The 125,398-nt window shown below is 38.6% G+C and overlaps 1 protein-coding gene and 1 pseudogene across 1 annotated transcript; both read left to right on the top strand.

The window, feature by feature from the left end:
* Positions 1–18,114: 18,114 nt before the first annotated feature.
* Positions 18,115–112,614, top strand: UPF2 (UPF2 regulator of nonsense mediated mRNA decay). Its single transcript, XM_069547246.1, has 22 exons — positions 18,115–18,187; positions 23,183–23,562; positions 25,960–26,739; positions 36,335–36,495; positions 39,636–39,833; positions 40,294–40,443; positions 41,694–41,797; positions 44,372–44,457; positions 56,121–56,229; positions 63,526–63,639; positions 68,612–68,728; positions 77,074–77,259; positions 79,099–79,302; positions 80,005–80,280; positions 82,645–82,828; positions 87,904–88,043; positions 93,200–93,304; positions 93,597–93,695; positions 98,688–98,855; positions 105,753–105,894; positions 107,171–107,291; positions 111,337–112,614. The coding sequence occupies exons 2-22, from the start codon at positions 23,201–23,203 to the stop codon at positions 111,344–111,346; spliced, it is 3,816 nt and encodes a 1,271-aa protein (XP_069403347.1). The 5' UTR covers positions 18,115–18,187; positions 23,183–23,200; the 3' UTR covers positions 111,347–112,614.
* Positions 74,397–74,494, top strand: LOC138417952 (small nucleolar RNA U3; annotated as a pseudogene).
* Positions 112,615–125,398: the final 12,784 nt, after the last annotated feature.

Below are 125,398 nucleotides of genomic sequence, written 5' to 3'. Positions count from 1 at the left end.
TAGCGGTAATGCAAATGTTGATACTGACCAGGAAGCTTGTTGGCTAAAGTGGAGGGGGGAGAGTGTTTTCAGAGATGGGGTCAAGAAACTGAGAGAACAGGTATTTGGGTTTTTTGAGTTGCCATAAGGACAACCAGCCAGAAACTTCAATGTGCCAGGCGTTCACACACAAACCTTTTTTCCTTTAAAATTTCATTCACACTCATGACTTTAATTAACAATAAAAAAGGAATGACACCGAATACAAATCACCAGTATAAGCTCTCTTCTGAACCCAGGATCCACACAAATGGAATGCTGCCTACCAGACGTTTTTACTTTTGTGCATCATTATGAGTCTGTGATATGCTGTTGTCCATGATGTGCTATGATATTAAAATATGATCATTCTGCAAACTGGTGACCCACAGGTCCCATCTAAACTGCTTATATGGAGAATTCCCTGGCAGTCCAGCGGTTAGGACTCAGTGCTAAGTTTCGGACTCTGTGCTATGGTGCAGATTCAATCCCTGGTCGAGGGATGAAGATCCCACAAGCCACGTGGGATGGCCAAATATAAACAAATAAACTGCTAATATATGCTTTGTTTGCCATCAGAAAGTCTTAATTTTTTAAATTGGATGTTTTTATTAAAAATGTGGAAGATTGCATATTAAAGTTCGGGTTTGTGGTTTTTCTTAGAGATCTGACCACACTGCACTCACTGTCCTCCATGATGGTGATCAGCATGAGCTGAGTGGTTGCTGGTCTCTCTAGATGGGGTGTGTGGGTACCAGTTTTCAGTCCCCACATCTCTTACCTTTATGTGCTCTGCTTGTCTGGACCCTATAGCTGCTTGTGTTTGCAAACTCTAGTCTATGTGGTTTGCCTGCCTCTTTTTTCACCCTTAATTAGAACCACACTTTCTGTGGTTCTCACTGTGCACCAGCAATACTATTTTTGGTTCCTCAGACATCTGTACTTTTCCTACTTCATGGTTTTCACACAACCTATTCCCTCTGCCAGGAAGGCTCTTCCTCCTGACCCCATCCTATCCCCAAAAACACATACACCTGGAAGATTCCTATCCTCCTTCTCCACTGGCCCCGGAGTTACTTTCTGGGGAAAAAAAAGTGTTCCTGGCCATCGTGGGTAAATTAGTTCTTCCTACTGTATGCCCTCATAGTACTCCATAAATTTCCTTATTTTATTATACAATTTTGAAAAACATTTCTTGAGTACCAGATGTATCATAATTGTGGGAATCTAAATTTTTACCCACTTAGAGCATTACAATGATTCTATCTCTACCTTCCCATGCATAATTACATACTTGATTAAATTAATGTAAACTAAATATAAATATGATGTGCCTCCTTTGTGGGTGGTTCTCCCACTAAATTGTAAATGACAAGAGTGTGCAATTATGTCTGTCTACTGCATTGCTCTGTCCCCAGCACCTAATTTACTGGTGACCCACAGGTCCCATCTAAACTGCTGATATGGGGAGCTCCCTCGTGGTCCAGTGGTTAGGATTCAGTGCTAAGGTTAGGACTTGGTGCTAGGGTGTGGGTTCAATCCCTGGTCCGGGAACAAAGATCCCACAAGCCACATGAGATCAAACATCCAGTAATTCACCAGTAGGTGCTGAGTAAGAAGTTTTGAGTATGAGTTAATGAAAGAAGAAGAACATAGGTTGCAGTGATTGGATATGAAAACTAAGTGGGGAGGTGGGGAGACAAGACCTCTTGGCTTCTGACTTGAGCCACTATGTGGTTGGTGATGCCATTAACAGATAAAGGTGCACAAGACAAACAGAAGGCTGTGAGGCAGGATTAATTCTGTTTTGGACATTCTGATACTCAATGTTTGTGAGACTGCTGAGTGTAGACACCTGGTACATAGTTGGACTCATGGGTCTAGAGTTCAGAAAACTCTTTAAGGTGGGTAACAGCAACTTTATTTTGCATGTTTGAGGGCTGATAAATCCAAGGCACATACAACTAATAAGCAACAGAGATAGGACCTACATCCATATTTTTAGCCTTGACATTAATACTATCCATTCTCTTCCTTATCGCTATGGTGCTTGTTATATTATAAAAACATTATTCATTTTAGAGATCTGTCCTTCTAAAGCCTCCATTCTTTATTTTTTCTTTTAGTTTATTTGACTGCACCATGTCTTAGTTGTGGCATGTGGGATCTAGTTCCCTGACCAGGACCCCTGCACTGAGAGTTTGGAGTCTTAGCCACTAGACCAGCAGAGAAGTCCCCAAAACCTCTATCCTTAACAAACCTTGTAATAAAGTAATACATTTTAAAAGACAATCTTCAGTTTCTACCCATCCTTAAATTGAAGACAATAATGCAATGCATTCTTAGACTTGGGTTCCAGTATAAAATTGTATAATGCTTTTCTATCAGAACTAATATGTTTTCAAAAGATAAAGAATAGGTATGAGATCTGGGTCAGAGAAACCAGGATTTGAATCCAGGCCCTGCCACTTATTACTGTAGGAGAGAAGAAAATTTATCTTCTCTCCGTTCATGTTCTGCTTTGGGCGACTGTGAATTAAACTGAGAAAAGACAGATTAAAATAAGAAAAGGCATACATTTCTTTCCTTTTTGGTGTGTGTGATCAAGCAGCATGTGGAATTTTAGTACACCAGCCAGGAATTGAGCCCATGCCCTCTGCATTGCAAGCATGGAGTCTCAGCCACTGTACCAGTGGGGAAATTACAGCATATATTTATTGGTGTTAATATTTTTCATGCATGAGGGCTTAAGAGAAAGGAATGAAAATCTGAAGGGGTGACTAAACTTTGGGCCTCGTATACCATTTTCACAAAGAGTAATATACAATATTATGAAGAAGACATTAGGCAAAGGAAAAAGTTTTGAGCTCCTAGGAATGGTATACGGTGAAAAGTGACTAGGAAAGGTATGGTAGAGAAGGGTTAGCATTTGGTATGGTTTCTTATGCAGACGCAATTCATCTCTGCTGGTAAGAATCATTCTCCTCTTACTAGTATGGGAGTCAGGAAACATGTCATCTTTACAACTGGAACTCTGTGTCATTTTTACAAAGGGAAATTTGTGCCTACTTTTAGGTAGAAAGGGGGAAGCCAGTTTCTCAATTGCCTTCAGCTTAAAATAATGAATATGCCAAATAGAATATTTGGGGTAGCATGCCCTGATCCCCTTCACTATATAGGCCTTAGGCAGATTCCTTAAACTCTTAGTCTATATAGTTACCTGTAAAATATTTAAACATTTATGTAAAACATACGAAGTTAAGTGATTAGAACAAAGAAGATGCTCAATAAGTATTAGCTACCACTATTATTATTGTCATTATTAAAGAAAGAAAGCGATTGAGATGATGGAGTTGTTTATGACACTGAAGTGAGATGAAGGTTAAAACTAGCAAAGCTACAGTTAAGATCCAAAGAAGTAAGGATACAGGACAGACTCTTCTACATGGACAATGAAATGGGCTAGAATAATAGTGGGTCTCTCATGCAATTTTGTCACTATCAGTTTCTGCCTATCTTCATTGAGGCCAGAAATAGTGCTTTATTCATTTTTTTTGCTTCATTCATTTTTATATTTTATTTCCAATACAGTGATTGATTCATAGTAACACTTTGAAAATTGGATGCATGACGTTGTCCAGAGAATAAGACAAGCCACAAATGGGTGGAAAATATGTGCAAAAGATGGATCTGACCATAATGATGGATAAATGTCTTTATGCATCTGTTTAAACCCACAGAATGTATAGCACTATGGATTAACTCTAATGTAAACTATAAACTTTGCGTAATTAAGATGTGTCGGTATAGGTTCATCAGCCACAACAAATGTACAACTAGGATGAGAGACGCTGACAGTGGGGGAGGCTGCGCATGTGTAGGGCTTCAGAGTACATTAGGAAACCTCTGTACCTTCCCCTCAATTTTGCTGTGAACCTTAAATATATATTATATATTTAATATATTAAATATTTATATGCCCTAAAATATAACCTTAAAAAAGACATATTTTAAAAAAATTTTACTGAAGTATAGTTGATTTATAATGTTGTGTTAATGTATGCAGTACAGCAAAGTGATTCAGTTATAGATATATACACATTCTCTTCCATTAGGATTTATCATAGGATATTGAATATAAGTTCCCTGTGCTACACAATAGGACCTTGTTGTTTATCTTTTCTATACATAATAGTTTTCATCCCCTAATCTCAAGCTCCCAATCCTTCCTTCCCCCACCCCTCCACCTTGGCAATCTTAAGTCTGTTCTCTTTGTCTGTGAGTCTGTCTATTTCTGTTTCGTAGACAAATTCATTTGTGTCATATTTTAGATTCCATGTATCAGTGATATCATATGGTATTTGTCTTTCAAAAAAAGAGACATATCTGATAAAGAATTAGTATCCAAAATGTATAAAGAGCTCTTAAACACAGCAATAAGAAAACAAAATGGGCCAAAGACCCTAACAGACAACTCACCAAAGAAGATAAATAGATGGCAAAATAGCATATGAAAAGATGTTACATAACATATCTCATTTGGGAATTGCAAATTAAACCAACAATGAGATAGGGATGTTGGTAGTGGGGGAGGTTGTGCAAATGTGGGTGAAGGGAGTATATGAGAAATCTTTGTACCTTTCTCTCAATTTGCTGTGAAGTTAAAACTGCTCTTAAAAAACAAATCTCAAAAAAAAGAAAAATTAGATGGATACATGCACGCATGAATGAATGAAAACAAATTGTGTGGTTAATTCAGGAATCAATGGAGTTAAAAAAAGTGTTTATGAAAAGGAAGACTTTAGGCCAGATTTAAAGTCTGAAATATGTCATAGTTAGAAAATATATTTGTTTAACTATATGTATAAAACATGGGAATTCCCTGGCTGTCCAGTGATTAGGACTTGGGGCTTCCACTGAAGGGTTCCTGATTTCAATTCGAGGAATTAAGATCTCGCATGCTGCAGAGCATGGCCAAAACAAAAACAAAATGTAATGTTAAAATAATAATGCTTATCATCCTACTGGCCATCTATTTTTGCATAAGACATTACCTCACAACTAAATGGCTTGAAACAACAAACCTGTGTCACCTTGTGGTTTTTGTAGGTCAGTGTTCCAAACACAGCTTGGCTCAGGACCTCAGGCTCAAGACTGCTCCAAGGTTGCAGTCAGGCTGCAGGCTGAGATTATGATCTCACCTGAAAGCTCAAGCAGGGGACAGTCAACTTTCATTCCATTCATTTATTTGTTGGCAGGGCTGAGTCCCTCACTGGCTGTTGGCCAGAAGCCTTCCTTGATGCTCTGCCCTGTGGGTCTCTCCAAGGGTAGCTTTCAACATGGCAGCCAACTGCTCTTAGGGAGTGGGCAGGGGTGGGAGTACGGTAGGATGGGGGAGATGAATCACAGTATTTTTGAAAACTAATATTAGTTGTAACATCCCGTCACCTCTGCTGTATTATTATACTCACTGGAAGTTAGTCACTAAATGCAGTCTACACTCAGAGGGAGAACGTTACACAAGGGCATGACGATCAGGAGAAAGGGATCCTTGAGAACCATTTTAGAGGTCACCTACTGTACCCACTGGAGACGGCAATGGCACCCCACTCCAGCACTCTTGCCTGGAAAATCCCACGGATGGAGGAGCCTGGTGGGCTGTAGTCCATGGGGTTGCGAAGAGTCAGACATGACTGAGCAGCTTCACTTTCACTTTTCACTTTCATGCATCGGAGAAGGAAATGGCAACCCACTTCAGTGTTCTTGCCTGGAGAATCCCAGGGATGGGGGAGCCTGGTGGGCTGCCGTCTATGACGTCGCAGAGTCAGACGCGACTGAAGCAACTTAGCAGCAGCAGCAGCACTGTACCCACATGACCATTTTTAGGAAGCTTTGACTCCAGTATATGCAGTGTTTATCCTTGGCCTATCAATCATGTAATCTCTCAAATAACAGGCTGCTGTGACACTCTGCCCAAAGAATTAGAACTATAGTTGTGTCTATTAGTCACTCAGTCATGTCTGACTCTTTACCACCCAGTGGACTGTAGCTCACCAGGTTGCTCTGTCCATGGGATTGTACAGGCAAGTATACTGGAGTGGGTTGCCATTTCCTCTTCTAGATGCTACATAAACAGTTCTGATGATAAAACATACCATATCATTTCAAAGAACTATAGTTACTAGCTTCTTGTTTTTTCAATTAATTTCTTTAATTAGATGCTAATTACTTTACAATATTGTGGTGCTTTTTGCCATATGTCAACATGAATCAGCCACTGGTGCCCACGTGTCCCTCATCCTGAACCTCCCCTTCCCACTTCCCTCCCCACCCCATCCCTCTGGGTTGTCCCAGAGCACCAGCTTTGAGTGCCCTGCTTCATGCATCGAATTTGCACCGGTCATCTATTTTACATATTGTGATATACATGTTTTGATGACTAGCTTATTATTATCATTAAACTGATATTAAATCTTGGGTATGAGAACATTAATACAAAGTGACATCCCTATTTAGACGAGTCTTCCCTTCAACTGGAAGAAAGAGGGTAAAACACAATGGAATGGCTGTTTCTACAGCTTCTGTGGGGAAAATGTAGGTGAGTATAATGTATACGGTATCCTGTCTAAAGTGTAGAAACTTCCAGAAGAAAAATAAGCTAGAAATGACACTCACTCCTTTCCCTTCCCCTTAGCAACTGGCACAAGAATTGAGGTGATGCCAGAGGACTCCATGAGTAATACCTTTGTTTCTTTCCAGCTATATTTCTCAATGTGACGATATTGTCCTGGTATAGGAAGGTAGCCACTTTTCTTTTGAATGCTTAAATACTTGGAAGCTGTGACAAAGTGCGTTGCCAAAATTAAGTTAAAATAATGAAGTTAGGGATCATAAAGTCTAATGTACCCACTTTTAAAATGAAGTATCTGAGTCACAGACAAGTTACAAATGACTTGCCCTAGTTCCATGGACATTAGCAGGGCTCTAAGACCAGACCCATCCTAAAGGAGATCAGTCCTGGGTGTTCATTGGAAGGACTGATGTTGAAGCTGAAACTCCAATACTTTGGCCACCTGATGCGATGAGCTGACTCATTGGAAAAGACCCTGATGCTGGGAAAGATTGAGGGCAGGAGGAGAAGGAGACGTCAGAGGATGAGATGGTTGGATGGCATCACCGACTCGATGGACATGACTCCAGGAGTTGGTGATGGACAGGGAGGCCTGGCATGCTGCAGTTCATGGGGTCGCAAAGAGCTGGACACGACTGAGCGACTGAACTGAACTGAAGACCAAACCCAGTTCTCTTCCCTTTGCATTTTACTTTCATGGATATGGATTTATTGACACTGTGGACTGACCCAGGCAGAGATTCTTGATTTAGTCTATGTGTTGGTTGGTCTTGTTAGGACTGAATTATAAAATTATGTCTTTTCTTATTCTATATTCTGATTGTGTAAAACAGCCATCTGTATTAACCTGTGTATGGTATTGTACACAGTTGTATAAGGTAGAGAAAACACTCTAGAAAAAGAGGAAATATTAAATAAGACTGTGAACTTTGGAATCAGATGGTCCAGAATGGAGGTTCTATTTAGTATCTGTATCATACTGGGCACATTATTAAACTATGTTAAGTCCTAGTTTCCTTATTTTTAAAAACAAGAAAAACAGTATCTACCAAATAGAAACATTAGGTGGATAAATGCCTGATACACATTGAGAAAGAGGTGTCCCATTCCAGTACCCTTGCCTGGAAAATCCCACGGACAAAGGAGCCTGGTAGGCTACAGTCCGTCGGGTCACAAAGAGTCGGACACGACTGAGCGACATCACTTTCACTTTCACCTTTCTCACCTGCTCTTCTCTGTCTACAAAAGAAACTGGCATTCAGACTCAGATAAGATGATACGCTGGGGCACTAGCCTGCCATCTTCTAAGATGCCTAGCTTTCCAAATAAAGTTGTATTCCTTGCTTCAAAAAAAAGAAAAGAAAGAAGTGTCTATCTCTCCGTTCATCCATTCAAAAGTAATTCAAGTTTTCAACCACCCAGTGTTAAAAATCTGAATTACTCTTAATGGAGATCACATAAAGGGAAATGGAATCCTATATTTGGATTGTTAAGATTTGCTATTGTTGTTGCCTGAATGCTTTAGTTTTGTCCAACTCTTTGCTTAAAGCTCAACATTCAGAAAACAAAGATCATGGCATCTGGTCCCATGACTTCATGGGAAATAGATGGGGAAGCAGCAGAAACAGTGTCAGACTGTATTTTTTGGGGCTCCAAAATCCCTGCAGATGGTGACTGCAGCCATGAAATTAAAAGACGCTTACTCCTTGGAAGAAAAGTTATGACCAACTTAGATAGTACATTCAAAAGCAGAGACATTACTTTGCCAACTAAGGTCCATCTAGTCAAGGCTATGGTTTTTCCTGTGGTCATGTATGGATGTGAGAGTTGGACTGTGAAGAAGGCTAGCGCCGAAGAATTGATGCTTTTGAGCTGTGGTGTTGGAGAAGACTCTTGAGAGTCCCTTGGACTGCAAGGAGATCCAACCAGTCCATTCTGAAGGAGATCAACGCTGGGATTTCTTTGGAAGGAATGATGCTAAAGCTGAAGCTCCAGTACTTTGGCCACCTCATGCAAAGAGTTGACTCATTGGAAAAGACTCTGATGCTGGGAGGGATTGGGGGCAGAAGGAGAAGGGGACGACAGAGGATGAGATGGCTGGATGGCATCATGGACTCGATGGACGTGAGTCTGAGTGAACTCCGGGAGATGGTGATGAACAGGGAGGCCTGGCGTGCTGAGATTCATGGGGTCGCAAAGAGTCGGACACGGCTGAGCAACTGAACTGAACTGAACTGAACTCTTTGTGATCCTATGGACTGTAGCCAGCCAGGCTTCTCTGTCACTGGGATTCTCCAGGCAAGAATACTGGAGTCAGTTGTCATTTTCTCCTCCAGGGGATCTTCCCAACCCAAGGATTGAACCCACATCTCCTGCATTGGCCGGCAGATTCTTTTACTGCTGAGCCACCTGAAAATGAAATCTCAGTCTTTAAAATATTCTGTTCTTTTCACTCTAGTTTAATCCTACACATTCCTGCATAAGTACACAGGTTTTTCTCTCTCTTCCAAGAAAATGTTTCTTTGGAAAGGAAAATTTTTTCTCTCTACCCTTTTAGATTCAGTACCTGGGGTGTATGAACTAAACTGACAACAGATTAACCCAGGGGGAAAGTATATAAATTTAACTGATGCTTTTAATTTTGCATGAATGGGGCTACACCAAAAAGAAGTGAAAGCCCAATGAAGCAGTTAGACTCAGAAGGTTATATATCATTTTAACAAAGGGTGACTAGAGAAAAAAAGGGGTGAACTTCTGGGGCGGAAAACCGTAGGAAGGCAAATACATGAAGTAACCAATGGAACTAATATAAGGTATATTACCTGCATAAACTATATGTAAGGGTTATTTTAACAAGGTTTGTGTAGATTCATCTTCATGTTGGCTTTTCATCTTTAGAGCCATAAATCTCCCGGGGAGGATACTTATGGCAGTCTCCATTTCTCAAAAGTTTCTCCTTTTAGTCAGATAAAGGGAGCTCCAAGAAGTTTTCTTTCTTCATCTGATTGACTCTTAATTGCCTTCAGCTCAAAATAATCCATAGGCCAAAGTCTATATTCATTCATTTTTTAAAAAAATATTGGAGTATAGTTGATTTACAATGTTGTATTCATTTACTTTTAATTCTTCTCTCAAAATGTGATTGTGGCCCCAGGACACAAAGATGAATAAGATACAAATCATAGTCTCAAGGAGCTCGCAGTCTTCATGGGAAAGCAAATACAAACAAATTACTTCAATATAATGAATGTTGGAATTGAGTTGTTCAGAGACTACTATGGGAACCCAAGTAGGGACAGAGAGTTAATCCAACATATGTAGGGTGGTGGTGATGAAGAATGGCTTCCCCAAAGAAATAATGCCTTTAGCATTTAGGCTGAAAACATTCACGGGAGAAAGTATTCTAGGCAAAGTCATAATATGTGCACCAAGGGAAGAGGAGGTTCAGTTCATGTGCTGTGCTGTGCTAAGTCGCTTCAGTTGTGTCTGACTCTGTGTGACCCCTATGGACTGTAGCCCACCAGGCTCCTCTGTCCATGGGATTCTCCAGGCAAGAATACTGGAGTATGTTGACATGCCCACCTCTCCTTCACAGGATCTTCCCAACAGGGATCGAACCTATGTCTCCTGCATTGGCAGATGGGTTCTTTACCATCTAGCGCTACCTAGGAAGCCCAGTTCAGTACATGCAACTTATTAACTATAACTAGAACTCAGACCTGTGGAGAATGAGCCAGAAACTAGATATACAGGCAAGAGCTATGAAGATCTCCTGCTAAAGACTGAATTTTTACCCTGTAAATCAGTGGCTTCCAAAGTCACTTGGCACAAGGAGATATGCAAAATGATCTATTTAGGCAAAAATATTGGAACTTTTTTTTTAAAATTTCTTCTACTTTGGGATGTGTAGTATTATGTTCAAATTTAGGTAGTAATACATATACACACAATTTATATCTAAGTAAATAGACATGACTTGGGAGTGTATACCCTCCTCCCCTTCCCATGGATTGTACTACCAGAGAAGTTTGGAGACTATTGCCATTAAAGGGTGTTTTGCACAGGAGTTAAACAGATTTGTGCTTGAAACGTTGCTAAGGTCAGAGGGGACAAAATTAAAAGTAATTAGTTAGAATTAAGATTGTTGCCAATAGTGTGGGTTTGAATTGATGTTGGTCTCAACTAAGATTGTGGCAGTGGGATACAGAGGAGGACCGAGGTAAGATCTTTCTAAAAATTTTATTCATTTATTTATTTTGGCCCTGCTGAGCGCAGCTTGTGGATCTTAGTTCCCCAACCAAGTATTGAACTCGGGCCAAGGCAGTGAAAATGTTCTAACCACTAGACTGCTAGAGAACTCCCAAGGCAAGATCTTTTTAAGACACACTGATTTCGGGCTTTCCTGGTGGCTCAGTAGTAAAGAATCTAGATCCCTGGTCTGGGAAGATACCACATGCCAGAGAGCAACTAAGCCCGTGAGCCACAACTACTAAGCCTGTGCTCCGGAGCCCAGGAGCCACGATGACTGAGCCTGTGTCCTGCAACTACTGAAGCCTGTGTGCCCTAGAGACTGTGCTCCACACGAGAAGCCACCACAAAAATTAGCCTGGCTACAGTAACTAGAGAGTAGCTCCTGCTGGCCAGAACTAGAGAAAAGCCCTCGCAGCAATGAAGACCCAGCACAGCCAAAAATAAATAAATAAATAAATAAAATTTAAAAAGAAAAAAAAAAGACACTGATTGCATTTGGATAAGAGATGATGGAGGACAAAGAAACTATTGGGGAGGAATAACTTTTCCTCTATCCTGTTATGAAACGCTGGGCTGGATGAAGCACAAGCTGGAATGAAGATTGCCAGGAGAAATACCAATAATCTCAGATATGCAGATGACACCACCCCTATGGCAGAAAGTGAAGTAGAACTAAAGAGCCTCTTGATGAAAGTGAAAGAGGAGAGTGAAAAAGTTGGCTTAAAGCTCAACATTCAGAAAACTAACATCTTGGCATCCAGTCCCATCACTTCTTGGGAAATCGATGGGGAAACAGTGGAAAGTGTCAGACTTTATTTTCTTGGGCTCCAAAATCACTGCAGATGGTGACTGCAGCCATGAAATTAAAAGACGCTTACTCCTTGGCAGGAAAGTTATGACCAACCTAGACAGCATATTAAAAAGCAGAGACATTACTTTGCCAACAAAGGTCTGTCTAGTCAAGGCTATGGCTTTTCCAGTAGTCATAGATGGATGTGAGTTAGGCTATAAAGAAAGCCAAGAACCGAAGAATTGATGCTTTTGAACTGTGGTGTTGGAGAAGACTCTTCAGAGTCCCTTGGACTGCAAGGAAATCCAACCAGTTCATCCTAAAGGAGATCAGTCCTGGGTGTTCATTGGTAGGACTGATGTTGAAGCTGAAACTCCAATACTTCAGCCACTTGATGCAAAGAACTGACTCATTTGAAAGGACCCTGATGCTGGGAAAGATTGAAGGTGGGAGAAGGGGACGACAGAGGATGAGATGGTTGGATAGCATCACCGACTCAATGGACATGAGTTTGGGTAAACTCTGGGAGTGGTGAGGGACAGGGAGGCCCAGGGTGCTGCAGTCCATAGGGTTGTAGAGTGGGACATGACTGAGCGACTGAATCGATCTGAATTTATGTTCTTAATTGAGACTGTGCAGATTAAACTAACAAAAGACAGATTATTAGGAGAAAGACATACAATTTTCACTTTTATTTATGTGAGTTCACAGAAAAGTGAAACACAAAGCAGTTAGACTCTGGGCTTAGGTACCATTCTAACAGAGGAAAGGGAGCTTGGGTTTCCAGGGATGACAAACTTCTGTTAAGTCACTAGAAAATATATAGGGGAACTAATGGGAGATAAGGATTATTTTAGTAAGATCTGTTTATGTAAACCCATCTGAGTGTTGTCTCTCCATCTCTGGTGATGAGACAGTTCTTGATGCCAGGGTTGGAGGGTTGGGGTAGACACTTTCACAAAGGGAAATCCACGCTCTGCTTTTAGGCAGTTAAGCAGAGTTCTATAGAACTCTTTCTGAATCTGTTGATTCTTAATTGCCTTACTGGTGGCTCAAACGGTAAAGAATCTGCCTGCAATGCAGGAGACCCAGGTTCAATCCTTGAGTCAGGGAAGATCCCCTGGAAAAGGGAATGGCAACCCACTCCAGTATTCTTGCCTGGAAAATCCCATGGACAGAGGATCCTGGTGGGTTACAGTCCATGGAGTCATAAAGATTCAGACAGGACTGAGCGACTAACACTTTCACTTTCAGAACAATCCTTATGATAAAGTAGCACATTTCGGTGTGGCCTATGTAGTCCCCTTTAGCATCATTAACTGATAGAATAAAAACAGAAAAAGAAACAGGTGGGGTTGGAGGCCAATATTAAGTTCAATTTTGGACATTTTAGGTTTGAAGTGTATGTGGTGTATTTCATCACAATTATCTCACAGCAAAGACTTAGAAATGTAAGTCAGGAATTAAAGAACTGAGATCAATTAGATGACATAGGGTTAGTTTTCTCACCACTTACTTACCTACCCATTAGTTTCCCCAAAGAATACTGAGGATGTTTCTTCTACTGGGCGATAGAAGTGAAACCAGAATTAGAGATATTTACACACCTCTGTCTTTATTGTTTACAGTAGTGGAGAGCACAGTTTCTTTTTTCTTCTCTCAGTCTTATTGGGGTATAATTGACAAAATTGTAAGAAACGTAAAACGTAAACTGAGGTGATTTGACATTTCTCCTTTCTTTTTTATCTTCCTTTTTTGTTTCTTAGCAGGATACATAATGTTGGAGTAAAAAGTTCCTGGTGCACCGGTTTCATACCAGTGGGAGGGCAAAGAAAGGGCCTTGAAGCCGTATTTATTCAAATTGCAAAGCCATTCAGATGATAGTGTTTATTGTTAGCAAAATGATTTGGTAATAGCTAACACTCAAAGAGCATAAACTATGAACACTGTGTTAAGTGGTTTTATTTAAATCACCTCAATTACTATTCACAAAACCCTAGAAAAAAGTACTGCTATTATTACAATTTTCAAGAATAAAAAGCTGTGACGTTTGAATAGCTAGTAAACACTGGGACTAGAATTTGGATTTATGTAGGCTACCTCATTTGAAGAGTTGACTCATTGGAAAAGACCCTGATGCTGGGAGGGATTGAGGGCAGGAGGAGAAGGGGACAAAGGATGAGATGGCTGGATGGCATCACCGACTCGATGGACATGAGTTTGGGTGAACTCCGGGAGTTGGTGGTGGACAGGGAGGCCTGGCGTGCTGCAATTCATGGGGTCACAAAGAGTCGGACTCGGCTGAGCAACTGAACTGAACTGAATTGAGTCTCACTTCAGAGATGCTACAGTGTTTTTGGTTTCCCATTGTAGCTTCCAAACCAGTTCTCTTCCAAGAACTTTGACCCTGTTGGGCTTGCTTCTTCTCTCTACATCTCCTGCTATGGTAACTCTTCAGAACCACTTTCTGATGTCCTTGTCTGTCCCCATTCACTCACTCAAGGTTTGGCTCTTTTGTCAGTTTTCTTTGCAACCTGTACTCCTATCAATCTGTTAACCCCATCCATACTCACATATAAACCTCATTTCCCTTTAACTTCCCTCCAAATCCAGTGTAGATCCTACAATCCTGCATTATAATTGTTCTTTTGCAAATACCAGGATAGATACCTGTAGTTGTCTCTCTGCCATTACCCTCATGGGGAAAAAAAAAGGCAAGCTGATTAAATCTAACTGTCCATCTATTCTGGGGATATTGGCAAATATAGTCCAGATGGTTTTAAACTTATGAGCACATGGTGCTGGAGAAGACTCTTGAGAGTTCCTTGGACAGCAAGGAGATCAAACCAGTCAATCCTAAAGGAAATCGACCCTGAATATTCATAGGAAGGACTGATGCTGAAGCTCCAATACTTTGGTCATATCTGATTTGAAGAGCTGACTCATTGGAAAAGCCCCTTCTTCTATCAAAGGCACTTTTTCCATTTGTACTTTAATTTTTGACTGTGCCACACAGTATATGAGATCCCAGTTCCCTGAGCAGGGATTGAACCTGTGTGCCCTGCAGTTGAAGCTTGGAGTCTTAACCATTGGACCACCAGGGAAGTCCCTCCACTTGTACTTTAGATGCTATTCCTTTCCATCACAGTGATTTTCCTCCTTTGCTATCTTTTTTTTTTCCCTCCCTCTTGCAACTCCAGTATTTCCCTATTAGATCATTCCCATTAATAAACATTCTCTATATTTTTCATTAAAAAATACAAAAATAACATAAAAGATACAAACAAATCCTCCCTGACTTCACATTCTCCATAGTTCATTTTCTACTGATCTTCAGAGTAAAATGCCTCAAATACTTGTCTTCACTTTTTTCATCTCCAATTTCAGTTCAGCTCAGTGGCTCAGTTGTATCCCATTCTTTGTGACCAAATTTAGTCAACTATTCCAATCCATGCCCACTGCTTCGCTGATCTGGTTCCGAAAAACTCAGTGTTGAGCCCCAGTGTCAATCCAATGGGTTCTTTCCTGCCTAATGTTACCTGTTCTCTCATTAACATTTGAGACAGTTAGCCACTTCTTTTCTAGGCTTTTACAAAGCTATTCACTCCAGCTTTCCCCTCTCTGCACTGTCTCCTTTTTAGGGACTTAATCTCTATATTTGGAAGTTTTTCAGGGCTTAGTCCTGGACCTTCTTATCACATTTTCTTTGATCTCATTTTTTCTTTTGACTTTATGTATGTGTGCATTTATTGGCCACACAGCACAGCATGCGGGATCTTAGTTCCCCGACCAGGGACTGAACCTGATCGAGAAAGTGCAGTCTTAACTAGACCACCAGGGAATTGCCCTGTTTTTTTCACATGGTATAGTTCTGTCAAGTGAAGCAGGAAAAAGAATGGACATTTTTGAGAATTTTCTGAAATACTTAAACACTTAAAAACTTAATATAATTTAGCTTCAAGAAATAGTGAAATTTGAGTCATCACAATGCAAAAATGATGGCTTCTTCAGAGCAATGTATTCCCTGAAGGTAAGATTCAATGACATCCCCATATCAGAGGGCTTTTGGTGGTTTGCTTGACATACTCCTCTGGAAACAAAACGATTGGCAGCATTTTCAGTCTATGTAAAAATGTGCATTAAGGCAGTGGGATATAGCAAAAAGAGCTTGGTTTTCTGCAGTTGAGTTCAGTATGAAAAAAAAAAAAAGTTCAGTATGATAGTAGAGAATATATTTACTAGTTTTTTTGATCTTCAATAAATTAATCTTTTGTGATTCAGTTTCTATAAAATTCAGAATACTTACCTATAGCATTATTCTAATTATTAAAATAACAAATGTAAAATAGCAAATGCTCTCTTTTTTGATCCCTGTACTCACACGGTTTCTTTTTAACACCTGATGACAGGCAAAGGATTGAGAAGATTTACTGATCAACGGCACAGGTGAATCTTCTCAAGGTAATCAGACAAAATACAAAAAACTTCAAGGAGAACTTGGTGGACTGGTGTTTTAGGACAGTTCTCTCATAATGGCTCATCAATGATATAAAAGCAGTATTTGTCTGTCTTTCTTTTTCACTGTCCTTTAAAGGGTGGGCCTATCGGTAGGGTTTTTTTAAGTACAAGAAGCATCAACACTCAGTTTGGAAGAGTAACTTATGTGCTAAGAATAAATGGTCTAAGTGTAAGCAACCCGTGTCCACCAACAGATGAATGGATAAAGATGATGACACACATACACACTCAAGCGTAAAAAAGAAGGAAACTTTGCCATTTGCAACAACACGATGAACTTGAAGCCTTTTGTGCTTAGTGAAGGAAGTCAGAGAGAGAAGTACAAATACTGTAGATTATCACTCACGTGTGGTATCTAAAAAAGAAAAGAAACTAGTAAATAGAAAAGAAACAGACTCAGATACAGAGAACAAATCCATGGTTACCAACAGAGAGCTGGCAGGGGAAGGGGAAACAGAGGTAGAGGTTAAAAGGTATTAATTTTATGTACAATAAATGAGTTACAAGGATATATTATACAGCTCGGGAATATAGCCAATATTGTGAATCACTATAAATAAAAATTGTGAATCTATGTTGTACACCTGAATCTTATATGATTGTAAATCAAATACACAATTTGAAAAAAGGTAAGTAAAACCAGTAAATTGAGACAAATGTACAAAAGTTGAACACAAGTGAACTTAGACATGCGTCAAGGATTTGAGGTGGCTAGTAGCTTATTTTGTGGGAGAAGCACCGCACGAAAAAAAAAGAATGAAGACCAGTTCTGCACCTTCGTTCCTGACCAGCCAAAGCCGGTAGTACTTAACACCCAGACAGATTCTGTTGGCAAATCTCACACTTTTTCGATAAGAATCAGAGGCCTGATGCACGAATTCATCAATTTAAGAGAAAATAACTTTAGATAAGCTGAGCCATTAAAAAAAAACTGACTTGGTTCCACATTTAGAAGAAATGGCAACACTGTCCAATTTTTTAACCTGGTGATTTCATTCAGTAATTCGCGGATATGATGCTACTGTAAAAAACTTGCTGGCTACAACAGGGTACTTTCTAAGACCTGTATGAAAAAAGCCTTGATCCTTCTTCAGCCGTGGGGTACTTACAGATTGAACAGCTAAAACTGCTTCTGGAAGTTCCCCTACGGGACTTTGTTAAATCTAGATCCGTCCCTTACCAACCTGTACCTTCCTCACCGTACATATTAGCTTCTCCAGCTTTCAGCTTCCTAAATCCTAAACCTCACCCCACGAATTAGTCCAATCAAACTCTCCCTTCTTAGACTCCTTAAATACACTCCAGGAAAAGCCTCTGAGAAACACGTGGCTAAATTTGTCCTTAATGGCGCTCCGTAATTCGTCTACTCCTCCACCGCCCTTCCTCACCTCCTGTTAGCTCCGCCCCTCTCCATTCTCGCTTTCCCCCTCCGATCTCCCTCCCCCAGCGCCTGCGCTTGCGCACCTCCAATTCAGGCGCTTTCCCTTTCCTGGCGACCAATCCACTTCCTGCCTCCGGGCCTCTGAAAACTCCTCCCCTCCGCTGAGGCCCTGGCTGGAGGTGCAGGTTATGGCTGCCCTGCGAATTGCCTGTCTGAAAAATTAGCTCCTCTCCTTGAGTTGGGCAGCTTGAAGCCGCCGTTCTGTGTGTGGCACCTCTCTGAGCATTCACTCTCGATCCTTCGCCCCGGGGCTAAGCTAAGAGCGAGGGAATGCCGACGGAAGGAAAGCCCGGACTGTTTTCGACCTGGCAATAGTGCGGACAGCTGCTTCCTTTCCGCCGTCCTCCGCCCCGCCCCCACTCGCAGCCTGGCCGCGCTGGTGAGTGGCGGACGGGAGGGCCGGCGGGCGGAGGGAGGAGGGGGAGGTGAGGGAAGGCGGGCCCTTGGCTGCGAGCTAGGTGGGGGGAGGGGAGGGGAGAGCCCGAGCGCTGGAGTTGGTGCTGGGAAACCCGGGGCTAATGTTGACAACAGGCTCGAGGTAAGTCCCGGGGAACCTCCTACCCCTTCGCCCCAACGACCAGGAGGGAGCGGGGTTGGGGGGCACCGGCCTGGACTCCTACTCCCCCGGGGACCCGTGAGGCGACTCGGCACCCCAGCGCTCCGGGGACGGCGAGCAGGAGACGGACCGCGGGTCCGGCGTCGTTCTCCTCAGACCCCTCTCCTCAGGAGGCTCCCTTCAACGCGGGAGGGAGGCAGGAGAGGCTGTCGAGGGGGTGCCTGCCCTATATGCCTGGGGTGGGCCTCGGGGCCGGAGGCGGGGAGCCCGCCGTGGCGGGGTGAAGAGGTTTGGGGTGTGGAGGAGAGCGAGGGGAGGCTGGGGAGAGCTCTTTGGGAGCCGGGAGGGAAGCGAGAGCGAGGAAATGGGGAGGGTGGGTGTGTGTGTGGGAGGATGTGGAGCCGGGAGACCGGCCGGAGCGTGTGGGGCTCCGGCGGTGAGGGAGTGTGGGGTGCGAAGTTAGGGCTGGGGCAGGGACGGTCCGCGAAGGTGACCGTGGACCCCGTGGGAAGGGGAGTTGTGGCGAGGAAGCGAGCGGAGCTGAGGCGTGTGGAGCGGGAGCAGGGGGTTGTGGGAGAAGAGGGTGCAGGGGACCGGGTTCGGTGGATCCGAGAGTGGTGGGCAGGCATTCCTGGGTGGACTTTTTTAGTCCCATGAGCTGAGGATTCTTCACTTTGCCTTCATCCCGGGCTTCCCGGTCCTCCTGTTGAACTAAAGAGGCGATCGCGGGGTGTTTTTTGGCGGAGCAGAGCCAGCTTATAAGCTTGAGGGGACAGTCTGGACCGGACCGTTGGCTCTCTTGCTCTTTTAGGACTTGCACGCAGTGATGCATCAGACCTGAGGAAAAACTCTCCCTCACTTTTCCCCTTTAGCAGAGTTATTAAGTGTTTAGAAAAACTGTACGACTCATCAAGAAAACCATTTTTGAACTCTGGTGGAATTTGTAAAAACTTTGAATGAGTTCTTTTTCCTGAGGACGTTCTTTAAAGTCAGAGACTGGGAGGTAATGCCCTTGTGCTGTTCTGCCCTTAGACCATTTTAAATGAATAACACAAAATGAAAAGATTAAACATCATTCTTTCACTCTGGAGCATTTTCAGAGCAGTCTCATTGTGATTTCGTACATAACCCATATGGTACTTTGTGGAGAAATAGCTTTAAAGGGAAACACCCCTTTCTCTGCACTCTCCCAACAGACCATTGAAAGTACCTGTTTTACTAGTAAAGTAGTTTTTCTTTCTTCTGGAAGTTCAGAGTATATTTAGAAAACCAAATAAAATATACAGCCCAAGGGCCAGGACACTATTTTGGGAGCTAGAAAGGTGGTTTTAAAGCGCCGGTTCCTTTTAAGGACTGTGTGAATGATTAGCTTGTAGGAGCTAATCATATTCCAATTAAAAGATCACTAATTTTTATCTTACAGACTCTATTTAAAAGTTCTAGTTTTTATTTGGAAGACTTGAGGTAGAATATTAAAGCATGAGTTTATTAAAATTTGAAATGCAATTAGCATTTCCCAATATAATTTAATGCTCAGTTTCATATTTGAAATTTGATGTGATACAAATACATACTTAATCTGAATTCTGTAGTTTGTGTTTTTTACTTGGCTTTTAAAAAATATTTATTTGGTTGCACCAGGTCTTACTTGGGACATGCAGGATCTTTAGCTGCACCATGTGGGATCTTTAGGGATCTTTAGTTGGAATATTTAGAATCTAGTTTCCTGACTAGGGATCCAATCCTAGCCCCCAGGGTCTTAGCCACTGAATCACCAGGGAAGTCCCTACTTGACTTTTTAAGTCTTAGGGTATATAGGGGGAAAGAGCACTGGACACAGTCTCAACCCAGTCACTAAGCTAGTTGTGTAATCTTGGGCAGTTCACTCAGTGTAAAAATTGAGAATTGGAGTAGTTAAAATCTAGTACTCCTAACTCTAAAAAATTCTTATTTTAGGCTTAACTCTTCAGTTTTCTCTGTGAAAGAGAATAAGCATTTGTTGAATGGCTCTCTCATGCTCTCTTCTAGACTTAGAGAAGTTTAAGACGCCTGTAAGAGAGGTAGCAGTATCTCCATCTTATGGATGAATAGACTCAGAGAAGTTACATTGCCCTGTTTCCATAGCCAGCAGGTTGTAAAGTTTGCAGACTTAAAAGTCTGACTGACTTTAAAGCTCATATTATTTCTCATAGTGCATTGCTACCTTTACATGAACCTTAAATTTTTCATCATATTTTTGTTCACTTAAATTTAGTTCCAGGTGTTCTTTGGGTATGTGTCTGTAATATAAGGATGAAATGGTTCAAAGAAGATACCACTGCCAAGACTTGAGGGTCTTGTTGAAAATCTGTTTTGCCATGCTCTAGAGCAGAATCTAATTCATGAAAGACTTCTGCAGTTTGATATAGAAGGCATTTAAAAGTCTGTTGAATATATGAGTACTGTGGAAAATCACAAAAGTTTGAGGGACTGTTAAATGATAAATGATGATCCTTTATAAGTTTGTCAGATTCCAAGTACGTTTCTTAATGTTTTAACAGAACTTAGTGTCTAATTTTGTCTTCATAAATGAGATATAAAATTTGGTACCATTCTTTTTTATATTTTGAGAACTGTTCTTTCTCGTATTAGCCGAAGTGTTGCTTGTTGCAGCTTCGCATCAGAAAGTACAAATTCTATATAAAACTTACTATTTTTTTGCATATAATTACAGATATTCCTAAGTAAGTTTACCTGATTACCTGGGAATTAGCTGTCCCCATATCTTTTAGCTAGAATAGGCTGAAAGTTAAAACAATGTAGAAACTGCTTAAGCACTATCAGGGACTCTTTCTACTCTGAGAGATGTCCTGATTTGTGTAGTCAGAATCTCTTGTCAGGTTTTCTAGCTGCACCCTCTTCAGGATTCTTAATAACTTTGGTTCAGCTCTGTCACTAGCTGTAGAAGCCTTGGTCAACTTACTTGGTCAGGTCTCTTTATACTCATTTATTAAATAGGAAAAATAATACTTATCTCATGAAGATTTTATTATTAAATGAGATAATGTATGTAAAATGTTTACTTTGTGAGAAGTAGCTAGTAGCTATTAGTATTCGCTCTTGAAAGTTTGCTTGCATTAGGGCAGCCAGTTACTTTAGGGCAGTGGTGGGTATTTAATTGAAACTGCATGAGAAGTTGATACTACATTTCCCAGGTAATATAAATATTAACACTGTCTTGCCACATAAATAAGTAGTTATGCTCTTATATATTTTAATGATTGTTTAAACAGGATTAACAGCCATTTTTTGTTCAAGTTCTACAAGTAGGGTTATCTGAAGCCTTTGGGTGTCATTGCCCAAAAAATGCATAGAACATGGAAGTGGAGGAGAATAAGAGTAAAACAGAAAAGGGGAAGGAAGAGGTGGCTGAGATAAGATACAGACTATGACATGTGCCTCCAAAAATCACTGAAAGTGCTTCAGTTGGCTTAGATTGTCTTTCTGTGGTAATATTTTATTAGAGGGCTGAAATAAATGCTTTGTGTTTATAAAATATTACTGCAAATGTTTTGTTTGCTAACATAGTTTTTATTGATGTAATTTAAAACATATATTGAAAATACTTGAGCACTGTGTTTAGCTTAAAAAACCCTAGGTAGTTTAAGTAATTCTATACTTCTTAAGTGAAAAGTATTTTGATTTTCTTGTGTATAACTTTCAAATGATTTAGGAATTAAAACATGAAGTATTGTCCATAAAAGAAAAGACATGAGAACACTAAGCTCTAAGTAGACACGTATTTTTAGAAAAGAAAATCATGAATTTTGCTGGAGAATACATTTTTTGTTACAGAGTTTATTCCAGTTAGCTGTATGGAGCCTGTACTACACACCAGTGCTCTCCAATAGAACTTTCTATAATGATGAAAATGCTCTATATCTGCACTGTCTGATGTTGTACCCACTAGCAGCATGTGGAGTTGAGCAGTTGGATTATGGATAATGATGGAGAACTGAATTTCAGATTCTGTTTAATTAATTTATAGTGTAAGTAGCCATGTGTGGCTAGTGTGGTGGTTTTCAGCTGGTAGTGATTTTGCCCCCAGGGGAAATTTGGTGATATCTGAGTAGTTTTTGTTTTTTTAAAACTGGGGCAATACTCCTGGCCTCTACTGTGTAGAAGGCAGGGATGCTTGGTTTATACTTTGTGCAATGCACACTGTAGCCTTTCCTCCTCCCACCAGAGAACTCTTGCCCACGACGTCAGTACTCTTGAGGCTGGGAAACCCTGGCCTGGTGGCTCTTGTATTGTCAAGTATAGAACAGAATACTTCATTTATGTCTTATTTATAGTAATCATGATGTTTATAGACTAATTTTGACTACTAATAAAGAGTTGAAAGGTCTAGTCTAGTTTGGGATAGATAGCAGTTTTTGTGTTTGATACAGTTAGAGCAGTGAGATGAAATTTATTAGTCTTGTCCATTTTATTAGTTGCTTTGTAGAAGGTAAGAGCTCGTTTATGCTCCCGCTTAAATACTTGTAATTGAATATTGTATGATGTAGTGTCACCACCATTTCTTAATGGTTGTGAAGTATGGTGGGTGAAACTGGTTGAGAATGTTCTCAGATAGTACTGAAGTATTTATGATTAAATGATATGTCATTTAATATCAGCTGTGAAGTTGATAGTGGTTGAATGTAATGGGTACATGGAGGTTCGTTATATTGTGCTCTCTACTTGTGGAGACTATTTTCTGACTAAAAAGTAAAAAGAAAAAAGTGCTTAGACATAAGCATAATAATAATGATAGAATCTGGAATATGATCAGTGATTTATTTTATCACTGAAATAGTATTTGTTTTGTATGCATTTTATTTAATCTCTCACAGTTGCCAAGTTGCATTAATATATTCCACTTAACAAAGTAGTGTCACATTACTTAAAAAAAAAAGTCACTGCGATTATAATGCTGACATTCTTCTACTCTTGCAGATTGTCTTGGGTAACATAATGCCAGCTGAGCGTAAAAAGCCAGCAAGTATGGAAGAAAAAGAATCTTTACTAAACAGCAAGGAAAAAGACTGCAGTGAAAGGCGGCCTGTGAGCAGCAGGGAGAAACCAAAAGAGGAGATCAAGCTTACTGCCAAGAAGGAGGTTATTAAGGTCCCTGAAGATAAGAAGAAGAAACTGGAAGAAGATAAAAGAAAAAAAGAAGACAAAGAACGCAAGAAAAAAGAAGAAGAAAAGGTGAAGGCAGAGGAGGAATTAAAGAAAAAAGAGGAAGAAGAAAAAAAGAAACATGAAGAAGAAGAGAGAAAGAAGCAAGAAGAACAGGTGAAACGTCAGCAGGAAGAAGAGGCTGCCCAGTTGAAGTAAGAATATTTATTCTAACTACTGATGTGTAGAAATAGGAAGATTGAAATGTTTTAGAAAAACAATGATTATTTGAAATAAAATTTGCAAGGTACAGTTGCTTGAGAATTGAGAGTATCTCAGTTTACTTGTTCTGTTAGTTTCACTGACTACAGGCATGCTTACATTGCTTTAACTCTTGAAATTAAATAATAGTAACCTTTAATAAGTATTTTTTTGAGGTGTGGGGCAATTTGAGCTGTTTGTGCTTTTTAGAAAATTTTTTTCATGGTATAGTATGTAATCTCTCTAAGTTGAAAATCTTTCTTTTTTGGCCATGCTGTGTGGCTGGCAGGATATTTCCATGACCAGGGATTGAACCTGGGCCCTGGTGGTGAAAGTCCTAACTATTGGACTGCCAGGGAATTCCCGAAAATCTTCAATTCTTAATGGCTGCTGTTGAGTTTCTTATATGCCAAACTCTACAGTTGTATCAGTACCTGTCTTTAAGGCAGTCCTAATGAAGTAAGCTTATTGTTTTGTGGATTAATAAAATGAAGCTTTAAAAGATTAAATGACTTGCCTGAGGTCACAGTAAATGGTAGAGCAGCTGGGATTTGAACCTAGGTTAGGCTGACCTTAAAACCATTGTCTTTAAGTATAATTCCAAAATGCTTCCCTTTTTTATCTTTATCAAAATTTATTTGTAACCTTGTAAATCTGTGCAAGTGATATAATGAACTGGTGAAAAATGAGGTAGTCCTCTTAGGAAGACTACCAGGATGTAGCAGAAATGACAGTTGATGAATAGTGCATGAGACCTAATCCAATAGTGCATGGGCTCTTCCCTTCATATATGTAATTTAAAAAGCTGTTTGCAAATAGGGATTTTTATGAGTTTCTTGAACAGCTCAGTTACCTACTTACCAAAGTTCTTTAGTACCTCTGTTTTTAATGAGGAACTGGAGTCTTAGGTCTGAAAAGCAATAGCAATAGTTTTAGAATATTCAGAACTATGATTCTTGAGAATTTCTTGCTTATTTTCTATTTTACGTAAAATAATTTGGAAGGATATTTCATTTCACTGTAACTTTTGTTCTCTCACCCTTCCGATACAAAGAGCTTAAAAAAACAATGGTAACCAAAATGCGAACTTTTTATTTGGAAAAATTAAAGCATGTAAAAGATAGAATGGAATAAATTAGTATCCCTTCCCATCTACCCAGCATCTGCAATTACTTTTTTTTTCTTGAGTATTCTAAAGCATCACATTATTTCACCTGTAAATATATAGATAGGTAAGTATAAATATTTTCATTGTGTGTGTGTATATATTCATTATATATATATCAAAGTATTTTTAATAAAGATGATCATTGAGTTGTTGAATGCATGGAAGTAATGAGTTATACTCTCTTAACGAGTACTTTCACTGCTGATCTTGTTTTTGTGTGGCTGGGAGGCTTCTACGAGATTCATATCCCTGTTCTCAGAGATAGATGTAACTCTTTGTTAGCATATTGTAGCTATTAGTGGAAAAATCGTAGAATTATAGAGTAACTCAGGGTTGGTTATCTTAGAAAGATGAAAATCTGTTTTATTAGAAATTTATATTTTAAAGTTACGTATTTTGGTGTCTTAGAAACCTCAGATTGTCCTCATTCTCCTACTCCTGCCTGGGTTATTTTACTACTTCTGCAGTTTAAACATGTCCCATCTTTCTAGTGGAAACATAACTAGATTTGATTTTAAATCTTCTCAGGATAAACTTGAGTCTGATAACCTTTTATATAAAGTGCTTTTATCCTATAGTTTTTCTGGTTCCTAAATGAGCTTTTAATTATACTTGAATTTTAAGGCCTAAACTTTTATTAAGAAAGGTACTTTTATTAAGAAAGGTTTATTTAATGCTGAAGTATGGAAAAGTGGCACCTAACTCAAAGCATTTTAATGTATTTTCTAATTTTGTTCTTTAACTATTTTTTTTGTGGACTTTTTCCCTTTTGCCCAGTGCTTTTATTTGGTTTAGGCTTTATATTTTCCCAAACATATTACTTTGTTTTTTTGTATTAAGAATCCTGTGTTTTATCCATTTATTTTTTCAGCTTTATTGAGTTACAATTGACAAGTAAATAGTTATATTCATTTAGCGTGCCAGTTGGCAGAATGGTTTTTAATCTAGTTATTTAAAATGCTCCACTCTACCACTTTTGGTGTTATCAGTAGAATGACTTCTCATTATCTTGTCATTAATCAGATGTCTTTAAAGTGGTGAAAGGGCCTTTTGCATCTCTTGTTCCTCTTGGATTTTGTTGCTTTTCTAATTTTTCATTGGCTTTCACTCTTATGGGAATCATCAGTTACGCTTCAAAATGTACAAGGTATCTTACTTGTTTGTTTATTTGTTTGTTATATAGAGAGAAAGAGGAATCCCTTCAGCTTCATCAGGAAGCTTGGGAACGACATCAGCTAAGGAAAGAACTTCGTAGCAAAAACCAAAATGCTCCAGACAACCGACCAGAGGAAAATTTCTTTAGCCGACTAGACTCAAGTTTGAAGAAAAATACCGCTTTTGTCAAGAAGCTAAAAACTATTACAGAACAACAGAGAGACTCCTTGTCCCATGATTTTAATGGCCTAAATTTAAGCAAATACATTGCAGAGGCTGTCGCTTCTATTGTGGAAGCAAAGCTAAAAATATCTGACGTGAATTGTGCTGTGCACTTATGCTCGCTCTTTCACCAGCGCTACGCCGACTTTGCCCCATCACTTCTTCAGGTTTGGAAAAAACATTTTGAAGCCAGGAAAGAAGAGAAAACACCTAACATTACCAAGTTAAGAACTGATTTGCGTTTCATTGCAGAATTGACAATAGTTGGGATTTTCACTGACAAGGAAGGTCTTTCCTTAATCTATGAACAGCTAAAAAATATTATTAATGCTGATCGGGAATCCCATACTCATGTTTCTGTGGTGATTAGTTTTTGTCGACATTGTGGAGATGATATTGCTGGACTTGTACCAAGGAAAGTAAAGAGTGCTGCAGAGAAGTTTAATTTGAGTTTTCCTCCTAGTGAGATAATTAGTCCAGAGAAACAGCAACCTTTCCAGAATCTTTTAAAAGAATACTTTACGTCTTTGACCAAACATCTGAAAAGGGACCACAGGGAGCTACAGAATACTGAGAGACAAAACAGGTGATTTTCAAACGTTTCTCAGAATTGAGAATTTATTTTGGAGCTCATACTTTAAAAAATGTAAAGTCTTCATGCCACTGAAAGAACGTGTGGAAAAGGGCTTATTGCAGGTGATTTCTTAACATTCCAGGAAAATTTCACAGGGTAATAACAGTCTAAATACTCATGTTTAAATGTGAGTTTTTGATAGATTTTGTTTCTGATTTAAAAAAAAGAAATTCGGCAAGTATATGATGATTTTTACATTGTGGATTTTTACTGTGATTTAAAAATCTCCTTAACATTGAGGGATAAGTTTTCTTTTTCTATCACTTTAACTTATCTGTTATTATTTTTTTGTGTCTTTCACTGTTTCTTTTCTACAGCAGGTTTGCTTTTGTTTTGTATGTTAGTTTATTGACGTCACCATTGATACTCGCTCTTTTCAAGAGAATAAGTCATTCATGAGTGATATTTTAGATCAGAAATGTGGAAAATAGTGTACCAAAGTAGCTGTGAAAAAATTCTTTAAATGCAACTATAAAGTGCATTTACAGGAGTCTTTTCTCCTGGGGACATCCATTCAAAATTCTAAAGGAATGATGTGTGTGCCTGTGGTGAAGATCCCTGATTTAGGCCACCCTTGATTGTTACAAGATACTGTAGACTGCTGTGTATTATCTGCACCTAGAAGGCATCAAAAGGCTAGAAGTTGATGTAGTTGGTGGATATTAGATCAGTATGGAGGTGTGTATGTGGAGCAGGGCTGAGGGTGTGCAGAAAGGAGGTACAAGCGTTAGCCTTTGGCTGAATACTCTGCACCTATTTTAAAGTTCCTGTGTGGGGAGAACACTTACTCTTATAAGCCTGTAGTTGGGGAGGACTGGTTTACGTAGTTACCTCTAGAAGGTACTTAACTTAGCCACAAAAGATTGCAATAGTGAGTTGTTCGCTTAGGTAAGAGATAAGATTGGAGCAGAGGCTATATGGATAAATCTGTGGTGGCTGAAGCTCACTCAGAGATGAGAATTTAAGATGGCAGTGGTGTTCCTTAATGTTTCATAAAACAATCCTCATTTTGTGCTTTTGAATAGCGAGGACTGTTTTAAACTTTGAAGAGCCAACTTCAGAAGGTACTTCTATAGCCAGTAATGGGTTAAAAAAGAAAGTAGTGGTCCTCTATTAATAATTTTCACATATATTAGCTTTCTTAGTTACAATTTACATAGTCATTTTTACAGTCTTTTTCCTTTTCACATATGTTTTACCTAATATGTCGCAGGTGATTTTGAAAGTATGGTCTTTGATTTTTTTTTGGCTACTTTCTAAGGTTTTTTTTTTTTTAATTAAACTTCATATTTTGTGTTGGAGTATAGCCAATTAACAGTGTTTTGATAGTTTCAGGTGGACAGCAAAGAGACTCAGCCATACATATAAATGTATCCTTTCTACATTTTGTGTTTTTGATTGGCCTCACAGAAGCTTTTAGGGCAGAGTCTATAATGATTTAATCTAGTCATACTTCCAATGCAAAATGAAATCTATTTTATAGATTATCTGACATAAATTATTTTGGAAACTTCTTGAGCTTAGTGCTCTGAGCCATTCCACTGTTGGACACACCTATTCCTAGCCTGTTTGCTGGGAATTTAAGCTGAAATTTAACTCCCCATAAAATGGTTCCCTTTGATTTACTTGTTTTTTTCTGGTACAGACAGAATAAAGCTACTCAGAGTGGGGTTCCATGAACTGTTTACCTGTTGCCTGTGAATTAAGTAGAGAAACTGAGACAATACATTAAGACATTTTGATAGCAGTTTTTCATTGCCATGATATTGTCATATTTTATAGCCGTGCAGTGATTGGAAAGAAAATTATTCCTTTACGACAGATAATTTGAGAAGCATTGGCATGGGACGTGTCTCTTCTTTTACACCATGATGTCTCAAAATATTTGCAGACTGCCAAGATGTTTCCCTTTGATCTTCTCCAGGCTGAGTATCTCTGGTTCCCTCAATTTGCTGCCTGATTTTCAGACACTTTGGATGTTTGTTTTTGATGCCTCTTATCTGCCTGTCGGAGAAGGCAATGGCAACCCACTCCAATACTCTTGCCTGGAAAATCCCATGGACGGAGAAACCTGGTAGGCTGCAGTCCATGGGGTCGCTAAGACTGGGGCATGACTGAGTGACTTCACTTTCATTTTTCACTTTCATGCACTGGAGAAGGAAATGGCAGCCCACTCCAGTGTTCTTGCCTGGAGAATCCCAGGGATGGGGGAGCCTGGTGGGCTGCCGTCTATGGGGTCGCACAGAGTCGGACACGACTGAAGCGACTTAGCAGCAGCAGCAGTATCTGCCTGTGGCCTACAGTTTTTATAGCTGCAGTCTTTTGACTTTTTGTTACACCTAAAGACAAATTTCTCAGATGACGTGCTGCTGAGCCAGTTCTTCACTTTGAACTATAGACATAATTTTTTATTCCTGATACAGACTTAACTCTTAAACTTTAGGTACTTCTGGCATATTATGTTAGCCTAATGATAATTGATGGTGTGTGTGTGTGTATTTTTTTTTTTTTCCCATGCCACATGGCTTCTGGCGTCTTAGTTCTCTGACCAGGAATTGAAACGATGGCCCATGGCATTGAAAGCACTTGAGTCCTAACCGCTGGCCTGCCAGGGAATTCTCAATGATGTATATATTATTAATTATACTTATCCACTGGTCACATTTAGATTAGATAAGCAGACCTGTTTTTGTTCCTGATTAAAGTCACAGAAGAAAATTTTGAACCAGGATACAGTGTTGAGACCACAGCTTCATGGCCTTTTCTTAGAAACTTCTTCATGTTAATACAGAGCTATTGACCTATGGTTGGTTATGAGAGGAGGCTATTTACTAAATGTAAATTGACCTTAGCCTGGGAGCAGTTATTTTATCAGAGGAACTGTCTAATTATATGTAATTATTTGGAGAATGTGAGAACCTTAATCACAGTGTAGAAAACAATTGGCATACAGCTGAGTAAGTCACTCATGCCTTAGGATAGCTTCAGTTTGAAGAGCCTTTGTAAGTGAGGATTTAAGTGCCTGAATGAGCAAAGATACGAATTGGATTAATGCAGAGTCCCTACTTGGCCTAATATTAGTCTCCTTACTTCTAAGAGGGTATGTTACAGTTAAAATGGCCAGTTTCCAGAAGTTTCTTTCTGCCAATCATTATCCAGTAGATGTTTTGAAGTTTTTCTCTTATCATAGGAATAAATCACAGATGGTCATTTTTCTCAGTAAGGTTTCTCTTAGGTGTGATAATGCTAAAAATCTATGTACCAAGCTAGTGAGTATTTAAGACTCATGTAGTTAAACTACTTTAAGCCTTTATTCATTGTCTTTAATGATGGTTTTTTAAAAAGTGAAATAGCCTGTTTTCAGTTTATGGATTGTAAATGCTCTTGGTCATTCTGGTTAATTTGGGAGATGGCATGGTGCTTAGGGGTTGTGAAGTGTTAGTCTGTACTCATTGAAGTCTATACTTAAAATTTTATTTAACCAATTAAAAAATAGAGTAATAAAATCTCTCGTGTTTTCTTAACACTGTAGTGGATGAATGAAGGCATGACTGAATGAGACTTGTTGAGTCTCAGCTGTTCTTTTCTGTTAGCTATGCTGATATGTATTAGTTACAAGCCCCTGAGGATTTACGGTTGTTAGCGAGCAATAAAATTGATCCTAGGGTTGGGTGAATTCTAGTAAATGTGAACTTACAAGCTTTTTGTACTTGTTAAGTACAAAATCTTATTTTTAAATGCATTTTGGTTAAGTAATTGATCTGAAGAGTTAATATTTGCACATTTAAAATATCATCTAATAGTATTTTCCAGTCTAGAATTAATAGTTTTACTTCTTGCCAAGTGTTATTTTTTATTATTTTCAGTGCTGTTACTTTATACTCAAAATGCTTTGTACTTTTGAGATTTTATTCTCACTGAGGTAATATAACCTAGTATTTTTTTGGCACTTAATAAAAATTGGTTGAATAAATGATTTAATTTTATTGGATATAACTTAATTATGTAACAGTCAATTTCTTGCAGTATAGTGAAATGAATTCAGATGTTAAGTCAGAATACTTCAATAATTCTGAAGTGTCTTAATTTCTTTTTTTTCTTCTTTATTGGTGGGAATGAGAGCACATTTCTCTTTTCAGTACCGGTGAATTATGACCTTCATGATTGCATACTCAGTTCAACAGCAGTAAATGATTTGATTTAAAGTTTGGGAAGGAAACAAATGTAGGCTTTTCCCTTGTTAATGTAACCAGAGAGGTGTCTTTTATTAATGGAAATTCATTAGGCATTACTTTAACAGTGTTGAAACCTGAAAATACATTAACCTGACATTCAGTGGTGTTGCTTTTACCTTTCATATTCTTTCCGGTTAAGTTGTACCTTGCCTTTACAGGAAGATTGTTTATTAAATGAAGTCCACGGGGTCGCAAAGAGTCGGACATGACTTAGCGACTGAACAGCAAGTATTAAGCACTATTAAAATGTTATATATCACTGTGCATTATATTTACAGAGGCTTTAGCAATTTTATAAATGTTTCAAAATGGTTACCTCCTAGATATTTTCTGATTGAGTCAGTGACGTTGATATAGTTGATTAATCACTGGGTACAGTTATGCTTAATAGTTGCTCTTTGCTCTTAATGTAAGATTGTACAACATTCATAACCAACTTCAAAATTATTCAACTTCAAAATATCCTTCTAGATATTTTCTAATTCTGAGTCAATGATTTTGATATTAGCTGATTAATAAATCTTCGGGGACAGTTATGCTTAACTGTTGCTCTACTCTCTTCATGTAAGATTGTTCAACATGCATAACCAAATTCTAAAGTGAAACCACAAGAAAATTCAAGTTCTCATGAGAATTTGACAGAGCAGTAAAGATGAAAAGTGAAACCTAGTGGTTTTCCATCGGTCTGCTTCATGGTTATTTTGTCAAGATTCGGCCATGTGTTCTGTGTTATTTTACATGAGTGGTTAAGGACAAAGCTAAAATAGATTTTCTGTATTCAAGATTTTTTTTTCTCTTTTACTTTGGCTGATAGAAGATTAAAAAAATCAAACTTTAAGTTCTTGCCTTCGCTACAGTGGACTCTGGCTTTTTTTTTTTTTTTCCCCCCATGAAAATACTGTTTTACTTTAATGCATCAGGTATATAATCTCAGTTGATCCTCACAGTACCCTTGAAAGAAATACCTGTATTTTGAAGGTGATAGATCAGATTTAGTTATTAAAGACCTTGCCCAGTGTGACTTTGATAGCAAATGACAGAATCAGTTTCTTTCCTCTCTCTTCATTCTTTTTCACATCTTCCATAGTATTCATCTTCATCTGCATTTTGTTTAAGGTATCTAATAAACCCATTAGCTACTCAGAACTTATAAAGTCAAATCCAAATAAAAGAAGGACCCAAAAGAGAATATAAAACCAGCACCTTGGTTTGGGAAGACTTGCCTTTGATATATGCATTTGAGAGACATCCTAATTCAATATATGGTACCAAGTGGATAATTTGAGAGGCAGTGTAATCCAGGAGTTAAGAGAGTGAATTTTGGAGCCAGACTGCTTGGGTTCAAGTTTTAGATTTGTCATTCACTCCCTCTGTGACTTTGGGCAAGTTCCCTCACATCTCTGCTTTGGGTTTCTCTTCTGTAAAATGGGATGCCTGTAGCACTGTATCTCGAGGTGCGTGCGCATGATGCCTTTGTGAGTGCATATGTGTAAAGGCATTTATAACAGTACCTGGCACGTTGTAAGTGTCAATAAATGTTAGTTCACTGTTCATAGTATATTGCCTGCTCAAGTCTTCAGAAAGTTTTTCAAATGAGAATTTCTCTTTGTGCCTTTTTATGATTCTCAAAATGTGTATGTTAAATTTCTTAAATTTTCATAGCTTATTTTTAAAAATTCATTTTTAAAAACTATAAAACAACAGAATACACAGTGTACAAAATAAAAGAAGTAGCATGAAGGCCAGGCAATAACAATAAAAATTTTTTAAATGGAAAAAAATGAATGACTCAATATAAGAATTTTTTGAGGCATATGTGGCTTTCCTTATGAGATATATTGCTTAATTCCAGAATGGACTATTTGAGATAGTCAGATTTATAATATTAAATTAATGTTAAATATAATATAAAAAACACTCCAGAAATCAAGGATTGATGTACCTTAGAGGTACTCCTAGATAGTGATAACTCATATTTTAGGTGCAAGACATCTACTTTCTTTTTTTTATAGTGAATAAGACTTGGAATTAATTTTGTTTTTATTGCTTGCTTTTCATATCTTTAAAATAGTACCAGTTCCTCCCTATCATGCAATGAAACCAGGAGAGGGAATGAACTTGTTTATAATATATTTAACAGTGGTACTTGGTTATCTCCAGTTATGACAAGGATTGGCAAACTATGGCTTTCAGGCCAGATTAGTAATTACACGATGTTCAAATTTCAGTGTGCATAAAGTTTTACTGGAACATAGTCACACTCATTTGTTTACATATTGGCTGTGCTGCTTTTGTGCTATGCTATCAGACTTGAGTAATTGCAGCAAAGACCATATGGTCTGCAAAGCTTAAAATTATTATTTGTCCCTTTGCAGAAAGTTTGCTGACCTCTGATTTATGACAGCCTCAAAAGAACGGTTTCAGTGCAACTTTCTATAATGGTGTGCTTCTGAAAAGATTGTAATTAAAATGATACATGATGAACCATATTTTCAGCTTGATTTTGCTTAGTGTTATATTTCATGGAATTGGAATTCACATAAGAAATTTTGGTGAGATGTGCACTGATGTACAGAAAATGTACTCTGGTCAGATGTGCTATGTATGTGTAGATCCCTCATACAGGCCTTCTAAAATTTAATCAAACTGAAAAACTTTTCCTGTGGACTTCATGAACTTACAAGAACTGACTTATATAGTACATTCATTAGAAATTGTTTCATTTAAATTTCATTAGAACTTCTAAATGATGAGGAATTTTGAATTTTCAGGCACCTGCGATGGCTTCTTTGTCTGCTTGAAGTCTGTAGTCTTACTACATGCTGTGAAATTAGATATAAAGAAAATATATTTTAAATAAATGGCCAAGGAAAATACATATGACTATGTATGTTTTGTATATAATGGATCTCTTCTAATGCCTTTTCATTGTTGTCCTATACAGCTTTCTGACTGTACAGTATAAGGTTCTATTAGAAAATCAACCAAAGTCTAAGCTGCCTGCCCTTTAGGGCTGTTCTTATTAGATAGTAACCGAAACATGTATGAATTAAGTAGTTAAGTAAATTAGTACTATTAAAAGTTTAATCATGGAATTGAGGTTTTGAGGAGAGCGAGGAGTATCTCCGAAGCTTCAGAGTTTTAACTGGTTGCAGGAGGACTAGAAGAGAATCCCTTTGCCAATGCAGGAGATGCAAGAAGTGTGGGTTCCATCCCTGGCTCGGCAAGATCCCCTGGAGAAGGAAATGGCAACCCACTTCAGTATTCTTGCCTGGAAAATTCTGTGGACAGAGGAGCCGGGCAGGCTACAGTCCATGGAGTTGCAGAGAGACGTGATTGTGTGCACGCGCGTGCACGAGGACTGGATAGGAACTGAATGCACACATTGGGACCCCTCATAGAATTCAGTCATTTAATTGACTGAATGCAAAGTCCAGGCAAAAGTTTCAAAGTGAGGTTGATACGGGAATAGGCACCATCTTGGTACAGCTTGTATGTCATAAATCTTTAGTGAATATTGTATAACCTAAACTGGATGTGTTTTCTTCATATGATCAGAATCCCAAATTATTAGAGAAGTAAAGTTCCACATTATGGTATTTTGAGATATTTTTCAATTTTGTTTTAAGCACTGAAACAATTTTGAATCTTAGTTGTCATTAGAGGTTTTGAAATTCCTTGGAACTTATATCTCTTTTAACATAATTTGCTTCTGAATAAACTTTTAAAGTTTTTATTAATATTTCTCCTAATAGTTGTAGAACATTTTAGAGTAGCCTGCATTTGAGTATTATTTATTCAAATCATTTAATTTTAATGGCTTTTTTAACTTGAAAAATAATGTGACTTCTAATTAAAAGTTCTACCAAGCTCATCATGGCTTGAATAGTTTTAAATGCTTGGGTTATTGCTTTAATCTAAAAAAATTCGTAAAGCTTAATGAAAGGAAAGTTAGTCTGAAATAAATATTTGAAGATAAAAATTGTTCTTTAATGACAGTGTTATTAGAGGAATACTGTTTAGCCTGGATTATTATGGTTAAACTGTCTTGGCATTTTACTAATCTGTTTGTAAAATGATATTGTCTAGTGTGTATTTAAATAATAAGGAAATGAGTGAAAAAAATCTCAGTTTAGATCTCCTAGGCCAGGTGTTGGGGAAAAAAGGATTGAATGTAATGAATTGTAATTGTTTTTTGTATTTGATCTATCTTGTATTTGTAAATGGGACCTGATATTCCTAAAAATAGAAAATGTTAATATTTTAAATGTTGTAGCATTGAAACAAAAGTTCCTGTTGATAAGAATGAGGGAAGTTGGGAAAGTTTAGAAATGTTCCAAATAAATAAGTAAGTGTAGGCAAGGATTTTTTCTTCATGAAAACTTCATTTTCTATAACTTTTCAGAAAATGACAGCACACAAAAAAATACATCTAACTCATTTTCTTCTCTGTTCAGAAGAAAACTCAAGGAATAAAAATTCTTTTATATATTACTTTTGAAAATGACTTAATTTATAATTTATAATTGACTTTTTGAAATTGTATTTGCAATAAGGTTTATAAATTTCATGTCTTACACTACTGTGTATTTAGTTGTAGAAAAATTGAGTCCAGCTATAGACATTTCAACCATCTAAGCTAATGTAGTAAACTTTTACTCGACTGCACAATTGAAAATTTTTCATTAGTTTTACATTTTTGTTAATAACTGTGGGTGGTTTATTAGTGAACTGTTGCAGAGTGGTAGAATACTATGTCCTCTGCTCCTCAGAGTAGCCTGACCTTGATTAAGTGGGTTGCTCCAGTGATATTTGTTAAATGACTAAATAAAGAGTGCTTGAATAGTAAGATTGAGAATTCACTGTAGGGAAGATGCAGGCTTTTTCAAGATAATCTTGAATCAAATCATTGTGAAAGTTTAAAGGTACTTGAGTCTCTAACCTGTTTTTGGAAACCAACTTGTATGTCTGGGGTATATGACTATCATGATACTAAAAATTGATTAGTGGCATACTGTTAAATTTTCTATTTCTGCAGGCATACTTGTTAATCACACTTCATATTTTTTGAAGAACCAATGTTAAATTTTAATTGCTTAAAAAATTAATTTGTTAAGGTGAATTTGATGATGTAAGTTTTGATTTTTAGATACATCTTGAAAGTGTTAAGTAATAAACATAGGTTATTAAAGAAGGTTGTGCTAATAAGCTTGTTTGATAAAATCAGATTTTATGGAACATTCCCAGTATAATAGTAGATGATCACATCTGTTTTGATAAGATTGTCAGATTATTTCATCATTTGTTTATAGGCGTATTCTACATTCTAAAGGGGAGTTAAGTGAAGATAGACATAAACAGTATGAAGAATTTGCTATGTCTTATCAAAAGCTACTGGCAAATTCTCAATCCTTAGCAGACCTTTTGGATGAAAATATGCCAGATCTTCCTCAAGATAAACCAACACCAGAAGGTAAGATATCCTTAAAAATAAACAATGTGATTTTTTTTTTTTAGTAAGCATTAATCACTTCTATCTCTCTAGTCTTCTCAGATGTATATTATTAAAATTAGATGTTTTGAAATGCCTTTAAAAATTTTTTTATGAAGTAGTATTAAGAACTAATAAAAACCTAAAGCTACTTAAAATGCTTCTCTGAATGGAAAAGTCTTTGTGGTTAGAACAGTGAAGCCTAACATAATGATATGATGGGTTTCTTTAGGTTCTTTTGTAATAGGTATTCTTAGATTGTATCTAACAGGGCTTGTCTTAAACTATATTTGGGACTATATAAAGATTTACTGTATTTCTCAGGTAGGTAATGAGGTGGGTTGGACCTTTGGGATAGTAATAATATTTCTATGTTTTTTTTTAAAATTTAGTTGTTTTGAATTGTGTATTATCATAAATTGTTACTTAGAACTAAAACCTACCTTGCAGTTTTATAAGATAAACTTATCATTTTGTAAAATGAGTTCTCATTATTGCAAAGGTGTTTTAAACTTCCTTTTAGGTAGGGCTCCTAATACATTACTGTAATATACCAACTATTTGAGAAGTAAGTTGATAAATGTTAACACATTAATTTAAAAACTATCTGAAAATCCTATTTACTTAAAATCTTAAGAGTGAAGTATTTGTAAAGTATCTGTTTGTAATACAGGAAAGTATTTTGTATTTTACATCCTCAATAAGAAAATATCCATTGTATACTGTGAAAACATTTATAGTCCTTCTTTGGTATCTTCAGGGAGCTGGTTCCAGAACCTCTGAAGATGCTCGAGTCCCTCATTTAAAATGGCTTAGTGTTTGCATATAGTGAAGTGAAGTCGCTCAGTCGTGTCCGACTCTTTGCAACCCCATAGACTGCAGCCTGCCAGGCTCCTCTGTCCATGGGATTTTCCAGGCAATAGTACTGGAGTGGATTGACATTTCCTTCTCCAGGGGATCTTCCCAACCCAGGTCTCCTGCATTGTAGACAGACGCTTTACCGTCTGAGCCACCTGCACACATCTTCCCATATACTTTAAGTCATCTGTAGATTACTTATAATACCTATTACAGTATAGATGTAAATGCTGTGCAACAAAATTAACAAAATTCTGCCATCATTTTAAAAAGATATTTTTACTTGGTACAGAATTTAAGGGTGAGATTTTTTTTTTTCTTTCAGTATTTAAAGATGTTGTTCCACTGTCTTCTGTCTTTCATTGTTTCCAGAGAGAAAGCTGCTATCATTTGTGTCTTTGTTCTTTTAAAATGTGTATTTTTTTTTCTGGTTGTTTTAAAATATTATCATCATTGACTTTAAAGAACTTAATTATGATAATGACTTGGTGTGGTTTGCTTCATGTTTCTTGTGCTTGGGGTTTGTTGGGCTTCTTGAATCTTATAATTATCAAATTTAGCAAATTTTGACCTTATTTCTTCAAATATGTATTCTATTCCTCTCCCCCCTTCTATAGGAATTCAAATACCACTACGTTTGAAGTTGTCTTATCTGCTTTAGTATTTTTTTTCCGCCCTGTTTGGTATTGGTTAGTTTCTGTTGCTTAGTTTCTATTGCTGTATCTTCCAATTCACTCTTTTTTCCTTTTCTGGTGTCTGATAGTCTCATGTAGAGATCTAGAAGCTAGTTATGTTTTCCATGGTCTCCAACATGCTTAGTGTATCTTCTAGCTTATTGAGAATATGAAATACAGTTGTAATAACTGTTTTAATGTCCTTGCCTTAATTATATCATTTATATCACTTCTGCATTTATTTGATTGATTGATTGATTGATCTCTATACCTTTGGTAATTTTTCTACTTTGGTGATATCAATCTTTTAAACATGATCTAATGGGTCAAAGTGATAAATGCTTGTTTCATTTAGCATTATTCTGATTAGTACTGAGGTTAGGATCTTTTGATATACTCTTTGACTTATCTGTTCAGAGGCTTTATCCATTTTTTTCTATTGCGATTTTGGACTTTATTTGCAGAAGCTCTTTATATTATGGATATTAATTCCTTTGTATAAATATTGCCAGTATTGGCTTCTAGTTTGTCCTTTGCTCTCTCTTTTTTTTTTTTTTTGCCACACAGCGTAGCTTATGAATCTTAGTTCCCCAACCAGGGGTTGAACCTGAGCCCTTGGCAGTGAAAGCTTGGAGTCCTAACCACTGAATCACCAGGAAATTCCCTGCTTTTATTTACATTTTTGTTAAAAAGAAATTAAATTTATTAGTCTTTTCTCTTACATTGGTTTAGTGTCCTGAGTTTAAATATGTTTTTTGTAAGGCATATAAGTAATGAGTTAGAGAGCCAGTACTTAATTGTTTTTGTCCTGTTCTTCCTAAATGACTTTTAATGAATAATCTAATTTTCTCAGGGCTATTTTTAATCTGCATTATCATTCTCTTATAATTCTAGTTTGGAGAGAAGTACAGTGAGAACAGATAAAATCATGAATGGTCTTGTGATCATGAAGTAGGAAATTGCTTTTAATGTTCTGAATTTTAAACATCTATAGTTGTATGTAAATGTAGCTTGTGTGTGTATACAAACACATGGTTTTCCACTCTCTACTGAAATGTATATATATGTCTTCATCATTGTTTCCCTTCCTTTCTAGTTATTTATCAGTTGACCATTTATGGCAGTCTGTCTTATACCAAGTTTAATACCAAAAGGAGGGATGCTTCTTAAGGGTTTATGGTAAGATAAACCATAAACTTGTGAACATAATTGAGATAAAATCATACAGAGTGTTGGGAGTATTAAAAAAATGCTTCATGGGGGAGGTGGGACTTCAAGCTAGATGTTTAGGAATTGCCAGGCTTATGTACTTCTTACATTGGTTTTAAGCTTTGTGAAGATGGGCCTAATATATCAAATAGCTACTTAATCTCATATCAGTTGCTTAAAACTTTGAGAGAAAAGCATGTTTATCCTGCACTTTCCTTTGATCTGTCCTGGTTTAGAGCTTTACTTAAAACAGAATTTGTGATTTTCTGGTAAAGATGGTTACATGCATAATCAAGAGGACTTGTTGACTGAAGAGGTATCTGTTGATTGAAACATTCAAGATTCATTGGTTTTAATTCCCCGTGATTTATTTTACTGTAGAGCATGGGCCTGGAATTGATATATTTACACCTGGTAAACCTGGAGAATATGACTTAGAAGGTGGTATATGGGAAGATGAAGATGCTCGGAATTTTTACGAGAACCTCATTGATTTGAAAGCTTTTGTTCCAGCCATCTTGTTTAAAGATAATGAAAAAAGTTGTCAGAATAAAGAGTCCAGCAAGGATGATTCCAAAGGTAAATGCTGGAGGACAAATTTTTATATTAAAGTGCTATAAATTTTAGTTTCAAATAATATTTGTAAAAAAATTTTTTTTACTTACTAGTTTTGTTATATGCGCATTAAGTCACTAGATTAAATGAGTGACAGAACAATATGGACATCTTAATTGAGTCCAGTATCTAATCAGATTTATTTTCTCCTCATCGTTACCACAAATCCTGATGGCCTGTATGTCTCCATTCATCAGTCCACCCATCCATTCATTTCTTCGCTGAACAGATGTCATGCACAAAGAAATTATGGTTTTTGTCCTTCATGAGCACAGTGTATTTTTAAGAATCTAAATATCAAATTTGCCAGATATAAATCTAGATTCTAAGAAAAATGTTGCAGATTTTGTGAATCTTTATTTTTTGCAGCAGGATTTCAATATGACTTTTAATTCAGTGATACTGATTCTTTGATTTCAAACAGAGACAAAGGAACCTAAGGATAATAAGGAAGTATCAAGTCCTGATGATTTGGAACTTGAGTTGGAGAACCTGGAAATTAATGATGATACATTGGAGCTAGAGGGTGGAGATGAAGCTGAAGATCTTACAAAGAAACTTCTTGATGAGCAAGGTAAACATTTTTGCCAAAATTTTTAATTTTTGATTAGTTTTTTTTTAATGTAATGGTTTACTTATTTTTTGGCTATGCCATGTGACTTGTGGCATGTTAGTTCCCCAACCAGGGATTGAACTCAGGCCCTCGGCAGTGAGAATGCGGAGTCCTAACCAATGGATTGCCAGGGAATTCCTAACTTTTGATTAGTGTTTATACACAAAGCTCTTGCCTGTGAATATGGGTCTTTAACTCTTTAATTCCTTGTTTTCCTGTTGTTTCTAGGCCCTCACTTTTTTGGAATTTGATTTGGAACATAAACACTACATGTCCCATATTATGTGACTACAAACTTTAGTGATAATCTAAATCTTAATAGATATTTCTTGCACTTCGGTGCTTTTAGTATTGTCCTTAATGCATTTTATTTCTGATATAATCTTTACAATCTTAACATAAATGCATTTGAAAGTTGAGAGATAAAAAGACAATTGGTATATCAGTTCAGTTGGTGTATCATTTCATCTGTCATTTTTATCTGTCTTTACTATTGAGTAATGTTTTGTATTTAGTAATAAAAGTATCACACGGTTCATTATTTCCAGAATACTTCTATCATGTTTCTTTATTAGTTAGGATTCTTTATTAGAAGAATGCCTTTGTCAGGTTTGCCTTTCTCTCTGTGGGTTTCATTGTTTTCTGCTGCAGATTCTCTAGTTCTCCATGTCATGAAGGGAGGGAGGCATGGCTGGAGGCTGCCCTTGGCTCAAACCAGCTCGTGACATCTGAGGAAAAGAGGGATTCTCTCCCACTGTCTGTGTATAAGCATCTTGGAGGAGTTGGCTAGTCCTGTGTCATGCTTGCCTGTGGCGAGAGGAGTAATGGTATCTGTGCTTGGGCAGCACCCTTTCCCATCAGAATCCCATGGATTGCCTTTGAGGGGAAGCAGTGATAATACTGTTAAGTTGAAGACATGGGAAAAGGGATGTTCAACAGATAGAAATAGTAGATCTTCTCTAAAACTACATGCAACTTACGACTTCTCATGTAAAAGTTTTCCCTTTTATAGTTGATAAAGATTAGTGATTTAGGCTTATGATTCTAAAGATATCCTTTCTTTCAAGAGTAATATCTGAAAAAGTGCTTCATTTTTCATAAGAAAAGTGCTTTAGATTATCTGTGCCTCAGATAACATCTTATTGAAGGTTTTTATTCTTACATTGTCTATGTATATTTCTAAACCTACTTAAAATCCAATTTCATATTAGAACAAGAGGATGAAGAAGCCAGCACTGGATCTCATCTCAAGCTCATAGTAGATGCTTTCCTCCAGCAGTTACCCAACTGTGTCAACCGTGATCTGATAGACAAGGTATGAGTGCCTCTGTGTGACTTTACTCAAAGCACATAGACCTTGTAGGATAGCTGAAATTAGGTGTGTCTGTGGTTTTTGCAGTTTTGGCTGTAGAATGAGCCATTTCTTCAAATGGAATTAATATAGGAATTCAAAATGAACACAGTTGGAGCCAATTTGTAGATGCTGTGTTTGGGGGTGGAATCTAGAGTCCTGTAGGCTTGACACCTCTCCCCTTCACATATTGCCACGGTGTGGAAAATACTGTTTTAGACCAGATATTCTTAAAGTACTCTCTTTAGATTCCCAGTGTCTTTTTATAGATACTTTCAGGGCGTCTGTAAGGTCAAAACTCTTTTCATACTAATACTAGGAGTTTTTCCCCCATTTTTTCACTGTTTTTGACATTTGTAAAAGTGATGATGGGTAAACCTGGCATTTTAACGTGAAGTCAAGCTACATTGGTAGCAGACTCTAATAATAGCGTTGTAGTCTTCATTGCTGTGCATTTGCGATTAAAAAACAGTGTCATTTTAACTTCTAGATCTCTTTGATGAATCTGTAAAAATTAGTGATTTTGTTTCATTTCAACCTCTGAGTACACTTCCTTTTAACTTGATAAAATGAGAAGGATGTGTAAAGCCTGTCTGCTGACTCAAGGTTGCCTTGAGAAAACCCATTTGTATGATTAAGTTGCAAGCTAAACTGCTACTTTTTATAGAGTACCATTTTTACTTGAAAGAATTGAGGGATGAAACATGGTTATTCAGACTTGGGTATTTAACAGACATTTTTCTAACATGAACAAAATGAGCCTCTCAGTTCAGGGGAAACAACTAAAAGTATTTACTGACAGTAGATAGTGGTTATCAGTTTCCTAATTTTTGTTGAAACGTAGTCCATTATTGGCCATTAAATGTTTTTCTTTATTTTTTCTTTTTAAAAAAATGTTGACTTGAAAGGGGTGTGTGTGTGTCTGTGTGTCTGTGTGTGTCTGTGTGTGACATTTTATAGTGTAAACTAGTTTTTTTCTGAGTGGGTGACCTTTGGGATTTTTATTATCCTAGTCCACAATTTTTCAGTATTTCATGTGGGTGAATTACTTGAAGGAATTTTAGTGTGCTCTCAGCTTTTCTGTTTGTTATTCTAATTAGCTGTAAGAAGCTTTAATGTTATATAAATTTTAATAAAATTTATTATACTCCCTTCACAAGCAGAAGAAAAAGTTTAAATTGGTTTTACTCTTGACTAATTCAATCTTGGTGAATACTTTCAATGTGCATTTACTGGGTTTGAATCTAATCAACATTAATTGTGTTTTATTGCATCAAAAGTTTTTAGCAAATGGAAGGTTTTTCAGTGAGTGTCGCTGAAGGGTTGACATCCTTTATAGGGAAATCAGAGAATCTTTGTAGAAAGAAAGAAAAGTGAAATTGCTCAGTCGTGTCCAACTCTTTGTGACCCTGTGGACTGTTGGCCAGCAGGCTCCTCTGTCCATGGGGATTCTCCAGGCAAGAATACAGGAGTGGGTTGCCATTTCCTTCTCCAGAGGATCTTCCCAACCCAGGGATCAAACCTGGGTCTCACACATTGCAGGCAGACTCATTACCCTCTGAGCCACCAGAGAATCTTTGTATTTGATCCTCAAATCTACCTAAAGTTTGAGAAATTAATGATAAAATAATTATGTGAAGTTATAGAAGGAAAATACTGGTGATACCCAATAGGGTTATTTGATAGTAGTTATTTTCTTTTTAAAATATATCTTAAATGTTGTTTTCATAAACTATGTATATTGAAAATCTTTAATATTTAAATAATATATATACCTGTATTTTAAAAATACCAATTACTCATAATTTTGTTTTCTAGTGGTTTCCCAGAGCATAGACTTCTCCCAGCTTTTCTTCTACACTTACATTAGATTTTAGATACATTGATAAAATATTGAACACGTTTTTTTATTAAAATATAAAAGAGTGGATTGCTATACTAAATAACAATTATAGTCCTATGATGTGGTTTCTTTAGTTTGTTGCTATATCTGATTGTCAATAGTAAACCATCTTAGTTGGTTTTAGCACTTTAACCATTTTAGCACTTAACTCTTAAATTTTTCTGGTTATAATCTGTATCTCTCTCTCGTACATGGTTTGTCTTTATTCTTTTTTAATCCTTATTAGCATTAATAATTTTCTTGGTTCCTGGCTTCTTGCTACTTTGTAACTTCTATCAGAAAACTTTCCTGATATTAACATTGATCTGTGAGATCAAAAGCATGGGTTGCATATTTCATGCAGTTATTTACCAAACGTGTTACCATAGGTCTTCAATCTACCCCCTGGAACTTCTGTTCTTAGCACTAGGTTGCAGTTAATAAGTTTGTGAAATATGTTTTGAGATATATAAGGAAAGAGGAGCTTAAGCTTGATGATTGTTAAAGTTTGGAATTTCCTTGTAATACTAGGGTCTTAAAACCATTGTGAACTGTTTAGGAACTATTAGGAATCCATTTTAGCATGCTGTTTTAGTAGCTAAATTGAGGTTTTTTGTTTTTGTTTTTAAGAAAAATGTTTGCTTTTTCTCCTTTAGGCAGCAATGGACTTTTGCATGAACATGAACACGAAAGCAAATAGGAAGAAGTTGGTACGGGCGCTCTTTATAGTTCCCAGACAAAGGTAGGTTTGAAAAAAAAAAAAAGAGTAATTTCTTAGTGTTTCTACACTGCAGTGATTGTAAGAGCTAAGTTCTTGTATAATTATCTCTTTAAAAATATCCCTTATCAACATAAGTTATTATCATTGTTGTTAGCATATTTTCTAAAATTTACTTCTCCCTGATTTTTGTTCATAAGCTCTAGTGGAAATATTCCTTCTGATGCTTTCCTGTTATTTTAAGAATAATAGGAACTTAATAATAACGTAATCATTGCTAGAAGCAATTTATTTACACCTTTTCCTCTGAGGAGAAAAAATAAATAGTATATTTTTTTTGGAGAATTTTTATTTTGTGGAAAGATCAGACTAAATTGATTTTACCTAGTTCTTAAATGTTGTGTTTAAATGAAAATTTTCAAGGTTTTTTTGGTCATTATGCTGTTTTGGACTAGAAGGTCACATTGGTGATTATGTTGCTAGTAATTCAAGAAGTGTATTCCATTTCATAATGCTGATAGGGAATTCTAATGCTCTCTTAAACTAAGTTAAAGTCCCTACTTCACCCACATATTTTAGGAGATGACCATAGCAGGTCATAGGTTGTTGACTTTAGGAACTTGGAGATCTGTTTCTGTTTATTCAGCAGGGAATAATTAAAGGATTTTGTTAACTATTACAATGATTACATACTTCATAGATAATATAGATACTTCCCCCAGAAAGATTCTGTGGGATTTCACTAAAGACTTCTTAAGCAAAATTTAATTTGGTTCATTTGTTGGTCTCTCATTGGTACCATTTCTCAGTGAAAACAAATCACTACTTTTTTCATTTATATTTGTTTTTATCCCTGTCAGCAGCCTTAATATGAGCATTTGGTTTTTCATTTTAGTGGGGCAAGGGAGATAGGATGTGCTAATGTAGTGAGTAGTAATTCAGAATTATCCAATTGAGAATATCTTAGATTAATTACTTTTATTATGTAAAATTATATGCTACATTTAAACAAGGTGCACCATTATTTCATGAACAACTGAAAAAATAATATTGCCAGTTACTTAAAAGGTTTTTGACTGTCAAGACACATTCTGGTTTCAAACTCAGAATTTCAAATAGTTTTTGCCTTAATATTTTGGACCATTTTTTAAAAGTAATTCTTTTTTACTTTTGCAATGGAATGTTTACTTGCATAGTTTTCTTTTCATCTGTTCACATGAATGAATAAACATACAGTAACAATTATCAGAACTTCTAGCATAGAATGAAGCAAATTTAGCCAAAATAAAAGGCTTTTTTAACAAAAGAATTATGCAGTGATACTAAGTAGTTCATTTATAAGAGAGCATATTGTCTCCCCTTGTCCCCATTCCATCCCACTCCCCTGTCCATGGAAAAGACTGAAAATCTATCTATCTATCTATCTATCTATCTATATATATACTCTTACTTGGTCTTATGCCAGTTATATTCTTTGTTACTGGATTTATCTGCTTAGCTCAGCAGTTAGCTGCAAACTAGAAGTGTTGGAGTCTGCTGGAAACAGACTTGAAAGTAGTAGGAAGTGACAGATTATGGTCTGAGAGGAGAGAAAAAAAATAAAGATATAAGTACTTGGAATACATGGCTTTTTGGAGCCATGAGGAAGAGACCACTTGGTCTTATATACCTGAAATATAAAAATATAATAATTTAGGTTTTTTATAGTCAGCTTGAGTGATCAGGAAAGGTTAAAATTATGTTCTAAAATTTATTCATTCACTAAAGATCTACTCTATCCTGTGATTAGTGCTGGAGGTACAGTAGTGAACAAGACAGATTCATATTTTGTATTCGTGCAGCTTACAGTTAGGAGAGGAAGAAAGAGAATTTTAAGTGCAGTTGACAAAAAGAATCCCAGCGTGCTTTGGAGTATATAACAGAGGAACTGATTGATTTAGTCTCAGGAGTCAGCGAAGGCTGCCTGGAACAAGGGTCATTTAATTCAATTCCTGAGAAAGGAATGAGCGAGGTGAGGAATGGGTGTGGAGAGGAAATGTCCAGAGCATTTCTGATAGAGGCAACATTATGTGCAGAACCAGAGACAGGAGAGGTCACACAGGAGACTACTGCAAAAACCTCTTTCTTGGTTTCCCTGGACATTGTTGTCTAGACTAAGTTGCAGGAGGGAGGCATTTTTACTTCTTTTTTTTCAGCACTTAGCACAATGCCTCACAGACAGAAAGTGATAAACTTGTGTAACATGGTATTTAATGCCTTTACTTATCTAGCCCCTTTTCAACTTCTTCAGTCGTCATTCTAGCTATGCTTCATCTTGCAAAATCCTGATCTGTAATGATTTCTTGAATACCCTTTGCTCTCTACTTCTAAGCCTCTGCTTTCTGCTGTCTGGGATATCCTGATTTTATTTACTGAAAACCTCTGACTTAATCTTGAACTCTTAGGATAAGAGTTATCTTCTCTGAACAACCATCCTTATTTTCCTTATGTATATATAGGTGCTCTTTTGTAGACTTTCAACATAAAGTCTTCACACATATGAAGAATTTGGCACATCACATTAGGCATATTAGTTACAGCCCAATGTTGGTTTGCTGCCTGTATTCCTATGAAACTAAAAATATGGGGCCTTTAAAAGAGGACCAGATCTTTTCATTTTGAACACCCCCAACATCAAGTATATTGTTTGGTACACATAAGTGCGTGAAAATATTTGATGAATTAATATTGGTCATATGCAATTAAAATTTTTATTAAAAAATAAGTGAATGCATTCATAGGACTGAAAACACTGAAGTGAAAAACCTTGTGCTAGAAAGTGTCCTTATCCTTGTCTCCGCATCTACTCTCCTCCCAGTAGGAAGCCACTGTCTTGATTATTGTGTGTCCTTCCAGAATTTCTTTTGCATATGCAGAAACATGCCAACGTTCTATATTTCCTTTTTTTTACACAGGAGCAACTTACTGTACTTATTCTTCCAACCTTTACTATTTTCACTTAACAGTATAGCTTGGAAATCTTTTCGTATCAATAATAAAGACTTCTATTGTTATTTTCTTTTAAATTTAGCAGGAGTTTCCTTTTATGAATGTACTGTATTTAATCATTTTGGACATTCCAGTCTTTGCCATTACAGACAATCCCGTTTTTGTACTTTTCCTTTCTTCATCCTCTTCGTTATATTTGCTAGTGGTTTATTCATTTTAGGTTTTTTCACAAACATGCACACAAAAACTCAGTTTCTAGATTACCTATGTAGTCTACTGTTTTATTTTTTTCCTACTGATTATTTTTGGATTTTATCTTTATTTTCTTCTTTTTTGTTTTCTTTCATTCCTTTTGTTCCCTTTTTGGCATTTAATATATTGCTGTCCTCTTACCCTGGTTTTAGCTGTATCTGTTAGTTCTGACATGTGATTTCTATTTTTGTGTTTTCTAGAAATTCTTCATTTTCTGACTTGGTTAGTAATTCATATTTCTATCGTATTGTGATTAGAGAATACTGTGTGATTTTTACTTTATGAAATTTTTTGAAATTTTCTTTGTGGCCTCTTACACAGTCAGTTTTCATGAACATTCTCAAACATATTTGGGAAAGGGGGGTGCCTCCCTCTGTGTGTGGCATTTCCCTCCCCATCCTGTAAGGGACCTGAATCCTAGTGAGTATCTTTATTTTTCTCTATGGCCAGGAGTCCCTCTTTGTCCATTTAGTCCATCTAGTCTGAGTTGACCAAAAAAACCAGAAAATTACTTAGTAGTTACTTGAGTGCCTATGACTTGAGTGCCTATGAGCACCCAAAGGTTTTATATGTGTGTATATGTGATAGAGAATTTAGCTGCCTTACCTTGTCTGTATAGTTTGGTTAAGGAAGCACTAAACTAAATAAATCTTAAGAAGGTCTTTACAGGTTTGTTTGTTTGTTTGTTTTTTAGTTTAAAAAATAACAGCAACCAGCTTTATTGGGATATAATTCTCATAACAGTTTACCCAGTACAGTTCATCACTATAAAGTATATACAGTTTAGTCTATTAACTATATCTAACTATCACAATAATAAAATTTTAAGACATTTTTGTCCCCCTAAAAGAAACCTTATATCCTTTAGCAAGCAGTTCCATTTCCCACCTCCCCATTCTCTCCCCTGTCCTTAGAAACCACTAATCTCCTTTCAGTTTCTATGGATTTACCTATTCTAGGTATTTCTTGTAAGTGAAATCATAAAATATGTGGCCTTTTGCACCTCACTTCTTTGGCTTAGAATGATGTTTTCATGGCTCGTCCATGTCATGGCACGTATTAAAAAGGAAGACTGAATAGTATTTCATTATAGAGCTCTGCCACGTTTTGTTTACCCATTTGTCAGTTGATGGACGTTTAAGCAGTTTTCACTTTATAGCTATTATGAGTGTATTGTTGTGACTCTATACAAGTTTTTGTGTGAACATACGTTTTCAGTTGGAGAAGGCAGTGGCACCCCACTCCAGTACTCTTGCCTGGAAAACCCCATGGACGGAGGAGCCTGGTCGGCTGCAGTCCATGGGGTTATGAAGAGTCGGACAGGACTGAGCGACTTCACTTTCACTTTCATGCCTTGGAGAAGCAAATGGCAACCCACTCCAGTGTTGTTGTCTGGAGAATCCTAGGGACGCCGGAGCCTGGTGGGCTGCCGTCTGTGGGGTTGCACAGAGTTGGACACGACTGAAGCTACTTAGCAGCAGCAGCACGGTTTTCAGTTCTCTTGGTATATATATATGAATGGACTTGTTGTGTTACAGGGTAAATGTATGTTTCATATTTTTAGTAACTGCTGAACTGTTTGTCACAATGGCTGCACCATTTTACATTCCCAGTAGCAATGTATGAATGTTCCAGTTTCTCCATATCCTCACTAATACTTGTTACTGTCCCTGTTTTGCTTTTAGCTGTCTTAGTGTGAAGTGGAATTTATCTCATTGTGGTTTTGTTTGCATTTCCCTAATGGCTAATGATTATGAGCATTTTTTCATGTGCTTATCGGCCATTTGTCTGTCTTCTTTGGAAAGTTGTTCAAGTCCTTTGCCTCCTTTTAAATTGTATTATTTGTCTTTTTATTGTACGAGTTCTTTGTAAATTTTTTATACACATCCTTTATGGGATATAATTTGTAGATGGTTTGTTTCATTCTGTGAGTTGTCTTTCACTTTCTTAGTATCATTTGAAGGACAAAAGTTTTAAAAATTGATTTATTCCATCTTTATAGCTCTTCAAGGTCTGATCTGAAGCACTGGTTTAATTTTCAGTTGTGTTCTTCCTTCATTAAATAAATAGTGGTTAAAATTTTTTTTGAAAAGGCTGGACTGTACCTCTTAGCCTGTTAATTTTAATGAATCCACTGAAATTCTATAGAAATCCCCTTAATTATATATTTACATATTATTCTATAGTTAGTTTGTAGTATAACTGTCCGCACATTTAATTGAAATTTCACAAAAAGTGTTAATATCTTGTTTTAAAATTTTATTAAAGTGTAGTTGATTTCCAGTGTTAATTTCTGCTCTCCAGTAAAGTGACTCAGACTTATATATTCCTCTTCATATTCTTTGCCATTTTGGTTTATCAGAGAATATTGAATATACCTGTGCTATTCAGTAGGCCCTTGTTGTTTATCCATCCTGTATATACTAGTTTGCGTCTGCTAATCTCGAGCTCCCAATCCTCCCCTCCAGTGCCTGACCTTGGCCTTTGGCAGCCACAGGTCTATTGTCTCTGTCTGTGAGTCTCTTTCAGTTCCTTAGATATATTTGTTTGTGTTGTTTTTTAGGTTCTGCATATGATATCATACGGTATTTCTGTTTCTCCTGCCTTACTTTACTTAGTATAATGATCTCTAGGTCCATCCATGTTGCTGCAAATGGCATTATTTCACTTTTTTTTTTAATGACTGAGTAGTATTCCATTATACTACTTTATCCATTCACCTGTTGATGGACACTTATGTTGTTTCCATGTCTTGGTTGTTATAAATAGTGCTGCTGTATGAAATAGGGGTGCAGTATCTTTTTAAATTATAGTTTTGTCTGGATATATGCCCAGCAGTGGGATTGCTGGACCATAAGGCATGAAGTGTTTACATCTTAAGTATTATATGTGTATCCACAACTAGATCAAGGTAGAGAACACTCCTAGCTCCCTCCCAAGGCTCCCTCAGCTAAGTGAACTTTCAGGTATGAAGTCAGCTGGAATCAGGGAACGTTCCTAAGCATCTCTTAGTTCTTCATTCTGAAAATAGATGAACCTGGTATTGGTTTTCATGACTTTGAAGACCTGTGGATTTTACCATGTTGTAGCAGATGGATGGATGTTCAGAGTCTCTTTACATTAATATAGACAGAACACTATTCACCAGTGAAGTGCTTTACTTCAATCTTAGCTTTTCCTGATCCAGCTTTTAGGAGCATTTGCTGAAATTTTGGGGAGAGAGTTTCTAATTGAAGCTTCCCTTGCTAAGAATGAGAAACTGAGTTTTGGGAAATCTGTTAGCACTCTACCACTTGATGGCACTGTTGCATGAGGAGTATGAATGTTGTGGGGAAAGTTACTGGGGCATTTGCTTGTCTGTTTCAGAGTAAATGATCTCACTTTTTTTGTTTTGTCCCTTTTGAATCATCATCTGCTTTAGTGTTTCCTATGAAGAAAAACCTTTGTATTCTTCAAATAAGCAGTAACAGTGTTCTTTCACATTAATTTTTTTCCAGGCATTTTTGAGCGCAGAAATATAATAGCTTTCAACAGTTAAATTATTTAGATATTTAGAGAGAAAACCGCTAAAAACCTGATAGATTATAAGGTTAAAAACCTTTAAAATTTCCCTGCCCCCCTGCCCCGGTCAGGAACAAAACCGTGTAATTCTGCTTTCTTGTTTTTACTTGTAGTTAGTGACTAGATGTTTACTTACTTGATGATCATTAACTACTTGTAGGATACTTAAATGTGTGATTTGGGAGACCTTGCAAGTATAAGCAAGATTTCATTATTTTTTAAGAAAGACATATTCTTTTTAAATTGTTCACTCATTAACTGCTGGTAAAAATAATTACCACTCAGAAGATTATAAAATTCAGTTTTCACAGGAAGGATCTAAGTTTATTTTCTAGTTCACTTTCAGAAAGGTTAAATAAAATATATTTAGCTTAAAATTTAATGCAGAAATTTGCTTTTTATATTGATTGAAGGGTCTTATAACATTTATGTGATTGGTACAGCATTTAGCACTCCAGTCCCTTTGAGCTTGCATTTGTAGGAAAGTGAAAAAGTCAGAAGATTTTACTTAATTATGAATGTTGAAAAATATGTAATTTCTTACATTATGTACAACGGAAGGGATCTTATTTTGTAAAGTAATGAATGTTCACAGAACTTGAAGGTTTAAATGGGGCAAGATGACTTTTAGTATCAACTGTTCATTTAATTGTAAAAAGTATAGTGTAAAAGAGGAACTAGGAACTTCTTGGTTTGAGGAGGATTTGGTGAATTTACTAGGAGTAGAGGATTCTGAGGAATGGACTATCTAACTTTACTTCCAAAAGAAACAAAAACTAGGGCTACTGACTACTTAGAAAGGTATAATTTAAAGAGTTAAGATCGTCTAGCGGTTCCTTAAGGAGAAGGCAATGACACCTCACTACAGTACTCTTGCCTGGAAAATCCCATGGACAGAGGGATTGGTAGGCTGCAGTCCATGGAGTTGTTAGGAGTGGGACACAACTGAGTGACTTCACTTTCACTTTTCACTTTCATACATTGGAGAAGGAAATGGCAGCCCACTCCAGTGTTCTTGCCTGGAGAATCCCAGGGACGGGGGAGCCTGGTGGGCTGCCGTCTATGGGCTCGCACAGTCGGACACAACTGAAGCGACTTAGCAGCAGCAGCAGTGGTTCCTTAAACTAATTTTAAAGTTCCTGTTGAAGCTGAAAGCACTGACCTGTTGTTAATAGTTTAATGATGTGCATCTCCGTGAATAGCAAAAGCTGCTTTACTTTTTAAAAATATATGTATGATTTTATTTATATTTTTGGTTGTGCTGGGTCTTTGTTGCTGTGTGGACTCTCTGTAGTTAGGCTAGTGAGGGTTGCTCTCTAGTTGTGCTGTGCAGGCTTCTCCTTGGAGTGGCTTCTCTTATTGCAGAGCATTGGCTTGAGTGCACATGGGGTTCGGTAGTTGCAGCTCCTGGGCTCTAGAGCATAGGCTCTGTTGTTCCATGGGATGTAGGATCTTCCTGGACCAGGGATTGAACCTTTGTCTCCTGCACTGGAAGGTAGATTCTTTACCACTGAGCCACCAGGTAAGCCCAGGCTGCTTTACTTTAAAATGGATGGGTCTATCCATCTTTCTTTTAGGGTTGGAAAAAAACTTTGAAGTAGATTGAACTAACTGGAAGAAGAAAATAGTGCAGCAAAGTATAGATGACTTGCCCAGGAAAAGAAGAAAAAAGATGACTTACTTCAGTTAGGTTTTGATGCTACATGTTATAATCTCAAATTTTATTGAAAAATACATTGAAAAAGACAACCGAGAATTGATTATGTAAATTCAGAAGCTAGTTCTTAAAAAAAAATCCAAATAGAGAACTATTTAGCAAATATTAAAAAAAATAAAAACTTTAAGAATAAGCCAGCTGATATGCTAGAAATATTTAGAAACCACTTGAAAACCTCAGTGAAACAGGTAATTTTTTGTAAAACATAAATATTTTCAAAATTGATTCAACACAAAATTAAATAGACCAGTGATTATGGAAGAAAATGTAAAAAGTTATCAGAGTAATTTCTCTGCTCTATCATTTTTGCCAGAGCATAGGAAAGAAAAAAATATGGAAAAATAGGCAAAATCTTACCAACAACAAAAAAAGAGCATGGAAATCAAAAGTATGGGTCAGTCTCACTTTGAAGTGTTGATACAAAAATTCTAAGTAAAACACTAACAAATTATATTTAGTAGTATATTAAAGATAAAAATTCAGCATGATGAAAGAGAATTAATCGTAGTAATGAAAAGATACTTTAAATAGGAAATTTATTAATATATATAACAGCAGGGACAATAAACTATATGATTACCCCACTAACTGCATAAAAGATATTTGATAAGCTCTTATTTGATAAAATATAAAACTTGATCAATTTAATATTATTCTTATAGAAATAGGATGATATTTTCTTAATATGCTGTAGAATGTTTTAGAATAAGAGGTAAAAGTATTTAAGAAGTATCTATCGAACACTTACGATATTCTACATACTGTTGTGAGTGCTGACAAACTGTTTCCCATGGGGCTTACCTTCTAGTGGGGAAGGGTGACAGATAACAAACATAACAAGTTAGTAAACTATGTCTGCTGGAAAGTGATAAATTTTATTTTTTAAAAAACTGTGTGGGATAAAGAGATGGGAGTGGGATGGATTTGCAGTTTCAGTGGCATATTCAGAATGGGTGTCATGGAGGGAGTGTCATTGGAACTAAGACTTGACCTTTGTGAGGGAGTAAGTGGCAGAGATCTTTGGGGAAAGTAGACTCCAGCTGCTGAGAACAGCCCGTACTGAGGCTCTGAGGATTAGTGGGGGTCCGGTGAGACTGGAGAAACTAATAGAATATGAGGTCAGGTCAGTTCTTGAGATCACAGAGGTACTGTTTGGGAGAATTAGAACCTGAGCCTCTCAACTCCCAGTGCATAACTCTTTGTTATCCCATGACCTCAATATTTGAGTCTTAATTTTACTGACCTGCAATGTGGCAGTTGGGAGGGGTAGAGCTTGGGCACAGATTTAAAGTCCTATATTTGTAATTGATCATGAACTGAAGGGGAAAAAAAGTATTTGTTACTAAAGTGAATATGAAAAAACCAACATTGTAACTAAAATATAATAGCAATATATTAACATGTAATATTCTAACTGAAGTTTGAAAATTTAGAAAGTAAATTTGATATTAGTATGAATCCATCTATTATGCTTGAAAATTAAGTCTGCAGTTGCCCTAGGCATTTTTTTGGGGGGGGTACTAGCAGATGTTAAGAAAATTATTACAAATTTGTGAGAGTGTTTTACAGGATACCTCAGTTCTTTACAGAGTGGATTGTGCTTTTCATTTCTTTAAAGAAGGACAAAGTGAAGTGAACTTCACTCAGTTGTAGTTGACTCTTTGCGACCCATCCATGGAATTCTCCAGGCCAGAATACTGGAGTGGATAGCCTTTCCCATCTCCAGGGGATCTTCCCAACCCAGGGATTGAACCCAGGTCTCCTGCATTGCAGGCAGATTCTTCACCAGCTGAGCCACAAGGGAAGCCTAAAGAAGGATAAAATGCATTTAAAATATATTGAAGTACTACTGTGGAGGCACCATATTCTTGACTTCTCAGCATCTGTACCCTTATCTCTGAAGTGCTGATTATGGTTATTAGGATCAACAAGATAAATAATGGATATCAGATGCCTAGGACAGGGCCTGGCACATTCATAAGAAAAAAATAAATGATAATTTAAAAAATTGTGATGGTCAAAGAGGAATACAAAGTGTTTGAGGCTATGAGTACTTTCCTCCCCTTGGCTCCACCTTTCAAGTTTATCTCCATTCTTCCTTCCTCACCATGTCCCTTCTCCCAGCTAAGGCTTATATTGATCCACACTGGGAGTTTTCCGGATCTAATTTAAGTCTTTCATGGTAGGTAGAGTTTTCTCTGATGATAAACCATTTTCATGGTTCTGTAGTATAATGATATATTCAGAGATGTGTAAGACTTGTAGAATTATTTCTGTCTTAAATGGCTTTGGGTTGTAGTTTTTGAGCTCTTGTTTTGAATTTTTCTAGTTTTTTGCTTCCTTCCTCACTGTTAGGTCCCATTACTTGCTGCTTTTATTTTTTCCTCATGACTTCTCATTTTCAGAGTCTGATCTGCTGAGTGTTGACTCATTGGATAATCGAGTTTTATAAAATAATGTGTGGCAGGAATGGAAAATAAATTTTTAGTTTGTGTGTTGATTCTGATTAGTATTGGCTATCTGGAGTGCTGAATCCTGGAGTTGTATCCAAATTTGGTGAGAAAGTGCTCTGATGATGGAAGAGGGTTGTAGCAATGCATATTTGCACTGATTGTCTAGAGAAAGGGTAGGTCGGCCCCATGTGAGAGTCCAAGTGGGCTTTATAATGGGTAAAATAAGTTAGTGTATAGGTTTTGTGCTGTTTTTTTGACTTCTTAGATACTCTTTTGGTTATTGGTTAACCCTTTTACTTTACTTTGAGGCTTCTAAATAACTTATCTATCCATGGATAAATGAAGGAAATGATTTAAAAGGATTGTTTTGTTCTTTTTAAGTTATCTTTATGTTTATCTTCCCAGTACTGTGTGATTAAAATTTTAAGCCATGTTTTCTTTGCTGTTTCATATTTTATCAAAATTGTATACTTGATGAAATTTGCAGATGTGCGATAATTGCACTGAATGGAAAATACCAGATGATTAGTAAACTTTCACAAGGCGAATTGAATTTCCAAACACTTCATTATGATGGCAATTAATGGGCATGTCTGTATGATTACTAGTTTTTATAATCTTTTAATGTGTGACTATATCTGAGAAAGTTTAAATTATTTTAAAGTGAGTTATTTCTGGTTATTTCCTTTTACACATATCACATATAACTTTTGCAGGTTGGATTTGCTACCATTTTATGCAAGATTGGTTGCTACATTGCATCCCTGCATGTCTGATGTAGCAGAGGATCTTTGTTCCATGCTGAGGGGGGATTTCAGATTTCATGTATGTATTTAAGCATTTATTTTGTGTTATATGTATATATATACTTATAAGATGAGTGAGAATATGATTATTTTATTGGTAAGCACGTTTTGAAATCTGATAGTGGTATAACAGTTCAGAATGTATGGACTTCTGAATTTTTAAAATGTGAATCTATTCAACAACACTTGAATTTTACGAATGCTATTCCAGTTTGGAGATGAGTGGCTGCTGCTACCTTGTTTTCCCATTGTACGTACTGTACTCTTTGCTTTTGTAAAGTAAAACCATTCTCCAAGGTCAGGAGAGCCAGCAGACCTCCTTGGGGTCACCAGAAGAAACATAGGGTTGGCTGTGATTCAGGGCACAGTGCCAGTAGGATGCCTCTTTAGGTGTTGGGGTCCTGTATTTGGGGCACATGAAGTTTTGATCTCAGTGAATGTGGTCATAGACCATGTATTTATTGATTCTTGCCTTAAAAATCTTTACCTTAAAGATTCTTAATAGAGTGTGTGTGAGTGGTTCTCCCAGACCCATGTTACCCCATCATCTTGGCTTGAAAGAAGTACAGTGATACCTTAGGGGTGACAAAGTGAACATTGGTAGAATTTGAAAAGACCTGAAGTGCAAGTGTTCATGTATGCCAGTGGAAAAATTGTGTTTGTAAAATTTAGCTTTATATAGCAAGTTGCTTAGAATGCACATAAATGTTTGCTGCGCTCAATATGTACTTTATTACACTCACTCTGGCCACATCAGTAGTAGGGCTGAGCACCAGAACAGAAATAATTCTCGAGGTCAGGAGTCTCATGATATAATTAGAAAGATAAGGCATAAATACAAAAGCAAGAGTGAAATAAAAAATTAAACCCTAAATGTATATTGATGTTATAAGGAAATGCATGCTTACTTGCCAAATGAATTGTTGGAGACTCAGTGCCGTGAGTCTAGAGGAGGCAAATTCTCTGTGGAGGTAGGTGGTCTCTGAAGGCTTCTTGCCGTAAGTGTTAATCTGTTAGTATGAGATTTGTAGGTAAATTTTTCTGAACCAGCTTTTCTGCTGAAGTGTGTTTTAGACATTTGTAGATATTACTACACAAGGACAGGTTTCTGTGTCTAGAAAAGTTTGGAAACACTGAGATCAAGAAAGTCAAACCATTTTGCTTTTGCTTTATGGTAAGAATTCTCAATGCTTTAATAGGATAATGAGCACTGTGAACCTCCTGGAAGGGGCTGACTATACACTCGAAGGACACATTTTGATAAATGCTACTAGTTTAGGGGCAGATGGGCCTGAAGGCATATAGTTGATAGCCCATCAGGCAGATACAGACAAGACAGTGTTTTACTATCAGGCAGTATGACAATATCAGAGAAGGCAACGGCACCCCACTCCAGTACTCTTGCCTGGAAAATCCCATGGATGGAGGAGCCTCGTAGGCTGTAGTCCATGAGGTCGCTAAGAGTCAGACACAACTGAGCGACTTCACTTTCACTTTTCACTTTCATGCATTGGAGAAGGAAATGGCAACACACTCCAGTGTTCTTGCCTGGATAATCCCAAGGACGGGAGAGCCTGCTGGGCTGCCGTCTATGGGGTCGCACAGTGTCAGACACAGCTGAAGTGACTTAGCAGCAGCAGCAGCAACAGTATGACAATATTGTATGAGTTACACGCACGTACCCCTCCACCAAAGCTACAGTCAAACAAAATATAAGTTGCTGGACCACACATGATTAGTGCTTTTGGTGAGAAACCTAAAATTACGAAAATTCTGTTCTTGTGTACTTCTGTCCCATCTTTGAAAACTGGGGTGAGAGTTGAGGGAAATGGCATTTTTGTTACTGTTGTAAGGTTTCATTACTACGAGGAAAGTATCAGGATTCCAGAGAGTATTTGGGAGCCGCTGCTCTCGGGAGAGAAGCAGGCACTTGGTGTCATCCATCACCTCTGCTTCCTCTTGATCTAGCCTTTCCCACCCTCAGATCTGCAGACTTTCTGTTGACTTTTTATCAGGCAGTAAATGTTGCTCAGCACTGTCCTATCTTTAAAATAAGGTATAAACAAGAATTTTTACACAGCTGCACCCCTCCCCATCCTCTTTCATTTCCTTCTTATTCGAGTGCTGTAGAGTATACTTGTCTGTTACACTTCTGACAGTTGCTCTTTGTTTTCCATCATAGTGCCCTGGCAGCAACCTTCACTTTCTCCTAAGCACCTCATCCTAGTTGATGTCCCTGAGGATTCTGACTATCACTGTGGCTCCACCACAATGGCCAAGTTACTTAAATGTTCCATACCTCGGTTTCCTTTTATTAAATGAGATAATTTTATCTTTTAAAATAGGATTGTTCTCTGTGATTAAATGAGATAATGCATACAAAACTCATCACACAGTGCCCGGACACAGATTCCCTTGTAATAATAATGACCCTTTATGTGCACCATGCTCTCCTGCTTTTCACTTCTGACTACTTTTCTCAGTATCCCCTTACTCTTTTTTCCAGCTGAGTTATGTTGTAGTATTCTTCTTTGACAGAATGCAGTTTCCCCGGGGTTTGGTTGGTATCTATTTCCCAGTAGCCTCACATACCTGTCTCTTAACAGAGCCTCTCTCCTGGTCATTAATTAGTTGTCATGTACTTTTAGCTAAATACATCCATAAGACAAACTCATTTTCTTTTAAAAAATATCTTTATCTTTCACTTCCTCATAAAACTTCTGTATTCTTCCTGTAAATTTGCAATATAGTTTATATAATCACCAAGGGAAATAGCTCTACTTTTGTCCCTCTGACATTCAGGAACCCATGTTTGCCAAATTCTGTTGGTAATACCTTCTAAAACACGTCCTTAGGCTAATGTCTCTCCTTCAGTCCCAGTGCCACTGTCTTTCACTCTCTGTAGCTTGAATTAGAATAGCTGTGTAACCAGGTTCCCCATCTTTGCCTCTCTCTAGCTATAACATATTGTCACAATCTGATCCTGTTTGCTTCTTGCTTAAGAACCTCACCTGAGAAAAAATGTTGGTTGGCAAAACTGTATAAAATCTTCTCTGGTAGTCAAAGAAATTCTGGTTAAAACAATAGGTTTGCTAATTTGACTAGTTGGTTAGTGAAGGTAATAGAAATGAGAAACCATTATCATGTACTTGAGATTGTAATTTGAAGAAGGGAATTTGGCAGTATGTTTCAAGATCATTGGAGGTATTTATACAGTAGACAACTCTGAGAATCTGTTCTGAGCAAATGATCCTGAGTACCCCAAAAGCTTTATTCACATCATGAATTGTAATGGGGGGAAAAGGAAAATAATCTAGAAGCCCAACAGTTGATTAAAAAATGGTTATATAATCACAATGCTGAAATGATATAGAGCCATTGAAAGTCTTATTTACCAAAAGTTTTCAAATTATGTGTAAAGTACTTTTAGGGGAGAAAAAGCAAGCTCTAAAGTCTTAAACATAATAAATTCACAATTATGTTAAAATGCTTAGAAAGTAACCAATAGAAAAAGGTATCTATCGGTATATTAGCAGTGGCTGTTAGATAGTGGACTTAAGAGAAACTCCTTTCTAGTTTTCTGTGTTCTCCACATTTTTAGCAAGGGCTGCTTCTTTAATAATGGAGAAGACAACTTTTACTTAAACATAGACATAATCACCCTCACTGTTCAACATTTTTGAAATCTGGTTTTTTAACTTTTTTGATCAAACCTCTCTCTTGGTAAAATAAGTTGACCACATATCATAAGTTGACTGTATTTATGTTATATGCATTTTTAATTCTACCAGATATTTTATGTATATCATAAAACATACAAAGGTAACTTTAAAGTATGAGATAAAAAACAAAAACCTAAGTAGAAGTTTGATCCGCACCACCCCAGTAGATAAGAGTGTTATCCTCCCTACTTTGGCAATCAATAGTCCCTAGAATAATATAAATTAAGTTTCTTTGAAGGCAGATTTATCTATTTATAAACCCAGTGCCTACTTAGTGTTTAGTGTATAGTAGATTTTCCAAAATACTAGTTGAATGATTGAATGTTTGTATAAAACAAATGAGCTAATTATGGAGGATATACAATATTTGCGTGAAGTTATTAAGGGGCCAGTTTGAGGCAAAGAGTTCTTCCTTTAGGGGAATAATGAATGGTAGGCCTTGGAAGTTCTTACTTTTGTATGTTGACATAACTGAAGAGATTTTAACTCATTATATGAATCTAGTTATTCGATTAATCTTGGTTTTGGCTGTCTCTAATACATGAGTTGTAAGCAGCATTTTTGCTACATTTGATTATATAAATAAAATCTTTTAAGACATTATTGAACTAAACACATAGAAAATTTTACATTGTTAATTAATCTGTATTTACTTTTGCAGAAGTGTTTGATGTACCATTTGATCATAAAGAATCAACAAATGAGATTAGAAAATGTTGAATGAGGAGTCCGAATAAGTCTTTTTTGTCAGTCAGTCTTTTGAAAAACCTTGTTTGTTTTTTTTTTTTTTCATTGAAAATGAGGGAGTGAGATAATTCATACCTCATTTTAAAAGTCTGTAATCTTGTCATTTTAGTTAGATTGTACTACCTTGACCTCAATAATATGTAAGAATAATTGTGAATGATACACTGTGTTACGTGTTTTGGAAACTATGATGCTCAGTAATACTTAAAATCGTATGGCCCTTACGAATTTGAGTCAGTTCTAGTGAGGTGGATGAACCCAGAGCCTGTTATACAGAGTGAAGTAAGTCATAAAGTGAAAAACAAATATCATATATTAATAATAAATGTGGAATCTAGAAAAATGGTACTGATGAACCTATTTGTAGGGCATCAGTAGAGATACAGATGTAGAGAAAAGATTTGTAGACCCAGCAGTGGAAGGAGAGGGTGGGACAAACTGAGAGAGTGGCATCGCCAGTGGGAATTTGCTGTATGACTGCAGAGAGCTCAACCCAGTGCTGTGACAGCCTAGAGGGATGGTATAGGGTGGGAGGGAGGTTCATGTACGGCAGAAACCAATATAACATTGTAAAGCAATTATACTCCAATTAAAAACAAATAATTTAAAAAATTGTGTGATTCTGCACAGCACAGAGCTTATACATCTAGAATCGCCCAAGGAGCTTTGTAAAAGCATATGTATGTATTTCCCAGCCTTTCTCCCTTTAAAGATTCAGCTTCAGTATATGTATATCATTTTTGAAACGTTTCTTTTTACTTTTTCTGTTTCTATATTTTTTTAATTGTAAAAGAAACACATGCCCAGACTGGATGATTTAGAAAATACAAAAATACATAAAGAAGAAAGTGGGGGGCAATCTCATAATTTCATCACTTAAACTTTGTTAATATTTTAGTTTTTTTTTTACTTTTTTGCTTCTGTAGTTTTTCATGGATGAATTTATATTTAGTACAGTTTTTCGTTTTTTATTTCCCAGAAGCATTTTACTGTATCATTTAAAACACTTTGCAAGCATCATTTGTATAATCTTTTGTCCTGGACATTAGTTGCTTAGTATTAGGTGAAGTATAGTTATCATCATTACCACCCACTGTCATCATCCTTGTTTTTATCCATATTTTTCTGAGTGAGTGAGTAGGTTCAGGAAGTTTTATATGCATTGTCCAGGATAATATACTCCCACCCTCACTCCCAAATGGCACAAAACGACCACATGAGCTCAAGTGTTGTGAACTGCCATCTTAATTCTTTCATGGCACTGCAATGTATATATAAACATTAAGCATTTTCATTAATTTGTTCAGTCAGTGAACATTAATTTTGTGCCCATGTATTAGTGATGCATGTACAAATGTGGATAAAGCTCACAATGACTATTATTTATTGAACTCTTTATGGTCCCAGTCACTACACTATTGATTGTGCTTTGTATGTATCAGTTCACTTAATACCCACAACCATATATGATACAGGTTACTTTGATTAGTTCCATTTTACAGATGAGAAAATTAAGGCATAAAGTTTAAGTAACAGTTAAGAGATAGAGCTGGGACTTAAGCCTAACAAATTAAACCTAGCAAATTTTTGTTCACAAATTATCCCTGAAGATCTAAAAAGTTTATAAACACCTACTTTTGCTTGCTACAGAAAGTTGGTCCTTAAAAGGAAGATGATGAATTCCATTTAAGTGTAAATTGTCTATGTAGAAGATTAATACTTATGTAAAAGATTGTCACTCATTGTCCAGGTATGGGTGAGGTTAGAACAGACACACACACACACAGACACACACACACACAGTCTTAACCACTGTACCACCAGGGAAATCCTGGTTAAGACTTATTTTTTGAACCCCAGCACATGCTTGAACAGTTGAATTCTCAAATGTGAGTTAGGAGATTGGGGTTTTGGTACTGATCCTTGGTCAGGTCATTTGAAAGCTTTGTGTTCTTCTGTTGTTGTTTTAACTATTAAATCAGGTTTATACAGATTTTACTCCTTTCTCAGTATTGTTGTGTGGAACAAATAGGAAGTATTCTGAAAAATAATGACAGTAAACTATTACAGAGAACTGCCATATTATTGTTACTGTTCAAAGAAAAGTCTTCTAGACTTCAGGTTTGGTTTTCTGATGAAAATATAATTCTGAGATTAAATCCATTTACAGTTATCTTGATGTGTCTGTTCACATTGTACTGTTGTAATAGGACTTTGTTATGTCCAGTATTTTTTGAAATGTGTGCCTGAGTAGAGGGCTTATATTTGAAAAGGATTTGAACTTTGATCTATGACTGTGACTGTTGATAATAAGAAAAAATAGCTATTATATTGGAAATTTTGTTGTACTAATGCATTTACAATAAAAAATGTAGTATATAGTTCATAACTATAATATACTAACTAAGCCTTAATATTTTCTGCTTAAGTGAGCTTTAGGCATTTATTACTTTTAAAGGAGCATTTCCTAATGTATATTCCTTATAATATTAATTTAACAAACTAGTAGTTGTTAACATTTCAAAAGAGGGATTTATGTTTTATGTTGCCAGAGAAATTTAAGGAACATTGAGTTAAGTTAAACAACTTTCTTTGTTTGAGAGCCTCTTTAAGGCTGATGAAATGCATTGTTTCCCCAAATTATTTGACCATGAAACTGTTTTGGAAAGCACATTCTGGCCCTGGTATTCCACGGAGCTAATTATGTCTTAGAATAATTTGAATATAGCAAGAAACTATACCCAAATTTATTTAAAATATCTTGAGTGATTCAATCTTATTAAAATAACAGTTTTTATCACAGATTTCAGACTATTAAGCAGTGTCTCTTTTCTTTTCATTTGTAGGTACGAAAAAAGGACCAGATCAATATTGAAACAAAGAACAAAACTGTTCGTTTTATTGGAGAACTCACTAAGTTTAAGATGTTCACAAAAAATGATACACTGCATTGTTTAAAGGTAAGTGCTGAATCATTTGAAATATTTTTAATAGGTAAATCTAAAGTTTTAATGCTTTAGTTTATAAATGCTGGAAAATGATACAGTTAAGAAATATTTAATCTATAGGAAGACAAAAAAGTAAAAAGGAACAATAAATAGATGAGCAAACTAGAGAACAAATAATAAGATGGTAGATATAAATACAGCTATAATAGTAATCACATGTAATGTGGAAGGACAAAATATATTAAGTAAAAGCCTTAAGAATATAAGACTTGCTTGAAACAATGTTATATGCTGCCTACAAGGAAGATGCCCTTAAAATATGAACACCAGGAAGCCTAAAGTGAAAAGATGGGGGAAATATATCAAGAAAGCACTAAAAAAATAAGATAAAGCACTAAAAAAATAAGATAAAGCACTTGGCTTCATTATTGTCAGACAAAGTAGGCTTTAAGGCACAAAACATTGTTAGAAATAAAGAATGATAGTTCATAAAGATAGTGTTACCTTCATGAATCAGTATGCATCCAATAATGTATTTTCAAGATACATGAAGCAAAAATCAACAAAGAAAGAGAAATCTGCAGTCATAGTGAAATACTGAAAAACACCTTTTAGTAGCTGAAAGCATAGGCAGGCAAGTAAGTAAGTGAATAAGTATGTATCAGATTGGACAATGCAATTAATAACCTTAATCTAATTGACAGTATATTCAACAGAATCAGAATTTACAGTCCCTGCAATGCACATGAATGAACCAAAATCAATTAGAAAGTCTCAGCAAGTTAAAAAAAAAAAGGAAATTACTCAAATTACAGTTTTTTGTCCACTATGGAATCAAATTAGAAACTCACTAGTAACTAACTAGTTATGTGGGGTAAAGCTGATAACAGCATCAGTTCAGTCACTCAGTTGTGTCCGACTCTGTGACCGCATGGACTGCAGGCTTCCCTGTCCATCACCAATTCCTGGAGTCTACTCAAACTCATGTCCGTTGAGTCGGTGATGCCATCCTGCCATCTCATCCTCGGTCTTCCCTGTCTCCTCCTGCCTTCAATCTTTCCCAGCATCAGGGTCTTTTCAAATAAGTTACTTCTTTGCATCAGGTGGCCCAAGTATTGGGAGTTTCAGCTTCAGCATCACTCCTTCCAGTGAATATTCAGCACTTATTTCTTTTAGGATGGACTGGTTGGATCTCCTTGCAGTCCAAGGGACTCTCAAGAGTCTTCTCCAACACCACAGTTCAAAACATCGATTCTTTGGCGCTCAGCTTTCTTTATAATCCAACTCACATCCATACGTAACTATTGGAAAAACCATAGCTTTAACTAGATGAACCTTTGTTGGCAAAGTAATGTCTCTGCTTTTGAATATGCTGTCTATATTGGTCATAACTTTTCTTCCAAGGAGCAAGGGTCTTTTAATTTCATGGCTGCAGTCACCATAAAAGCACAGATGAAATAATTTTTCTACATTTGAAATTGGTCATTACTAACAATAACAAGTGTTTTATCAAGTTGATTTCCTTGATATATCACTTACCTATGTGACACAAAATGGGTCTCATGGATTCAAATACATTTGGCAAACCCTGAGTTAAACAAACATGTTTCTTTACTGCATGATTTCTTAAGAATGTTTAAAATATTTTAAGCGATCATTATAAATATTCAAGGGGTTTAGTTTCCTAAACCTACCTGGAGATTTTCAGGAGCCTACAGAGTACATTAGGGAAACTTTGGACAGCATTTTAAGAGAGGTTGTGAAAGTTTTTTCAGTGCTGTCATTGAACGGAATCATACCATGAACAACTTAAACATTAGTATATCTCTTTGTATTAATTACTGATATATGTAGGAAGAATATACATTTGTTTGATACAAGTTCATTTCTGTAAATTTGGTTTAAGGAAATAATCATAAATGTAGTTAAATTTATCTACAAGAATGTTGCATTACACTGTTGTTTATAGTAGCAAAATTTTTTTTAAAAAATTCCATCAGTAAGAATTGGGGAAGTTTTATTATAATTCAAGTGGGCCTTAGAAAGCATCACTATGAACAAAGCTAGTGGAGGTGATGGAATCCCAGTTGAGCTATTTAAAATCCTGAAAGATGATGCTGTGAAAGTGCTGCACTCAATATGCCAGCAAATTTGGAAAACTCAGCAGTGGCCACAGGACTGAAAAAGGTCAGTTTTCATTCTAATCCCAAAGATAGGCAATGCCAAAGAATGTTCAAACTACCGCATAATTGCACTCATCTCACAGGCTAGTAAGTTCAGTTCAGTTCAGTTGCTCAGTCGTGTCCGACTCTTTGCGACCCCAGGAATTGCAGCATGCCAGGCCTCCCTGTCCATCATCAACTCCTGGAGTTCACCCAGACTCAGGTCCATCAAGTCAGTGACGCCATCCAGCCATCTCATCCTCTGTCGTCCCCTTCTCCTCCTGCCCCCAGTCCCTCCCACCATCAGAGTCTTTTCCAGTGAGTCAACTCTTCGCATGAGGTGGCCAAAGCACTGGAGTTTCAGCTTTAGCATCAGTCCTTCCAGTGAGCACCCAGGACTGATCTCCTTTAGAATGGACTGGTTGGATCTCCTTGCAGTCCAAGGGACTCTCAAGAGTCTTCTCCAACACCACAGTTCAAAAGCATCAATTCTTCAGTGCTCAGCTTTCTTCACAGTCCAACTCTCACATCCATACATGACTACAGGAAAAACCATAGTCTTGACTAGACAGACCTTTGTTGGCAAAGTAATGTTGCTACTTTTGAATATGCTTTCTAGGTTGGTCGTAACTTTCCTTCCAAGGAGTAAGCATCTTTTCATTTCGTGACTGCAATCACCATCTGCAATGATTTTGGAGCCCCAAAAAATAAAGTCTGACACTTTTTCCACTGTTTCCCCATCTATTTCCCATGAAGTGATGGAACCAGATGCCATGATCTTCGTTTTCTGAATGTTGGGCTTTAAGCCAACTCTTTCACTCTCCTCTTTCACTCTCCTCAAGAGGCTTTTTAGTTCCTCTTCACTTTCTGCCATAAGGGTGGTATCATCTGCATATCTGAGGTTATTGATATTTCTTCCTGCAATCTTGATTCCAGCTTGTGCTTCTTCCAGCCCAGCGTTTCTCATGATGTGCTCTGCAGATAAGTTAAATAAGCAGGGTAAAGTAATGCTCAAAATTCTCCAAGCCATGCTTCAGCAATACGTGAATTGTGAACTTCCAGATGTTCAAGCTGGTTTTAGAAAAGGCAGAGGAACCAGAGATCAAATTGCCAACATCTGCTGGGTCATGGAAAAAGCAAGAGAGTTCCATCTATCTCTGCTTTATTGACTATGCTAAAGCCTTTGACTGTGTGGATCATAATAAACTGTGGAAAATTCTGAAAGAGATGGGAATACCAGACCACCTGACCCACCTCTTGAAAAACCTAGATTCAGGTCAGGAAGCAACAATTAGAACTGGACATGGAACAGCAGACTGGTTCCAAATAGGAAAAGGAATATGTCAAGGCTATATATTGTTGCCCTGCTTATTTAACTTCTGTGCAGAGTACATCATGAGAAACGCTGGGCTGGAAGAAGCACAAGCTGGAATCGAGATTGCTGGGAGAAATATCAGTAACCTCAGATATGTAGATGATACCACCCTTATGGCAGAAAGTGAAGAGGAACTAAAAAGCCTCTTGATGAAAGTGAAAGAGGAGAGTGAAAAAGTTGGCTTAAAGCTCAACATTCAGAAAACGAAGATCATGGCATCTGGTCCCATCACTTCATGGGAAATAGGTGGGGAAACAGTGTCAGACTTTATTTTTTGGGGCTCCAAAATCACTGCAGATGGTGATTGCAGCCATGAAATTTAAAAGACGCTTACTCCTTGGAAGGAAAGTTATGACCAACGTAGATAACATATTCAAAAGCAGAGACATTACTTTGCCAACAAAGGTCCATCTAGTCAAGGCTATGGTTTTTCTTGTAGTCATATATGGATGTGAGAGTTGGACTGTGAAGAAAGCTGAGCACTGAAGAATTGATGCTTTTGAACTGTGGTGTTGGAGAAGACTCTTGAGAGTCCCTTGGACTGCAAGGAGATCCAACCAGTCCATTCTAAAGAAGCTCAGTCCTGGGTGCTCACTGGAAGGACTGATGCTAAAGCCGAAACTTCAGTACTTTGGCCATCTCATGGGAAGAGTGGACTCACTGGGAAAGACTGATGCTGGGAGGGACTGGGGGCAGGAGGAGAAGGGGATGACAGAGGATGTGATGGCTGGATGGCATCACCAACTCGATGGACATGAATTTGGGTAAACTCCAGGAGTTGGTGATGGACAAGGAGGCCTGGTGTGCTGCCATTCCTGGGATCACAAAGAGTTGGACACAACTGAGTGACTGAACTGAACTGAATGAACCCTTTAAATTATTTAAATTTAAACTATAGAAGAAAAAATAAGGACATGGAAAATACTCATGTTAGCCAAAATACAAGCCAAATTCTGGTTTAGAAAATAGACACAAAAATATTGGGGAGATAAATACTAAAATGTTGTAATGTGTTATAAGTTTCATATAAGCCTTTTGTTTTCAAAATTTTAAAGGTAAATGTCATAGAAACCCAAGCCAGAAAATATTTAGAAAATGTTAGCTATTTGTATGTGGCATTTATTTAAATATGTGGCATCTCCTGATAAATATAAGTTTTGATAAATAAATTTTCACATATCTTTCTAAAAGGAATAACATTCAATATATTGAAGTTTTTAGATAAAATTTTATGGTTGAACACAAGATACCCTGTGATAAAGCTTGACATCTAAAGTAGACTAGTTTTTTTTTTAGTTGAAAGTATAGTTATAATGTTGTGTTTAGCTTTTCTTTTTTTTTTACAGTGAACGTTTTTAAAGGTGTTCCACATATTAGGTATATAATGTTTTCTTTAATAGGATTGAAATGTTGTCTTTGTGGGTTTTTATCATTATTATTATTACAGATGCTTCTATCGGACTTTTCCCATCACCATATTGAAATGGCATGTACCCTACTGGAAACATGTGGAAGGTTCCTTTTCAGATCTCCAGAATCTCACCTGAGGACCAGTGTGCTTTTGGTAAGGGCTTGAGGATACTAGCAAGAGCTTGAAGGTCTTGATTTACTCCAGGGGTTAAAAATTTTAACCAGTGCCTGTTACCTTGCTGAACCATTTAAACATTTTACCTAAACAAGAACTCCAGCCATCCCTGAGTAGCTATAGGAAATATTCTCATTTGGCTATCAGTTAGCTCACACTATTGTAGAGTGGGATTGAGTTCAGCCCCAGATAACCTTTGATAAACTTAGAGCCATCTTTCTGAATATTCTTGGTAGATTGTTACTGTGCCATAACCACATAAATGATGGAGCTTAAATTTTTAAAATTAAAAAACAAAACATAAGCTTAAAAAATTAATTGGTAGAGAACATATTTCTTAAGCTAATTAGCATGCCAAAATGGCAAGCAAGTTTATTAAGCAGTTAAGTTATGCTTATTGGTAATAACCATGCATTCACTTGGAGCCTTCACAGGGGAGACAGTGTGATGGGGGAGGGGTATCAGAATTTTACCCCTTACTAATTTTGAATTAGTGTCAAAGAAAGCACTGGGTTAGGAATCCCTGGACATAGACTGTCTTTGCATCAGTGTCGCTTTTATAGAAGTGCTGATTGTGTCTTTTTCTCTACGTGTGTTATTTTTTTAGAATTTAGTTATAAGCTTGACTATTTCTCTGACAATGATATTTAAAATGAAAATACATAGTAATTTATTTCTAGTAGACAAAATATTAATGTGAAATCATATGGAGTTGACTTCCACATTCTTTTTAGGCTTATTCAAATGAATAATAATCATTTTAAGTTCAAATTTTTATTTTAACATAGGAAAAACTCTTCCTCCTCTTTGGCTTAACCTGATATGGCTAAATAAGACACTACATAGTATAATGTAATAGAGATGCCAAGAAAGATTAGCTTTTAAAAGTGACTGTATTTTGTTTATAATACTAAACTGTCTATGTTTACTGTTTGCTAGGGAAAGTTTACTAGTCATGGTATGGATGCTTATCCCATTGCTGCAAACCAAAGTCCTTCTTGCTTGACTGGCTTTTGTGGCTCAGTGTATCTTTCCCTGTCTTGTAGCAAGAGCAGCCAGCCTTATCATTGATTGTCTTGCTTTCTGGATAGGAGCCTTATTTATCATATAACATTTTCGGGGCTCCTCCTGTGTGTCAGGCACTGAACTGCAGGGATGATGTTCTTGCTGATTGGCTGGGGTTAGTACAAAGAAACAAACATAGTTGTCATTAAAGTGGTCCCTATCTAGTGCTAATTCCAGTATAGTGTTCTGTGTGTTTTACCAGGGAAAGGTGTGCAGAGGATCTTATGCACTTACAGAGGGAGGACTTAGACTTAATGAATCAGAAAGGATATTCCCTAATAGATGCTTTTATTCGTTGAGTGCAGACTCTTCTGTCAGACCCTTGGGATATAAAAGTGAAAAAGATAGTCCCTGGCCTCAGGGATTTTATAGTCTTATAACTCAGATGAGTAATTAGACAGTTGAAATACACAGAGGGGGAATGTGATCTAATACTGTGGGTCAGCATAGGGTAATATGTGTCTACATAGTAGAGGTGCTTCGTCTAGTGTTGATATGTCATGAAAGGTTTCCTGAAAAAATAGTATTTATTTTAGAGACTAACCTGAACCTCAAAGGCAGAGAAGAGAGACACACTGAGTTATGTGGCAGCAGATAAGACTGGAGAGGTAGACACAGCCTAGATTATAAAAAGCGCCCTGAGTCTGAGTGCTGTGCTAAAAAACTGATACCCCCTCCCCCCGATGGTAGTGAGTAGCTATTGAAAGATGTTAAGCAGGTAGGATAGGTATGATCAGATTTAATTTTTTAGAAAGATCAGTGTAGAGGAGATGATTGAGATGGCTGAGGCTGGAGGTAGACAGAACAGTGAAATGGCTGTTTTCAGATCTTACAGAGAAAAAAAGAAATGTTAAGGCTGGGAAGATGAGGAATGGTAATTGGCTATATGAAGAATTTTACGAGGTAGAACTGGTGAGACGTGGTGAGATAATGAGAAAGAGAAAGTGCCCTAGGGTAAGACCCCAGATTCCATCTTGAGCAACCCAGCAGATGATGGTGCCAGTCACAGAGATGAGAAAATAGAAGAAAGGAAGAGAGGGTGAGTTTGGTTTGAAATATACCAGTGCTTATCAGTTCAGTTCAGTCGCTCACTCCTGTCTGATTCTTTGCGAACCATGGACTGCAGCATGCCAGGCTTCCCTGTCCATCACCCAGCTCCCAGAGCTTGGTCAAACCCATGTCCATCGAGTTGGTGATGCCATCCAGCCATCTCATCCTCTGTTGTCCCCTTCTCGTGCCTTCATTCTTTCCCAGCATCAGGGTCTTTTCCAGTGAGTCAGTTCTTTGCATCAGGTGGTCAAAGTATTGGAGTTTCAGCTTCAGCATCAGTCCTTCCAGTGAATATTCAGGACTGATTTCCTTCAGGGTGGTTTGATCTTCTTGCAGTCCAAGGGACTCTCAAGAGTCTTCTCTAACACCACAGTTCAAAAGCATCGATTCTTTGGTGCTCAGCTTTCTTTATAATCCAACTCTCACATCCATATGTGACTACTGGAAAACCATAGCTTTGACTAGACAGACTTGTTGGCAAGGTAATGTCTCTGCCTTTTCCTATGCAGTCTAGGTTGATTATAACTTTTCTTCCACAGAGCAAGAGTCTTTTAATTTCATGGCTGCAGTCACCATCTGTAGTGATTTTGGAGCCCAAGAAAGTAAAGTCTGTCACTGTTTCCATTGTTTCCCCATCTGTTTGCCATGAAGTGATGGGACGGGATGTCATGATCTTCGTTTTTTGACTGTTTAGTTTAAGCCAGCTTTTTCATGCTTCTCTTTCACTTTCATCAAGAGGCTCTTTAGTTTCTCTCTGCTTTCTGCCATAAGGGTGGTGTCATCTGCATATCTGAGGTTATTTATATTTCTCCTGGCGATCTTGATTCCAGCTTGTGTTTCATTGAGCTCAGCATTTCACATGATATACTCTGCATAGAAGTTAAATAAGCAGGGTGACAATATACAGCCTTGACGTACTCCTTTCCCAGTTTGGAACCGGTCTGTTGTTCCATGTCTGGTTCTAACAGTTGCTTCTTGACCTGCATACAGATTTCTTAGCAGGCAGTTAAGGTGTTCTGGTATTCCCATCTCTTGAAGAATTTTCCATAGTTTGTTGTGATCCACACAGTCAGAAGCTTTGGCATCATCAATAGAGCAGAAGTAGATGTTTTTCTGGAATTCTCTTGCTTTTTTGATGATCTAGTGGATGTTGGCAATTTGATATCTGATTCCTCTGCCTTTTCTAAATCCAGCTTGAACATCTGGAAGTTCATAGTTCATGTACTGTTGAAGCCTGATGTGGAGAATTTTCAGCATTACTTGCGTGTGAGATGAGTGCAATTATGCGATTGTTTAAACATTCTTTGGCATTATCCTTCTTTGGGATTGGAATGAAAACTGACCTTTTTCAGTCCTGTGGCCACTGCTGAGTTTTCCAAATTTACTGGCATATTGAATGCAGCACTTTCACAGCATCATCTTTTAGAATATGAAATAGCTCAACTGGAATTCGATCACATCCACTAGCCTTGTTCACAGTGATGCTTCCTAAGGCCCACTTGACTTCACATTCCAGGATGTCTTGAGTGATCACACCATCGTGATTATCTGGATCATGATCTTTTTTGTATTGTTGTTCTGTGTATTCTTACCACCTCTTCTTAATTTCTTCTGCTTCTATTAGGTCCATAGCATTTCTATCCTTTATTGCACCCATCTTTGCATGAAATAGTACCTTGTTATCTCTAATTTTCTTGAAGAGATCTCTAGTCTTTCCCATTGTATTGTTTTCCTGTATTTCTTTGCAATGATCACTGAGGAAGGCTTTCTTATCTCTCCTTCCTATTCTTTGGAACTCTGCATTCAAATGGGTAAATGGGTATATCTATCCTTTTCTCCTTTGCCTTTAGCTTCTCTTCTTTTCTCAGCTATTTTTAAGGTCTCCTCAGACAACCATTTTGCCTTTTTGCATTTCTTTTTCTTGGGGATGGTCTTGATCACTGCCTCCTGAACAGTGTCACGAACCTCCATCCATAGTTCTTCAGGTACTCTGCCTATCAGATAGATCTATACCCTTGAATCTATTTGTCACTTCCACTGTATCTAAATCAAAGGGATTTGATTTAGATCATACCTGAATGGTCTAGTGGTTTACCCTACTTTATTCAATTTAAGTCTGAATTTGGCAATAAGGAGTTCATGGTCTGAGCCACAGTCAGCTCCCAATCTTGTTCTTCATGGCTGTGTAGAGCTTTTCCATCTTTGGTTGCAAAGAATATAATCAGTCTGATTTTAGTATTGACCATCTGGTGATGTCCATGTGTAGAGTCTTCTCTTGTGTTGTTGGAAGAGGGTGTTTGCTATGACCATTGTGTTCTCTTGGCAAAACTGTTAGCCTTTGCTCTGCTTCATTTTGTACTCCTCAAGGCCAAATTGCTCTTGAGGATTGCATGACTCTTGACTTCCTACTTTTTCATTCCAGTCCCCTGTGATGAAAATGACACCTTTTTTGGGTGTTAGTTCTAGAAAGTCTTGTAGGTTTTCATAGAACCGTTCAGCTTTAGCTTCTTCAGCATTACTGATTGGGGCATAGACTTGGATTACTGTGATATTGAATGGTTTGCCTTGGAAATGAACAGAGATTATTCTGTCATTTTTGACATTGTACCCAAGTACTGCATTTTAGACTCTCTTGTTGACTGTGAGGACTACTCCATTTCTTCTAAGGGATTCTTGCCCACAGTAGTAGATACAATGGTCATCTGAATTAAATTCTACCATTCCAGTCTATTTTAGTTCACCAATTCGTAAAATGTTGATGTTCACTCTTGCTGTCTCCTGTGTGACGACTTAATTTACCTTCATTCATGGACCTAAGCAGAGAAGGCAATGGCACCCCACTCTAGTACTCTTGCCTGGAAAATCCAATGGACAGAGGAGCCTGGTGGACTGCAGTCCATCGGGTCACTAAGAGTCAGATATGACTGAGCAACTTCACTTTCACTTTTCACTTTCACACATTGGAGAAGGAAATGGCAACCCACTCCAGTGTTCTTGCCTGGAGAATCCCAGGGACGGGGGAGCCTGGTGGGCTGCCGTCTCTGGGGTCGCACAGAGTTGAACACGACTGAAGTGACTTAGCAGCATGGACCTAAGATCCCCGGTTCCTATGCAGTATTGCTCTTTACAACGTTGGACTTTACTTCCATTACCTGTCACATCCACACCTGGGTGTTGTTTTCGCTTTAGCTCCATCTCCTTATTCTTCCTGGAGCTATTTTTCCACTCTTCTCCAGTAGCATATTAGGCACCTACCAGCCTGGGGATTTCATCTTTCAGTGTCATATCTTACTGCCTTTGCATACTGTTCATGGGTTCTCAAGGCAAGAATAGTGAAGTGGTTTGCCATTCCCTTCTCCAGTGGACTGTGTTTTGTCAGAACTCTCCACCATGACCTGTCTGTCTTGGATGGCCCAACACGGCATGGCTTATAGTTTCATTGAGTTAGACAAGGCTGTGGTCCATGTGATCAGTTTGATTAGTTTTCTGTGATTGTGGTTTTCATTCTGTTTGCCCTCTGATGGATAAGGATAAAACTGTATTTTCAGGGATCATTTCTATAGTTTGTTACTAGAGAAATTTCTCTGAACATGTAAAGCACCCAAATGCTTATGGGATGATATAAAAAATATATTCATATTTATTTGGGAACACATAAAACCTTTTAACTGGTTGGCATTTAAAATTATTCTTGACTGATGTTAAAAGTAGTTTGCTGTGTATGTTAGGGGAAGTGGTTCTGAATAACAGAACAGTAGTCTTCATAACAGGTTGAAACTTGTGTTGATTTAAAACTAGGTTATGGGGAGGGATGTGGGAGGGGGGTTCAGGATGGGGAACACATGTACACTCATGGTGGATTCAAGTCACTGTATGGCAAAACCAATACAATATTGTAAAACAAACAAATAATTAAAAAAAGAAACTAAAAATCGAGTTACCATATGATCTTACAATCCCACACCAGGGCATATATCCAGAGAAAATGATATTTTGAAAAGATACATGCACCCCAGTGTTCTTAGCAGCACTATTTACAATAGCCAAGACAGAGAAGCAGCCTAAATGTCCATCGACAAATGAATGGATGAAGAAGATGTGGTGTGTATATGCATATATTTATACACACACACAATGGAATATTTTTCAGCCAAAAAAAAAAGAATGACATAATGCCACTTGCAACATTATGGCATTATCATAGAGATTATCATTAAGTGAAGTAAGTCAGAGAAAGACAAACATCATATGATATCACTTATACGTGGAGTCCAAAATATGTCACAAATGAACTTATTTGTGAAGCAGACTCATACATACACATAAGAACAAGTATATGTATAACTGAATCAATTTCCTGTTCACTTAAAACTAACACAACATTGTAAATTAATGATATCTCAATTTAAAAAAGTTAAAAAAAAAACATACAAAAGAGAGAAAAAAATACTGGGTTATGTATGTACAAATGATAAGTGATGTTTTGTCCAAAGAACCTAAAAGGAGTGGTCATTATCTCTAGCCCTGTTCAACAGGGAATTGTTCTGTCTGGAGGAGCCAGCATTAAATAAGTATTCCCAGATTGTAGAGTAGATGTCAGGAGAGGAGCTAGGCTACAACCCGTGTACTTTAGCAGATTCATAGACAAGTGAAACAGTTGTGAACCTTGGTATACCCATAACTGAACTTATGAATATCACACTTCTCCCCAGTATGTGATGGCTTTACATGTATAGAAACACAGACCATGGGAAAGATTTGAATGTTTTTTTTTAATTCATTTATTAATTTGTGTATTAGTAAACATTGATTGCAAACCTCCCATACATACCTGGCTGGGCACTGATTAGGTGATGAGTTTATGAACCTGCTGCAACCCCGGCCCTTCCTGAACTTAACAGACACAACTGTCTTTCCAAAACATGAAATCTTGCCTCCATCTGCCACCCCCTGCTACCCTAGTCCAGACATCTTCTTAAAGCTCATTGCGCTTCCCTCTACATGCTTCAAACTCCTGTTCCTACCAACTTCTGCAGAGTCTGGTCTCCCTGAACCCCTCCCCACTTAGAGCTGATCTCATGCCATTTCGTTCCGGCACCATGCTGGCCTGCATTTAATTCCTGTAGCGGATCCTTCTGTTTCCTCATTGTCTCTTGTCTGGCTATTGCTTCTGCCTCAGCTGCTCTCAACATTTGTCATCCTTCAGAGCACAAACTTCAATGTCGCTTTCCCAGAGAGGCTGTCCCTATCCTATCCTGACTAAAGTGGGCTCTTCTTACTCTCATTATTTTCTTTCGTAACACTAATCACAATTCATATTTAAAGGATTAGTTTATTTGTTGGCTTGTTTGTTATGTCTTCCTGCAGCAGACTCTTAGGCTTCACAAAGGTACAGACCGTGTCTCTCTTGTTCATTGGTGACTTCCAGCAGAGTGCCAAGTGCCAAGTAAAATGTTTGATGAATGGCTGAGTAAACTCAGTAATTTTAATTCTTACTATAGTGGTGTTTTAAGAACTAGGAGTGCTGTTTGAAGATCTTCAACTGGTTCATCTGTGGTTCTCAACTGGCATGTGGTGGGTATAGGTGTAGCTTGCTACAGAACATCCCGCAGTGTATGGAACAGTTCCCATTCCTGCCAGACAAAGAACTTTCCAGTCCAAAATGTCAGTAGTGTGAGGCTAAGAAGCCTGAAGTAGATGATTATTGACTGTTTTAATAACCTCCTTGAGCTGATGCTTAGGTCACTGGACGAGTTGCAAGACATTGGAAGGCTTTTAGTTTTCTTGTTTGTAGAGATATGTCAGATTAACCTGGTACAACATTGGATGGCCCAAGCTCTATGAATAAAAAAAATTATTGTTTTTGTCTCAGCCCTTAACTTCAGTCACTCATATGTAAGTCTTGTTTTATGTAGAGTTCATGTAGTTTGGCAGAGTTTTAAGTGAAGTTTAATTTGTAGCAAAGTTCTCTGAGTATTTCTTTGGAGAAAGCCTAAGACCAAGCAGTTATGGAGTAATTTGTTCTAAAAACATGACTAGTGATACAGCAGTTAGTATGCTTGTATACTCTTAGAAATATCTAGTAATTATTTTTTTCCCTTTTCTAGCTCTTTATCTTGAAACCTTTTCCCTGAAAGGGCACCTTTAATTAGGAACAAAGAAACCTTAGAAGAAAGTATTTTGACTGATTTAAGCTTTATACATTTTAGGAACAAATGATGAGAAAGAAACAAGCAATGCATCTCGATGCAAGATACGTCACAATGGTGGAAAATGCATATTACTACTGCAACCCACCTCCAGCTGAAAAAACAGTGAAAAAGAAACGTCCTCCTCTTCAGGAATATGTCCGGAAGCTTTTGTACAAAGATCTCTCCAAGGTTACCACCGAGAAGGTAAATTTTAATGAAATAGAACAGTAGTCAACTTGGGATTTGTGGTAGTGCTGAGCTTGTGTATTAATAACATTCAACCAAATTAATTCTTTTTCATCCTAATGATAATTGTACTGATGCAGTTCACTTTCTTTGTAGCCCACACCAAATTGTTTTAGGTCAAGGACATATATTTCAGTTTTCCTAAATCAACTCAGTTTATCAGTTGCTTCAGTGCCCTACATAGTATAGATAAGAAATGTAAGTAATTTGCAGTGTTCAAATCTTGTAAATGGAGAAATTGAAGCAGAGATATTAAAGTCTTGGCAGTGGAGTGATTGATTCCATATAAGTCATCACTAGAGGGAATTTACGTGATGATACTTAGTTTATGGGACATAGGTTTTGTTTTCCTTTCTAACCTAATTAAAATGGTAATTCTCTCCGTATTTACTGTTGATGCTGTGTATATTTGAAACAATTACTTAGTCTCTGACACTCTGTAGTGAATTTACCTTTAAATATTTTGCTTCAGTACCAGTGTTCTTAACCTTTAGTAAGTTTTTGGAGGCCTGTGATCCTCTTGACATTTAATGATTTTAAATCTCTGGACCTGACTGTATTTTCCTGGAAGAGGGTCTATAGCTTTCTTTAGATTCTCAGCAGGGGTCGATTTCCAGAAGAAATTAAGAACCACTGACCTATTAGCTTTAATTATTATAGTTACCTCATTGGAACCTTCACTTCTAAAAAAGACATGTTGAATAAACATTTCTTGGTCAGCTCAACAAGTTGAAACAACATGGTATGGGACTTTTTTCTTTTCAGGAAAAAAAAAAAATTCTGGACAGAGGAAACCTATGGATAAGAGGCAAGGAATAATACATGTGTTATAAGTGGCTGGGGTAGAAGGTGATGAGGAATGATAGTGCAACTTTGAACATCAAAACCACCTTCAGGGAGCCAGAGACAGTAGTTGTTTAAAAAAATAGGACTTGGAAGGGGCTTTAGAATTGGCTAAAAGTTTGAAAAGTATGGAATGTTTATGCATTTGAGATGACATTAATATTTCCATTGAAGCTGATACAAGAACATACTTAGTGCTTGAAAGCTGGATTGTGGATATAGAGTAGAGGTAAAAGGACTACTTTACAAGCTGCTAACAGTATCTATTTTCTTTCAGAATAAATGTGGAAAGAACCAGATGATAAGTAGAGCTCTGCTGATGATCTCATTACCAGTAGAGTTTTTTTTTAAGTAATAGCTAACTTCTGTGGGGTGCTTATAATGTGCCAGGCATGTTCCTGTGTACTTCTCACACTTTAACTTGTCAAAACCTTAGAGCAGACTTATGCCCTAAGTGTCATCCCTGCTTTACATGCAAGGAAACTGTGTGTCAGTCTTGATGTTGTGTCCCCATCTTACTAATTAAGTGGTCTTTTAACCAATTGATCTTTAGTTTATTTCCTTATTGGACATTTTTCATTTATATAAAGAAGTGTCTGAGATTATTTACATCAAATGATGCACAAAAGAAAACGTTATTTTTGTTAAGTCTTGGGTATTTCTTTCAGTGACCTGAGTATGAGTGTATACTGTTAGCTTGATTGAAACCCTGGAAACTCTAGGAAATTTGAGGGTATTATGAAAGATACAGGGAAAATGTGAATATATTTTGCCAGTAATTAGAAAAATCTTATTTTTCCTATCTCTAAAATGAAGAGGCTGATAGGGAACCTCTAAAGTATTTTCCATTTCAAAAGTTCTGTGACTGTACAGTCATAAAATATCTGTATTATTGGATATGTTGGGCTACTTTGTGCTTATATTAGTAATTTAAATAAAATTCTCTTCATTTAGGTTTTGAGACAGATGAGGAAGTTGCCTTGGCAGGATCAGGAAGTGAAAGACTATGTGATTTGTTGTATGATAAACATCTGGAACGTGAAATACAACAGCATTCACTGTGTAGCCAACCTCTTAGCAGGACTAGTGCTCTACCAGGAAGATGTTGGAATCCATGTTGTGGATGGAGTTTTAGAAGATATTCGATTAGGAATGGAGGTAACAAAGATTTGCACCAAATTGAAATCTGTGGACAATTTAGACAGCTTTTAAATCCTATTATTGAAAAATAAGGATTTGAAAACCTTCCTTTCCCCATATGATGTCATTTACTGTTACTATTTTGGAAATAGTGATTTCTTAATAAACCCTACTTGTGTCCGATTTTCTAGTTTCCTCTGATGCTAATGCTAAAATATTTTTTGCCTCTTTTTCTAAATCCAGTTAAGGTTATTTTAGAAGAATATAGTAAATTTTTATTCTTTCTAGGTCACTCTTAGAGTTCGTTATAGGAACTCATAAATTTATTAATTAGGAGAATTGATACTCACTTGATAAGAATTTCTATAAGCAGCTTGTTCTATAAGCTTGTTTCCTTAAAATTTATGGATTACAGAGAAAATAAGTTACAGAGGGCTGATAGAATTACATTTTAACTTTTTTCATAAACTATTAATTCATTTAACAATTTAGTATTAAATTTAATATTTAACATGCTCTATTTACTAAAACATTTTAAAGATAGACATTTCCTGCAGAGATAAAAAAGGACCCCTATTATTGGAAAAAAAGAAAAGAACCCATTAGTTTTTCTCTGTTCAGTGAGTGATGTTGTCAAGTGACAGAGATGATTTTAGCTCTTCTCAAACACATATCTGTTCATTAATGGAAATCTGCTTTTTTTTTTTCTTCCTGCTTTAGGTTAATCAACCTAAATTTAATCAGAGACGTATCAGCAGTGCCAAGTTCTTGGGGGAACTTTATAATTACAGAATGGTGGAATCGGCCGTTATTTTTAGAACTCTTTATTCTTTTACTTCATTTGGTGTTAACTCTGATGGCTCTCCAAGTTCACTGGACCCTCCTGAGCACCTTTTCAGGATTAGACTGGTGTGCACTATTTTGGATACCTGTGGCCAGTACTTTGACAGAGGTTCCAGTAAACGAAAACTCGATTGCTTCCTTGTGTATTTTCAGGTATACGAATTAAAATATGCAGTTGGCCATCATATAATGCATTGCTTGTGTTACAAAAATATTAAAGCAGTGGAAATTCCCTGGTGTTTCAGTGGTTAGGACTCTACACTTTCACTGCAGAAGACCAAGATTCAATCTCTGGTTGGGGAACTAAGATCCTGCAAGCCACACAGTGCAGCATGCACCGCGCCCCCCCCCCCCAAAAAAAAAAAATCAAGGAAAAAACCATTAGAGAAGAATGCTGTAGCATTCATATATTATGTATAAGATATTTTCATAGATTAGATTTATTCTTGTAAGGCTGCTTAGCTTTGGATATTTAAATATATGATATGTTCTATCGTAAACATTTTGATTGCATTTTAAATTTTGTGATTAATCATTACTTTGGGAAATTATTTTGGTACAGTTTATAAATTTGGTATATGGGTTATTTTTTTATTTGGTACAGAAACTCACGAATTGTGTAATGTTTTTACATTTGATGATAATCTTCTCACTCATCTGTGTTCTGGTTTTATATCTAAAATTCATCTTTCTAAGTTTTTTTTAAAGAGAAAAAGAAATCCCATCGTTAACACTACAAGAAATATTTATTCATTCTTTGTTAAACTCTTGGGTTGTGCTTTCCACATCTTAAGTTACTTATGTTAACTTGTGATTTAGAGCAAATACAGTGTAAATTAAATCAGATACAAATACAGAGACATTTCTACAACTTCTTTGCCGTTTATGTTCCAAAAGTTAGCCTGTAGCTTGGTTGTTTGGAATCCAGTCACTATTTCCCGTTAAATGCAATGTTATAAGTGCTGTTAGGGGGGCTAGCTCCTTGAGTTCTTCAGATGTTACTGAAATAAAGTACCAGTGGTAGCATTCAGTTCTGTTTGATCATTCCTTTCTATATAATCTATTGTTAGAGTTGTTTTCATTTATCCATTGATGAAAATAAATTTAAAACTACAACTTGAAGAATCAAAAATACATCCAAATAGTAGCTGGGTTTAGGTGGGAGTAACTACTCTTTGGGGAAGAGCTGTTTTTTAACTTTCTTCTACCACTGTACCTTTGCATTAAAGGATAACTTGTTACCCCCTTATTTTCTGAATTGATGAGCCAGCAATGGGGAGGTGGTGTTGCAGATTTGTGACTCAGATTCCTTGTTGCATGGAAGGAATGCCTTAAGTTGGAGACAGACTGTATTGAAAACAAATTTTGCTGCAGAATGTCAGCTGTCACTGTCAGTGCCCAAAAGCAGGGCTCCTTTGAGAAGAGTATCCTTCTTTGCACTCACTCTGACATCACTGACAGAAAAGAGCCACTCAGAGATATTCAGAAGTAGGAAGAGACAAAAGTATTCTCCACATGATTAACAGCAGGACTGTGTGGCAAGGATATACTTAGAGCATGGAAGTAAGAAGTGGGTGAGGCCTGGGAGAGGTGGTCAGTGTATGCTACCTGTAATAGTGTCCATTTATGTACTGGAAGTCAGATAGAAAGATCCCCTGCAGCAGTGCTTCTAAACTTCAGTGTGCACACACATTGCCTGAGGATATTTTTACAGTGCACACGCTGTGATTCAGCTGGCCTATGATGGGGGAGTCATAAGATTCCGTATGTCTAACAGGCTCTGAGTTCCCACAGTTGGAATAGCAAAGATATAGTCGGACATGACTGAAGTGACAGTAGCAGCAGCAGAACAAATTGGAGAGGATGATTAAACAACCAGAGAAATAGCTGTTTATATACAAGTAAATTTGTGGGTTGTGCTTTTTAGTTAAACTTGAGAATTACAGGTACAAAATAGAAGGAAGGAGCCAGGCTAGAATACGAGAGGGAATATATCTGAACAGTGCCATATACACAGTAGATGTTCAATAAATGCTTGTTGATTTCTGATTTTTATATATTCAGTAACCCTGTCTTTAGATACTTTGACTCTTTAAAATATCAAAGCAAGTAATATAGAGAAACATGTATCAAAACCATGGCCTCAAGTTTGGTGGTTTTTGTAAAATTAAATACTTTCAAGCCCTTTTTGGGATGTGGGAATAGAGTTTCTGCCTGGTTTCAGTACCTGAAAATGTATTTGGTGTTTATTTATAATTTTTCCTTGCTTTTAAAAAAGATTACGACAGATACAGTAAAAAAGTGTATTTAAAGTTACCAAATGGCTTAGAAACAGACTAGATGGAGGGAAATAAATGTGTTATGATCATTGCTATTGACCATTAGTAAAAATGTAGGTGTCTTGTCCAACTCTTTAGCTTCGTTGTTATAACTAGGTGAAGTCACAATATAGATTATTATTTTAAATATTTTGTTATTAATTTCTTATAGCTAAATTTATTTTTCATTTGTTATCAGCGTTATGTTTGGTGGAAGAAAAGTTTGGAGGTTTGGACAAAAGACCATCCATTTCCTATTGACATAGATTACATGATCAGTGACACACTAGAACTGCTAAGACCAAAGATCAAACTCTGTAATTCTCTGGAAGAATCCATCAGGCAGGTACACGACTTGGAACGAGAATTCTTAATAAAACTAGGTAAGCAATTAATTACAGAGAAAAGGTAAAGATGATATTTGGCAGATTGTTTCTAGGATTTGCTTTATAATGTTTTCAGTTAGCTTTTACTTTTTGTATACTTTTAATTTTTTGATGCTGAGTGTTACATAATAGTGTTAGGTAAGATCTGGGTGGCTTACTTCTTCATTAAAAATCCCAAATTAGAGGAAAACAGTCATGTAAAACTTGAGACAAATGATGGTGATGGAAAAACAATCCTGTCAGCCTCTCTGAATTTTACAGTTTTTGGTTGCTAATTTAAAAGTCTACCTTTGATTAAAGCATCTCATATACGGTATATATTTTCAACAAACACTATTTCCTAAGACAGAGCAGGCTTGACACTATAAAGGGAGTGCCAATTAGAAGTTTGAAACTATCCTACAGAATTTCAGACCCTCGTCACTGAGGAAGTTGTCTCCCCCTCTAAAGACTAGAGGACATGTGAGAAGCATGCTGCAGGAGAGTTGGTCTCTTTACTGTCTCAGTGTCCTTTAGCTGTTGTTCTGGAAGAAGAATTGGTAAGGAACTGGATAAGCTGACTAGCCTTGCTAGTGGAAATAAGTGGAATAAGGTGGGGCCTTTCCAGTGTGGTTTGCTTGCTGATAGTTCTTAGCATGTTGTAGTCATTTCAAAGTGACATGATTTCAGCCTACAAATTTAGCATTTTATTAGGAGATCCTTACCATGACCGATTGTAATAATTGTATAAATTTACTATGTTGCATATCTGAGAAACCACTTTCATGGCAAAGGCACTGGTGATTCTTTTCCTCTAAAACTATTTTTTTCATATTACATCATCACATTAATAGGGTTTCTTTCTCCAAGGCAAACCCTTTTTTGAAGAATGTGATTGCTATTATCTATACTGATTATGTAACTATTCACTTTCCTACTTACCAACCCATAAAGACACATGTGGTTCTTTTTATTGTTTAACTTTGTCCCAAATAATCCACTTTCTTTTCCTTTTCAGATTTCTAATTGTATACAGTGATTATTTCAAGCAGATGGTTTATCTACTTGTTTATTTCATTTACTTATATGCTTTGAAATAGTCTTGTTACCCAAAGACTTAAGAATGAATGGCACTCCCTGTATAGTGGACATAAGGAAATACTAATTGGATACCCAATTTGGTAGCAGTAAAGAGAGCAGTATGATTTATACGTTATAGAGCAAAGAATTAAAGAACTTGAGGCTTCTTTTGAAGAATCTGTCCTTCTTTAGAATGTGAAAAGGAAAAAAATAGGCCATCATTTGCAAATGCAGTTCTAAAGATGGTGTCAACTGGGATCATTATGCCCTCAAGTAGACCCATTTCCCTTCTGTTTTAGAGTTTAAATATCAGAGAGAAGATACACATGAATAAATATATATTAAATCTGTTTCCTTGCTAAACCATAAGATGATACAGCGTCTTGCCTTTGGTAGTTTTTTGTTTCCAACTACTTGTAAATTTATTATCATTCTAATTTTATAGCAACCCAGTGCTAACTTAATAGAATTTTCTTATATTTAAAAAACATTTCAATATTATTAAAAGTAATAAAAATGTTCATGACAGAAAATTTGAAGAATGCCAAGAAAACAAAAATCACTGTTATTTCGTATGCAAAGATAATCACGTTATTAACATTTTGATGCATGTTCTGTTTAAAATTTTTTTTATGTTTGCAGTTTTATAACTGGACTTTTTTCTATCTAATATATTATGAAATTTTCTGACAAAATACTTTTCTAAACCTTTAATTTTAAAACAGCCGTCTTATTTTCCTTTGTGTGAATGCATTAATTCTGTTTGATATTTGGGTTATTGCTAATTTTGCATCACTGTAAATAACATTGTTATTTTTGTGTGTATCTTGATTTTCTCAAGGTAGAGAGAATTACTAGCTCTATGACATTCTCTTTAAGAACAAAACCAACATGGTAATAAGCAATGTAATATAACTGTGGTTTGGAAGTTGTAGATTATATCATAAGGAACAGAAATGGAGGTAATAAAAATGAAAAAAGTCATGAATAAATTGCTTATACAACAGAAGAGTATATTTCATAAATTAGAAATAAAATTAGCAGAATAGAATACCCAGAAGTCATCCCAGTTTAATATAAAACAATTTAGTGTATGATGAAATAGGAGTCTTAAAATAGGATAAGAGCAACAGGTGAGCATTTGGGAGGAAAATTGATACAGAGCCACATCTTACATCATCAAACTCCAGATGTATTAAAGAGTTAAATATTTATTTTTAAAAAGTTAAAAATAGATCTGATCATCAGCTATTTGGAGAGGTGTTAATTTTCCTAAATTTTAAAATGATACAGGAAAGCATGCATACGTTGACATATTTGGGTTTTAAGACTTTTGCACAATGAAAAAATAAGTTCGAAGTGAAAATAGCTCCTGTGCCAAGGAGCTATTATTTACATAAAGAGCACAGGCAAACTGATGAAAGTAGAACACCCAATAGATGAATGAACGTGACATAATCAAATAAGTGAGGGCAGGAGGAGTTGGTATTTTTATTAAGTACTATCTGTTTCCCAAAATTAAAGTGGAAGGTATTGTTCATACTTGACCAAAGAGTTAGGTAACGCCCAAATCAAAACACTGGGTTAACCAATTGAGCCAGAATTCAAACTGCTCTTTCTGATATACTGGGTGTGTGGGGAAAATGCTCAGCATGTCTAGTTGAGCAAAGAAATAACAGATGAAAAACCATTTGGAAGAGAGGGAGTGTTACAATTATTACTCTCTGTCAAGAACAGGAAAACTGAGGCACCAAAGTAGCTCACATTCAAGAGAACAATATTTGACTTTGGTCCAAGTACACTTCATTCTGACCCATACTGTAAACATTTTACTCTCTAGGTTTTACATTTTATTAACGCCATGTCCTTTATATGTACATTTTTATCTGCCTTGCTTATTTTAGATTGAGTGTGTCCTAGAGGTCAGCAACTGAATAGTTTATTATCCAGCTTAGCAAATGCAAAATATGTTTATAAACTCCTTTTGAAACTAACTTGCAATGCAAATGAAAATGTGTTAGAAATAGTAGTATTTTCCTTACAAATTATGGCTATCAAAACAAAGGTATTTACCATTACAGTTCTCCTCATGACATATATTTTAAAGTGGCTATAAAAAAGATGTAATGATATATTGCTGCTGCTGCTCCTAAGTTGCATCAGTCGTGTCCGACTCTGTGCGACCCCATATACAGCCTCCTACCAGGCTCCTCTGTCCCTGGGATTCTCCAGGCAAGAACACTGGAGTGGGTTGCCATTTCCTTCTCCAGTGCATGAAAGTGAAAAGTGAAAGTGAAGTTGCTCAGTCATGTCTGACTCTTAGTGACCTTGTGGACTACAGCCTACCAGGCTTCTCCATCCATGGGATTTTCCAGGCAAGAGTACTGGAGCGGGGTGCCATTGCCTTCTCCGAATGATATATATTAGGTCATGTCAGTTTATCAGTGCTGTGACATTTTTAGGTTTATACCGTCCTGATTTTTAATTTTTTGCCTTTGACCACATAAAAGCCCAGTATTTTGCTCCGGTTCAAATAAATACATGAATAAAATAGTGAGTGAGTGGTATCAATCAGAGACAGCAGGTTTTTTGTATCAGTATTATTATATTTTTTCAAAATAGATCTATCTCAGATTCATCCATCTCTCCTCACCTTTTTAATTTCGAACTTGATTGTACCTGCTTTCATCACTTTGTAGTCTCTGTTTTTGTCAGTTCTTAGTTAATTGCTCAGACTTAAGACACGAGTAATTTTTTGCTGTTGTTGATTGTGTTAATTTTTCAGACTTTCTGGACTCCAGTATACCTCATAAAAGAGAGGGCTAAATCCCATCATTACTAAAGTTTCTGTCTGCTCTAATTGTGTAAGATTCTGTGAATAAACAAGGGTTTACTAAATACCTACTGTGTATTTATCAATATATGGCCTCTAATAAGTTTTGAATATATAAAAGAAGTTTTTTGTTCTCAAAGGCCTTATACTGTGACATAACATTTATTGAAATCATTAGAAAAACCATTGCATGGTGTATCTTTAAATGCAGTTCGCCAAGTAGCTTTATCAATTCTATGATCAATTCTCCAAGTAGCTTTAGGAACAAGTAGGAGGAAAAGTAATACTCATTGAGTTTATTCAGGAAAGGAAACTTGGACTGAATTTGAAGAATGTATAGGATTTAAAAGAGCATATTGAAAGATATTCTATATTGAGAAGCAATTTGGTGAGCAGGACCCCAAGGAAATATGCTTTATGATACAGAAGAGTCTGCCCCAACTACGGGAGAAGGCTTGATTAAGACTTGGAATTGTGGGGAAAAGTCAGATCATATGAGGCTGTGGAATGTGCACCTTCAAAGTAGAGTGTAGTTTGGAACTCGCATAATAATAAAGAAGAATTTACTAGGCAGTGAGATGTGGATGAACATGGGAGGTGGCCCATATTCACACGAGGGCGTTGCCTCTGGAGGAGCACACTGTTAGGAAGGAAAAAACAGCTCTGTGATGACACGTTAGAAGTGTCACCGTGTATCTGCCTCCTCTGTCTTAATTTGCAGATATTCAAATTAAGAGTCAAATGTGATTTCTGCATTAAAGCAGTGTAATTTTATTGTATCTTTAAGTTTTTAGAGATTCTTGAAATGCCATTTGATAAAATATGTAACTGTGGTTGCCTTGTGTGTGGCTAAAGCTGCACTTTATGGGCTGCTGTTTGTTCATCTGAGACTCAGATAGTCTGAAGCTCTGAGGAAGTAAAAATAATTGTGGGGTTTTTTTGTTTTATTTTTTTGCTAGTTTTAAAGAAATATATCTGTGCTCCTTTGTTGAAATAAAGGACTGTTTAGTTTTTTTAATGGTTCTTAAAATAGCTTTAAATTCTGTTCTTAATTTACTGAACTGAGAACATGACTGTTGAATTATCTTCATATATACTTTAAATGGTATAATATTCACTTTGGAAATTTTGCCTTTATCTTGTTTTGTAAAGTCTTTTTCTACTTTCTTCTCACTTCAAGGCCTCGTAAATGACAAAGACTCTAAAGATTCTATGACAGAAGGAGAAAATCTTGAAGAAGATGAAGAAGAAGAAGAAGGAGGAGCTGAAACAGAGGAACAATCTGGAAATGAAAGTGAAGTGAATGAGCCAGAGGAAGAGGTGATGACTTTTATTTATAGCAGATAACATTTGTGCAAGAGTATTTGGGTTATATGAGCCAAATTTTTCTTTATAAAAGAGATCTTCCTCTTAGTTTTATTAGAGTAAATGTAACTAGTAGTTTACGTCTATTATAAAACTGCTGGATTAATTAAGAGGGGTTTTTATGAGTAAGAAAATACTGATGATAGGATTTTTTAAAATTACTATTAAGAGCATTTTTAAAGAGCAGTTTTAGGTTCACAGCAAAATTAAAGGGAAGATAGCAAGATTTCCTGTATATCACCTTCTCCTATCTACTCACACAGTCTCCCCCAATCAGCATCCCCCACCAAAGTGGTACATTTGTTAATAATTGATGAACCTACAGCAACACGTCATAATCACCCTAAGTCCGTCATTTACATTGTGGTTGACTTTTGGTGGTATACTTGCTGTGAGTTTAGGTAAAAGTATAATGGCATGTTAACCATCAGTATGGTTAGGATTTTTATTTAATAAGCAATTTGAAGACAAAACATTATTTGATCTGCTCTGTAACTTAATCTCATTTTTGAGTGTGGACTTTTTAACCTATGGGTTTTATGAAGAAGTTGCTGACTAGATACTAGTAACTTTGTTTTCCCCAGATCTGATAGTATAAGAAATCTGAAAATCATCATGTACCATCGTCTTTGTTGTTACAAGTCTGTTAGGCCAGACCGTATGAAATGACTGTTCTACCATTTTGGACCTACCAAACTGTCATTTTTATATATGATTCAACATAATAGTTCTAATTCTTTCCACTTTTTTCTTTTAAACCTGCTTTAAGTTTTAAAAATTCCACCTGAAAGACTGAGTGTCTGGGTTCATCATTTGGAAGTAGACTGGGCAGTGAGTTAGGGATGTAGAAGACACTGTAACTGACTGGTTAGCTGATCATTGTTCAGCTGTGTAATGAGTAAGTAAGGGTTTGTTATGCTGTTCTGTCTACATTAATATATATATAAGTTAGAAGGTTAAGAAAATGGAAAGTCAGGTAAGAATTACAATAACATACTGATGAATAAAATGTATACCATGAAATTAGGACCTTTTCACTTTTTAAGCTTATAATATGACATCATGTGCATGGCTTTTTGTGCTTGGGTGCTAAAAGCATTTAGGAGAGAGTGATCATTTAGAAGTGTGATATTAATTAAATACTGAAAAAGTATAAATGTATAATCAATACTTATAATCAATACAGTGTTTTATGGAAATGGAATTTATTAAATTTTAAAGTTTTGATTCATAGTAAATAGAATGCAAATGTTTAGAGGTTATGAGTTGTTTAATGTATAAAGGAGTATAGATTATTTAAGACATTCATAAGATAGGTTCATAAACTGGGTTATTTCTGGCTGTGCTGGGTCTTCATTGCTGCGCATGAGCTTCTCTAGTTGTGGTGAGCCGGGGGTGTTCTCTGGTTCCAGTGTGACGGCTTCTCATCGTGATGGCTTCTCTTGTTGTTGAGTGCTGGCTTTAGTGTGCACAGGCTTTGTTGTTGCGGTGCTTGGGCTTAGTTGCTCCATAGCTTGTGCGATCTTCCCAGACCAGGGATCAAATTGGTGTCCCTTGCCTTACAAGGTGAATTCTGAACCACTAGACCACCAGGGGAGCCCTAAACTAGGTTTTTTAAAAGCTTCATTTAGCATGAAAGAAAAACGACCATGCATGCATACATGCTAAGTCGCTTTAGTTGTGTCCGACTCTTTGCGACCTTATGGATTATAGCCTTCCAGGCTCCTCTGTCCATGGGATTCTTCAGGCAAGTATACTGGAGTGAGTTAAATGACCCATAATTTAAAGTAATTAAGGTTTTCTATAGTTAGAAGTAAAAATCCCTAAGTCTTTGTTTCTATTAGCCCTGAGGGTCTGTAGCTATTAGTGAACATTTTGTTTAATTTGACTACATAGCAAATAGCTTCGCTATTAAAAATGAATGAGTGTATAAAAGGCAGCTTGTTTGTTTGGCTTTTTAAATTGGCTGGGCTTCCTGTGTGGCTCAGCTGGTAAAAGAATCCGCCTGCAGTGTGGGAGACCTGGGTTTGTTCGATCCCTTGGTTGGGAAGATCCCCTGGAGAAGGGAAAGGCTATCCACTCCAGTATTCTAGCTTAGAGAATTCCATGGACTGTATACTCCATGGGGTTGCAAAGAGTCGGACTTGACTGAAAGACTTTCACTTTAAATTTGGCTAGCATTTATAGGCAGTGGAAGTACATCTTTATATTGGATTATTTTGCTACCACTTTCGCCCCAGTTTTATTGCGATATAGTTGATAATAACATTGCATTAGTTCAAGGTGTACATACAACAGTGATTTGATATATATAATCTAGAGAGAGAGAGAGAGAGAAAGGCAGAAATGATTACCATAATAAGTTTAGTTAACATTCATCACCTCACAGTTATAAATGTTTTTTTCTTATAATGAGAACTATTAAGATCTACTCTCTTAGCAAACTTTAAACAGTACAGTATTGCCATCACTTTCTCTTTCCAACCTGACAGCTCCCCTAAAGTAGATATAAATAAGCTGATAAAAATTTAGAACTGGAATATGTTTCTATAATACATTTCTATGAAATAGATATTGCTATATTGCTTTTCTAAAAAATGAGATCATAGAAACATTCAATTATATAATTTAAATTGGCTTATTAAGTATTTTATAACAACAAAAGGAAATAAGTGTTTTGTATATTTAGACTAATATTCCATTTCGTATTTTTAGACTAATTTTACGGCTGTCTATGGATTTTGCACTAATTTGATAAAGAAACTAATAAATGAAACATCCTCAGTAAATGTGACATTAAAGAATAGCTCATTTTCCTATAGATTCCTCATTTGAATACTTGTGATATTTTCTCCAAATGCATTTCAGCTTTTAAAAAGTGAACTTTATAATTTTAAAAATTGTATCATTTTAAACTATTTCTTTCTGGCTGTAAAGTGGATATTATACATAATATATGTGAATTTGCTAAATGGGAAAACAAATTCAACAGGATGACTCCTGAGTCTTGGCTGGGAGGAGATGTGAAAGGAGTATGGTTGGTTTATTTAAGAAATGGAATTGGAATTGTTACTCTCCCACCCAGGACCATCCTTTCCCATGACTATCCTCCAAACATAGGAGAATATTTTTAGAGAGAGAAGATGGGTTGATTATAAAGTAGTGAGGACAATGTGTAGAATATTCTATAAATATGTGCCTCGACTGAGAAAAGAATAGGGCTAGAGTGAAACTCTACAGAAACGTTGTATTTCTCTTTTCCATCTTATTCCGCAACTCTTCCAAGCTCCAGATGGCCTTTTGAAGTTATTCTTAACACCTCAGTTCAGTTCAGTCGCTCAGTCGTGTCCAACTCTTTGCGACCCCATGGACTGTAGCACACCAGGCTTCCTTGTCCATCACCATCTCCCAGCTGCTGCTGCTGCTGCTAAGTCACTTCAGTCATGTCTGACTCTGTGTGACCCCATAGATGGTAGCCTACCAGGCTCCCCCGTCCCTGGGATTCTCCAGGCAAGAACACTGGAATGGGTTGCCATTTCGTTCTCCAGTGCATGAAAGTGAAAAGTGAAAGTGAAGTCGCTCAGTCATGTCTGACTCTTAGCGACCCCATGGACTGCAGCCCTCCAGGTTCCTCCGTCCATGGGATTTTCTAGGCAAGAGTACTGGAATGGGGTGCCATTGCCTTCTCCACCATCTCCTAGTTTACTCAAACTCATGTCCATTGAGTCGGTGATGACATCCAACCATCTCATCCTCTGTTGTCCCCTTCTCCTCCCACCTTCAACCTTTCCTAGCATCAGGGTCTTTTCCAATGAGTCAGTTCTTTGTATCAGGTGGCCAAAGTAATATAAAAATTGGTGAAAGAAAAAAATTCATGCATTTTAGCTTAGTTTTTGAATAGGAAGTATCTTTCCAGTGTAAAGAAATGATTTTTTTTCCCAAGAGCCAGTTGAAGTGCATTTCTATTGCAGATTTAATTTTGAAGTATAGAATTTGTCAAAAAATTTAATGCATTTCTGTACTTTGCTCAAATATTTCCACTTCAGAAATTCTAAAAGTTTTCAAGTATCTGTAAAGTATTAATAGTTTAGATTTTTGAAATTAATTGCTAGGTATACTAAGTGTATTATAACACATTTAAATCATTTGTTTTCTCATAGGAATTATTTCTCATTCACTTTATTTCTCTCAGCACAATGAGAAGCAGCTGGGTTTAGTGCAGTATTTTTTTTTCCCCTTAACTTTTATGGAACAAAGTGGGAGTGAATTGTGTTGAAAGGTTCCTCAGATGGAATGCTGCCACTGTGTGGCTTTTTTTTTTTGCGGGGGGGGGGGGTTGGTTATGGTTTCTTTTTTGTGTCTCTTTGAAAATCCATTGGAGTTCTGCTCAGTCTTCCATTTGAAGAGGAATTTTGGCTGGTAGACGAGGATGTCAGGGTACTGACAGGAGATAGGGCAGATATAATACTTGAAAGCCACCAGCAAAGGGAGTCAGAATGTCTAGCTTTTTGGCTTAAAAAAGCACATGTCCTTGAGCAAGTCATTTAACTTTTCCAAGCAGTAGTTTTCTCACATAAAAAAATGAAGACAATAAAGGTTATCTGTCCTTCTTCAGAACTGGGTGAGCAACAAAATGCTGTGAGAGTACACTCCACCCTGAGATGCTTTATGCAGTGAGATACTTTATAAAATATAGTGTCATTGCTTTCAGATGGTAATGATGTTAAATTTGAATTGTCAGTTTTCATTGCAGAGTTACATGGGTATTAAAGAACTACTGTGAGAAAAATCAGTCTCAAGTTTGTTAGGAAGGAGAAAAATATGAAAGGTGTAAGAAACTTGTTCCTTGTGGAATTCATGGATAAGTTTCTAAAAAGGATCTTTGTATTACTAGGTCAGTGGAAGGTGTAAAATGGGTTTTTTAGCTATTGGTGTGTAGTAAGAGTTGCCAGCTGACTTTGCCCTACCATTCTAGGCAGACTGCATAAAAGGCTGAAACTGGAGAATAAGAAATAATTATACATAAATTTTAACATCTTTTTAAGGCATGTAAAGTTATTAGTAAAGTTTTTCAAAAGTTTTAATCTTCTACAAATATTAAACAATTTCAGGAGGGTTCTGATAATGATGATGATGAAGGAGAGGAGGAAGAGGAAGAGAATACAGATTATCTCACGGATTCAAATAAAGAGAATGAAACTGATGAAGAAAATACTGTACGTATCATTAAAACTTTGCTCTTTGAAATTGTTCATCATATTTCAATTTTAGCCACCAAGGTTTTGATTTTTGTGATTACTGAAATATTTCTTTAGAAATTCATTTTTGATTTATTATCTAAACACTTTTCTTTGTTTGCAGGTTCTTTGAATATTTAATAATGTTATTATTTTACCTAACTCATTCCTTGACTTATGTTGAACAAGTTATCAATACAGAAGGCTCTGCCGTAGAAAACATTACAGTTAGAATTCCCAGTTTGAATTGTTTCTGTTTTGTTTTAATAAGGAGGTAATGATTAAAGGAGGTGGACTGAAACATGTACCTTGTGTAGAAGATGAAGACTTCATTCAAGCTCTGGATAAAATGATGCTAGAAAACCTTCAGGTATTAAATGTTGCTCTATTCCAAAGTACTTTAATATAAAATATTGTAGCACACTTGATTGTGATGGGAGAGTCTCTGCTCTCTAAACATTTACCTCTGCAGCAGCTTTTCCTAACTTAGGCAGTTTGAGGCTGCCAGTACTTCTGGCGTCCTACATCCTGATTTGCTATGCTTCTTTGAAATAGAGTAGAAAAAATAAATGTTACCAGACTTGGAGCAGAGTAATTTCATTGTATCACCCTCTGCCTTTTCTCTTTCTAAGACCCTTTACTTGCAGTTTGTTTAGGAGTCAAACTACAGAAGATTAGAATTTGGGGGAATTTAATTTAGCAAATTCTTTAGTTTGATTTATAATTTGAATAACTTGTATATAAATATCTGGAAGAATATTGGTTATTTGATGTTTAAAGTACTCATGATATTAAGATACTGGATTTTATTAAAAGCTCCATCTTCCAGTGATTTAGGTAATTATGTTTTATGTTTTTCTGTAGTTAGGAGTAAAATCCCATGAACTATTTACTTAAGCCCTATTTGTAGCTATTGTTAAGCCCTTTGGTGATTTGAGGGCTTTTGTCGTTGGAGTGGTAGGTGAAAGCTGCACGGAGTGGGCTCAGTGGAAAATGGAAAAGGGAGAAGTGAACATACTGGATACAGGTAGAGCTGACTTGAGAAGTTTTTACTAGAAAGAGGAGAAAAATGGACATGTGGCTAGAGAAAGTCAGTTGAAAGAGGAGTGTTATGAAGTACATGCTGATGGAATAATCCTTTAGAGAAGATGGGTTTTACTTTCATTGTCGCTACTAAGGCCGAAAGCTATGATAATGTATAAATTAGCAGTGCAGGTACATTAGTCTCAGGAACCAAAGGAGCAGAATACTTTGGTAGAGTGTAAAGGAAGAGCCTTTTTCAGATGAGATAATCAGAGAAGACATCTCTGAGATCATGACTTGTAGACAAGACAGGTACAAAGGAACCATCCAGGTGAAAAATTAGGATTAATGGAAAAACTGTGTCAGAGGTCCAGATCAGGGCAGAAAAGTACTTGTCTGAAAAACTTTAAAAAGGGCGCCAGTAGTAATAGAACATTGTCTGTGAAGGGTCGCAGCATGAGACAGGTAATTGGGAGTGGCACAGTCCTTGAAGGAGCTGGTTCAGGCTATGGGCTTCCCTGGTGGCTCAGAGGATGAAGCATCTGCCTGCAATGCCAGAGACCCGGGTTCAGTCCCTAGGTTGGGAAGATCCCCTGGAGAAGGAAATAGCAATCCACTCCAGTATTCTTGCCTGGAGAACCCCATGGAGAGAGGAGCCTGGCGGGCTACAGTCCACGGGGTCACAAAGAGTTGGACATGACCGAGTGACTTCACACACACAGTCAGACTGTGTGTTAGTCGCTCAGTCGTGTCCGACTCTTTGCAATCCCACAGACTGTATCCCACCAGGCTCCTCTGTTCACGGGAGTCTCCAGGCAAAAATACTGGAGTGGCTTGCCATTCCCTTCTCCAGAGGATCTTCCTAACCTAGGGATCAAACCCTGGTCTCCTGAGACAGGACTAAAAGCAGAGAGACTAACCAGGGGTGTGATTAGAAGGCTGTGGTGGTAACCTAGCTGAAAGATAATGGTCATCTGTCTAGGAGAGTGGCAGGGCACATGGACAGAAGTCTGGATTTGAAAGCTCTTTGGGAGGCAGAATGAACTGGATTTATTTGGTGCTTGCTTAGGTAGCAGTATGTGGGGCCCAAGGAGTCAAGGATGCCACCCAGTCCTGTGGCTTGGACCACTGGCTTGTCTCTAAGAAACAGGAGAGTGCGAGTAGGAGTTGCACTTGGTAAGTTTGAGGAGCCTGTGAGGCGTCAGTGGAAATGTCTGGAGAGCAGAAGAGAAACATAAACAGAGCAGTTGTTAGAGTACTTTTAAAGCCATGGCAATAACTGGCTCATCCAGATGTAAAGTGTGGAGACAGAGGAGAAGCAGGTTCAGGGTTGAGCCCTGACAAACCCCAACATTTAGAAAAGGTGGAAAAGCTGATGAAGTCAAAGGAATGGGAGATTTCGGTGTGGTTCCGTGGTCATCACTTACTGAGAGTTCTTAAGAAGCGAGCTGGAAGGGTGAGAGGTTGTGATCAGAGAGGAGGGAAGTTTGAATACACATTTTTGCAGTTGTGTTTATGTATAGGAGAAAACTTCATCCACTATTAGGCCCTGCTTTTAAATCATTATCAGGTACCCAAAATGAACAGTTGTACAGACTTTTTCCTCTTGCTAAAAATCATAGGAAGACACAGTATTGTAAAGACATCATTTCTCCATAAATCATGTCCTTAAATTTCATGCAGTCCTCATTCTGTCCCATCAGGGAAATTGGGGGATGAGGTGAGGGTTGGAGGAAGAGAACAGGGACATGGATGTAGAATGAACCTAATAAAATTATTCTTAAATTCTTCATAACTGAACAGTTAAGAAACTTGTAGAAGTGACATACAAGATAATAAAACATTTTAAACATACAACAGTAGTTTGGTACAGGAATGGATAGATTAATCAAACAGAGGAGGGTCCAAAATAGACCTTGCATTGCATTCCGTGTGTACTCAGTTATGTGCAACTCTTTGAGACCCCATGGACTGTAGCCCACCCGGCTTCTCTGTCCATGGGATTTTCCAGGCAAGAATACTGGAGTGAGTTGCCAGAATCTAAAATAGACCTTAGAACATGGCAGTTTAATCTTGATGAAGTTAACATCTCAAATCATATGAAGGAAAATGGTATCTTCAACAAATTGTCAATAAAAAATAATGCTGGATTTCTGTTTTTAATTTCCACCCCATAATTAATTGCAAATCTCTCAAATAATTTTAATGATTGTAAAGACTGTTGAGCACTGCACTGACTTTATGTTTATTCTTCATACAGTGCCGTTAGCTGTTAGATACTATTCGTATTCCCATGTTTCAGTTAAAGAAACAGGCTTAGAAAAAAACAAAAAAAAATTGCTTAAAGTAAAAGGGTAGTGAGTGGTGCAGTCTTTTATCAACCATTTGTTACACTACTTTCCAGCACGAAATGCCATAGAAATCTTTTTAGAACTAACTAACCAGGAGAAAAAAATCTACAGCTGACACAACACAAGAGTCAGTATCTGTACTAAGCTAAAGTGATTGTACAAACCAATGAGAAGAAATGAATGACTCATTTTGTTGTTGTTAGAATATAGTGCTAAAGCTCACTGATAATCACATGACAAGCCAACTAAGCAGGGCCTTTTTATCAGGTCATAAAATATTAAGATTTAAAAAGTGACGGTACCTATTGTGGTTAAGTGTGGGTAAACATCTCTACTTGGTAAATGTGAGTCCAGCCTTTTTTAGAGAGAAATTTAGTAAACCTGTCAGAATGACTTGCCATTTGATCTAAAAGTGTACCCTTAATAGTCTCTCAAGTGCATGATAAGTGTGACACTGTAATAGAAATAAAAAGTCTAAGCTGTCAGTAGAGGGCCAATAAAATAATTAGCTCTGTACTAGATGCCTAAGGTAAAGAATCTAAAAGAAGAAGAAACATGTATGTTTAGTATAGAATAATATTCATCATGGTTGTTCCTGTTCATATGTGTTGTATGTGTCACATATATATATGTTCATATATGTATGTATGCAAGAAAAAGATCTGGAAAGACATGACCCATTGTTAATAATTGTTGCGTCTTAGAGTCAGGCAGAGGGAGATAGCTGTAGGAATTGGTATGGACACATTTGCTAATGTATTTTTTTATTAGTTTATGAAGTGAATATGTTTATAGTCAGGAAAGAAAGATAATTTACATATCAAAATTCCTCTGACATGATTGTTTCAAATTTTAAGTTAAAAAATCTTTATAAATAATCTATGAACCTGGGAGAACTTCAACCAAATTCTAACAGTTGGAGCTGAGAAATGAAAAACAATAAAACCTTACACCTTTATTACCGTTTTGCTGATTTGCAAGTCTCTTGCAAATATGGTGCCTGTATCAAAAGAGTATTTAAATGGCAGTAAAGAAGTTTTAATACCTTCATGCCCTTTTAGCGTTACTTGCTTAGATTTGAAGTATCATGTTCATCTCTTTCCTCATTCGTGCTCCATTCATTCAGACTTAGAAAATTATTTGTAGTTCCCTAAATGCACCTGCTATTTCACATCTTTGCTTTTGCACCTGTTCTTCCACTGTCTAAATTCTCTGTGTATCCCCCAAACTGCCCTTTTACCATCTGGTTGGAAGAAGGCCTGTGAAGTCTTTAACGTTCTCAAATGTCCCGTTTTCATTCAACCTTTTGTGAAATCTCAGCACCCACCCACTCTGAACCAGTCGTATGTAGTCAGTCTGTTGTACACGTTATACACAGCTCAGATGAATCGTAATTAATTTCTCTTTCTTACTTAACAAGCTTATGAGTTCTTTGAGGATAGAGATTATCTTTTTAATACTAGTGTCTCCAAGCTTAATACGTAGTAAGTCATCCATCAGTGAAGATTTGTTTTAATAATTGTTGATAAATCCAATGTAAATGTTAAAAAGAATTGATACTCACAAGTAGGAAGTTATCTGTTCACTCTTAAATACTGAGCTCTGACCGCATGTGCTCACAGCAGGAAACACCAGAGAAAGGGCACAGTGATGAACCCATCGGTCAGGTAGAGGTTCTCATAGATAAGGAGGCGGTTGTGGCCCATGATAATTACAAAGGAAGATGTGTGCTCTGAGGGTGAATGAAAGGGCACAGTGTACTCAGACAGGACAGGAGAACCTGCAGCACTGTGTATTTGAGTTTGGGAGAGGCCTGACCCATCAGCAGGAGCCAAATTGTATTCCTTTAAGGGATGTGTGCAGGTGGTGGGCAACCCTGGTTTCAGAAAGATTACTTGGCTCTAATGACTGTCCCAAAATATATAGCACTGAAGGAATTACAAACAATTTATTGGGCTACTTACATTTTTTTCATTTCTGTCTTTAAGCAACGAAGTGGCGAATCTGTTAAAGTGCACCAACTTGATGTTGCCATTCCCTTGCACCTCAAAAGCCAGCTGAGGAAAGGACCCCCACTTGGTGGTGGGGAGGGAGAGACAGAGTCTGCAGACACAATGCCGTTTGTCATGTTAACCCGAAAAGGCAATAAGCAACAGGTGAGAATCTGTCCGCAGTGTATTCCCAGTTCATTGGTAGTTACCAAGTGTAAGTGGTAACTTTGTTTTATAGGTTCTTGCTTACAGGGGAGAAAGACTGGTATTCAGTGGTAGAAATAATTTTATCTGTTATGTGCACAGAAGATACATGTAACTTCCATCAAATAGATGGGTGTTTTTTAATGGAAAGAACATTTAAAATTTAAGTCATATGCATTTGTTAGAAGATACACATACTGACTTTCAGTAGGAAGGTTTCATCAGTAAGCTTACAGTTAGAAAAGAAAGGAGGGTGATGGCAGATAGTCTTGAAAAAAAATGCTCACTTGCCAAATGGCTTTTGGGAAAAAAAAAAAAACATTGTTTTCTGACCCCTGATCCTTCTCCTCCATTCTCCTTAAACCACCTCCTCTTTCTTTCCCTTATCTCACAGATGGCCCTCACAATCATTCCCCTGTCTACTAAGCTATCACTTTTGATTCATACATTCAGTCCTCAAATATTATTTGTCTGCTCTGCCAAATACCAGGCCTAGTGTGAAGCTGTGGTGATGAACAGGATGTAGCCCCTGGCCATGTGAGCACGCACCAGCTGAAGGAGAGAGACAAGCATAATATTACATTTGCTGATTGTGGAAAGTGCCCTGAAGGAAATGGAGCCCGGCTCCCAGATCTAACTCAAGGATACATCATTTATTACTAGTTCTGTTTAAAAAAAAAAATTCATACTTAATTATTTCTGAGTTCAAGCTGCCTCTTAGAGTTGCTGGAATCTTAGGATAATTGACAGCATTTTTTTGTTTTAGTGGTATGTAAAATAATGGTGCATCTTATAATTAACAGAAGCATCTATGAAATATGGTGGCTAGAACGGCTTGTCAGACCAGTCTGATACCTGGTTCCCACATTCATTTAAATTGTCATTTAACAGCTACTTATTATTGACTTGTTACATACCAGGCACTGTTCACGTGCAGAAATATAGCAGTCAACCAAGTCCCTCCTCTCTTCGGAGCTTTCATTCTAGTATTGAGAGGCAGACAAGAAATAATGTCAGGTTGAAGACAATGCTCTGTTGGAAAATAAAGCAAGTTAAGAGGATAGGAGACTGAGGTGGGGAGGAGGTGATGAGAGGGAGACTGCTGTTGTAGAGGGTGACCAAGGAAGGCCCAGAATATCCTCTGTGACGCAAGGGACATTCTGTTCCCTCCCTTCCAGAACAGGCTGAAGGAGATGGTGCCTACCTTCATCTTCTATCTCTGCTTTGTCAGGTAATTTCTTGTTACTCAAAAGATCAAAGTTGTAGAGCATACCATCATTTTGCTGTGGTGCAAATAAGTCTTGAGATGTGAAAGCTGAGTACCAGTTAGGATCACATAATGGAGGGCTGGGAACAGGCTTTCCATCATGACTCACGTGTGTATAGTTAACTTGACTTCGCTTCTGAGCACTGCTGGATCTTTGTCAGATATTCTTCATAATTCCATAAAGTCAACAGGACTTTCCTCTGTCCTAGACTTTAGGGTTATCAAGGTTTTACTAAAGCTCCCCACTTTCTCACCTTCAGGCCAGAGTTGAGCCCTGACATTTCCCTTCTCCCTCATCCTCTACCCAGTCCCTAGAAAAATAAGGGTTTGTTTTTGATCAAGACCCTAGACTTGGTGCTGGAGTCTTTGTAAAACTACTCATCTCAGCACTTGGAACTGCTGGTTGACCATGGCTCGCAGGATTCTCAAAGTCCAGAGTTTCTGCTTTTCTTTTCTAGGGATAACTTAGTTCTCTGAGCAGACTTTCCCTGTTTTTTTTTTTTTTTTTTTAATAATTGTCGAGGGCAGTACATGGCAACTTCAGGTTCCATAGGCTGAACTATCACATGGGAATTGATTCCTATTCCTATACAGTTCCTGAACTTTCTTTGCTACATTGACACATTTACTGAGCCTTGATTTTTCTTATTTAAAAGGAGCTTTAGGAATATCTTTCTGTGAAGATTGACTTGTTCAGTCACCCAGTTGCATCTGACTCTTTGTTACCCCAGGGACTGCAGCACACCAGGCCTCCATGTCCCTCACCATCTCCTGGAGTTTGCCCAAGTTCATACTCATTACATCGGTGATGGCATCCAGCTATCTCATCCTCTGATGCCCTCTTCTGCTCTCCATCTTTCCCAGCATTAGGGACTTTTCCAGTGAGTTGTCTGTTCACATCAGATGACCAAAGTACTGGAGCTTCAGCTTCAGCATCAGTCCTTCCAGTGAATATTCAGGGTTGATCTCCCTTAAGATTGACTGATTTGATCTTCTTGCTGTTCAAGGGACTTTCAGGAGTCTTCTCCAGCACCACAGTTCGAAGGTATCGATTCTTTGGCATTCTTCCTTCTTTACAGTCCAGCTCTCAGCCGTACGTGACCACTGAGACAATGATAGCCTTGACTACGGACCTTTGTCATCAGAGTAATGTCTCTGCTTATCAACAGACTGTCTAGGTTTGTCATCATTTTCTTGCCAAGAAGCAATTGTCTTCTGATTTCATGGCTGCAGTCACTGTCCGCAGTGATTTTGGAGACCAAGAACAGGAAATCTGTCACTACTTCTACCTTTTCAACTTCTGTTTGCCATGCGGTAATGGGGCCAGATGCCATGATGTTAGTTTAATATTTACTCTTAAGCTGGCTCTTTCACTCTTATCAAGAGGCTCTTTAGTTCCTCTTCGCTTTCTGCCATTAGAGTGGTATTATCCACATATCTGAGGTTGTTGATGTTTCTCCCACCTATCTTTTAATTCCAGTTTGTAATTCATCCAGCCCAGCATCTCTCATGATGTGTTCAGCGTGTGGTTAAACAAACAGGGTGACAGCAGACAGCCCTGTCATAGTCCTTTATCGATCTTGTATGGATCAGTTCCATACAGGGTTCTAGCTGTTGCTTCTTAGCCGCATGCAGGTTTCTCAAGAGACAGGTAAAATGATCTGTTATTCCCATCTCTCTAAGGGCTTTCCATAATCCACATAGTCAAAGACTTTGGCGTTGTCGATGAAACAGATGTTTTTCTGAAATTCCCTTGCTTTCTCTATTTAATCCAGCGAATATTGGTGATTTGATCTCTTTATTTCTTATCCTTTTTTAACCCCAGCGTGGCCATCTGGAAGTTCTTCATTTGCATAATGCTGAAGCCTAGCATGTAAGATTTTAAGCATGACCTTACTAGCATGGGAGATGAGTGCAGTTATCTGATGGTTAGCATTGTTTGGTACTACCCTTCTTGGGGATTGGGATCAAGGATTAATCTTTTCCAGTCCTGTGGCTACTGCTGGGTCTTCCAGATTTGCTGATGTAACAAATGTAAAACCTTGATGGCATCATCCTTTAGGGATTTGAATAGTTCTGCTAGAATTTCATCGCATCCACTGGATTTATTAACAGTAGTGCTTCTTAAGGCCCACTTGACTTCCTACTCTAGAATGTCTGGCTCTGGGTGACTAACCACACCATCACAGTAATCCAGTTCATTAAGATCTTTTTTATACAGCTCTTCCATGTATCCTTTCCATCTCTTCTTGATCTCTTCAGCATCTACTAGGTCTCTACCGTTTTTATCCTTTATTGTGCCCATCTTTGGGCAGAATGTTCCCTTGCTGTTTCCAGTTTTTCTGAAGAGATATCTACATCTTTCCCCTTTGGTTGTATTCTTCTGTTATTAAACATTGTTCATTGAAGAAGGCCTTCTTACCTTGTCCAGCTATTTTTTGGAACTCTACTTTTAATTGGATGTACTTTCCCCTCTCTCCCTTGCTTTTTGTTTCTTTGTTTTTCCACTATTTGTAAAGGCTCCTGAGATAACCACTTTGCCTTCTTGCTTTTCTTTTTGTTCGGGGTGGTTTTGTTTGCCACTTCCTGTACAATATTACAACCTCTGTCCACAGTTCTTCAGGCACACTGTTAATAAGATCTAGTCCCTTGAATCTATTCATTACCTCTGCTATGAATTCATGCAGGATTTGACTTAAGTTATACTTGGCTGGCCTATTGTTTTTCCCAGTTTTCTTTAGTTTAAGCCTGAGTTTTGCTATGAGAAGCTGATGATCTGAGGCAGACTCAGCTCCAGGTCTTGTTTTTGCTGATTGTATAGAGCGTCTCCATCTTCAGCTACACAGAATGTAATCAGTTCCACTTTGCTATTGACCATTTGGTGATGTCCCTGTGTAAAGTCATCTCTTGTGTTGTTGAAGAAGGGTATTTACTATGACTAGTACATTCTCTTGGCAGAATTCAGTTAAGCTTTGCCTTGCTTCGTTTTGTTGTCCAAAGCCAAACTTACCTATTACTCCAAGTATGTCTTGACTTCCTACTTTTGCATTCCAATCCCCAGTGATGAATAGAACACCTTTTTTAGGTGTTAGTTCTAGGAAGTCTTCTAGATCTTCATAGAACTGATTAACTTCAGCTTCTTCAGCATCGGTGGTAGGGACACAGACTTGGATTACTGTAATGTTGAATGGCTTGCCTTGGAAATGAACCGAGATTATTGTCATTTTTGAGGTTGTACCCAAATACAGTGTTTCGGACTCTCGTTGATTATGAGGGCTACTCCGTTTCTCTGTGGGATTCTTGCCCACAGTAGTAGATATGATGGTCATCTGAATTAAATTAGTCCATTCTCATCCATTTTAGTTCTCTGATTCCTTGGATGTCTCTGTTTATTCTTACCATCTCCTTAACCATGTCCAATTTTCTTGATTGATGGACCTAACACTCCAGGTTCCTATAGAGTACTGTTCTTTGCAGCATCGGATTTTACTTTTATCACCAGATGCATCCACAACTGAGTATTGTATCTGCTTTGGCCCAACTGCTTCATTCATTCTGGGGCTATTGCTCTTCCCCAGTAGCATATTGGACACCTTCAGACCTGGGGGACTTATCTTTTGGTGTCATATCTTTTTGGCCTTTTATACAGTTCATGAGGTTCTCAGCAGGTATACTAGGGTGGTATAACCAGGTATAACCTGGGTATAATGTGGCATAACCAGGTTTGCCATTCCCTCCTCCAATGGATCACGTTTTGTCAGAACTCTGCTATGACCTGTCAATCTTGGGTGGCCCTGCCTGGCTTGGCTCACAGCTTTGAGTTATGCAAGCCCCTTCACCACAACAAGGCAGTGATCCATTAAGGGGGATGATCAACTTATACAACAATAAATAATCAATTTTCTTCATTCATCCCTCTGTTACCTGAGGCACATATGAAAAATTCACAATACCTGTGTCAGTTTGCACACCCTTTTGATCTTTTCAGAATGTGTAGGCATAAAATTAAAACCTACCTTCAGAAACTTTTGAGCTTTGAAAAGTAAATTCGTTTCAGTAGTCCTGAATTCTAAATTCTATGGGTCAAAGTAAGACTACGTGTCTGTATTTTAACAGACATATTTTTGGTTCAAAGTAGATAGATTATATACTGTGTAACCCATACAACTTCAGAATGAGGAGTGAAGTCTTTCTTAAAATGTGAAATTTTGTTTAAGGAAACATTTTTATTGAACTTTATTTTTAAAATGTTAGCAAACATGAGAGCTCAGAGTACTTGGTTATTAAGTAAAGTTTCAACTCATAAACATTATTTGGAATTTTGGAATATGTTCAGTTTTAGGAATATTATTTGAAGAAACATCACTGTTATTTTGTGGTCTGAATAAAAAGTATATTTTGTTCTGATTTTTTATTTCTTTATTTGACTTTTGGGAGTTGGTTCTTCTGGTGCAACGGTTTTTCTAGAAATGTGAAATGCGTAGCCTTATAGGAATCTTTAGTTCTTAAGTGAAAGATCTCTTTGTGCACCAAATTTGTGCCCAGAAATAACTTTCTTCTGTAGTCAGTAGGAAAAGAAAAATTTGTACCAGTGAAGTAAGTAGTTGAAAAGAAAGGAAAATCCTGTTGATAATTTCTTTCTAGATTCAGATGTCTATGAATTAGAATAATGAACTGAAAGAAAATGTCTTATTAAAGCAAAAGTTTTAATGTAATAGAGCCATTATGTAATGTTTTAAAGAATTTTTAGTTTTAAACAAATGCAAAAGATAGTTATTTTGGTTTAATAGTTGTTAACAATCCTGAACCAGAAACATCCTGCTAAAAACAAAACATTCCATAGATAAGAATTATTCCCCCATAACTAATTGTTCAGTTGCTAAACTCTTTCTCTTTTCCAGCATCACAGCTATCTTTAGACTGTGAAGGCTTGATAATCCTAAAGGTGGATTAGATTTGTTCTGTATAGTCCAGAGAGTAGAAATGAAAAGGGTGCAGATTACAGGTTGCTGTTTAAGACCCTTTCTGACAATTAGCCATATGTAACAGGGTCTGCACAGTGGAAAATGATCCCCTGTTCTTAGATGTGTTGCTTCAAAACAGGGTGAAGGAAAGAGGAGTGTCTGCTTTCTATGGACGTTGAACTTGATGGCCTTCCACTTCTGATCCAACCCTGATGAGTTTATCTCTTAAGTAGAGTAACACTATTGTCTGTGTATGTTTTGAGATGGTACTATCTTTATTGACTTATTAGGAAAGGAAAAATTAATTTTCTAACCTCATTTAGCTCTACTTATTTGGGCTTCCCAGGTGGCTCAGTGGTAAAGAATCTGCCTGCCTGTACAGGAGACACAAGAGACTTGTGGGTTCAGTCCCTGTGTTGGGAAAGATCCCCTGGAGTAGGAAATGGCAACCCACTCCAGTATTCTTGCCTGGGAAATCCCATGGACAGAGGAGCCTGGCAGGCTGCAGTCCTTGGGGTCACAGCGAGCTGGGAGTGACTGAGAACGAATGCATGCACTGATTTATTTGAAATCTTTGTTTCTTGATTTTCTCAAGCCATTTGTGGTTTCTTTACTTTTTTTTCTCAGTTTAAGATCCTTAATGTACCCATGTCTTCCCAACTTGCTGCAAATCATTGGAACCAGCAACAAGCAGAACAAGAAGAGAGGATGAGAATGAAAAAGCTCACACTAGATATCAATGAACGGCAAGAACAAGAAGATTATCAAGGTATCAGATCATTTCCAGGACAGAAGTGGAAAATTGTGATGCCTTTTGGGTTTTTAAAATATAGAACATCAGAGCTATTATTCTGCTCCTTTTCATGTCATATTTGTTTATATTTAGCCTGAGAAGTTGATTGTTTTTTATATTCCTTTCTGTCTTTATTTTTCTTTAACTTATTTATAAAATAACACTAATGTAATTTTTATCATATTTTGCTTCCCTTATAATTCAGTTAGATTCCATACTGTAAGAGCTGGATTGCAGGTGAGATAGTACCAAGTTTTAATTGCCTTGTGTTACCAGTCAACTGTGAGCAAATTATTATTCAGCAAATATCATCTCTTGTCTGCTTGGGAATCCTGGTCTTGAGGACCCTCTTCCTTCCAGATTTGAGGGTATCAAGTTAGGATTCCAGTTTTATGCAGACATACTCAGCACACTTGGATTAGCTAAACTCTACATATGGAGTCCACAGACACCTTAAAAGGCTCTCGGAGCTATAACATGGCTTTTATATAGTGTTATACTCACATACTGCTTTTTGTGCAAGAGATTGTTGTATAAATAAATATTTGATTTTCTATCTTTAAATCCCACTTTTAGAATCTTCTCTTTTGGTTGATGCCAATTTTTAAAAAATAATCATGTTTATTTATTTATTTGGTCATGACTAAAGGCATGCAGGATCTTAGTTCCCTGATTGGGTATCGAACCCATGTCCCCCCTGCAGTGGAAGCATGGAGTCCTAGCCACTGGACCACCAGGGAATTCCCAATACTCAGTGTTCTTAATAATAAAATAATGGTAGCTAACACTCAGTAGAAGTGCTTATTATGGCCAGATGCTTATGTACTTGATCATAGCTTTTAATCCTCATAATAATTCCATGAGATAAATTTTATATTTAGGGAAACTGAGCCAAAAGCCCCATAGCTAGTATGTGGCAGAGCTAGGATCTAATCTAATATTGCTTAGCTCCAAACACCATGCTCTCAGCTATTGTACTCTACTGCTTCTTATGCTGTTTCACTGCCTCACAAGGCACACAGTTGTGGCCCCATTGCCTGTAAGGGAGCATGGTGTTATATGGTACACAAGAGCATATCTCCTCTCTTGATTGCTCTTCTGGTACTTCTCAATTATTTTAGTCCATATAATGGTGATTTTTCTTTAGTTAGCTACCTGACAGAACTAATAAATTTGATCTCCCTTTATTTGCTTATTGGGAGAAGTACATTTACCAATGTTAATGCCTTTTCTGTTTCGCTCCTAACTACAGAGATGCTACAGTCTCTTGCCCAACGCCCAGCTCCAGCAAACACCAATCGGGAGCGGCGGCCTCGTTACCAACACCCAAAGGGAGCGCCTAATGCGGATCTAATCTTTAAGACTGGTGGGAGGTATGACGATCTCGCTTGTTTCTGCCTTAACTAGTTCTTTTTCATGGTGTCTGTGTGAGTAAGTTAGATAGTTCTGGATTATACCTAATGATAAAGGCCCAAGGATTAGCACAATAGAAAAGTCTTTGAGTTGCAGATATTTGAGGGAAAAAAAAAAAAACCTGTTTATAAAATAGTTACCTTTTTTTTGTTTGTTTTATAAAATCTTGATTTTAGTCATACCAGTAATGGTTTTCATTTTCTTTGACTTTTTTGGATTTTTAAAAGTTTTCTCTTTGGCATTTACAGAGAGGACTAGTTACTGATTAATTGGAGAGAAGTCACAGGCTTTTTGTTAGAATTTCTTAAGCCAGTGTTAAGTAATCATAATGTTTATAAAAACCTAAAACCTGTTGTTAGACTTTGAGGCATGCAGATTGAGTTTTTGGGGGGGGGTATTTTGTTTGTTTTTAAATTATAAAATATCCTGCTGAGACCCATGCCGGTTCTTCTTAAACTTGAGTTGCCTGATGTGAAATAACTGAAACTGTAAGGTATTTCACATAGAAGATATTCCCTAATAAGACCTCACTCATCTTGTTTTTAAGGAACAAAATTGTTGAAAGTTTAGCCAGGATCTGATCTGAAGACCCCTCCCCATCGATTTTGTTCTCTCTCTTGTGTTTGGGTTATTATCAAAAGTGGCATAGGCTTCGCTGCTCTGACAGGTCTGCCTCGGGGTATTAGTGTTTAGACTGAGGCTGTCAGAGCCGTCAGATATCAACGTGTTGTTGGGAGTAGGCGAGCAGGTGTAGGAGAGAGGTGCTGGGGTTGCAGAAATGGTCCACTGCTGGAGTAGTAGCACTGTAGAAAATGCAGATGTTCATCCTGTGTCTTTACTCACTAAGAATATTTGTGTTCCTGCTAATGTTTTACTTTGAACTATATGCCCAGGCCCTGATAGCTCAGTTGGTACAGAATCCACCTGCAGTGCAGGAGACCCCAGTTCAATTCCTGGGTCAGGAAGATCCGCTGGAGAAGGGATAGGCTACCCATTCCAATATTCTTGGGCTTCTCTTGTGGCTCAGCTGGTAAATAAACTGCCTGCAGTGTGGGAGACCTGGGTTTGATCCCTGGGTTGGGAAGATCCCCTGGAGAAGGGAAAGGCTACCCACTCCAGTATTCTGGCCTGGAGAATTCCATGGACTGTACAGAGTAGGACGTGACTGAGTGACTGTCACTTCGCATATGCTCAGACAACTCTAATTTCAAAGTTCAGGAAATTGGTTTGTCACTGAGTTCTCACATCCTTCAGGGTTACTCATGGTTTATGGGATAAAGTCCCAGCTCCTCACTTGATAACACGACCCTGGATGATAGGGTGCACTCTGTTTACTGGCTTTCTCTCCTACTGTTCTTTGCCCTCCTCCCCACCCAGCTGGCCTCTTAGTTCTCCTAGTTTTGCCTCTCTCTGTTTGGAACCCTCTTGGGCTCTTCCTCTGGATAACTCTTGCTTCTCCATCTGGTCTCACCTTGATACTCAGAAGTCTCACTTTGGTGCCCTGAGTCACAGTGCTTCCCCAAACTTTACAGTGCTTCATCACCTGCCAGCCTGTCTCCGTCCCCCAGAAAATTGAGGACCCAGGGAGCCTTGTCTTGCTTTCCGTTTTGTCTCCTACACAGCTTTTGGTGCCTAGCATGTAGTAGATCCCCAGTAAATGTTTGTTGAATGGACAGAGAAACTTCAAAAAAAAAACCAATCTGTGTTTAATCTTTTAATAAACTTTCTTCCTATGTTATGCTACCCAGCACTCATTCCCTTTGGTGTTCCTGATTTTGTGAGACTCCAATTCTTCAGCTACTTCCTTTACCTATTTTAAATCTCTTCCTAAAATACTGATTTGGAAAATAAAATCCTAACTTGTACAGTGCTCTTTAAAATGACCCTCTGTAAAGTCTCATGGTATTGTGGTATTTTTAAAGCCAGAGCTCTCAAAATGCAGGTATGGATGAATATTGGGGAGGAACAAACAAATGCATAAAAATGAGTTTCTGAGCCTTTCAAGTACCATGTGTTTTTTGCTGTTTTTTAAACTTAAATTTAAGTGAAGTGTAGCCATGTGGAAGAACATTAGCTGATGGGGTAGTGTCTTTTGGTGGTTTGGCTCCTCTTTATTTTCTTCTGTTTTTAATGCTGGGCCAGACTCATTGGGAAGCTGTTTATCTAGAGCCATGATCCTTGGCTACCTGGTGCTGAATTCCTATAGGAGGAAGCAGAAGAAATTCTGTGAGGTCTAAAGAACTGTTTTCAGTTGACTCCTAACTTGGCTAGTATTCTTTTAAAAGTTATTAATAGTGTTGACATTGTATGGCAGATGAAGGGAAACGGGAAACCTGGTTATTAAAGCAGTTTTAAGTTTTTCTTATCCCTAGATTTTGATAAGGCTCTCAGACATTAATTGTAATGATTTTTATATTTTCTAATCATGATTGAAATAGGCTGTAAGTTAAAATTTCAGCCCTTCTCCCTGGGTATTAATGTTCTAACAAAGTATAAGCGTTTTGCTTATAATGAATTAAAATGGCAATAGCACTCTTAAGTAATACAGTTACCCAGGTGTTCTGTAAGGCAGGACAGGGTTGCTTTCCACTCTGCTAGTGTTGAAAAAACTGTGAAACTCAGCATCATGGGAAAGATTGAGGGCAGGAGGAAAAGGGGGCACCAGAAGATGAGATGGTCGGATGGCATCACTGACTTCAGTGGACATGAGTTTGAGCAAACTCGAGGAGATAGTGAAGGACAGGAAAGCCTGGCGTGTTGCAGTCCATGGGGTTGCAGAGAGTCAGACATGACTTAGCAACTGAACAATAGCATCTTTGGCAAATGTCAGTACTAACACAGTTTACACTCTGTAAATTCGTGTGGATTATACCGTTGCTCCTCAAACTTTAAAATACACATTTTAACCATCTTGACTGTCATTAAACTGCTGGTTCTCATTAGTTTCTAACAAGTTGTCAGGTGATGTCAAAGCTGCTGGAGTGTGGACCACTCTCAGAGTGATTATATATAGTGAGAGATTATATGGCAAGTGTGTCTCACTTATCAAAGACTGTGAATACTTTTCCTTTATTCACTGCATTTGTCTAAAATATTCTGTTTTAGACCATTGCTTTGTCTTGACATCAAGAGAGAGACTGTTTCTTTCTCTCAGGGAGTATTCCTGTTACTGACCTTTTTCCATTCTGTTCAGTTTTGTACAACTTGCAGATGTATCCAGCTGAAAATAGACTTTTCCTTATTTGCATTTTAGTCTTAGGAAGTTTCTTGCTAATGCAGCTGGCCTTGTGTAGGCAACCTGTGTTAATTTGCTAGAGCTGCCAAAAGACAGCATAGTACATGGTGTGATTCATACAACAGAACTCCCATCTCACACTCTGGAGGCCGGAATCCAAGGTCAAGTCATGGTCGCTTCTTTCTGAGGGCTGAGAGGGACAGTCTGCTCCCAGCTCCCTGCTGGCTCCTGGTGGTTTGCCAATAGCCCCTGGCACTCCTGGCTTCCACAGCACCTTCTGATCCCTGCCTTCCTCTTCATGTGGGGCTCTCCTCAGGTGTGTGTCTGTCCAGGTGTCCTCCTATTATGAGGACACAGTCATACTGGATTAGGGGCTCATTGGATTCCAGTCTGGCCTCCTCTTAACTAATTACATCTGCAGTGACCCTTTCTCCAAATAAGGTTGCATTCTGAGGTTCAGAGGTTAGACTTCAGCACATAAATTTGAGGGTTACGCAGTTCAGCTGTGACACAAACCGTGAGTTTTCAGCATCTTAGAAAGTAGTTATAGGAAAGCTGACGGGCCCACCCTCCCCATCACTGTCAGAATTGCCCCGTTTAGTGCCCTCTGCCCCCTCTTGTTTCTTCAGTAGGAATCTGTACCCTCTTTAAAAAAACACTGACTTCTCTGCAGTCATTGAACAGTGGCTGGTGGTGCTCAAGGGGCATTTTCTTGCTGGAGGGGCATCCTCAGTCCTGGTTCTTTAACATTGCCCTGTTTGTGCCTCTAGGAGACGTTGATCCAGCAGCACGTGTCATTTCATTAGGTCCTGTATCTGATGTTGTGGATAGTGGAGTCCTCCAGCAATTGAATGAGAGCAGTGGACACATCTCAGCATGTCGGTCTAGAGAGTTGTGAATCTAAACCTGGGACAGGCTGGGGCCATGAGGCAGAAACAGCAGCCTCTGCCAACACCGGAACAAGCCGACGCTTCCAGACAAGGCGGAAAAGGCCTTTTGTAATGGAAATCACGTGAGGGTTCATCTTCTCTTGAGAATGGCAGTCAAGAAATGAGGTGGTTGACTTGACTCCTGAGCAGTTACACCAGGAAGAGCGTCAGTGAGATGACTGAGCCGGAGAAGAGACGGTTGTAATGGTAATGGTATGGGGGAAATGAACTTGAGTTTAAACTTGATTTGAGTTTCAGTGTCTCTGAATTGAACATCCTATGTTGAAAGAAGATACATTTGGGGGCTCCAGAACTACAGTAGAAAAGTGTAGAGCAAGCAGTGAAATCTAGTGAAAACTTACATGCAGGACAGCAAAATGATGAAAGATATCCAGGTACCAGATAATCCACCAGGAAGGCTTTTGTTTAGGAATCTCTTTCATGAGGAACAAGGGATGGGGGAGAAAAATCAGTTTTATCCATCAGAGTCAGTAATACAACATTGCCTGTTAGGGTAAAGGGAAAATGTGAAGACGATTAGTACACACAGCATGAACCCAGATGGCTTAGGGGAGTCTGACACCAGCCTCAGAACAGGGATAGGCGAGCCCATTGTAAGTATCATTGAAAACAAACAGCGTGCCAGGCAGACACCACAGAAGATGGACGAAGGACAGCGAGAAGAGGATCCGGAGATTTTGTTGACCTTCATGGGTTTACAGCCTCTGTCTCTAAACAAAGTATGGAAACAGTAGAGCTTTTATTTTGCTTTTGTTTTTGTTTTGTTTTGTTTTTCCCCCACTACATAGAAATGAGAGTTCTTAGTCTGTTTCTGGCCAATCTGTTAATTTATTAGGATAGTTGTCTTTCGTTTGCTTTCCAGTAGGCATAGTGAATTTAGTTGAAGAGCAAGCACATCTGTAAGCTACAACTTGATTACATCTTTTTTTCTAGCTGTTTTGCATTTTTTCTTTCACCATATTTTAGTTTCTGCATGTAGAATTAAATAAGAAACAAAACTGTAAAGTTGTAACATTTCACATGGAAATGCTGCCCGATCTTCACCAGCTTCAGAAATCTGACCTTTGCCGATGCTGCAATAAAGTGTTGTAATTTCGATTTGGTGTGGTTGTGTTTTATTTAGTTTGGGTTTTGGAAACCTATTAAATGGGTAAGTCAGTATCTTCCACGGGTATCTTTGTTCTTCATAGTCTTAGAGATGATTTTGTTTGCATTTCACTTGTATCGTTGCTTTCATTTTAGCATCTGTTATTTGCATTGTTTTCTTGGGTGCCTGAGTCAGCTTACCTTGGGGTCAGTACAGAAAGTAGGCCGTGGAATCCGATTGAATAAACATGTTTTGAAGAGGCTTGAACCAGTTACAATGGAAAATGCTGGCACAGCACCATCTGGTCTGGGTGGTGTTTCTGTTGTTACCTGAGGGTGTGCAGGGTTGATAAACGCCGCTGTAAGACGGGCAGCTCAGAAGGGAATCGTGAGAACCATTGTTTTGAGTTTCTTTCAGGTGTTGATTCCAAGGTTGACTGAGACAATCCAGAAGGTGGGACTGTAGTCAATCACTCTTGCCAAAATTCAACTGAGAGTCATTCATATTTGAAAAGAAAAAGACAATAAAGTTTCAAAACTCAATTCTCTCAACACTGTTTCCCAGCCCTCATTGCCATCTTACTTGCCGGCCCCACTTGGCACAGCATCCATCCCTGGACCAGTGATCAGCGGTCAAGGGGGCCAGTTCTGTGAAACCACTGGCTTTGCAGGCAGGAGCATTAAGAATTACCTGAACAAGGCCACTTCCTACACTCATCCATAACTGGGGTTCACTCAGATTTTAAACGTGAAGCTTTTCCACATAGCTACACGTTTATTTCTAAAGTTTGGCTTTTAAAGAACTCCAAATGTTTTATCTATACAAATCTCATTAAAACATCTCTCGCTCTGTGTGGCCGGCACTGGAGTAGCTGCGCTAGCTCTGTCTAGTGCTCTTCCCTTAGGCTTGTTTTGAATAAAGACAAAGTGGAGGTGGAGTCAGTTTAAAAATACTTTGCATGCTATAAGTAAAATCACGTTTTGGCATTCTTATTGTGATGCTTTTTTAAACCTTTGGAAAGTACAAAGGACAGTCAGCCATCTTCTGTTATCTCAGTAAGTGCTGCTTTCTGGAGGAGTAACTTTGAAAATTGTTGGGTTATTACTCAGATGTTTTGTTTCCTTGGAGGAGGTTTTAGTTTTATAGTTATTGGGGAAAGCATTTCAGGTTCTGCTGAGTATGTGCATGTATGTCTACAAGCGCTCTTTTTTCTTTTTAACCTTTTCTTTGGTTTCCTATGTGACACTGGACAGTCAGTCTGATTGGATTTATGGATTTAAACATTTTGATGAATACTTTGCGACCATGGAAAGGGAAGGATTGATTGACCCCATTCTGTTTACCAGGCACTGGGGATACAGAGGTAGGGGGGAAAAATCCCTGCTCCCATGGGACTGATACTCCAGTAAGGGAGAAATGTGACAATTCTGTGAAGTTAGGTGACCATATGTGTAAACTGCTTATGCAGTGCGTGGCATGTAGGAAGGGTCCCCTTGATGGCACTGTTGCTATGAATCCTTGTTCTCTCCTTACTGCCTGGCTTGGTTACTTTCAAGATGTAGTTCAAGCTTCGTCTCCTCTAGGACACTTTGCTGTTCCCTCATCCCTCATTTGATTTAGATGCTGTCCTTCCCTTGTAGCTCAGTTGGTTAAGAATCTGCCTGCAATGCAGGAGACCCGACTTCAATCCCTGGGTTGGGAAGATCCCCTGGAGAAGCAAATGGCAACCCACTCCAGTATGGAGAAGCCCATGGACAGAGGAGCCTGGTGGGCTACAGTCCATGGGGTCACGAAAGTCGGATACAACTTAGCAACTAAACCACCACCTTGAGCTTTCATCAAAGGTGCTGCCCACCTGCCCCCAGGTGGGGATGAGATTAATTGCAGGGTGGTGCTTAGCAGGTGTTCTGCAAGAGTTACACGGAACTCCTATCTATAGGAGCACCAGGCTGCACTAGGGGACCCTAGAAGGTGCTCATCACATGCTCCCCTTGGACGCTGAGAAATCTGAGGGAACTTGCTTTACCCCAGGAAGCGTATCTGGCTATATTCTCAACCACCTGTCCTGCCATTTCCACAGCAGGACTTTTGCACTTGACCCAAATGCCACTGAACCCCAGGCTGGGTATGTGATGGGTTCTCATCTGCTTGACCAGGTGAACTCAGGAATTGGACACAAGTCCCACTAGTCTCCCATTTCCCAGTTCACTCTGACTCTGGATGCTGGCCTGAAGACTTTGGGGCCAGCACTCGCAGGGCATTTCTCGTTTGGACTGACAAGCAAATTGTCAATCTAGTTCCATGCATTGTTTGCTTTGTAATCTAGGAGGTGAGCAGGGGGACTTCATATGTCCCCTGAGATCTGTGTGCACCTATACACACTTGCCACTAAGGAGCCCTCAGGCCTGGAACATTTTCTCACTAGTGGCCCAGAGGCCTGAAACACCTATTCCCAAAGAGGATGTGGAGGTGCCAGGCAGACACCCTCAGTAACTCATTAGATGTTTATTGAGCACCAACTCCTGTGCTTCCTACTTGTATGAACTTGGATGGTCATTGACCTCTAAACTTCAGTCTGTAGACAGTTTACTAGGGTTGTCTGAGGAATTAACAAGATAATGGACTTGAGGGTCTTAACAAAGATTGATACATAGGAAGTGCACAATAAAGGTTTACCAGTGGTGGTAGTAATATTAACACTAGAGCTTCTGTGTGCTACGCACATCGTATGTAGTTAGATTCAAAGTTGGCCAAGCTTGGCCCTTGAGTTCGTAGACCCTTCAAGTGTGCAGAGAATCCTGCGTTCAGACCTGGGTGGCTGAAAATCACACAGAACTTCCAACAAGCTCCACTTTATTACCCACAGAAAAATGTTCCTGAACTGCTGTGGGAATGCCACCTTTCAGTGAAACAGGCCTGGACCACATCCCGTTACCTTGTCAGAGAGAAACAATATCTGTCTCCCCAGAGTTCACTGGCCACTTGATTTCAGGCATAAACCTTTCTATTTTCTTAATTGTTTTCTCTATATATCTCTTGCCAGTAACAGGGTTGAATATTAAGAAGAAACACACAAGGTCCTAGTTCCTCTGACTCCAGAAGTAGCACAGGTGGCTTCGGGGTCTTCCAGCATCCCAGAAAAGCATGGGCTTTTGTCTGAAATGCACCCTTTCACCCAGAACAGATATGGATGAGGGTCAGATTGACAAGATTTAGCCCCCTTGAGGCTGGTGGGATTTTTGCCAGGCTTCCTCGAGGGGGCATGGAGAAGGGGAAGAAGCGGGTGGAGCAGATCATGCAGCAGAGTTGAGAAGAGGAGGCAGGTTGTCTTCAGCTTCATCAGATCTCTGCCCGCCCCACTCCCGCCTGGGTGCAGCACAGGGCGCATGGTGCTATGACTTCTGTGTAGGGGGGCCATTGACTTAACTCTGAGCCCAGGAGGGATTGTGAGGTATGACCCTAGTCCTCCGGTAATTGATAATCTGTTCCAAGCCACTCATGAATGTGCAGCCTCTTCCTTGATTCCAGCAAGGCAGGGGCACTGGCTGGGATTGCACACCTGCCGTTCCTTGGGTAAGTTTCTCAGCCGAAGCTTCACTGATGTCGCCTGTGAAATGAGAATCAAATAGTGGGTTTTTCAGGGTGATGGAGAGTGGAGAGCATTCACTCCGCACCTGCCATGTGCTAGGCTAAGGTCCTGGCGACACAGCAAATCCTGCTTCTGTGGAGCTTCTGTTCTTGAAGGAAGAGCACACAGGAACAAAAAGAAGAATATCAAAATGAGAGAAGCTGAGATGGGTACTGCGATGCCGAAAGCCCCATTCTGGGACGGGCTTAGCTGCAGGTGAGGTAGGGGGCCTTTGGGGGCCCACATGCAAGGGCTGCTCGGAGCAGGAGCAGGAAGGCCTGGTGTCCTTAGCCTGAGTCAGGACATCACGGGCCAGTCCAGCTGTCATCAAGCCTGCCCTGCCCACTTGCTGCTTGGCTGCTGGTCCCCAGAGTGCTCCCTCATGAACACTGCACTCTAACCGCCTTCTCAGGCTCTGCTCCCCTGAGACCCAGACTGCAGCCCATGTGCTCTGGGGGTGAGGCGCCGTGGTCTGTGGCCCCTTGAGCTCAATTCCGTGAGTGACAAGGATCAGCCCCTGGAAGATGGGGAAGGACATTCCAAACGAGAGATTGGAGTTGGGGGTATGATCATGGCCTGCTTGAGGAATGGAGGGAAGAACCAGTGAGAGGTGGGCACAGAGAGGAGTCGAGCCAGAGCGGGGGTGTGGTGTGGTTGACTCAGTCCGACTTCATGGGATCATCCAGCTGCTGAGTGGAGGTCAGATTGTAGGGGCTGGAGTAGAACTGGGGAGAGCTGGAGGCAGGAAATGGGAAGAGCCTGGCTGAGAAACGATGGGGTGATGGTGGGAAGGGGACAGATTTCCTAGGTAAGAGGGGAAAGGGCTGGCTTAGGAGGGGTCGATGTAGAAAAGGGTGGGATGAAGGCAGTGTGGGGTCCTGGGCTGTGCAGTTGGGTGGGCGGGGCATGCAGAGACAGATGGAGAGTGCAGACAGTCCCCAGGTGCTGTTCATGTAGGGGTGCTGCCCAGAGGCCCCCACGGCCCCGTTCAAGGGTTTGCATACTCTGGCTCCACGCCTGCTGGGGAAAAGGGCCACTGCCAAATGGCTCTGGTTTCTGGAGTTGCCTAGCCTGCAGGTGGGCAGGCCAGGGTCTGGGCCTGAGAGCTGAGGCCATGATGTGGCCCTGGGCAGGGGCATGGGGCCCCTGCTCCAGAGTGCTGCCCCACTGTGCACGTGGAGCTCAGGCCTGCTGTGAGGAGCAGGCCCTGGCAGTGTGGAGCCAGGAGACGCTCCCACTGGACCGTGTGCAGACTGGGGAGACGGGCTGACTGTAAATGGATCTCTCTGTTGTGCCTGACCTGATTTTCCCTTCCTTTTAATTTGACTTTTGTTTGTTTGCTTTGCATTGTTTCTGAGAGACCCTGGAGACAGACCTGAGACAGCCCGCACTGGGCTGCACATCCGGATCAGGCCAGGGCCTTCTGGCCTCAGCCTGCCCTTGGCCCTCCCAGAGGCCCAGGCCTCCCTCTGCAAACCCCTGGCTTCCTACAGTCACAGAACCAGGCAGACCACACCCACCAGGGCCTCTCTTCCCCTCCTCTTCACCGCCTGCTGCAGCAGGAACCTGCTAGAGCCACTGGCCCACACGGCCCCCTCAAGAGAAAGCCTGAGGAAGTGCTGGAGTGTGAGAGAGATCTGTGTATTTAGGTCCCTAGAGCCGGCAGCCTCTGACTTTGGTATCCTGCCCCTTGCGTGGTCCACCCAGGTTTCTGCACCGGCTCCCGGGTGCTCTGTTCCTGCTGCTGTGATCTGCAGACAAGCACGGAGGGCCAGTGCCTGACAGTCGACCACCCCAGCGTTACTGCGGGAAGGAAATCAAAAACAACTGCAAAATCTCTAATCGTGCTTTACTTTAAAAAACTTTTTATCTCGAAATAGTTACAGACTCACCAGAGACTGCAAAAATAGTCGAGTTCTGCAAACCCTTTGTCCAGCTTCCCCCAGCGGTGACGTCTTATATGACGACAGTAAACATCAAAACCAGGAAACTGACATTGGTTGAACATTGGTAACTAGACTCTAGGCCCCATTAAGTTTCCACAGCTTTACATGTGCGTGTACCTGTGTTTCCACAGAATGGATTGCATGGGTAGATTTGCCACCCTCAAGGTACGGAAATGTTCTGTCACCACAAAGGAAATCCTTCCTGGCATTCTACTCCTTGACCCCTGATGGAGCAGTTCTTCAGAGGAACAGAACGAAGGATAAACAGATGTATGTTTTCTTCTATTGTATTTATAGGAATATTGAGGAATATTATAGGAATAGGCAATTATGGAATTATGCAGGCTGAAATGTCTCACAGTCTTCCATCTGCAAACTGGGGAAGCTTAAAAGTCAATTCTACAGTTCAACACAAGTCTGAAGGCCTGAGACCCAGAGGCGCTCACAGTCCAAGATCAAGGGCCCTCTAGTTGGGGGCCGATGGTGTGAGTCCACTCTGAGTCTGAAGAGAACCAAGAGCACCCTTGTTTGAGAGCAGGGCAAGACGGACGTCCCAGCTCGAGCAGAGTGAGCAGGTACCCCTTCCTCCACCTTCTTTTTCTTTTCACGTTTTTGATCTCCTGGTGGATGCCCACACACACTGGGAGGGGCGTTTTCTCTACTCAGTCTACTGATTCAAATGCTCATGTCTTCTGCAGACACCCTCATGGACACACCCAGAAATAGTGTCTCATCAACAACCTGCACATCTCTTAGCCCAGTCAAGTTGACACGTAAAATTTGTCATCGTACCTGGAAACAACTAACCTGGTTTCTTCTATAGAGTTTTGTCATTTTGAGAGTGTTATGTAAATGAAACTGCACAGTATAGATCAATGATGGATTTATGATGCCCTTGAGATTCCACTGAAGCCAATGCATATGGTTCCTTCTTATGGATGAGTGGTAACCCTGTTGGGTGGATGTCCCTGAGTTGAAGCATGCACCCACTGAAAGACATTTGTTTGAGGCTATTCTGAATAAAACTGTTGTAAATATTTTGGTGCAAGTTGTTTTTTTTTTTTTTTTAATTTTGGTAAAATATACATAAAATTTACCATTGTAACCATTTTCAAGTGTACAGTTTAGTGTGTGTACAGGTTTCTGTACGCATGTAAGTTTTCAGTTCTCTGGGACAAATACCTAAGAGTAGAGCTGCTGAGTCCTGTGCCTAGTACATGCTTAGTTTCTTAAGAAGCAGCTGCCCATCTGTGCTCTAGAGTGACTGCACCACTGTCCATCCCCACCAGCAATGTGGGGAGACCCAGTTTCTTCGCACTGTTGCCAGCATTTGGTCTTATCACTGCTTTTTTTTTTTTTATTTTAGCTGCCATAGTCCGTGTGTACTGGTGTCTCCTTGTTATGATTTGCATTTCCCTAACGGCTAATGATATTAAGCATCTTTTTGTGTGGTTGTCATTCACATATCCTCTTTGGTGAAATGTCTATTCGTGTCTTCCTCCTTTCTAATTTAATTAAAAGCAGGGTCTGCTTTTGTGTGTTGTTTTTGAGTTTTGAGAATTCTTTCAGTTCTTTTAGAGATTCTAGATATAAGTCAGATATGTGGTTTTCAAATGATTTTCCCCAATCTGTAGCACGTCTTTCATCCTTTTAATGGCATCTTTTGCTCAGCAAAAGTTTCAAATTTTGATGAAGTCCAACTTATCTTTTTTGGTGATAACTCTACTTTTTGCCTAGCCCTAGATCTCAAAGGTTTTCTGTTGTTCTTCTTTCCTAAAAGTCTAATAGTGGTACATTTTCCATTTAGGTCCATGATCTACTTTGAATTAACTTTGATATAAGATATGAGGTTTAAGGGTTTTTTTTTTTCTTTTTTGCCCATGGATGATCAGTTGCTCCTATGCCATTTGTTGGAGAGGCTGTCGTTCTCCACTGGGTAAGTTTTACACCTTTGTCAAACCAACAACAACCGCAGAACCTACCATGTGGGTCTCTTTCTGGTTTCTCTGGTCTATTCCACTGACCTCTGGGTCTGTCGCTTCACTAATACTGCACTGTTCTACTGTAGCTCTATGGTGAGTCTTGATGTCAGGAAGAGTGAGTCTTCCCACTTTATTCTTTGTTAAACTTGTCAGCTGATTTAGTTCCTTTGCCTTTGCATATAAAATTTGGAATAAGCTTGTCTCTGTCTACAAAGTATCTTGCTGGGATTTCCATAGAAATTGTGTTATTATTTTCGAGCTGTCATGGATTGAATGGTTTTTGTAATCTTACTTTCAGATTGTTCATCACTAATTTCTAGAGGTGCAGCTGAGTTTTCCACACTAGTCTGGTATCCTGTGATGCTGCTCAACCCAATCAGTTCTGGTAGTTGTTTCTAGTAATGGATTCATGTCGTCTGCAAATACAGTTTGACTTCTTGCTTTCCAATCTGGATGACTTTTCTTTTTCCTACCTGATTGCATTGGCTAGAATCGCCAGTACAGTAACCAGTAGAAGTGGTGGGAGTAGACATCCTTGCCTTGCTCTTGATCTTCGGAGAATCATTCTGTTTTTAACCATGTAATATAAGAACTACAGAGAGCACCATATACTGACCCAATACCAGGGTCCTGAGAAGGGGGAAGGGATGGGTGAAGGCAACTGAAGCTGCTTCCCAACAAGATGGGTTGGGAGGAAAACAAGCTCACCGAGGTTAGGAAATCTATGAATTTGTCCTGACATCCCAGTGTGGGAACTGACAGCTGAAGAGGACAGACTCAGCATTGCTGATGATATTGCAAGCTCAGCTGTCCTTCCCTGACAAGGTCGACCTCCTCTTCCTCCCCACCATACCCATGAATGAGACAGACGGACAGCCTGTAGGGGTCCTCTGCCCCACAGTGATGCCCCATAACTCCAGAGTTGGGGTTTGGAGCGGGGCAGGCAAACTGAGAGGCTCCTGAAAGGCAGGACCAGGCATGTGAAACTCTTGCCCCAGGATGCCTGGGGCAGCTGCCATCAATGAGGATCCTGTGAACCTTCCTCCCCTGTTAGGAACCTGTCCTCTATTGATCCATTCACTTATTTAATGCATTTGTCTGATACCTGCTTGGTGCAAGGCTTCTTTTGAGACACAATGTGGGATGAAATAGACTAACAAGGTCCTTACTCACCAGACAACTGTAGTTTACAACACAGGGATGCATCTCAAATGCTTATAACTTAGGAACAATGTGAGCCCTAGAGAGTGGCTAGAGAGGCATAAGCCAAGTGCTGCAGTGGTTCTGAGAAAGGAAATAGCACGTGTGTGCGTGTCTGTGTAGGGGTGTATGTGAGGGGGTGTTGTTAGGCCAGGTGGGATGGGGGCTGTGAGCAGTGGTGGGGGCTGTAGGCAGGCTGAACCCTAAATGATGTAAAAGGTTTTAACTGACGACTACTGGCAGGAGCTTTGCAGACACCGTGGCTCTCAAACTCTCACGAGCATGACTCACGCGAGGTCTTGTTCAAGTGCAGATTTTCATTCCGTGTGTCTGGGGAAAGACCTGAGAGTTCTGACAAGCTCTCAGGTGGGGCAGATGCGGAGGTCGGAGAGTCACCCTGAGTAGCAGGAGTGCAGAGATTGCCTAATGTGATTTGGCTGCAGAACAGTGGAGAAGGAGGAGAGCAGAACGGGAGAAGGAGGTGGGGGCCAGATTCCAAGCAGAGGAGTTTGAACTGTATTTGGCAAGCAGTGCACAACCTCTGAAGGTATTTGGGTCATGCCATGAGCCAAGCTGGACGTTAGGAAGATTAGCCTGGAAATTACTCAATGGAGAGACAGAACAGGCAAAACTAAAAGGATATCCATCCATGTGTCCACCCATCCATCCATCTATCCACACATCTGTGCACCTACCTAACATCTATCCGCCATCCACCAGCATTTGTTAGACACATATTATGCTCCAGAGCCTGGGGAAGGATGGAGAAGCCCCAATTCCCCCACCCCCACCCCAGCTTAGGGATCCCAGAACCCAGAGGGATTGAAAGATCTACACTTAAAGAAGTCTGGAAGCAGAAACTCACTGCCAGAGGTGACATCAGAGACAGAGCTCCTGTGAGAACTTCTGGACAGACGAGGGTTTCCTACTGGGGTTCCAGCCATCTTACTGACTCCAGGATGGCAGAGGCAGAAGGGCCTGTCTGCCTGGGCTGCCATAACCAAGTTTCACAGACATTTATTTCTCACAGTGCTGGAGGCTGGAAGTCCAAGGTCAAAGTGTCGGCAGGGAGACTTCCCTGGTGGCTAAGGTTCCATGCTCCCAATGCAGGGGGCTGGGTTCCATCCCTGGTCGGGTAACCAGATCTCATATGCCCCAACTAAGAGTTTGCATGCCACAACTAAAGATCCTGCATGCCTCAACAAAGATTGGAGATCGTGAGTGGCACAACTAAGACCTGGTGCAGCCAAGTAAATTGATAAATAAATAATAACAATACAGTGTTGGCAGAGCTAGACCCTGGCGAGGCCTCCCTCCTTGGCTTGCAGCTCGCTGCCATCTCACGGACTGTCCTCTGTACACTGGTGGGAGTGAGAAGGATGCTATGGTGTCTCTTCCTCTTCTTCCAGGGACCCCAGCACTAATCACCTCATTTAACCTTGGTCACCTCCTAAAAGGCCCTGTCTTCAAATATGGGTTGTTTGGCGCTTCAACACATGAATTTGGACAGACATACATCTAAGAAACCCTCTAGTCCAGCCCTGTGACTTTACTGGTGAAGACTTGGAGGCTCAGAGACATTAGGGAATTTGCTGAAGGTCGCACAGCTGGCTGGCAGCACATCCAGAACAGGAAATCAGGCCCATCATCTCCCAAATGTGCTGGGAAAAGGACAGTGTCTTCTAGCTGTTGAGGCTTGTGCTGAGGCCTGCAGCGGCGTGCCCTCCAGTACCAGCCCTGTGTTTATGTGAGAGACAGGGCCAGAGGGGAATAGCCCACCCTGAAACCAGAAGGATTTAGCTGAGACCTCACAAAGGCTTCCTGTCCCTGCCAAGTATGACCAGTGGTGGTTATGGGGCTTCTTCCTCTGAAAACGGCAGAAAGCTGGCCAAAGAGGCAGGGGAGGGACTTTACAACTGCTTCAAGCTCCTCCTAGACTTAGGATTCTCTGATGACAATTAAAGACCTACTCAACTGAAACCACTTGAATCCAGAAGTCCTGCCAGGAGGAAATAAGTCACCAAAAAAAATCACCCCATGCATACCTTTGGCCCAGCAGCTCGACCTTGAGGGTGAGGGCAGGGCCTGGGCCCTCACAGGGCTGTTTACCTTGGTTAGGCAATGCAGATAAGTGGCCTTGTTTGTGTTTGCAGATGGGGTCAACGTTTGGGTGGGCAAGGTCAGTCTGGAGCAGTGGGCAGCCAGCCTTAGGTCAGGGGCTGTGGTGGGGCCTGAGGAGGGAAGGAGCAGCTGCAGCCCAGCCCAGAGGCCCGTCTCCACGCCCTCCTCCCCTCCCTGTCCACCCTCTGCTCTCCCAGGCTGCCCTGTCTCTGCAGTCTCTGCACGCTCCCCATCCCTCCACAACCCACCCCTGACAACAAAGTTCTGTACTGATCCTCTCCCAGAAGAATTTTTCTTTTTGAGAAAATGTTTTCATTGAAAATTGAATTCAGGCAATCCTTTTCAGACCCACACATGCCATTTTTAGGAAATTAGGAGATCCTGAGACCCGCCCTGTTGGGTCATAAAGAGTGTTTGCCTTTCTGAGCGCTGTCCCTCCTGATTTGTGGTGGGAGAACACACTCCAGAGAGGCCTGCCCTCAGTCCAGTGTTTTCTGGCTCCGTGTAATAAAGGCATCACCCCTTGGGAGGGGGTCAGGAAGAACACCTATGGTGGAGGTGGGGATGGGGAGGATGGGAGTGCTGTCTTTCGCTGAGGACCCTACTTGCCCCCAAGCCTGTGCGGCCGCAGCTAATCTAAGTCACATTCTCCCTGTAAAGAGATTCTGAAAGAGTTCTAGAACACACACACCTCTTGGAACTGTGACTGCTCTGGGAGAGAGCTATGCTCCATGGGGTCCCATGCTCCACCCCACCTCATGACTTCCGTGGACCTGCTGGCCAGTGGAGGAACCACCCAGTCTGGTGGGGCTTGCTCAGTTTATTTTGGCCATGCCCACCCTTGGTGGAGAAGGGGAGTGGAGGGAGGGAGAATCACGCCCAGTGATGGCGGGACCCAGGATTTGGTTTAGTCCTGGCTTCCAACACTTGGCTCCACTGTCTGCAGAGGCAGCCCCTGGTGGAGACTGTTGATTTGGGAAGTGTGGTCAGTGGGCACAGAGCCTTCTCAGCCCCTGGTTTACTGAAGAAATGAGTGCATGTGAGACCAGAGTGGCCTCTGTGGACGGAGGAAGGCCCTGCTTCCTGCTGACGTGGCAGAATCTGTACCCATCCTGGAACACTCCTTTACCTGGGATCCCGGTGCCCCCTGAGCAGGGTGTGACCTCACCTGGGTGCTCAGGTTCCGCCCTGCAAGGATGGAGGTTGTAACCCCTTCTCATGACCTCTTCTAAGCCCTCCATTTACCAGTACGTCTTCCTACATCCACCAGCTGGGGACAGGATGTTGGATGGTGCCCCAGGCCCGGCTGATCGACCTCAGACATGGGGACGCTGCCTCACCGGCCTGGGGGTCCCTGGAGCATCTTCCTCCCACCCACAGGGCGCTGGCTGTGGAGTCAGCCAGTATCAGAGGACGGGTTTTTGGTCCAGTGTCACCTGGTCACGTGCTGGCTCTGTGACCTTGGCCTTGGCCTCTCTAACTTTCAGCTTCCTCGTCCTTCAGTGGAGATGGTGAAGGAACGACTGCACAGGTCTGTCACGAGAAGAAATTAAGGTGACCCACGCCCAGCCCTGAACGTGATGCCTGGCCCAGAAACGCCAAAACCTGGGTGCTCCCACCGGTTATGGGTCATGAGCACGCTCACCCGTGGTGCCCACTGCTGACTCGGCAGTGAAGACAGTGAGTCCCCACATAGACGTGAAGGGACCAGCCTCACCCCGAGCAGCACAGTCTCACCTCCCAGGAGTCTCCCAGGCTCTAAACAATAAACTGAGCTCGCATAATCAGACTCTGCTTCCTACCCCCATCACAAACTCAGGCTAGGGATGTCAGGGAGACCCCCTGCCATCCCAGCAGGCCCCAAATCATCCTCAGTTGAAAGGGCTTCTGGGGTCCCAGAGATGCATGGGGCAGGCTG

The sequence above is a fragment of the Ovis canadensis genome, chromosome 13 (genome assembly GCF_042477335.2).
Source record: "Ovis canadensis isolate MfBH-ARS-UI-01 breed Bighorn chromosome 13, ARS-UI_OviCan_v2, whole genome shotgun sequence".
Classification (NCBI taxonomy): Eukaryota; Metazoa; Chordata; class Mammalia; order Artiodactyla; family Bovidae; genus Ovis; species Ovis canadensis.
This window is presented reverse-complemented; position numbering and strand designations above follow the sequence as displayed.

Excerpts from the sequence above, each read along its gene's own strand:
- UPF2 (XM_069547246.1), top strand. The coding sequence starts at position 23,201 with ATGCCAGCTGAGCGTAAAAAGCCAGCAAGTATGGAAGAAAAAGAATCT. Across the intron at positions 26,740-36,334 it reads AATACTGAGAGACAAAACAG|GCGTATTCTACATTCTAAAG; the intron begins GTGATTTTCAAA and ends ATTTGTTTATAG. Across the intron at positions 88,044-93,199 it reads TGAATGAGCCAGAGGAAGAG|GAGGGTTCTGATAATGATGA; the intron begins GTGATGACTTTT and ends AAACAATTTCAG.